A 112666-nucleotide genomic window follows, 5' to 3' on the forward strand; every position below is an offset into this window, starting at 1 on the left:
AGGGTGCATGGTAAACGGTACATACTCATGTACATACTCGCTTAATTTGCGTGAGCAGGATACAACGGGAACAAGAGGAACAGGCTTTTCCTCCCGTATTCTGCGCGCGCACGTTAATACGGGAGGAAAAGCCTGTTCCTCTTGTTCCTGTTGTATCCTGCTCACGCAAATTAAGTGAGTATGTACTGTTTACCATGCACCCTTTTTTTTTGATCTTTCGACTTAAGATCTTTGCCTTCCGATATTTTCGTTTTCGGGCGTTTCACATTCGGGCCCGTGACGGAGACTAGTGAGAAGACGATTATTTTAATATCGGATGAGTGGTTATTTCCATGCGGTTTTTCATTATTATTGTAAATATGTTATTGTAAAAACATGTTGTTCTGTGGTATAATGTCATATACGCGTAAATAATCAAGTGCTAACCCTTTACCTGTAAGTTCGGTTCAAAAAACTCGAAAAACTGTTTTTATTCCTGGAAAATATGTGAATATCGCTTTTACAATTTAATCATTGAAATTTCATAAATCAAAACCCAAATACCAATCCAGACACAACATCTTTGTTCAAATTCTTCATTTTAGCCATCACTATGAAATATTTTTGTTTATTTAAAAATTACGTTTATTACAAAATTGAAAGGGAGAAATAAATTCGATCTTCTCAATGATTATGAATAAATAAATAAATAAAATAACTAAACGTTACATTGTTTATTTTAACCTTATTTTAATAACCTTAAAAATAAAATTGTTGACTTGCACGTATTTTGATGCGCTTAAATATATATTTCTTTAAATTTATATACATATTTGTGTATGAAATTCTTGTCCATCCACTATAAATGTACTTACTGTTTATTTATACCTATTTCTCTACCAATAATTCGATAAATTGGGTAATATAGCGATTTAATTCCATTAATTTTTTTTATATTTTAAATATCGCAATTATTTTAATTTTTAATAATTTTATACGTTGGCAAGAAAAGTCGATCATACTATAATATAATAATTTGAATCTTAGCATAACGTCGGAGTATGTAAATTCTGATCCGAGTCCACAGCCCCTGATCTAAACTAAAGTTCAATTATATATTCCCCGTATGTTGGTCACCTGCCATGGCACTATGGCATTTATGAGAAATAATTAATGTAAGTTTTAAAGCAACGAAAGGGTTGAGATATCCTTATCTATCGTGATAAAACCGCAGAACGACAGTGCTCCGCATCATTCGCTGCTATTCTTTCCAATTGGTAAGTCTACCTTTATAATGCTCAGCACTTATAGTTATATTGTCTTTTTATATAATTTTCCAATTTGTTTTTCAGGAGAAATCTAAGAGAAAATCAGAAACAAGATGTTCGTAGTGAAGGCGAGGTCCGATTTTGCTGCAAAACGGGTGGAGTATTTGTATAAGGCCATGCAAAATGATAAGAAATGCGACACCGGTTTTATTGTTCGAGGCCGAAAGTATCTTAATTCGAATCCAAAATTATTTATAATCCAAATTGTTTCGTCAGTTTAAATTATCATTTTTCATAATTGCAGCTTCCCCGCGCACTTGATCGTTCTAATGGCGTGTAGCGAATTCTTTGGGACAAACGAAGGTCAAGTGGAGGACAAATTTTCTAATTTTTACGACGAAGTCATCGAAGCAATCCTGAAGTATTGTTACACTGGAGAAATAAGTTAGAGTTCATAAACATCAAAAGTAATCGATTATTTTGGTCTTCAATTGTAATAATGTGAAATATAATTTTAGGTATAGACGAAAAGCATGTCGAAAAATTAATGGACCTAGCCAACCGACTGGAAGTGAAAATTCCAAAGCAATTTAAAACAGTCGATCTCTCAAACTGTCTGGAAATTTTGAAATCAACAGGAGATTCCAAATTATTAAAACATGTAATGGATTTGACTCTGAAAAACTTCGAGACGGTGAGTGTTGATTATATATAAAAACATATTATGTCACTTAAATATTTTTCATTTCCACTTCTGTTTCAGCTGCGCAAAACTCAAGATTTTCTCAATCTGCCGGTCTCCAACGCGATCGAAATCTTGAAATCGAATGATTTGTTAGTGCATTCCGAAGAAAGCGTATTCAAAGCTGTGAAATTGTGGGTAAATCATCATGATGCGAACCGTAAAAAAGAATTGGCACCGCTGATGAGATCCGTGAGGTTATCCTTACTCTCCATGGAGGTATTTGAAATTAAATGAATGTTACAGTTTAGTGATAAAAATAATTCGAATAATGTGTTATATTTTCAGTTTCTCGTCAATGAAGTAATGACGTTCTGTAATTCGTGTGCACAGTGTATGACCACTATTAGACAAGAAATTATAAACAAGACTGATAAATCTTTCGTCCAAAGAGAGACCCCTCGTACAAAAGGAAAAAAAATGGCACTGGTTGGGGGGTTTGATTTAGATGTGAGTTTTGTATCACAGGTATAATATTTTGATTGGATTGTAAATTAATAATTTTATTGCATTACGTGTTTTCAGGTGGCAAACACCATCGATATATTTGACGGACTAAAGAACAGTTGGACTCTATCCAAAAATATTGGAATTAATAAACGTTCTTTTGCGTCTGTCCTCGTGGGACATTGGATCGTTATCATCGGCGGAGATAATTCTTCAAATAAAGCAGTGATTTCAGTAACGTTTTCTGGTGTTGCGAAGTACCTGCTTAGAGAAATCGGAATATAATTAATTTATGTGTTTTCAGGTGGAATACATTGATTTAAAAAGCGGTCAGAAACAGCCATTGAATCCGTTAAATCAAGCTCGTTCTCATTTCTCAGCAGTGAAACTTCCTCGCGATTCATCCACGGATGTCTACGCCATTGGTGGTTATGGTAGTGGCATTTTATCTTCAGTGGAAAGGTGATTAAATTGCAATCATTTCATCAGATCGATTGAAAGAGAAGTTGACGATTATTGATTTCGATTAACCAGCAGTGTGGTCTAGTGGTAAGTGCTGTATTCTATCGTGCTATCGGTTACGAGTTCGCTTCCCGCTGGAGTCTCATTGCTGGCCAGACCTTGGTTTGACGAGGTCGGTCGTTTCATATCAGAATTTGTCAATTTTTCTGATTTGAAACGATTCCTGTGAAATTGGCATTATTATCCAATTTTCTGTTGCGAAAAACCTAGAGCTAATATTATTATGTCTTAGGTTTCGCCAGATTTTCTCCATAGTTGTCTTTTTGGAAGATTATTGAGTATTGTTACATGAATAAGTTATTCATTGTTATTTATCGTACGATGTTTGTAATATCTGACCATAGATGTCAGATAATGTTCAGTTTTACATGTATTAATCAATATGTGAACCAGGAAGGCGCATTTGGGGTTTACCTGTTAAGCCTTCCTGGTATATGTTTGTATATATGTATATGTTCGGTTGTATATATGTTCGGTGATTACTGGTCACAAAATACTCGTCACGAAGTCACTAAAATCTCTATAACGGAACATCTGGCAGCCGAAAAGTCCATCATACTAACGATAACTATCATACTAATGAGAACTTGAGTGCCAAAGATTGTGTATTCGCGATTTTCATGGCAAAAATTGTCTTTGTGACCACGGCAAAGTGACGAATAGTCCAATTACCGTATGTATGTATGTCTTAGGTGGAGCAGCAACAATGGGGATTGGGAGATCATCGCTCCATTGTTGGTGGCAGTTAGTCATCAGAGTGGTTCTGTCATCGTCGATAAAATATACATAACAGGCGGGCGTACAATTGAAAATGCAAACGATGTATCCACGAATAAAGTGCAGATGTATTCAGCGGAGACCAATTCTTGGACTTACCGCGCTCAGATGATTCAGAGAAGACAAAATCATTCGGTGAACATCAATTAATTTGATTCACAACTATCGCAAATAATATACCAAAATAAAATTAACTACATTTTGATTTCACCATTTTAGAGCGTCGCATTCAAAGGGAAACTTTACGTCGCTGGTGGCATGATTTGGGAAAGTCTTGCTTTTTTAGACAGTGTGGAGCATTACGATCCGAATGCAAATGTGTGGACTGCATTCACCAAACTACCGACACCTGAACGCGGAATCAGTCTCTGCTGTTTCCAAAATAAACTGCTCAACATGGGTGAGTTTTTTTTTACAACTTAAGTCGAATTTAAATGTAGAATTAATTTATTGTTCTGATTTCCAGGTAGATTCGATGGAAAAGGTCATTTAAGTGATGTTTGGGAATACGACGAGACGAACAAATCTTGGAAAGCTTCAACAAGTCTAAGTATAGGGAGAAGATTTGCGGTTGCACATGTCATTCCATATGATTCGATTATTTGATCGACTGCAGTTTTTTTTGTAAATAAATGTAACATGAAATAATCATTAAATGTACTTTTTGTAATATTTGAATTTTTAATGTATCCCAAATGTTTGAATAAATACATAATATGCAGCATCTTCTATTTTATTTTTCCGTCAATATTTAATGTTTATTTACATAAATAAATAATATTATCTAAACGAGCTGAAAAATCAGAGACAGCGGCCAAAGTCAAAAAATATACATATGTACATATATTTTATATAAAAATGAATTCAATCCAGAAATTTTATATTTATTTTCTTATAATTTTTCTTGTTTAAATAACACGACTTTCTAAAATTAATTCGAAATTGACCATCAATATTTTTCGATAATAAATATTTTTTTTATATTTCTTTAAATGTTAGCACATAATCAAACCAGTAGTTGTCAAATATTTTGAACGGGTCTACGTGATGAGCCAGAATGTTAAATTACAGAAACCACAAATATCGGAAGGCAAAGATCGAAAATCGAAAGATCTTAAGTCGAAAGATAAAAAAAGGGTGCATGGTAAACGGTACAAACTCACGTATATACTCACTTAATTTGCGCGAGCAGGGTACAACAGGAACAAGAGGAACAGGCTTTTCCTCCCGTATTCTACGCGCACACATTAATACGGGAGGAAAAGCCTGTTCCTCTTGTTCCTGTTGTATCCTGCTCGCGTAAATTAAGTGAGTATGTACCGTTTACCATGCACCCTTGTTTTTGATCTTTCGATTTTCGATCTTTGCCTTTCGATATTTGTGTTTTCTGTAATTTAACATTCTAGCTCGTCACGGAGACCGATTTTTAACACGTTTCGCCGATTAAACTCATAATTATAACTTTTCAAATACATATTAATATCAATATAATTTCAAATACATATTAATATTCATTGTCTTAAGTCTAAATCTCCATGAATGCTTATTCTATAGACGCATGTAAATTTATTATTTCCCCAATTGGACAGCACTTCAAAACGCACCATATTAAATGGCAATAAAACCTTTTGCTTCACTTCAAAATACTGTTGAGGCGTGTCATTTATGTCATATATGAATTTTCCAAAATTAAAACCTTCATCGTTGTCATCCATGAGTCCCTATATAAACAAAGCACGTAAAAACTTTTACACGTGAAACTAATTGATATATAATATATGATCGGCGAAATTATTATACCAATATGGCAAACTCTTTCGGAGCAGCAGACAATTCTCCAGTCGGAGTAATAGTAATTGGTATATGTTCTAAAGTCACTCCGGAAACAATGATGGGTCCGTACAATTGTATTACTGCGGTACCTGTTGAACCTTCAAATGCCCAACACTCTCCAGGAAACACACTAGGCTGAAATTACTTTGAGCTTAAAATTTATCCAACAACATTCTATATACAAAAAATAATAATAAAAACCTTTAATATCAAAGATGCTCTTTGGGAAGGATTACACGCCAATTGTAGAATACTTGAAAATAGTTCACCAATGATATTATTTGCTTTTGGTACATATAATTTAGTTGACCCAATAGACAATATTTTCCCTCCTGAATTACATATACAATAATAAATCAATTAAAATTTCATAATTTACAATATGCATATACATACACATATGTACATTTACCAAGTGATTCTAATGCGTAATCACATCTGTCTATTTTATCCGAATCTAAAATGGCAACTTTGGTTGATACTGGAGCTTCTACTGCTCTCACCAATTCAATTTTGTCTGCAGATGAATATTTCTGAGAAATAAAACAAGTTTATTTGTAGTAATTATTCAATATAAAATAGACCATTATAAAACAAACCTACTGAGTGTGAGTCCAATTCGGTTTGAATATAATTCTGAATATAAACTGAATAACACACAAATATTAGAAGTAAATATAAAACAGGATTTGAAAATATGCTTTTGATGTAATATTTTCTGCTTTTTTTTATTTCATGTCTGCAACATTTGCAACATTCTTGTATTCTGAAACTCATTCAAAAGTGTTTTATTAAACTGAAATTTGTAATATAAACAAAAATTGATAAGTAAAAGTACCTTTGAGATTCTATTTGTTGAATAGTTGGAGAGCGGGGTATTACTCGTCTTCTGCTGGAACTTGTGCTTCTATTATGTGCATACATATTATAATAATGAATCAAACCATATAAATATATACATATAATCATCAGTAATAGAATGTAATGAATAATTGACCTTTCAATTGCTTCAAGTATAGATTCTGACGCACACGGTACACGTCGACTTGTTCCGAGAGTAGTTCTACTTCTATAATTGAATAAAAAGCACATTTCAGACACTTCTTATTTCAAAATCAGATAATTGTATAGAATCTTTCTTATATATTTTAATTTCATTTCTGTCTAATAACTACCTCGCAGATCCAGCCCTTCGAACTGCGGATAAACGCGGAGTTCCATAGATCCGTGGTTCTTGGGAGATTCGTGTTCTGGGACTTGAAGTACTATTATTTATGCAAATGAATAATTTAATAATGTGATATATATATGTGCTACATATGTTTGTATTATATAGTAATAAAATTTATAAAATGCTAGCCTCTGATATTCTGTACTGTTGTTGCATTGAGTTCTTTTTCTATAGTTGAACATTTTTTATTAAAAATAATGAAATAAAAGTATCGTGTGTATTTAATTTAATAGTAAATACTAACCGAGTGGATCTTCTTAAAGGGGTATTTTCAGTCATTTTAATATTTGTCTTTTTTCACACTTTTTCTGATCTGAAAAAATGAAAATCAACTGAATTTTTTTTTTCATTTGTTTATTTCTCATGTAAATATAATTTGAATATACACAATTAAATTATTTTTCCTATATGTACTTGTACTTCTCTGAAAGTATCTAAATATTATATTACAACTACATATTCTTAAATTCGTATGTATGTATTGAAATATGCTTTTTATTTATATGAAAATATCGATATGGATGTACATATTTCAAACAAAACGATATTGATATAAAAGTTTTGCATCAAAATGAAGATATATGGGTGCAAATGTAGTTCATCGAAACAAAGGAAATAATGCAATTGAACAATAAGATGTTTAAGTTGAATTAATTTACTTGAAGTCTTTCGCGACGCGCGCTCTCTCAGCTAAGTTTCGAAATTATCCCATCCAAAAATGTAACTTGCCGACCATTAACCTATCAAGTTTCATTTAGAACTGTATTAAATTACTTTGCCTAAAAATCGTTTAGTTCATTCATTCTTAGTTCTAAGTCACTTGCAGAATAATTATTAAGGAGTATCCGATAGTGAAACATGTTTTTGTGCGAAGATTTTTTTTAATTAAAAATGTCAAAAAGTTATCATATTGTTGCGTAGGGGTGGGTGGAGGATCCAAGTAAAAGGCCTCAGTCCAGAATGTCTTGATATCGCCTAAGTATCGCCTTATAAGGGATAGTTCTCTCAGGACATCTTCGACGTCTAATTTGTTTACCTATTGTTATGGTCACGTACTCGGATATGCATTCCCACGACACTCAGACCCACGGTATGGGTCACTTCTGAGAACTCCATGGGAATGCGACAGAGTACGGCTATCGCCGCATTCATTGTTTAGCCGACAGCACTTAGTTTGCCGATAATCCCCGAAACCAATTATAACGGTCGCACAGTATCAAGTATGCGCCTCGGCTTAATCCGATGGCTCTTTACTAACCTCTTATTTTAGTATACGTAACAATATTTTACCTTCACAACTTAAACGTTAAACGATTGTAATATTTCCCGTAGTATGTTTTATATTTTAGTATATATTATGTAGTTCCATATTTTATTTTATGCTTAAAAGTATTCAAAATTTTTAGAGCGAATATCGCTGTGACAAAATATTGCATCTTACGCTTTCTTACAAACGCATTTGATGTACACAACGTTTTTGTCGAAAGCTACTGCGAAAAACCGGCATTAAATTTTGAATCATATTGGTCAAAATACTTAGTTGAAGGGGAGATATGTGCAATGTGCAATGTGTGTACACGGGTGGTCAATTTACGACCAATTTAGGGAGGGAGGGGCTGCAAAATTTAAAATTGGTCGAATTTTTGGGTGTGACCAGTTTTCTCGTGATCAGTTTTAGTGTAACAGGTGATCACGTGTGACCGATCTAGAGTGACCGGTTATCCTGTGACTGGTTCACGTATGACTAGTTGTCAGTTTACCCCACACACACGATATCTACTACCGATATTTGCAATATTTTCCATATCCAATTCCCATATTGCAATCCGTGGTTGCTATTTAGGAACTGGATATTGAAAATATTTCATCATACCCCACCTATTTTTAATGTCACAAACCGCCCCTGCATATATGTAATATCTTTAATATACAGGATATATTGTGATCATTCATAGAATTTTAAGCTATTAACACACCTTTAAAACATTAAAAAAAAAGGTTTACAAGTAAATTATTCCTATATTTTTTTAATAGCTAATGATTATCTCGTAAAATAACTATTTGACTATGTGAAAATTTTTTCAAATGTGTTTTGTTTATACATATGTATATGTGGTAGAGAATCCTGACAGATGACGCTGTTCAGGACCACGGTTGGGATGTGGCGGTTGAGGTGAAGACGAAACACGTTCGTTTTCAGTCATATTGTTTATTAAGATGATACGTGGGGAGGCTTAGTGACCAACCGCGCGGAGCACAGTTCTAACTGCGACTAACCGTTACATCCCTGCCCAGTGGCGAATTAAACGTTTCGGAGGCCACAGGCGCAAAGTAATTTAGAGCCCCCCCTCCCCCCCCCCACTAATCATAAAGTGACTTTTTTTTCCAATTGTGAATTGTTGGTTTGTACATTATAAAAACACTTGTGTTATTTTGTATTTACAATTGCTTATTAAATAATCTAAATCTATTTACAAACTTATACAAACAAAAAAATATATATTATACAATTATATAAACAAACATCTATTTACAAACTTATACAAACAATCAAGAAAACATTTGAAATTGGTAATTTTCATTACATTTTAAATTGGTAGTCTGGCCACAATACTAAATCCATAGGATAAACATTGGGAGCCATTACAGTATCATTTTCACCTTTACTTTCTTCCTCATTTTCTTTTTCAGAAAACTGTTCTTCAGTCCTTTCAGGAGTAGAAAACTGTTCTTCAGACGTTGTAGGATGCTGCTCATTAATTTTACCAAAGAGATCTTCATCAGTTCTTCTACAGGGCTGCTTTTAGATCCTTTCCAATGAATGGTCTTCGTTCCTTTCAGAGAGCTGCTCATCAGTTTTTCTACAGGGCTGCTTTTCGGTCCTTTCAAGTGGCTGGTCTTCGTTCCTTTCAGGGAGCTGCTCTTCAGTTCTTTAAGAAGACTGTTCTTCAAGTTGTTCCGATATTCTGCCATTTTTAATGTAATTAGTTAGAGAATTCTTTTGTAGCAGTGAAATTTATCTAGAAAGGCCAAACAATCGACGACGGCGAGAGCAATTATCGCAAAGTTTTGTACATAAAAAAGTAGTCGTAAACTCCAATATTTTACGGCAAAATGCATAGGAATTTCCATAGGCCACAGATATGCGCCAATTTTGCTGTTTTTTGAGTCTCGAGAAATTTCAATTTGGTGGAACGAGGTAAACCCGTTTTATATATTATATAAGTTGAAAATGATTTTATTGAGAATTCATATTTGAATGGCCACCCTTAAATTTTTCAAGTTCTTCTCTAGTTCGTTCTTGAATAGAAGTTTCAATTTCTTTGCGTTTTGTTAGGTCTTGTTTACATTTCTCCATCTATATATAATAAAATCAAAAATTAAACTATTGAAATTCAATTCACAAATCAACGTCCAAAGCAAATTACTTATTTACATATTGTACGCGTTCCAAGTCCTTTTTCAACAATTCTTTTTCAAGTAAATCACCGTGCATTCTCTTTCTATGCGAATAAAAGTTTCCGGGCGATAAAAATTTCTTGGGACAATATGGACAACTTCGATATTCACCCGTATGTTGTGACATATGATCCTGCAATCAAAAATTATTTAAAGCACAAATAAAAAACCAGTATTACATACGAAAAATCCATTGAATAACATACGCGTAAAGACTTCTTCATCTTAAATCGTTTGCCACACACAATACAAACATTAGGTTTGTTGTCCGTATGTTTGATGGCAATGTGTTGCTTAACTCTAAACTTTTTAGTAGTGGTGAAATCGCATAAATCGCAACTAAAGCGTTTGCCATTATGTTGCATCATATGATATCGCATCGATGCTTTGTTCTTGCTCCTGAATAAATACAATCAGTAAAAAATGATGAAAAACCAATGAAAATATAATTTAAACACGACTCACACAAAATTGCATTGATCACACGGTACTCTGTTTTTACCACTGGGATCGTGGGTTTCCAAATGTTGCAAGTAATTGCAGCTTGTTTTGAACTTTTTACCGCATTCGGAGCATAAAAATTGTAAACCCTTTTTGTGTTCAATCGATTTGTGAACATTATATGAGGCACTATTTTTGAAGCTGAAACAATTCATTTCAATAAATGCAGTGTTAATTTTAAATATATTACATCGAAGAGATTAAACTTACGACTTATCACAAATTTCGCAATATCGAGACACCAATGGAGAGTCGCTATGCTGCTCCTTGTGCCGCTTCAAAATACCTTGGCTGCCAAAACTGAAATTCAATTAGTAAATTTATATACTTATGTACATATATTCATACACAATGTGTAATTTGTCATTCAAACGCTCCATGTTCTGGATAGTTTTGACACTCATCATAACAAATTCAAGGAAAACTTAAATTAAATTTGCAACCACATACTTATATCTTATGGTTGTGGCTATTTGCAGGTACTATATCTGCAAATTATTGGCTATTTGCAGATACTATATCTGCGACAGGCGCAAAGCCTTCTGCGCATGCGCGTGAACTTTCACTGTCAGCGTATTTACTGTTAAAATTTTGTTTTATACCTCTTAAAATTTAGTTCGAACTCGTTAAGTGACGTAGAGTAAAAAATATAATCCAAATTAGTTAATATTGTTGCGTAGGGGTGGGTGGAGGATCCAAGTAAAAGGCCTTAGTCGTTTCACAGCATTTATTGATGATTAAGGAGATACACGCACTGGCAGTGCTCAGTCCAGAATGACATGATATCGCCTACGTACCGCCTTATAAAGGGTAGATCTCACAGGACGTCTAATCTGTTTACCTATTGTATAGTCACGTATTCGGATATGTATTCCCACGGTATGAGAAGTGCAATCATTGTTTAGCTTACTTGCACTTAGCCTGTCGCTAATCCTTGAAACCACTTATACCGGTCGCATGGTATGCACTTAGTTAATCCGTTAACAGTCACATAATCCTTGAACGGTTACACAGTCTCTGGGATTCTATTCGCTTAATCCGCGGCGTACGTAACAATATTATTAATTGTTAGAAAATTATTATCATATACAACGTATAATAACTACATACAAGTACAAGTAGCGAACTAGCAAAATTATATAAATCTATTATAATAACGTGCGAAATTTATTTGCCTCATGTATAATGAACGATTTATTAAACAAGTCTAGCATACATTAAATAATGTAAGAAATTATAATCGGATTATAAGTTCACGCGCATACGCAGAAGGCTTTGCGCCTGTCGCAGATATAGTACCTGCAAATAGCCACAACCATATCTTATTGCAGATTGATATAATTGTACATGAGTTTAAAAAAATCAACTTTTTTTTAATTAAAATAAAAACACAAATAAAAATTTACCCTTTATCGCATTGATCACATTGAAATAATTTTTCTGAATGTGGAAAATGAGTTTGAATATGTTGCTTAAGTGTTCCCGGGCGTGCGACTGACATTTTACAAATGTGACACCTAAAAATGCATAGAAAATGATATAAAAAATACAAATTTGCATATACATATGTATAAGTAATATATTTTCTTACTCAAAAGCTGAAGGTTGTAAATGTCGTGCCATATGCATACTGATTGATCTCTTATTAAACAATTTAGAATCGCAACAATTAACGTAGCCCCTAGTTGTGTGCTCCAGTTTGTAATGATTAAATAGCTGTAAATCAAAAATAAAATTCGCAATATTAAAAAGCTTCACATCTATTTTAAACACACTATATTCCAATTACATCGTTCAATTCGGTGAATTGCACTTTGGATTTACAAATTTCACACCCCAAGTCGTAGAACTTGTTGATATAATTATCTAGAGTTGGTCCTTTAAGAAACAATCTTCCATTTCTTACTAATTCAGTCGGGAATTTACAATCGGGATTATTCGGATTGCTTACTAAGCCGCTTTCCTGTGTGGTAGTTGACGTAACATGTTTATCATGTCTGTAATTATCTTCACTCAAATTGGGTGAAGAATTTTTAGAGTTGCATTGATCATTATCGCTATTTGAAATAGTCGGCTTTTGCAAGTCATCGATTTCGTCTAAAGACATACATTCTTCTTTTGGAGTAATCCGATCGAATGGAATTTGACTATCAACTTCAGCATCGTTATTTTCAATGTCAATAGTTAATACTTCAACTTTTACCTCGTTGAATGGTTTTATTTCAACATCAGATGAACTATCCTAGACATATAAAAACAGTACAATGAAAGTTTAAATAAATTTAATATGTAAATGTGTAAAATAAGTATGGAGAAAACATACATCAGCAGTATTTGTATCATTTTTGTCGATATTAGAATCAGCTAATTCTTTTTGTATACTTCGAACTTTTTTATAGAAAGAATAAAAAGTCAATACAGTGTTTAAACATTCAACACAGATGACTTTATATTTGTCGTCAGATTCAACCTGTGAACATTTTTTAATAAAACATTTCATAAACTATATGACCTTTCTAAACTATTATAGTAATGTAATGCCTTGCTATTCAGAGTAGTATTTAAATCCTATAAATTCTAATTACACATGAAAAATAATATGTATATAAATCAAATTACATTTGGTATACTCATATATCTTTTTTAAAATCAGAAGTATTGTTGGAAAGAGTAATTCTGTTTATAAATGTATTTCTTCATATATGACTAACAAATGTATTCAATATTGTGAGTTTGAACTGTTGTATTTTCAATTCGAATTCTGTTACAAGTACATATTGTGTTTAATGAAATTTCATGTTTGAACTTAATACTTAAAAAAAACCATCTCTTCAATATACATTAATCAGGTAGCATAGTTTCTTAAGGACACAATTCACTAGAATGGCGAGATATTACTCAGAAAATAACCCAGAATGAAAAGAGGGTGTGGATGATCACACGGAGACGACTATGAGAAGCGTCTGTAATACGAGGCTGACAACGATGACATAGTCGGCATGGAGTCTTTTTATCACCAGATATCAGTCTACAGATTTTATCGGAAGCCTCACTCATCGTGGAGCAAACATTGACATCAAAATAATATCACATTCACAAACAGCTGACAGTTTAAAACTGACAGCTAAGAACTGAGTATTGACAACTGAGTCTGGTTTGACCATGTTCTCTACAATTAAATGTTTGCATTAAGATTATTATTTGAAACCATAATTTGTATATACATATTTACTCATACGTCGTATAAATTATGTATTTTCGGCCTATTTTTATAATACATATCTGGTTTTCTCATCAATGCTAAGCCTTTGTAGAAATATAACACAGCTTGTACTATCCCGAGTCGAAGTCGTTATTCTCATCTATTCCCCTATAAAACATCAGTTGCACGATTGCATCATCGCACTCCTTTATTTCCCTGAAATATCTTAGTTCACATAAGGACAAAGACACAATTCGACTCGCTCCAGATAAATAACCTCTAGGAACCCCCGAGAGTATGGTCTTGTAGGAATCTAGCACAACTCGTGCTATTACGAATCAAAACCAGTGATCTCAAACATTTCACACCAATCATAATCGTTCCTGTACAAACATGCATAACTCAAGGGCAACGTCCCCTTTGATCATTCCAGAAGAAAGAGTTCATCGCTTGATCGTAAAACGAACGAAACCCAACAGTGATGTCACCAGGAAACTGTAACACGTGTCCTGAAAGTCGTTTACACGTGGCACACGACTGCATTCTTAAACGAACGACGTCCTGGCGCTGACCCCATAGCTATAAAACACGCGCTCCGAAAACAGATCAACACACGTGTCCCGAAAACACGTGCCTCGAAAACAGGTCAACACACGGATAAAATACGTGTCCTGGAAACGAAGACATAGCATCTGCACACAGCACGCTTCAAGCCAGAACGTATATAAAGCGACGCACCAGCTCCAAACATCAGAGTGAACCTCTGGAGTTCAACCAGCTCACTTCTCCGAAGCTCAACCTCTTCGTACATACAATAATCATTTTAACAATTGAACAAAAATAAACGATCCTCTTACAAACACAAACGGTGTTTTCTTAGACCGGGACACGGTCAACACATCTGTACCGCGTACTTAAGTCTCATCATACATCAATCAACCTCGACCCCTAGGAACTTTTGAGAACATGATCTCACCAGCCAAGCTACGCATTGAACAAACGACCAAGATATAAACTATCACACCAGCCCCAGATGCCATTGAGTTCAGTCAGCCCACTCCTCCAAACTACCCCCTTAAGGCCTTAGCCGTATATACATATACAATAATACTTGTTTACTGAACAATAGAGAAACTTCTTTCAAGCACAGACGTGTTTCCACAAGGCTGGGACACTTATCAACACCCCTTACTCAAACCTTCATATAATCTACTCAATCAGGTTCTATGCTCCTTGTCAAATCACAACCAGCTGTACGAGCTGGCGGGAGAAAATCTAGAGACCCGGTCACGAGGTCTTTCCTCTACGTAAACAGCGGCGTATGAAGAGGGCGGGAGCTCCAGGAACTGTACAGCTACTACTGGGCTCGACCGCATGTGGTTGAAGGCTGGGGCAGGAGATGTGATCTTGCGACTGCCTCAGGTGAAGGTCCGGTAAGAAGAGAAGATCTGAACGTCTCCGAAGAAAGTCTGATTAGAAGAGAGAATTTCTATACTTGCACGCCCAGAAGCTACGTCCAGGGAGTGGGGGTAGCAGGATGCCAATCTAACCTTTAGCATTGCTGCCAACTGAAGGGACGTTGAGGAAGACGTAGTGTTACAACCTTTATATGTGGCTTCAACTCATTGGAGTCTCGCCGTGTCATGTTTCTGGGAAAGCGCTTTTTTAAGCTATTAAATGGGTCAGTACACAATCCTCAGGTTCTTAATAAATTTAAGTTTTATACACCTGGTAAGTTTAGGGACTTGAGGAATCGTGATTTGTTTTCTCCTCCTATGTCTAGCACAAATATGTTGGCAACGTTTTCAATATCTAGAGCAATATATCTGCTGAATTGGGTTTCTGGTAAAATTTACCTGTTTAATGTAAGCTGCGTTGAACTGGTTGAGGAGCAACACCCGTGGTTGATTTTATCAATTATAAATGTCAAGTACAGATGTTTTATATACATTTATTTGTGTTATGACTGTGTGACTGGCTACAGTGACGCGTTAGAGTACTCTGTTAAAAATGATCATTCTAAAATATGGTGTTTTCCTATTAGGTGTGCACACATTTAGTGGTATTACTGGAAGCTTGATAACTAGAGGTGGGAAAATTAATTTTGGAGTAGTCATAAAAGTAGCTGTGATCTACTGAACGCTATTTTTTGGCCAGTACACATATATTGGCCACTTGGGTTTTAAAGTAAAAAAAAAACACAAGATAATTTTTCGCGCTATTGATGATTCCGTTCACTTCCTATGCCAACGTATTATTTGCAGTAAATTAGCGTTTCTGTATTGTTTAAGTTCAAGTGGCTAAAAAAAATGTAACCTCTTTCTGTATATAAAAAAATTTAAATATTTATTTATTTATTATAGATACATTCATTCATTTCGTGCATTTAAATATGTATAATTAAAAGTATTGCCCCTTATTTACCAGTCTGTATAACAAATGGTTACATATTAAAATAATAAATATATTCGGATATAAATTAATTAATCAAACTATTTACAAAAGCATCAACATAATAAAAATTAAATCAATTTGAGGAGAGCATTTCTACAAAATGTTCCATGTAACAATTTTAAAATGTATTTTCACAGATAATGTTGACAGTTTGGTATTTTAATAACTGATATCTGGTGCTTTATTCAAACATCATTTTGTAAACTTACATGTTGACAAGATTCTGATCAGATATTTACAAAATGCCTTAACCTTTTGCCCTCGGCAATAAATATAGCGAACAAGCCCTGTACGCGGAACCTTTTTCGCGAATTTCGCAATCGAGTTTTCGACCTTAAATACAGATTTTAATATTTACTCAAGTAACCAGATATGTTACTTAACACATAAAGTATTATTTTAAATAATAAAATACATAATATATCTCGTAGTTTTGGCTTAATTGTCAAATAATCATTCTTCATACAATTGAGACGTATCGACGCCATTGTTCAACAAACGTGACGTCACATTAATGAGGTTTCAGTATGGTTCCACAAAAAACTAATTTTGACTGGTATATATTCATCTTAAGCGAATTGAATAGATGGTATTCAACTCTCAGTAATATATTCAACCAATTTTGAACCTTAAAACAGTTGAAATAGGCGCATATAAGGCTCAAAATCCCGTGCAAAGTTCAGAAATTCTATGGAAGACAGCCGCGCTACAGACTTGTCGCGCAAAGCTTCCATAGAAGACGGCCGCGGGCAAACGGTTAAACTGGCAATATATACTACCCATGTATATAAACATAATAAACTTTCATATAAAGATACAACAAAAATTATAACATTATCTATCATAATTCCGAATACATATTACGATGCAGTATCGGAATCTAATTTATTTGATTTGTTTTGATTCTTAATTTCTTCCGAGTGCATTCGTTTCCGATGAGTATAGTAATTTCCTGATGCAGCAAAGGTCTTTGGACAGAAAGGACACAAATATTTTCGCTCGCCGGTATGTTGCGCCATGTGAGTCTGAAATTAAATGCACCTTATAACAATATAAATCACATTCAAATACAAATACATATTTAAGGGGTTTGGTGCAAACGATCGACAAGCGCCAGACAGACAGATTAACTGGATGGCTGCTTTAAACGCAATTCTCGACTTCACGAATGATAGATTGCACATCAGATGACGAGTAACCTTTCGATGTGCACAGATGCAATTATTAAAATGGCAATCATTAAAATTGAGTTGAATCTTTCTGGCGAGTTTAATAAGGCAAAATTCGGAACTAAAGTATCAGAAGCACAGAACGTATACAGGGAAGGTATGTCGGGACTTCGGGTAGATTTTGCTTTGTGTAAGTGCGAGCAGTGCGCACGCATAAGGTACACGTGTCGTTAATCTGTGGTTCAGTCTGTCTGGCGCTTTTCGATCGTTTGCACCGCATCGATATTTAAGCATACGAAATGTAAAACGAACATTCATACAACTTTTCATCTTAAATTGCTTTCCGCAAATAACACACGAGTACGGTTTAGAATCAGAGTGCTTCACCCGCATGTGAGCTCGTAGTTCTATCTGAAGAGGAGTAGAAAATTCACACAGAGAACATTGCAAAAGATCGGCGTGCCGTTTCATATGCCTCCGTAGCAAATATTTATTTTTACACCTGCAAAATGAGATCTACACATGAATGAAAATGTCTATGTGATATCCGAACCAAATGTAGACACATTTTATTATAATTACACAACATCACATTGAGAACATCTAGCTTGATGTTTCTCGGCAGGTTCGTGCGTCAACATGTGCAATGTAAGATTGGTTTTGGACTGGCAACTTTGGCCGCATTCGGAACATAGGTATTTAACGTTTCCGTGGACAAGAGCTACGTGATTGCGCAAAGACGAGGACATAGTAAACCTAAAAGTTTATCATAAATAAAAGAATATGTTTAAATATGAGCTAAAGTATAAATAATAAAATAAATGAAAGTAGCATTACACTTTTCCACAAACTTTGCAAGTGTATGAATCTCGTTCAGATATAGGAATGTGTATTTGTTTATGATTATTCAAAGCTGCCATATTACCAAATCTGTAATTTAAAACAATTTAATGCTCAAGATGCTTGCCAAGCTCATACTTAGTTATCGATCAGGGTCGCCAGACGTCTCTATTTGAGCGGGACTGTCCCGAGTTCAACAGACAAATCACGAGTCCTGCATTGCCTCTGAAAATCCCGACTTTATATATGTATTAGCCAGCAGCATAGCTCGGTCGTTAAGCTTCTGCTTAGCGTCGAGAGGCGCCGGGTTCGATTCCCGGGCCGGGCCTCGAGTGAAAATAATTTTTTCAGAGTAAGCTTTTTGGTCAGACCTGGATTTGTGACTCCAGGTTGATCGTTTCCTATCAGAGTTTGCCAATTTTCTCTGATTTCATTGTTGAAACGGTTCCCGGAAAAAATTGGCTAAAAATCCTTCCTATACAACATGTCACCTATAATTTGTGATTGATTTATGTGCAATAAATAAGTTTGTGTACAATTTGATAGATGTTTCATTGATTTGCGAGTTTTTCAGTGTCTCGTAATCCAGTGACTTACATATATAAAAAATACTGCATTGTAATTGGCCAGAAAGGCGCATTGGGGTTTACCTGTAAGGCCTTCCTGGTATATATGTAAAAAAATAAATAAATAAGTATGTAAATATAAATTGTTTGACTTCAAAAGTAACAAATTTCAATCCATTAAAGTATTGTCTTTAAACCAAACTTGAAAATCGAATTTTCTTCAATTAAAGAATTAACAATATTATTTTCAATGTTACATTCTATACGAAGATGTCTGTTTATTAAACAAATTTTTACTGAAGCAAACGAGTAAAACAAATATGAGAAATGGACAATATTTTGTTAAAGATCATTCCGCTTGCCATAATGTGTATAAAATTGTAGCCCACATCCTTTCAATTCTACATTCCATTGTAATTTATTATTAAGTATAATAAGTGCAACCTAGAGAAAGGAGAGAAACAAATTATTGTTAGAAACCGTAGAAGATGAATAAATGCAATTGTAATGACTAGAAAATTTTTATCAAACAAAGCTGGAGAATTTATTTTGAAACAATTTAAAAGTTAGGAAAAAAACTTATAATAAAACTGTTATGATTTTATAAATTTTTTAAATGCATTTAAAACAAAATGTAATTGTATCCAATATATTTTAATAACTGTGGATTATTAAGTGACTATTTTTATATGTTCTCTTCTACATATATACATACATATCTATATACTTATTTACATACATTATAATTTAATTAAAAATATTGTTTTCTTAATTTCTTCATTAACCCTTTAAGTGCTGACCTTTTTTCTGTTGAAAGCTCGCCACGCTGAAAATTTCGCCAACATTTCCAACTAGAACTATTTAGAAACCCAATAGAAAGCAGGTATAAAAATTGGGACTAATCCAAACAAACCCTAGATAACTACCGCCGAGGATTTCGAGTTTTGTAAAGGTGTGTTTAGACTTTCTAATATATCTTGCAACAATATAAGTATATTAATGAATGTATTTTTCAAAATTAGTTCCATCTTCTTCATTGTTGTTAAAATGAAATGCTCACTATCTAAAATACTCAGCAGTTAGGGATTTCCATCGGGAAAATCTGCTATGGTTATAAATTCAGAAATTCTGATGTAAACCAGCCTTTATAAACGGTAACAAATGAATGACACGGATTACACGACCCATGTTCAATGCATTTTTTTTTCAATGCTACCTGGAAAGGCTTAACGGGTAGTATTCTTGTTTACTTTGTATAAAATAGAACGCCTTTTGGCATTTTTCAAGCCCATGGACTTGTTGGCAAAACGCCGATCGGCGTTGGTCAGCATTCAAAAGGTTATTTCTTAACTTCTCTTTTTTTTTATCGTTCGAAATAGTTAATGTCCCAATGTGTAATTTTGGAAATCTGGCAACCCTGTTATATACTACCTTTACAATACTACCTTTTATCACACTGTTGGCATTTATACGGTTTTTCTTCATCTGGCAAATGAGATTGGATATGTTTTTCCAAGATAATCGGTCGGGATACGATTTTCTTACATATAGGACACCTACGAACAACTGTAATGGTTAAAATCTCAAAGTACACATTTTCATACGTACAAATGTATAATTGTTTACTCAAAAGCGGTCGGTTGTAAATGACGGCCCATATGCATGCATATCGCTCTTCTATTGTATAGCTTAGAATTGCAGCAAATCACGTAGCCTTTGGTTTTGTGCTCCAATTCATAATGTTTAAATAACTGAAAATTTTACATGCAATTAAGTGATATGTATGTAAATATTTAAATGAAATATAATACATGTTTTCATGTTACATCATTTATTTCAGCAAATTCCACTTTTTCTTTGCAGACTTCGCATCCTAAATCGTAAAACTTATTGATAGCATTTTCCAGAGAAGGTCCCTTTAAGAAAAGTTTACCGTTTCTATATATTTCAGATGGGAAGTTGTAATCGGTATTTTTCGATTCGCTTAAATTACTATTCGACGTTCGATTCACATTCAAATATTTTTGATATCTTAGTTTTTTTTTACTTCTGATCAAATTTTGAGAATTGTAATGACCGCTATCGTGATTGGGCGAATCTAAAAAATCATCGGATGACTCGCATTCTTCCTTGGGTGTGATTGATTCAAGAGGAAACGGAGTATTTTTAGCATCCTCGTCATAGAATTCGACGGGTTCTTCTTTTATTGAAACGGAATTTGAACAACCGTCATACAGATTGCATTCTTCGATTTTGCATATTGGAAATTCGTAAGGTTGAACTACATTGTTTGACATTTTATCCTGAATAAGAAAAAAATATATAAAAAACACAATAAAGAATATATAAGTATGTATTAGTAATACCTTAATAAAATCAGGATCTTCTCCATCGTCGCTTAAAATATCATCGACATCAGTATTCGAAATCTCTTTTTGGGCCAATCGGACTTTTTTATAAAATTCATAGAAAGCCATCACAGTATCTAAACATTCCATGCAAATGACTTTAGATTTGTCATCAGAATTTATCTGTAATGTATATGCATAAATGAATTGTTAAATTTTTTACTCTTTTAATGTATGAAACATATATGAATTTTTATTAGAAAAATAATCTGAAATATATTCTAAAGTAGGAAAAAGACCCAGAAAGCGAAGAACAAATGCAAGAGCGAGCGTAGGCGACCCTCAGAAGCGTCTATGGTGGTGGAATTTTGACTCAAGCATAGCCGGCATGGAGTTACATCATCGCTGATTATGACACTTGAACCGGAAATGGAGTCACTGATGGGACCGGAAACACCGCTCATTGCGTCGAGCCTTTATACGGATTTTCACAACATTTCTCATCAACAATCAACAAGTGACAGTTCTCCATTTACATATTACGAAGTACCAACCCATGAACAGCTGTGTCAAATAATTGACATGTACTTTTGCCAACTGAGGCATATAGTTTTTCTTCTAAATGAAGTGTCAGCAGACGATATTTATTTGACGCTTTGGGGCAACCTGTCAGGACTCACTAGTCATTTTATTGTTATTATTGTGGCGGCTCGCTTATACGACATGGTCGAGTTTGGTTGCCTTCCTGCGAGTGGGGACCAACCCGGCTGGGTTCGGAGAGCCGCTACTCACTCTGTCTTCAGCTGTCATATAATAAACACGTGCATTAACATGCCAGTCGTCTCATTCGTTCTATCCTCCATACTGGTGACCCCCGACATCGAGCCACGCAGCCTCGATCAATTTCAACATGCCGCTCATCCCTGCCTCGCCGAGCCAGGCGGGGAAGCTACCCGCCGCGCCCCCATCGCCATCAACACGCGTCGCGGCCCGCGGGTGACAATAAACGAGCAGACACGGCTACCTACCTACCTACCTACCTACCGACGTCCAGCCACAACGTCGATGACAGGTGCTTACAAAAATGGGGGAGCGAATGAGACGACGATCTTGACAGCTGGATGTGGAGTCATGCGCGATCCACTACACATAGAACGGTCATCCAGCACCACAAGACATACACCACCTCAGCACCATCATCATCATCATCATCAAGGCCCCGTCCGTCCCCACGAGCGTCGTCACGCCGAGACGGGCGGTAGCGCTACAACACCTCCACGAGCCACAACGACTCACAGTCCAGCTCGGAGTATCATCAACCACATCGATGCCCCTGCCGCCCCCGCCGCCCCACCAACCGACATCAGCCTCGGAAGAGCGGCGCCGCCGCAGCATCGCATCGGCGCGACCATCGGACCACCCACCGTTCTGCTCGCGACGTCACCGCCCTCGAATCTACCGACCATTCAGAGCGGTACACCTACACAGCGGGTGACCCACGTCAACAATTTATTTCTCCCCACTCAATAATTTTTTTCTCTTTCTTTGTGTAACAATAATTTTTTTTCTATTGTAAAATTTGTTTCTTTGTAATTTTGGTATCGCTGATGGTGGGGGGGGGGGGGGAGTGATGTGGCGGCTCGCTTATACGACATGGTCGAGTTTGGTTGCCTTCCTGCGAGTGGGGACCAACCCGGCTGGGTTCGGAGAGCCGCTACTCACTCTGTCTTCAGCTGTCATATAATAAACACGTGCATTAACATGCCAGTCGTCTCATTCGTTCATCCTCCATATTATTATTATTAAATAATAAATTAAATTAATTAAACAATGAATGAATCGAAAAAAAAAATAATAACACTATTTTCACAGTAAATATGCCTTTAAAAAAGTCTCCTAATAGTTAAATAAAAGATGGAAAAATGAAAGCTTATTAATTAACGCTTCCCATACAGTAATAAAAAAATTCACACATTCCAGTACTGTACACTTAGTTTACATTAAAAATTATTACTTGGTAGGCAGGGAAGGTGTAACGTGACGTTTTCCCATCGTCCCATAGGGCAGCACTCGCCCTTTATTTCGAGTGGCCACCCAGGGAAAAGCCTTATAGGCGCGCGCGCATGTGGAGAACCGCGCACCGCTCCGGGAACTGCCATCAAACAGCTTCTCGTGCTCTGTCGGCGGACCAAAGAGTTCCGTTGCCAAAGCCTAGGGAACCCGCTTCTAAAAGAAGCCGCGGTAAACCCGCACCCGTTGTTCCTCATTTCATCCGACCTTCCCAACCCAGCTCCAAAAACTCTTGGTCAATTCCTAGCTGGTGAACCACTGGTTGCTCAACAGCGGGAGGATCTGCTCAATCAGCCCGCAGCACGGGCGCTACCGCACCAGCATCTGCAGCAGCGGGCAGAGATGGTCACTGGAGGAGTGCAGCACACTCCTTCAACAGCAACACCAGGAAGGCAGCCCAACGAGTAGCTCGACTGCCGATCGTGCGGCATGCAGAACATGGTGCTAACCATGGGGCGAGTCACGCTGGTGCTTCCTGGGCACGACGGCGTCGCAAGAATTATCACCCTGTGCACTCAGAGGGGCATCACCGACAGGGCAGCTGGCGAGACGCCCGTTGGCCGCCTGACCAGCCGACTAGGCCTGGGTGCACTCACTGTTCTCCCGCCCCCATATAATTTTGTGTTTGTGTTTTGTTCTGTGGTGATGGTAAAACTTATGACAAAAATGCCATTGCCGGTGTAGTAGTGGTTTGGTTGTGGTGCGCTAATTGACGCTTTATACTTTAATTTTGTTTTGTGTTTGTGATAGTGAATTCATACCACCCCGGCTAGTTAGCGCGGTATTAGTGATTCATTGTTTAATGAATTTTGACCTAGTTTAAAACTCAATGTTTAATATTGTATTCTTATTTTACAGCTTCATATATGTTTGAAGGCTATTTCTTTTCTATTAGCTTTATGATGGCCTGCCGTGTAAGCGGTACCCTACTTTATTTTACCACTAAAATAGACAAAAATGTTGATGTTTGTTACCACTGCTCGGAGCTCAACGTGGATGTTACCACTGCTCGGAGCTCAACATATTAGCTTTGCAAATGATTGCAAAGACCTCTTATCTGTATCATTTGAATTGTTTATGTTGATTCTTGAAATATTTGTTAATATTCCAACCCCGGGGAGTATGTCCGAGCCAAAAAACCCACATGGCCGTGTTTTGGGTTCTTACGGGCGCGCACTCATTTTACGAGGCGCGCTCATCTGTCAAACGAGACGCCCGCCATCCGCCGGCCGAGACGGTACTGGCGTGGCTGGTGGCTGGTCTACCTTGCCTGACCAGTGACCAGTGACCAGCTGCAGCCAGCCAGCCAGTACTCATCCACAGCCCCCGCCATAAAGGGGCACAGGCGAGAGGCGAGAGGCGAGAAGCGCCGAGAAACTCCCCGGCTCGCCATCTACTCCTTAATAAAAAGGATAACCTGACTTGACGCGTCTAATTTCCCACCCCGCCCTGTTCCAGCACGTGCTCCAGAGCGAGCTGAACACACACAGAGCGACGACACACACACACAGCCGCTGGTCACCCCATACATACACACACACACACACACACATACAGCTGCTGAAGCTATCGTTCACTGATGATGGAGCACCTGGTAGCGTCCAACACCGCATCTGTTCCCCCCCCCCCCGTCATTCTACCTGCCCCGGTCGCGGCGGGAAATTTCGCGAGTTGTAAATTTCGGTTTGCTGGCGACTCATCCGAATCGGTAGAAGCGTTTATTGACGCCATCGAGCTTTATAAAAACTGTTGCCACATTCCAGACGAGGACGCGCTTCGAGGTTTGCCGATGCTACTCGATAGAGACGCAGCGATTTGGTGGATTGGTATGAAACCTTCCATCCCCACCTGGTCCATGGCGATAGAGGCGCTACGAAGCAGTTACGGCGAACGTAGACCAGCTTACAGACTGTTTCTCGAAATTAGCGCTACGAGACAACAGGAAGGAGAATCGACGGACCTCTTCATTAACCAAAAACGCGCGTTGTTCGCAAAAATGCCGTACAGCATTCCAGAAGAAATGCAAATCGACATAGTGTACGGCTTATTGTCCTTTTTTTTACGCCAGAGAATATCCCGAGAGCAGGTAGACAACTTCCGAGAATTAAGTCACCGCGCACGCATCATAGAAGAAATGCAAGCCGAAGATACCCGAGCGACAATAGCCGAGCGTGGAACAATGGGACCCGACATTCCACAGTACACTACAATAGACCGACCAGCCGTTCGAGACAAGTTGGATCTTGTTCGAGAAATAAATGCCGTGCAACCTCGCGCAATAGACACCTGTTCGCACTGTCAGCGGCGCGGACACGTTTCTGAGGAATTCCGGAAAAGACAAAGAACACAGGCGAGACCACAGATCGCGTGTTACGGATGCGGAGCAGCAGGTGTGACCAAGGTGAACTGTCGCACCTGTAACCCCACGGTGACCCACCTATCGTCCGTCCTGAAGGCCACGAAGGTACCAGCTCCCACGAAGACACCGATCCTCGATTGGAGGAAGCGCCCGGACCAGAGTAGACGATACGCGGACCAAGACCGAAGGGCCCACACCAGATACCGAACCGCTGATATGGTGCTGCTGCCGCCATACGTCAACCCCGCTGAACAGGGGCGGAGCGCTACGTTCGCCCCCGTACGAGAGGGCCCCTTTTGGATCAGGGAGACCCTGAGTCCCACCAACTTCCTCATGTCAGCTGTCAATACGCTGGCCGATGAGCGGATGCCACACCTGGTTGGCGTTCCAACACCGGGCGTGCCGAGACGAAGAAGAGATAATCGGTCCAACGCGCCGATTACACAATTGTAATCGGCGATCACTATCCGAGTTCAGAGACCGGACGTTTGCCCTCTGAACTCGAGGGGGAGGATGTAACGCGACGTTTTCCCATCGTCCCATAGGGCAACACTCGCCCTTTATTTCGAGTGGCCATCCAGGGAAAAGCCTTATAGGCGCGCGCGCATGTGGAGCGCGCTCTCTTACCCGCCAACCGCCGCCGAAGAAAGATTTCTCCTGTGCACGTTTCCAGGGGGAGGCGGGGCCCAGAGATCCATCACCATCAGTGCTGAAGAACCGCTGCGAGGTCGAGTGTAGCATCACTCCCTCCCCTGAGTTCCAGCACAACTTCCCCTGCATTCCTCACGCTGTTTCCGGAGAAACCTCAGCCGTGAGACGACGAGGAAGCGGTTATCAACGAAAACGACTTGCAGTCAGGAACCTCCCCGACTATATACATATATATAACTATCCCAAGGTTAGTCCACGTTTCTACATAACCCGACCCTTGGAAGAATAACGACGTATAACGCCCTCTGCATCACGCGCGCGTAAATACGTTCGTCACAAAGGTTTATATTACAACCGTGCTTATAAAAGCTCGGTTAATTTTTTCTTTTTTTGGTTATTAAATTGAAAAATAAAGAAATAATAATTTGGCTTTCTTTGAACTTATTAAAGTCTGTTTATACCTATTCAGAACGACCCGTATCCTGCAGGTGTCCTGCAAGTGCAGATAGTATTCTTTTGTACATTATATGGACGTATTCATACGCATTTACGCATTCATGCTCGTCCATATAGAAGTACTAAATAATACTGTCCGTACTTGCAGGATTCGGGTCGTGCTGGATAGGTATGAACAGACCTTTAAGAAGATGTTTATTTATGTTCAGTATATAAATATTATTACACGTACGGCAAAGGAAGTACTGGTCTGTTACCTAAAGTTGGCGCAAACGAATGCGCTTGTGTTGTGTCGGTGAATAGGTGTATAGCATGCTGTCACACTGCATTCAATAATAAAAATACACTGTCCCTTTCGCGCGCTACTGCATGAGTACGAGAACGCGCCAACTCTCAGTAACAGACTTGTAGTTGCTCAAATTCAGAGGAGTAAGCTGGCAGAACTATACAAGTTCAATGGGGTCTGGGGCTGTTGCGTTGGTTTATATCCTAGTCAGTTGTGCAATGCGTAGCTCTATGATGAAATCATGTTCAAAGGGATTCCTACAGGTTCACGTTCGTTTATGTGGGGCGAGTTGAATTATGTCATTGCCCTTGTATAAGAGGAGATATTTCGATCAAGGATGCTCATACAGGAACACGATGGTGCAATCGCGCGAATTGTGTTTTATGGAGAAATATGTGAGATCATCGATTTCGATTCCGAATCGTCCAAGCTGTGGTATATTCCTATAAAGGTCTGTTCATACCTATCCAGCACGACCCGTATCCTGCAAGTGCGGATAGTATTCTTTGGTACATTATATGGACGTATTCATACTCCATTCGCGCATGCGCATTTATGCATTCATGCGCGTCCATATAGAATGTACTAAAGAATACTGTCCGTACTTGCTTGATTCCGGTTGTGCTGGATAGGTATGAACAGACCTTAACTTGTATTGAAAGTTTTCGAATGCAATACTTTTATCGACTTTCATACATTCCCATATGAGTGTTTCGGCTCCACCAAATTCTTTCTTCTCCTATCTAATGGTCCAAAAGGATAATTCTAACTAGATTTTAATTTATCATCGATATTTGTCGGGACAACTACTGGCAACATTAAAAAGCGTCTGAACTGTCAGTTTTGACATGTTGTTTATTATATTGTGCCATTTGATCAGCTGACTTCATTATGTTTTTGTGTCGACTATGTTTGACAAATAATATGCATTTTATAGATGCAACATCTTCAATGCTAAAAGCACGAAATTTGCGGCTTGCAATCCACCAAATGTTTTCATTTTGGGTATGTTTTACAATACATATTGATAATACTGTAGATATATTCAAATGCAAATCTACGAAATAAAATTTAAAGAAAATATAATCAGAAATATAGTCAGCTGCTAAAATTAGGAAACTGAATTTGGTTTCTAAAATATTTGTATATATATTTATATGTATGTAATTATATATAAATCAATCTTTGCTTTTAGATTATGGAAAGTGACGCTTCTACGATAGTATGCTCTAGATGTGTGAAAATCGTGGAAGAGTATTACAAGTTTTTCCTAAAAGTTCAAGAATCGCAATCCAATTTTGTGCTAAAAAATTGTGAAAACATAAAAAGTGAATATGAAACTGAGAGCGATTTACACTCAATAGGAATTCAACAAGTCCGTGTTTAATTCAAAATTTATTTTGAATTAAAATCAATATTTTTCTTTTTATTATAAGATATTGGTATTATATTTACAGATAAGTTTTAAGGTTGATGATACTTTCGATATTAAATATTCCAATCTGAAAGAAGATACAAATTGCGAAAATGAAGATTGCAACGATGAAATAAATGAAACCGATAGAGAAATTTCAAACCACGATTTAAATAATGGTGTTGCAATAAAAACTACTGAAACAACCGGCGATGATGATAATATTTTTAAATTTGTATCGAAAGCTTCATTTGTAGTAAACGATGAATTTGATCCAGGATCGAATATAATTTCAAAATTTCCCACCGATTTGATAAAAAATGGTAAATTTATCTTAAAACCACCCGAGCTTGAGAAAATTGCCAGTTCATTTTATAATTTAAGATGTGAATTGTGTGAAAACGATAAATTCAGTGAATTATGTGAGGTTAGATTGCTAAAATAAAAATGGCGACTTTGTAGATGCGGTTATTCCTTGTAACTTGATTTTTGTTTCAGATGATGAATCACTATACCGTGGAACACGCAACAACCCAAGGTTTTGTAACTTGTTGTGGCGTTCGTATATATAAAACGAAGCTTATTATTTTGCACATGGCACGCCATTTACAACCATCTGCTTTTGAGTGTGTATTTTTCTATTTTACATATGCAGTGCCGTCGCTAAGGGTAGTGTCACCTGGCAACTAAAAATATTTTTTATTAATTGTTATGAATTTCGAGAGAGAAGTGCCAAAAGAGAAGCTCAGTTCAAACGTTGTTTCTGGATTGCGTTTCCATCTGAATCAGTTAACTTTCTTACCTTTAGGTACATACACTGATTTCTCAGGAATTCGAACAAAAGTCAATTATGGCTCATATTTGATGCTATGTATATATAACTGAATCATACGGATTTCGGAAATACAGCAAGCTGTTTATTTATTTATTTTTATTTATTTTTATTTTAAAAAATCAATACCACAGAGACTTGACAGGTTGCCCCAAAGCGTCAATGTGATTTTAATACAAATAATAAAAATCATAAAAATTACAAAAAAAACATCATAAAAAAAATAATAAAAATCATAAATAAAAAAAAAACATAAGAAAATAATAAAAATCATAAATAAAAAAAAACATCATAAAAAAATAATAAAAATCAAGTAAAAAATACATATGTACACAAAATAAAAACAAAGAAATAAGATTGAAAAATTTATATCGTGCTATTTAGGATGTGTTCCACCAACTCAACATAACTGGCATCGAATAGGTCCAAGTATTGTGCCAGTAAGTTAAGGAGTCGAACAGCTCTCGAGAGGGGGGAGTTCATGAGCACGTTTGATTTAGCCCTAATTGGTAAAAATATATCATGTTTTCTTAAAACTCTACGATTTTCCGGGGCCCAGAATTTTAGTTTCTCCAGGATAGTGGGATTGTGAATCTCTCCTCTAAGTAATTTTACGAAATGTTTCCCAAGAAATAAATCTCTTCTCTTTGCCAGGGAGTTGAAACCCAAAGATCCCAAGACAAAGGCACTAGGGAACAGATATGGATAAAATCCAAATGTTTTCAGATATAAAAATCTAAGGAATTTCCTTTGGACTCGTTCCAACATTAGAGAGTAACGAAGTTGATAGGGAGACCATATAATGGAGCCAAACTCGAGCACACTGCGAACTAATGTACAATATAAGAGACGAATGGCAGTGAGCCCTAGTTCAGACGAATTACGGATTACGAATCCAAGGATTTTTGTTGCCCTATCACAGATATTCTCAATGTGAATGTTGAAACTCCAACTATTTTCGAAGACTATTCCCAGATCAGATATAAATAATTCTCTCTGAAGAAGAGAATCATGAAATTTATACGGATATTTAATAGGAGAACGAGAACGAGAGTAAGAAATGACCCGACACTTTAGGATATTGAAGGGAAGTTTATTAACATTAGCCCATTCATAAATAGAATTCAAATCCTCTTGCAAATAAAGAGCGTCAGGTAAATCAATTATTCTCTTATAGATTTTTAAGTCATCCGCATATAATAAAAATTTTGAATGGTGAATAGAAGATTGAATATCGTTGATAAATATTAGGAATAATAAAGGGCCAAGATTTGATCCTTGGGGAATCCCAGAAGTGGCAACATACTCATAAGAAAAGCAACTCCCAAACTTAACGAATTGACGTCGATCCTGTAAATAAGAAATAAAAAGACCAACAAGATTATAAGTAAATCCAATAAAACTTAATTTACTAACCAAAATTTTATGATCAACTTTATCAAACGCCTTCTCAAAATCAGTATATATTACATCCATTTGATTATTACAATCCAAAGTGCTGGTTATGTCATTAGAGAAACATAACAAGTTGGTAATAGCTGATCTGGCCGGACGAAAGCCATGCTGCTGATCAATGAGCATACTTTGAAAGTGATTAAAAATGTATCTGTGTAATATTACCTCAAACATTTTGGCTGGCGCTGACAAGATAGTTATTGGTCTGTAGTTCCTTACACAAGATTTATCGTCCTTCTTATGAATAGGAGTTACTTTAGAGCATTTCCATAAATTGGGGAATGAAGAGTTCCTTAGAATTAAATTAAAAATGAATTTTAAAGGTTCTAAGAGACTAACCTCACATCCTTTTAGGATGTAATTAGGGATGGAGTCAGGACCGGAAGAATAAATATTTTTTAACTTTAGAAAGCCATATTTCAGATCGGAAGAGTCAAGATGATTAATCGCTAAAGTGGGGAAAGTAAATTCCGAGTCATTGGTAGGTTCCATGGAATCAGTAGGATTATTGAAAACTGATTTAAAAAAGTCGGCAAATCCATTAGCAATGTTTTGATCACCCTCTAACAATCCAGAATCATTGTACATAATGGTCGACTTTACACGATTTACACGTTTAGAATTGATGAAGTTCCAGAATTTCTTAGGGTTTTTAACTATGGAACTTTCACAATCAGCTACATAAACATTATATGCATTATTAATTAATTTCTTAATTTCCGTACGTAAAATACGGAAATTATTTAAGATAAGAGGATTGCTCGATTTCTTCCAGAGTTTATGTGTTTGATATTTACTTTTTAAGAGATTAATAATTTCTTTAGTAAACCAAGGCGGATAAATCCTTTTACTTGTCACTAATCCTTTCAACCGAAAACAATCATTAAAAATAGAATATATAATGTCATAGAAATTAGAGAGGGCCAAATTAACATCTTTGCACTCATAAACTCGCTCCCATTGACAATTACAAAGAATATCATTTAAATATTTGAAATCAACATTTGTAAATAACCATCCATTTAGGACAGAGGTATTAAGACAGTTATTTATTAAACGAAGTGAGGAATAAGTTATAGTTAATTTTAAATGAATATCAAGAGCAGGATGATAGCTGTCTTCAGGAACCAAGGAATCAACTGAATTTGAAATAATAATATTCTGACAATCTAAATTTGTTAATAGAAAATCCAACATGGAATTATTAAAATAGTTTCGAATAGTATTAATTTGTTTTAAGTTGAATAAAGATATAAAAAAATTAAGGTCATCAGGAAAACAGTTAGAAGAATTCAGATTAAAATCTCCAGATATAAAAATGCGACCATTACTAAAATGTGAATAATTAGATATAATTAAATCAAAAAATCGCTTATAAATATTTGGTGGAGATCTTGGTGGAAAATAAATAGTACATATGTATATAAAAAAAGGAATGTTAACAAATCTTAGTTTTAGCCATACACATTCATGAATGTCCTCAAGATGACTAAGTCTTTCAACCGAAATAATATTTGTATTTTTAACTGCTAGAAGAACACCACCACCTCTGGCAGATCTATCATGGCGATATATATTGAAACTGCTGTCAAGTACTTCGGCATCATGTACAGATGAGTTTAGCCATGTTTCAGTAATAGCAAGGACGTCAATAGATCTAGAAGCGGCGTTGTTGTAGAATTCCTTGAGTTTTGTATTTAAACCCCGCACATTTTGATAATAAAGTTTAATGTTACGGGTCACGGGTTTGGGCAATCGGTTTCGAAGAGATTTTTTTGAGAAATAACCATTCTCTTATGCCAGTACCCATAGGCCAAAATTCAGGATTGATAATTATATTAAAAGTTTCAGTATCTACACTAATTTTAAATGACGAGCACATGTCAGTTTTAGCAACCTGAGAAACGTTGATTCTTTTATTTTTAATTTTATTTAATATGAACTGTTTCACAGTATCACAAGTGCAGTTATTTGCCAAATTAAAAACGTGTACATTCTTCAATTTCGGAATAGTGGCCACCTGTAAAGTTTTATCAGGTGCTCCAGATCCACGAGTGTATGGCAGTCTCCCGGAAGAAGTCCCAGCGACCTGACTGAACGAATTTGAAGGATCTACAGTAGAAGCAGAAGCAGGAGCACAAGAGACAGGAACATAATCAGATGTTGAAGCAGAAGCTGATGTAAGTGTAGCTGAAGATGAAGATGGCAGAGGTGAAGCAGTAGAAGATAGCGTAGGCGAGGTAACATTACGAGAACTCTCCACACTGTCAACTGAATGTAACAATACTACAGTACATAAACAAACACCTGTCAGATGCCCGTATGACGTTATAGCGGCATCCTCTACCGTTTCACCTCCGCCTTATTCAGCTTCAACTTCACTCGCGTCTGCTTTAGCTTCAGCATCTACTTCTACGCTTTATATACAGAAAGCGGTATATATACAGAAAGCTGTATATATACAGAAAGCTTATATATACAGAAAGTTGTATATATACAGAAAGCTGTATATATACAGAAATTGCAATAAGGCTTGTAGTCACTCGACGACCGTCGCAAAACGAATATGTTGACCCATACATGTATCACACCAAAAATGGTGTCACCCGGTGCAGACCACACTCCCCGCACGGACCTAGCGATGCTACTGACATACTATGTACAAATATGTAGGTGATAAATAAACAATTTTGATATTTATATTTTTTAGGTGTAAGCTTTGTCACAAGAAATTCATTCGATTAACAAGCTTGAGTACGCATCTTGAAACACATTTGCCGAGAGATGAAAGGTCGTACGAATGTGACCTATGTGAAAAGCGGTCGGTATAATCTGTTCATTTCATTTAATTCGACAGTATAATTTATAAAATCAAATTCAATTCCAGTTTTGTGAGCCGAATTACTTTGAAGCAACACAAGAAGCAACATAGCAATCCTCCTCTAGCACCTCGTAGTTGCGAAATTTGTAATAAATCGTAAGTCCACATTTGCCTCGTATGGTGTTCATGTTCTGATTCGATATTATATTCATTGAAAAAAATTGTTTCAGCTTTAAAAGTAGTGCTTCATATTACGTTCATAAATCGATCGAACATAATAGCTTACAGTTTTTGTGCTCTGAATGTGGTAAAAAATTTAAAACAAACTCTGCTTATTTGCAACATTTGGAAACTCACGATCCCAGCGGAAAGAATAGAGTGCCGTGTGATCAGTGCAATTTTGTGTGAGCCATTTTTATACTATATTTTCAGTAGTTTTTCATCATTTTCTACTGATTTTATTTGTTCAGGAGCAAGAATAAAGCGTCTATGAGATATCACATGATGCAGCATAATGGAAAACGTTACAGTTGTGATTTGTGCGATTTCTCCACTACTAAAAAGTTTCGAGTTAAACAACACATTGCAGTCAAGCACACCAACAACAAACCTAACGTTTGTATTGTGTGTGGAAAACAGTTTAAGATAAAGAAATCTTTAATCGTATGTTAATAAATGTATTTTTCATATTCATCGTTGGTTTATGTACTTTAAATATGTTTTGATTGCAGGATCATATGTCACAACATACAGGTGAATGTCGAAATTGTCCGTATTGTCCCAAAAAATTTCTATCATCTGGAAACTTTTATGCGCACAGAAAGAGAATGCATGGCGATCTACTTAAAAAAGAATTATTAAAAAAAGACTTGGAACGCTTACAAGATGTAAAAAAGCAGTTTTTTTTTTTTGTAAGTTGATCTTTCAGATTATTTTATAATTGTTGATTTGATTATAGATGGAGAAATGTAAACCAAATTTGACGAAATGCAATGAAATTGATATTTCTATGCAAGAACGAGCGAGAGAAGAAATCAAAAAATTGAAAAGCCAAAATTCTTAGTGCCAAAATTAGAGAAACTATTTTTTTATTGAAATAATTGAACGGCAGTAGTCATTAGCATTGTAATTCAGATCTATTGATCATGAATGTGATATTAAAATTAGCCTATTTGTATACATATGTATATAAAGTCCCGGTTGAAGAATGTAGTAGATTGAAGACCAAGATACAAATTGAAGAGATTTGTGAAAATTCGCCAAGGAAATTGTCAACAATTGGGGAGGCTGGACGAAGAAGATTGCATATTTACATTCACAGCTCAAGCTAGCAGCTGTACATACATAAATAGCAATACGAAAAATATTCTTCAGTATATATTATATGGCCACATTCATATATTCCGTAATTTGTATGTGATGTATCCGAAACAACGACAACTAACACAATCTATTCATATTGTTACGTACATCGCCGAGTAAGTGCAATCGGATTAGGTCGAGTAGTATCCCAGAGACTGTGTGACCGTTATAATTGGTTTCAAGGATTATCTCCAGACTAAGTGCAAGTAGGCTAAACAATGGCCACCTAATTGGCCGCTATTGGTCCCTTCTCAGAAGTAACCGATAGCGTGGGACTGAGTGTCGTGGGAATACATATCCAGGTACATGCCTAAACAATAGGGAAGTAACCGTACGTCGAAGATGCCCTGAGCGACCTATCCGTTATAAGGCGGTACTTAGGCGATATCAAGAGATTCTGGACGGAGCACTGCCAGTGCGTGTATCTCCTTAATCACCAATAAATTCTGTGAAACGACTTTGGCCTTTTACTTGGATCCTCCCCCCACCCCTACGCAACAATATTATACAGCAGTACATGTCACCGAAATGCATCAAGCAGAATCGGTTTTCTTTTTCCCCTTTGGAGATACATATTCACACATGACGTGACGTCATAACGGCGAGTGCACCCGTTCTAACAAAAGTGCTGCCATGTGCATATGAATATTTTCAAAAACGTCATATTGAGACAATATTGACTCAACGATACGACGTAAGCAATATTGCTCCGTATCGTTGCGTTTATAATGTATATATGTAAGCCGAATTTGTCTTGCAAAACAGGTATGAACGAGCCAAAAACTGACGATGCTGTATTGCATGAATAGAACTAGTCTTTTTCGTGCAGAGTTGCTGGATAATATAAAATTTAAATACAATATAACTATTGTGCTTTACAAATTGTTTACACAATTACCAAAACTGTTTGAGCACATTCAATAACAAACATTTTTCTAAAAATTGTTTTTATTTCATATAACTGATACATAATATGATATAGTTTTAGTTTTATTTTTTAAATATTACAATTTTTTCTAAAATTATCTTCTTGAAAAACAATTTCAATTTGGAATAGTTCATATTTATTATAAAATTTAATTCGAATAAGATCATTATACAAAAAATATTATATAAAACCAAACATTTCAATTTGAGTGTATGTATAACGTGTTAGTTTATATGGCTAATAGGAGATTTATATAATTTTATATTTAATAGGCAATCAGATCTTAATGTTTTGTTAGACACTTGGCTTTGGCTTCTAATTTCTTGGAGTAAGCATCTATCGCAAACGCCATCTTTTCGAGATTCAACACAGCTCGTTCGATCTCGTCAATCTTGTGGAGATGAGGCGATAACGTTTGACTGATGGCTTCCATCTTACTCGTGGTCGTCGCCACGTTTTTTGTAATTCTATGGATGTCCGAATATTTAGACAAAGTTAAACGGTTCATCTGTTCCAATGTGCGGTAAGCTTCTTGAGTCGACGTGAGCTCTCCGTACAAATAATCTTCAGTCTTCTGCATCATTGTGGTCGCCAGTTGACTCAGATTCGGATCGTGCGGATCGTGGGCTTCGAAACTCGATGTCCTCGTGGACAAATTTGGAGCCCTTTGGGGAGATTTCAAATTTTGACTGTCGGTCGACGACATTGTGTAATATTTTTTTTAATATCACTAATTGAAAGTGTGTGAACGTTAAATTCTATACGAAAATATAACTTTTTTAAATTGATAATGCACTGATGGTATAAAGCGTTTTTACATATTCCGCTGGGATGGAGTTTTAAATGGAAAATCAATGTAATCAAAAATATCTTCTTCTGATGCTACCGGCAACGGTTCTCCAGGTAAACCTATAGAAGTGAAAATACATATAAATCATGTGTTTATATTTTAAAATATTTTCATAAATAGACATAGTTTTGTCTAATGGAACAAACCACACCAGTAATGGTATCTGGTAAATTTTTCGAAAACAATTCACCAAATGCTATTCATTTTATTCAAAACGCAGTTGTTCGAAAGAGATATTTTTCGAATGACACATTATTCGAATATGGTGGCCACGGAAAGGGATTGATACACGAATTAAAATAAGGTTGTGGCTATTTACAGGTACTATATCTGCAAATTGTTGGCTATTTGCAGGTACTATATCAACGAATTATTGGCTATTTGCAGGTACTATATCTACGACAGACACAAAGCCTTCTGCGTCACTGTCACCGTGTTTACTGTTAAAATTTTGTTTTAAACCTCTTAAAAATTAGTTCGAACTCGTTAAGTGACGTAGAGTAAAAAATATAATCCAAATTAGTTAATATTATTAATTGTTAGAAAATTATTATCATATAAAACGTATAATACCTACATACAAGTACAAGCCGCGAACTAGCTAAATGATATACATCTATTATAATAACGTGCGAAAGTTATTTGCCTCCTGTATAATGAACGATTGATTAAACAAGTCTAGCATACATTCAATGTAAGAAATTATAAGTTCACGCGCATGCGCAGAAGGCTTTGCGCCTGTCGCAGATATAGTACCTGCAAATAGCCACAACCTTAAAATAAAGTTACGGATGCGGTGCATCCGCTCTAAAATCGCCAGACAAATTGAACGACAGATTAACGGACGGCTGCTTTAAATGCAATTCTCATCTTCTCGAATGATAGATTGCACATCAGATGACGGGTAACCTTTCGATGTGCACAGATGCAATTATTAAAATGGTAATTATTAAAATTGAGTTGGATCTTTCAGGCGAGTTAAGGCAAGATTCGATAAGTTCCGAATCTTGCCTTATTAAAATCGCCAGAAAGATCCAACTCAATTTTAATAATTGCATCTGTACACATCGAAAGGTTACTCGTCATCTGATGTGCAATCTATCATTCGAGAAAAAGAGAATTACGTTTAAAGCTGCCGTTCTGTTAATCTGGCGATTTTAGAGCGGATGCGCCAAACCCTAAAGTTACATGTTATATATAAATATAGTGTAAGGTAATTTATAGGTGCGCGCGCGTATTAATGCCGAAATGAGTGTGTACGCTCCAGCGCATCTGACGCTGACGCCACCCGTTCCCAGTCCCGAATTAAAAATAGTGCATGGAAAACCGAGATAGTCGTTTTCGTATATAGTAAAATACCAGCCAGTAAAAGTATGTTTTCACTGCTAGTATGAAAGCACTGTAGCACATAAATAGATAAAGTATAAATGGAAAACCGCAACGTCTCGCAATGTTTTAAATAAGCTTGAATTTATCAATACAAAAGTGCATTGCTATCCGTCAATGTAATAATTTAAATTCGAACAATTTGTCATTCAGAAATTTTGTCGTTCGAAAAGTGTGTCATTCTAATGACTTACGCTTCGATAAACTGCTATTCGAGTTAGGGCGAAATCACACAGGGAAGGACGGCACGTCGTGTGCTTGGCTCCCCGCTGTGGGGGTTCTCCTACAATTCTTTAAATATGGGGTACATCGTTATCAATCACTGTCAAGCAAGGACAAGTACAAGGATAAAGTTTTATCGAAAACACTCCAGGGCGTGATTTTGGGACGGTGTGTCATGAATATTTGCAAAGCATGCTACATTTTTTTCGAATGTTTAAAAGTATCTAAAAAAAACCATGTGCCGTGTTTCTTCCTGTGTGATTTCGCCCCTACTCGCTTCGACCAATTGATTTCGAAGAATTTACCTAGAATCATCAGTAATGATAAAAATTTATTTAATTGTTATCACATTATCTTAATTTTAAGTATACATTTTGTGGGTTGCGTCCATTTGGCATGACTATTCGATAGAAACCTGTAGATCCGATTGGTCGAAGGCAATATTCATTCAAAATAAATCCTTTCTCATTGGCATGCTTTCTCATAGTCTTGTTGAAAACATCACTTCCAGTGAAATACAATATAGCACAGTGATACTGATCATGCGGTATACATCTAATGTCTAATCTTCGAGCTTTTGAATTTTTAGTCAATTTGCAGACGCCCTATTTAAACAAATCATATAATACGATAATGAAAGGTATCAAGCAGTCAACATTTTATTTAGGATCCTTAATGCGCGAACCATAAACTTAGTATCGCCGAGTGATAATGTTTCCGTTACGATATCAGCAGCTTGTAGGACATTTACTACTTTTTTCAACAGAGTGCCTTTTTCAGATTTCGAAATCAAAGTAGTGCTCGTGTAAGACGGATGTGTAAGTAATACGTCAATATCTCCACTGCTAGTCTTTCCGCGTCTAAATAGTATTAAAACAAATGTGTAATATGAATGTAAGACGGAAAAATTCAAACGTTTGCTACTGACCGATAGCTGCCACATATCGTCAAAACATATTGAGAATCCAAAGCAGAAATTTCCTTTTTCAACTTGAGTTCGACTTGTTCAATCTCAGACCTCGGAATGGAGAGTTCAAATTCCTCAAAGTATCTGTGGAATGAATGAATACAAATAAAATAATAAACAATAATGAATTCTGTACAAAAGACATCAATGGCGCTATAGATTTAATTGGATCATTTAAGATTGGCGGTGAAAGCATTGGAATTACTTTAATCCGATCAATTGGTGGTGCGAAAGTTTAGATTTGTTGGCATTAAGGTCTGATATCGATTTGATTCCCTGGTCGACGAGTTCTTTCGCTTTCGCCGGGCCGATTCCGCTCACCCTCGTCAAGAGCGAGATGGCCGTCGATGTGTCGTCGTTGTGTATGTTGTCTAATTTCCTCAATTTGCCCGTTTGCAAATATTCGTCGATTTTTTTAGCAATTTTGTCACCGATACCTGGAAGCTTTTTGGCCTCGTCGCCAGATTCGATTCTTTTGGGTTGCGTGGCTAAAACACTCGCGGCTTTTCTATAAGCGTTGTATTTGTGAATGTTTCTGCTGACGTTTTTCTCGAAGTCGGCAAGTTCGATTAGAAAATCACAGAAATCGCTGTTGTGATTTCCGTCACTCGATGGTGCTTTTCTTTTAGACATTTTGGAGCAAAGGTCTCAAGGTAAGTATACAATATCGAAATTGTAAATTAAAAATTCAATTTGTTTTTGACGTTTTGATATGTGTGCAGGAAGCTTGTGAAAATTATTAAAATTAAAATATGGGATTCATACTTTTGATTTCGAAATTATTCGAGAACGCACACCAATAAGACAAGAACACCAACGTCAACTGACAGTAGTCGTAATTAATTATATTTTTGACCATTCACATGTAAATGTTTGGAATTTATAAATCAGGAATATTATCGTTTAAATTGGTAATTTCAATTAAAATAATAAGTTAATACATATAGACAACAAAATAATATGTTGCTTATAATAAGCAGTGAGCACGAGCACTATTAAGGAAGGTAAGGTAACCATTTTTTTCAACATGACAATCTTGGACGCCCAATTGTAAAAATTAAATTCATTTTCTCGAATGATCTTTAAAATTCCAATCAAAAAATGGCTAAAATTATACTTAGTGATTAGCGAACATTTAAAGTTTCAACATTTAGTTGCATTTTATCACTGGACCAGATATTGTTCATCAAAGAAAAATCAATCGGCAGGTGCAATTGTTCCTGGTGAACAAAAACAATATTTCACTAATTTCCAATATTTTTGTAGGAGACATTATTTTCACTGAAGGCTCTAAATATTTCAATACATCTATTAGATAAAAAAGTTCTATTACGGTAAACGGATTATTTCGCAAAAATCGTTCTCGCACAAGTCACTAAAATCTCGATCACCGAACATCTGACACTCGAGTTCTCGTTAGTACAATATTTCACGTGTATTGTAGTTTGTCACGAGTTTTTCGATGCCAGATGTTCCGTAATCGAGATTTTAGTGACTTGCGCGAGATCGCTTTTTGCGGAATAATCACCGAACCTTATATTAGATACCCCAAAAAGTAGTAAAAATGGTCACCTTTAAAAATGGTCACAAAAGCTATATTTATAAACAAATTAATTTCTATGTATTCGATAAAAACCAAAATTTTACCTTTAATGTAATGACAAACGTATATAAATAGGCAGACAAAGCTTGTAACTCATATCAAGAAACGAGCAAATGTTTTGTAATCGAGCTTTAAAATAAATTATTAAAATTACCCCTACTATTTCAATATATATTATATTTTTTGGGAAAAAACAACTAGTCTCTATGATTTTTTCTGTAATTAAAGTAGCATTCAATAACGAAGTGTTCATTTAGATGCAGATTAATTAAATTGTTAAGATCCTAAAATTTATTGATCATGGTAATATAAAATGACGCTTAGGCTCATTTTTCGCGCTATAGCTGTCAATTGTGGATGGATAAGTGTTTTGATTTCGGTTAGATTTCAATTATAATTTTTAATCTTCGATTGATATTCAATATTAAAAATTCATTCAACCGCGGTTTATTATATCTATGTATTGTATTTCACACGTTAGAGTTCAATTAACCTAGTTTCATTTTGAAAAGGTTACTTGTAATGGAGACTGAAGAAAAAGACAACATTTTAATAAAATTAAAAAATGTTTTTGGGCACGAAAAATTTCGCAACGATTTACAAGAAAAAGCCATCAGAACCATAGTTAAACGTCAGTGGAAATCATTTTTTAAAATATTCATTTAATATTTGTTTTAATTTTATTCCTAAATTTCAGGAAGTCAAGATGTATACGTGTCAATGCCGACAGGTTCGGGAAAATCGTTGTGTTTCCAACTTCCCACAATGTTGTGCGAGAATAAATTGACAATTGTATTTTCACCTCTATTAGCGTTGATAAAGGATCAACTTGATCACTTAACAAAGCTAAAAATCAAAGCCGAGTCGATCAACTCAAAAATGTCAACCAAAGATAGAGAAAACGTAATCAACGATTTAAAAAGCCTCAAACCCAATACTAAATTTCTATATGTGACGCCGGAACAAGCAGCTACAGGGACGTTTAAAAAAATCCTAGAGAACCTCGTCAAATATAAGAAGCTCGCTTACATAGTTGTAGACGAGGCCCATTGCGTCAGTCAATGGGGTCACGATTTCAGACCTGACTATCTAAAATTGGGCTCACTTCGAACTGAGCACAAATCGGTTCCTTGGATCGCACTAACGGCCACCGCCAGCAAAGACGTAGTAAATGATATCATTCACAATTTGAAACTCACCAAATCTTTGGTGCAGTTTAAAACACCTTGCTTTAGAACTAATTTATACTATGACTTAATATTTCTCAATTCAATCGACGACGAGTATGACCACTTGAAAAATCACATCTTGAAATCCTTCGGGAAAAACTATGACGAAGTTAAACCTGTAAGTATTACAATACAAATATACGCGAGCAATAAAAAACAGTCTTTGATTTATTCATTTTTATTAGAAAAATCGGAATTGTGCCATTATATACTGTCGAACTAGAGACTGCACTGAAACCATTGCAAATATATTGACTAAAAAAGGACTTCATACAATCGCCTACCATGCAGGTTGAATTTTTTCCTTTTATATTGAAATAATTTTTCTGATGTATTGGATGTACTTTCGAACATTCAATTCTTTCAGGTCTGAAGACATCGGAGAGAATCTCCGTGCAGAATAAATGGATGCAAGGTGAATGCCCATGCATAAGTGCAACTGTAAGTTTCGGCATGGGTGTGGACAAGGCAACCGTTAGGACTGTAGTGCATTGGGGAGTGCCACAAAATGTTGCTGCATATTATCAAGTGTGTGGATTATTTATGTATTTACTGTTGTATTATATTATATGTCTAGATATCTATCTGGTTTATAAGAGTAGAATAAGAGGCTATGGCTTAAATGATTCAATCTTGAACTAATGGACTTGACTTATGTTACCTACTGACATGCCATGCTACCCTTTAAAACAGTGATGGCGAACCTATGACCTGTGGGTCACACGCATACACACACAACCAAACACACAGTATGTCTTAATGTTAGCGTGTATGTTTAGCACCAAGTGATCAGTGTGTTCGATCTGCCATACTGCTGGTTAGATTTGGGGGTATTTGTGACAAATCTTCTGTATTTATTGTGTGTATAATTTGTAAAAATTATGTACAAAACTCAAAATCCATCGATGTCTCAATGGATTAATTCTGTAATTAATTAATTGTTATTTCGTGTTCTTTAGCTTCTGGAAATACAGTTAATTATGTAATAATAAAATGCTGCATTGTTTGTTATTAATTGTCCGGAAGGCACATTGGGATCTTCCTGTCAAGCCTTCTATGTAAAAATAAAACATAATTAAATTAAATAAGCCTTTCTATCAATGATGATCATGACCTAAAGCAGATTGTGGTTAGGTAATCTGTGTTTATACCTGAAGGGTATAGACACATTTTGTTGTAATCACCGAGACTCTTCACAAGTATGTTAGTATGGTTATTAGTGATTCTGTCGTAGAATCTACTGGTTAGTTTGTTCCTGTCAAGCCTTCCTGGTATATATATCTATGTAAAATAAAATAAATTACCTTTATATATACATATAATGTATATATATACGTCTAATGTTGTCACACGAGAGGGAATTCAAAGTATGACTATTTATATACATTTTTGACGTTGACCTTCATTTTTTGCTTGTAAAAGTATAGTAAAATAAAAAGAAAAAGTCAACTTTTTTGGAGGATCAACTGTTATACTTTTTTGTTAACAAATCTATGGAGTTCCAAATTCATTATTATTCTTTTTAACCCCCCTTCAAATGAATTCACTGACTTAGTGACCCATATAATTAAAGAAATTTGACACACTTCTCAAAAAGGTTCGCCATCACTGCTTTAAATTGTTGCTATGTGGCAAATTCGCAGTCGTGTGACATTTTTACGTACAGATGTACTAAATTTTTATATGATTAGATAAGAAAATGTTTGGAAAAGAAAGAAAACTTCATTTTACATGAAAAGTATGAAAACATATTTCACAATTAATTATTTATGTACTTCATCAATAATAAACTTAAGTTTCGAAAATTTTATTGTTATTAAATGAAAATTTGGTATTATTGTGTTTGTATATATAGGATTTATTATTTCTAATAATGTTAAATAAAAAAATTGGGCATAAATATATATATGAAGGACATATTAGCGTATCATAAAAAATAAAGTTTGTCAATTCATTTGTTTCAAGTGAATTTATTTATTTCAAATTTTATTAAATAGTAATATTTAATATATGTATATGAAATATTCTGATGCAATTTTTTTGTTATAGGAATCAGGTAGAGCTGGCAGAGACGGTGCTCAATCTTATTGTAGAATTTATTATAGCATTTCTGAAAGAAATGCTGTCGATTTTATTTTAAAATCTGAAATCAGCAAGTCTAAAAATGAATCTCAGGAGAAACGAGCAAAAACCGCTTTTAAAAGTTTTGTTAAAATGGTTAATTATTGTGAAACAGTTAAGTAAGGATTTTGATATGTGTTTTAAAACAGTAAATTTCATTTATTACCTTTGAGTATGATTAAAATAATAACAATCATAGGTGTCGGCATCGTACGTTCTCCGAATACTTCGGCGACGATCCGCCTCCGTGCACGAAGAATTGTGACGCATGTAAGAGTCCTAAAGCCGCCGAAGCAGCGCTGGACACGTATTTCAAACATTCAATGAATGTACAAATGAAAAGGGGATTTATTTCCACTGGAGTCGGCGATGAAGATTTATATGGTGGTGGACGAAATGGAATCGCAAAGTTTAAACAATTGAGATGAATTGAAATAAATAAAATAATTGTTGCAATACTCATTGATGAATTTGTTTCAGGGAAAGTTACAACGATAGTGAAGAAGGCGACGATACCGAAAGAAGCAGCAGGGTTAAAAGTGAAACGACATCTTTAATAATGAAAGAACTCGCTGCGAGACGAGGATCCGTATCAAAACAGATCAAATCGGAAAGCGTTCCTTCGAAGTACTCAAAAGTCAAAGCCGCTAGCAGCACCGAGACCAAAGTCAACGGCCTCACCGTGACTATTCGCGAAAACTATTTGTCCCTCTTGACTGAAATATTAGTGAAGAGTGTCGTCGATTGTAAGGATGTTGATAAGCCGATGCATGAATTGAAAAAACCTGATTATGAAGATTGCGCCGTTGAGATGGAATACGAAATATTCACATTAAATAAAGTCGTTAGTTTATATAGGCGAGGTATTGCAAAATTGGTACGTATATTCACTTCTTGTGTATTAAGTTTTTGATAATGAATCAACTGACGATTGGTTTTTTAAGATGTCATCTATAAAAGCAAATAAAGAAAGTCTTCATTCAACGCTTAAAAATTTTAAGCCGATAAAGAAAAACTCACTGAATGAATTAATAGCCGAATCTAAATCGGAATTAGCTGAAAAGTCATCGTTCAACTCTTTTGTCTCTGCGAGTGAGTTAATCTTATCTATACGATTATAAGTAATTTGTTTATGTATACTATATTTTGTTTTATTCAAAAGGCAGTCTATCAAAAAGCGATAAACAACATCAAAGGAAGGCATTTTCTTTTAAAAATGAAACATTATTACAATCGTCGTTAGATGCGTTCTGTGTTAAAAAAGATAAAACGCCCAAACAAAACAACACTCAAGAAGATAGCGACTCAAACGGAGGTAATCTTGTCATAGATGAGAATGATTTGAATGGCGAAATATCGAACAATTCAAAGATAAGACCTAATTTAATTAACTTTCAAGAAATATTAAATCTGATCGAAGAAAACAGAGATGCTAATGAAATTGCCGAAGCCAAGAACGCAGACATTAGTGTGCCGAACGATAATAAATTGGATTCTAAAAAGCGTAAAAAGGTTCAAGATTTATTCGGCGAAACTTCCGACGAAGAAGTAAAATCTAAAAAGACAAAATTAACACCAGAATCAAATTCCAAATGCGATAGAAAAAAACCGATAGAAAAAATTTCCAAATCTGTCGAAAAGGTAAAGGAAGATATTGCCGGATTAGTAGTAAAACAAATGACGCCATATTACAAAGACGGCAAAATATCATCAAAAGAACTGTTTAAGATGACCGCGAGGAAGATCGTCCATTTTCTTCTGGAGCTCAAAGTTACAGGTAATGCTTCTAATATGAGATCACCGACGCGTAGACTTTTTAAACCCATGTGCTTTTACAAGGCTCTTTTATATCTCATTGCAGATGAAGCAGCTATTGGTGCCTTTTTAAAAACTGCATTCATCGATGTGAAATTAAAAGCTGTTTCTGATTTAGACGCTTTCGTAAATAAAATCCAAAAAATCAGATGAACCATTCAAATCAATACAGAATTCAGAACATTCTGTATTACAAAAAATGCTCACAAAACATACTGACCTAATGGTATAAATTAGGTCTGTATTACTATTAAACTAGGCCTTTTTAAAAGCAATACTTATTTATTAACTTGCTAGTATGATAATGAAATTTTTTGGCAACTTGTTGTTTATATTTGCATGAAAAATCTATTTAATATTTAATTATTTAAAAGTGTCTATCCTAAATCCAAGTTTTTCAACGGGATTGGAATTGTTTTTAATTATGCCATCCCATGTAATGTATTCAAATACGTTTTACAAAAACTTGCCGCAGCGTGTTAGTGATTTTGATAATCTCTTAGAATAAAAAATACCAGTGTTTTACAATGCGATTGTGCTTCCCCGAACATTGTTTTTGTTTTTCTTATACTATGAATAAAGTATCATGTTAATCAAGGTGTCATTTTATTCATCACTTTTATAACAAAACACTCAGTAAAACAACACTATATGGTGTCAGTCTTTAATATAAATTTCTTAAAATAAAATAATTTAACTGCAGACGTTATTTATTTGTCACTGCCGATCCTTGTAAAGTGAGATTGTTGTCTTCGTACGTTTCCAAAACATCTGCGAGATGCTCGTTGTCTCTTGGTTTTTTGTACTGTCTCTTTTTCTGACCTCCCTTCTTTCTTTTCGGAGCCAGAGGCTTCTTGGGTCCGTGGTCTTGCATCGATTTGATACCTTGCTTCTCAAGGTATTCCTCGATTTTCGCATCATCCATTGCGTCAACGGCGGTGGCCCTCCATAACTTTTGAAATTCTTCATCGACCTGTAACGCAAATACAAAAACTCTACACTCAACGCTGATTACATTATACAGGCAAAGATCGTTCATACTTACAATTAAATTTGCAGTTTGGTCGTTATAGAAAAGTATTTTCTTTTTATCTGTGGGACGAATGATGTACAAAACTTCGTTCGCTAAATGTTTCAATGCCTTGTCGGAGTGCGGTAATGATTCTTGCACGTCTTCTAATAAAACTCCGCCCAAGCCTTTTAAATCGTGTTGTTTTAATAACCTGAAAATACCGAAAATATTTATACACCGCCAAAAACAAACTAAAAGAAATCCTATGTGCATCAAATCAAACCTTAAAAGAGCTTTTTTATCCTTAATTTTATATACTGCCTTAAATGAGAACTTTCCATCGTGTGTGACTTCGATTTTTGGATTGCTTTGAAGGGCCTCAGTTTGCAGCCACTGTAATCAAATTAAAATAACTAAGAACCAGCAGAATCTATTCTTAATAGGTCTTAAATAGAATATTTCCCAATAGGCAGTATATGCTAACCACTAGCCTACTAGTGGTTAGCTGTTAGCATATACTGCTTTGAACAGAGTGGTCATGGGTTCAAATTCTACTGGTTTCTACTGGCCAGACCTTGGATTTGTGACTCCAGGTCGATTGTTTCCTATCAGAGTTTGCCGATTTATCTGATTTTCATTGAAACGGTTCCAACAAATTGGCAACCTTACCCATTTTCTCGCAAAATCTCGAGTTTTCAGCAAGCTCGAACTTCGCTGAATTGTATTAAATGCTGAAAATGTACATATTCGACCATAAATCTCGCTGTGGATGTTAATTGATATGTATTTACTGAATTGTTTAAAATTCTGCAAATGTACAAATTTGACTATAGATGTCTCTGTGAATATTAATTGATATGTACTTATGTACTTTGTATAATACTAATAATATTTGTATCAAATGTACAATGAAGGCGCATTGGGGTTACCTGTTAGGCTTACCTGGTATAAATTAAAGATTAAAATAAAATAAAATTCATATTTCACACATTCTTTAGTATAAGTATATGAATAGTAATGGTATTTAAATACACATTACCTGTTTAACTTTACTTCCCACGTCCAATTGATTTGTTTCATCTAACATTTCGTCCAAATTAAGCGGATGATCGTCGCCTTGTTGGTGTCTCTGTTTCATGTGTCTGACGATTCTGGCGAGTACTCCGAATCGGTATGATGAACTTCCGGCCATCGTTTTATAGCTGAAATAAAACCATATAGATGCATAACATGTCGTTTTTATCGTAAGTTGGATCAATGATGGTTATGCACTCACTTGGAAGCGTCCAACTTCGGAGCCGAGCTCGGTGGTGCCGTTTTTGGTTTCTTTTTCGGCTCATCTTTAAAAGCTGCCGCAGATTCATCTAGTTTCTTCTTTTCAACTCTGAAGAAAAAATAAAATGTTTATGTTTTGGTTTCAAGAATTGTGTGGAAGTCGTGTATTATAGTTTTAAGATATTACAGGAAAAGATAGTAATGAAGAAACTGTACGATTAATTTAATGATGAATGCAGTTAAGACTACAGTTCAGTCTGTTAATCGGAAAATAAAACTCCTATTAGTAAGAGCCGAACCAGAACGGGTGACTTGCGAGCAACTTGATTGGTGACTTTGTTGCGCGACGAGATCAAATGTATGCAGTTGTATGGAGCATGCCACACTGAGTAGCTTACTGGTTGGCCAAGAAAAAAAATCACCCGACTAGTGAGATCGATTGCTGCTGCTCGGTCTGGTTACAGTGATTTTATTGCTCGAGTGACCAGCACGATCCCTCAAAATCTTTAGCGTTGTATTGAGGGGTGCCATACTCGGTGATTAGTCGCCGGCGATTACATAGTGAGAAAATGTGTATTCATAGTTTTTTGGTTGCTTTTGGTTGCCTAAGTTGAAAGACCAAGAGTAACCACGCTTGGTTGACTAAGTTACTGACCAAGTTGCTCGCAAGTCCCTTTTACTTTTATATCTCACTAGTGGTTTTAACTAGCTTTGCTCGGTATTTGTAATATAAACCGCTTAAACATTGCTAAAATAAACATCTTATTTAAATTTATTTGAATATTTATGTATTAAATTTAACGTCACAGATTTTACCACCCAAACCTCACATGCTTGCATACATACATACAAAGTCTCATTCGAAATTATATATTAGATTTGCTCTGTTATATCTCAGCTTTGAGGCAAATTGAGTTTGTACGATTCATGAAGTTTTTTTTAAAGAAAATGAATGATCAGATCATAATACAAACCATGAAAATCAGAACTAAAATTGAAATAGTCTTTGTATGTCATTGATACTAGGACTGTCAAATCGTTAGAAAAAATAATGACTCCGATTCTAACATTATCTTACAATCCAACTAGGACTCTGATTATAAATGTGTAAATCTTTTCTCTCATTAGGTTAATTTTCGAATATATCTGGAGTACTACTACGTAGTGAGCTAATAAAACATTTTTTCATTCAATATTTTTTATTTATTAATACACTAGTGCAGTGGTTCTTAACCTGGGTTCGGTGATTCAATCTCAGGGGTTCGGCGGAAATTCAGCAGAGCCAGGTTCAACAGCAACTCTTCAGAACAACAACGCTCTCAACGTTTTGGTGTCAACAAATGGTAACGTACCCTGTTATTGCTAAGAAAGCTCTGGAGATTTTCATACCGTTTGTTACAACATATCTTTACGAGCAATCCTTTTCGAGGATGCTGGACATAAAAACGAAGAAAAGGAACAGACTTTGTTGCGAAAATAACATGAGAGTGGCACTTGCCAAGGTAAAGCCTCGCATTTCTGAACTGATCTCTGAAAGGCAACAGCAGAAGTCACACTGATTTGCAGTAAATATTCATTATTATGTTTTCGATTTTGTGTGAAAATCATGTTTTAATGTTTTTGTTCTTTGAACACAGTGATGTTGATGCACAGTTCATTTTGTGCACCAGTAAAATATACACCTATGTTTTGAATTTGAAAAAAATCATATTTTATTTTTCCAATTAAGAAGAGTTCGGTGAATGCGCATATGAAACTGATGGGGTTCAGTACCTCCAACAAGGTTAAGAACCACTGCACTAGTAGTATTACCCGGCTTCGCTCGGTATTTGTAATATAAACCGCTTAAACATGGCTAGTCTAATAGTAAACATTTGATTAAATTTATTTGAATATTCATTTGTTTTTTTTTTATTAAATTTAACGCCACGGATTCTACGAACCAAAACTTACATACATACAACTAAGTCTCTTTCGAAATTACATGAAACTGATAAAATGTACGCATTTGGCTGAGCAGATTTCAGACATACCAGGACTATCCTCAATTCGACCTAAACATGATAAAAATGTAATTTAAGTAAGAAATCGGAGCCAGTCGCTTAAATATTCGACGACTTTGAGTCTACATCTCTGATTGATATACATTTAGTATAGGAAAAGTGAAAGTAAGGTGAGGCGAGGTGGAGGGAGAGGGAGGGGTAATGGCGTGTAGGTTAGGATAGTGTGGTGTGTGACGTCACATCTCACATCTCGAGTGCGAGTGCGAGCGAGAGGGCCGTCGCGTGGATGTGTGGGTGCGAGTGAGAGCGAGAGAGAGAGAGAGAGTGGTGTTGTGGTGTTGTGGTGTTGGTGTTGGTGTCAGCTCACGTCGGAGTTGAGAGGGCCTTCCTCTTGAAGGCCTCGCGCTGCCGCACCAGAGCTTCGTCCATCGCGATCAATCTGTCAATCGGTATCTGTCAACCGCTCACTCGACCGATGAAAGTTCACTTTCGATTCTGACAGATCGACGCAACGACCCGACACGGTTTTGACAGTTGCCTCCCCCCTCCTTCACCCCGCCGCTTTTCTCTCATACGACTAGTGGCGCCAAACAAACCGATTGCGAACGGCCACTTCAGGTAACACTATTTGTATACACTTTTGAATAAGTTTCAACTGTTTCTGTGCAAGATGCATAATGCTCGGTAATTGGACTATTGTATGTTGTATATTGTAGTGGATGCATAATGCTGTTGTAACAACATAGTAAAACTGCATATACGAGCGGCAAACCGAGGAAGGAAAATATATCAAAATAATTGTTACGTAAACTAGTGTTGTGCCCGTTGATTTCAACGGGTGGTTTTGGAAATTTTATATCTATATTGGGTAAAAGTGAGAACGCTCGACAGGAAAAGCGGGGCTAGATGTTGGTTGCCATTATGCCGGCGCCAGACATGTGTTCAAAGATGTGATCAAATAAGTGTTCACATGTGTCATCATGGGCATTTGATACTATTGTCACGGGCATATCACGGGCACATCACGGGCATTTGATACTATTGTCACATATTTGATCACTTAAGTGCGCTTTGCCGTTCCGTGTCGGTTTTTTAGCGCACATCAAAGGGATAAACGTCTTGCGCAAACAGTTGCGCGAGCCTAGTTGATAAAATTTTTGAACATATATCTGGCAGATACAACAATATGTGACCAAATGTGTGAGCAAAGTCTTCAAAGAAGTGATCACTAGAGCCCGGAATCTGAAGGGGCTGTTTATTGTTCAAAGATTGTAAATGCATTGTTACAGGTTTGCCGAACCTTTTTTACAAAGGATTTACAACAATCGAACAATAGGCGGCACGTTTCCAGCCCCTTCAGATTCCGACCTCTAGTGATCACTTCTTTGAACTCATGTCTGGCACCGGCATAATGGCAACCAACATCTAGTCCCGCTTTTCCTGTCGAGCGTTCTCACTTTTACCGAAATGTTATATTAATAGAAGTGGCTTTAGGCGTCATATTGTTGTCAAGTGACGATTGTCCACAGACAATCCTAAATAATTTTAGCATCAGTCGTATTTGATGGTTGGTGCTCGACGTATGTCCGATAAAAACTTCTCTGTTTGTTTATATTACTCGCAAGATGGGCAAGCACCAGTAAAAATTGCATAATGCATTCAAAACACACAATAAACAACATGGGATACATTTTTATAAGTAAATTGATTTGATTGTATTCCGACAACAATTATTTATTCGTAAGGGCCCTTCTATTATTATTACATTTCTCTGCATTCAAACGATTACGATGGAACTTTCAGGATTTGTTGTATGCATGTCCGGGAAGCTTACTGTGAAAAAAAAAGCGGGAAAAAACCTCTTAATAATAATATTCGTAATTACGATTTTACTCACGCGAAAGTTTGAAGCGCCATCGTGTAGTCAAGGAAATATGTTCCTTGGTAACCACGTTACCAGTTGGTTTATGACGACACGGCGTTGAAGAGACGTTAGTTGAGTTCCAACCATCATTTGAAACGGTAACATGAGCGGGAATTGCATGCCTTATTCTGGCATTGTAACGCATGCCGGGTTCAGCTAGTCATATATAAAATATCGCTATTCTGTGTGTCTGTGTATCCGAGATAACGCTCGCCGTGCTATAATTAATAGTCGTTTCGATTCGACATACATACATATGAACTTTTTAAAATATTGAGTATAGGTTGGTTATCGAAAGAAAAATGTCCTAGATGTGGGATTGGGGGGGGGGGGGGGGGTAGAGGGGGGTAAAAAACTATATTTTCATGAATGAACTTGAAAATGTTTAGTCTCTCTTGTCGTCTGATCCTATTCAGAATTAAACGTTACCCCGAATTGATGTATACAAATGCTGATAAAATTTAAGAGCGGCCGAACTCCTGGGCACGGCCCTGTATTAACCCATCTATCTCCCTTGTGGCCTTCCTTCTGCCCTTTTTCCACAACTTCCCTTGTCATACTTATCATCATTAGTGGATTTATGTTCGTTTAAGGGCCCCCGATTGAGCAGGCGGCCTAAAATTTTTTTGATGAATTATTCTTTCGCAAATTTGATTTATTAGCATCTCGAATTTGCTGAATCTTACAAAACGCCACCCACATAATGTATTTCTCGCAAAATAAGCTGTGTATCAAAAAAAATGCTCGTTGTACATAGATGTCTTCATTGTATTATATTTCTTGTTATGTTAAAAAAAAAAATAGTATTGTATACAAAAATAATCTAACCACATGTGTCACCTTGGGATAATTCCTGTCATAGCACATATGATTTATCTATGAGCCGTTATAATTGAAAGTTGTAAACGCAAAACTTTAAATATAATGTTTTGCGTTTAACAATATTTAAAAATACCGGTGGCCTCAAATAAGTTTATTCTGCTTTTCCGAGACTCTGGACATATCGAATCAAAAGAAGTGACAAAAATTTATGAATTAAATCAAATCGGAATAGTGTTTTTGGAACTGACGATTGGACTACCGCCACTTTCAAATATAATGGCTCATATGTATGTATGTATGTAATAAAAAATAGTTTTTCTATACCAATCTAATACGACATCACGAAATATGAATCATTTTCTGAAGACAAAAACAGCGTTCGCTATTTTACCTAATGCATCACATTTCCGAAAAACTCCATGTTTGTATTTATTAGTCAGAATTTTTTTATATCAATACCTTTTTAATATTTTAAGAGCAATATTCATAGCCGATATTTTAGGACCATCGTCTTGAACTGTGCTAATAACGCTATACTTTCATCGGTTTCTCAAAATATCGCAGACGATAATAAAAGTCACACACGCAAGCAAGAAGCGCGCACGTACGCATTTCCGAAAATGCATTTAGCACGGCTGTCGTCTTATTTTGCTTAAACCCGGCCACGCAACTGGTTTAGCGAAGATGATCCTTACTACCCTAGCGAAGCTGGTAGTAAGGATCATCAACCTTACTGATTCTCACTCACGTCTCCATTTGACTTTATGTAGCATTCCGGCATTCCATTCATACGCCATCACTGGCACAACTCCCGTATGTCAACAAAAAGTGTTCCGAATAATAGGAATTGAGTTGTCATGACGCATGTTGATTGAGATGAGGCATATTCTTTGTCATGGCTTATCTTATATTATATGTACATATACCTATATACATACATATGTGTGTATAATAAAATACGGTACAAGACAATGAGAAAATACTTAAATATATGCAACTGGTTGCTATGTCTCACATTTTTCTGAGACATGCATTGTATTTATGTGATATTTTGGAATTCAATGCCAAGTTTTGCACCCATACCTCATTATTAAAAAACACGTTATTCGGAAACTTTTTTCAAATGGATTCCATCATAATTTCCTCTTCTTTATTACGAGTATATTTATTGTTGCTGAGTAAGATTGAATGATCATAAAATGTATTTCTACATTTTATTTATATTACCGAGAAAATAAATCGGGTTCTTGCAAACGAGCATACCTCAATTATTTTTAATTTCTAAATATTTTCATGGTTTAGGTATATTCTGAGATTTATCGCTAAAATCTTGCCATTTGCCAAATGCATAATTGCCGAGTCCTACTACAATGCGTTATCACAAAAATGGACTTAAAGATTTTTATTCATTCTTAGCACGTAACATTCCATTTGCTACAAAGAAATGACCCCACCTTGGACTCGTTTTCGTTGATTTGGAATGAAAAACATAGATTGTTTTTCTCGGTAAAACGTAATGCTAGTATGTATTTCAAAATTCACATGATTTTCATCTCAGGTATGTACATTTTTAAGAAGTTTAAAGAAATTTCGTTTGCAGAAATTCAGTCTTCTGAATAATGGGTTTTCTTTTGGCTTTTATTAATCTTGTAAAAAGATTAAAAACATTTGACACGTAATTTACACACTTATATAATTGGCCAAGCCCCTTAAAGTCACCAAATTTATTAATTTGACTGATTAGAAATAATAAAACAAAAGAATTTTAATGCAAACATTTATTTAATCAAGATTTATATCTGTATTCATATGTATCTTATGATTGTGACATGACATAAGATGACATGATTGAAAATGCGTTTCGTATGATATTCTTTATTTCTTTATCTATGAACGGATTTAGAGACTTTACCGGATCTTAAATTAAAATCTAATAACATATAATCAATCACATTGGCTTTGCATGTCAATCCCAATATCTTGACCATATAATAACTAATGGCGATTTTATCTTTTTTTTTATGAGCGTGTACATATGTAGATTATAAATTTACGAATTAATCCCTAAAGAAGCATTCAAGTATATATTATTTAATCCACGTCTTTAGGGTATACACATATACATTGCGCATGTTGTATTTTATTATCAAAAGTATTATAGCAGATATTATATTTTTCCTATATTGATTTAATATTATTATGTAATTTACATGTTTATCGCGTTGATCAGATTATGATGTACATACTTACGTTAAAATGAGATATAATCTTGATTGCAAACTAAAATGTGTTCATTGTGCATCATTTTATAAGATGAACCTGCGTATTTTATAGATATCTTTTATTGTTTTTTTTTTTTTTTTAATTAATTTTTATATACAAAGGAAATTAATTAAGACGGTCAATCATCGATCATTGAATCTATGTATGAAATTATATGAACATACATACAATTGTAATACAAGAGCAATAATGTATCAACCATTTGAGCAGGGTCAGCTCAAAGGTGCAGCAGACTAGGCACGCGCCTAGGGCGCCAGAGACAATGGGCGCTGCGAATCGCCCCCATTTTTTTTAAATTTTTTTGATTATTAAATTTAAAGAAAATTGTTTTTCTTTGAACTTATAACATATTCTATACTAGCTGTATTAGCCGGCTTCGCTCGGTATTTGTAATATAATCGGGTTAAACATGACCAATCTAATAGTAAACATTTTATTCAATTTATTTGAATACTCATATGTTTTTTTATAAAATTGACTGTCACGAACAAACAAACATATATAGTAAGTCTCTTATAAAAAATTATATGTTCCGGGAACTTCGAATCCTACGAATCGGAAAAAAGCGAATTATTTATTCGATGGCGTTATAACAATATACTGTCGACTATTAATTAAATTGACGAAAAATACATACATACGAACAAACTTGAGTGTTTTATATGTTAGGTACAGCTGAAACATATGTATGTACATATATATAAATATACATATATCCGGTCTCCGTGACGAGCCAGAATGTTAAATTACAGAAAACGCAAATATCGGAAGGCAAAGATCGAAAATCGAAAGATCTTAAGTGGAAAGATAAAAAAAAGGGTGCATGGTAAACGGTACATACTCACTTAATTTGCGCGAGCAGGATACAACAGGAACAAGAGGAACAGGCTTTTCCTCCCGTATTAATATGCGCGCGCAGAATACGGGAGGAAAAGCCTGTTCCTCTTGTTCCTGTTGTACCCTGCTCGTGCAAATTAAGTGAGAATGTACCGTTTACCATGCACCCTTTTTTTTTGATCTTTCGACTTGAGATCTTTCGATTTTCGATCTTTGCCTTCCGATATTTGTGTTTTCTGTAATTTAACATTCTGGCTCGTCACGTAGACCCACATATATCAGGGATGGATTTGCTTCACGAAATTAGATATCTTAACCAATCATATTCGAAAGAAGAAATGTCCCTCTATAAAATTCTTCAATTCATTGTTGAATATAAATTAATGTCTTCATTACCGAATTTATTCATCTGTAATTTATTCTATTCATTTTTATACACAAAAGCGCCTATTTTAAATTTAAATTTAGTTTTTGTTTTAATATATATTCTTCAATATAAAATTTCAAAAACTTTCATGAAATTTATTGTTTAAAAATTTAAGAGGGGTGGGGGGGGGGGGGGGGGCTAAAATTAATATACCCTCGGGCCGGGTCTGCATGCGGGATAAAATATGGAACGTGAAAATAAATCGAAAATAGCTTCTGTAACAAGTGATAGGGCGAAAACATATAGCGATGAACGGCACACCGCGTGCATGGCTCCTCGCCGTAGGTGGTCTCCTACATTTCTTCAAACATGGGATACACCGTTATCGATCACTGTCAAGCAAGGATAAATACAAGCATACAATTTGACCGAAAAAGGCCCAAAGGACGCCCGGGCGTCCTATGAATGGCCGGCACGGCACTGAATGGCACGCATAATTTTTTTCGCATGTTTTTAAGTATCCAAAAAAAACCACGTGCCACATTTCGTCCATAAGAATTTTTTTTGCGGCGACTAGCGGTAGCGGGCAAAATCACAAGGCTGTGCAAATAAATACAATAGATTATAATAAAAATCGCTCAACATTCAAACTCATGTAAAAAAATCTCCATATACTATTAGAATAAACGTAGTACTACGTATCCCGCATTTCTCGTCAAGCTCATATGAAACGTAGTACTACGTGACCCGCTCAAGGTGTCGATGATTATTTGAATGCTTGTTCGCTATGCAAATCTACAGTTTTCTTAGTAGTTCTAAATTGCACGCCTATAACACCATCATTCATAGTACTTTAGCCTAGACAGTAGAGGGATTTTGGAAGGGATCGGAAAAAACTGCCATACAATTTTTTTTCCATACAAAAATCCCATACAAGATTTTTAAAAATTTTGAATTTCGCTCACAGTTTTAATTCTTTACTAAAAATGTAATTTGTTTTATAGATTAAAGGTAACGACATATTAATATCGTGTTTGTTCTCCGAAACACCCACTGAACATTATCGAATTCGTATGAAACGATTTGCATGACTTGTTTTGAAGCTTGAATGATTTTTCAATTGTTTCCCCACATTCTCTTACATATGTGGGTGTGTCTTGGGCAATCTACATATTGCGCAATTATTTTCAGCCGACCTAATAAACATTCTAGTCTCTCGTCTTTTGTCGTCTCGACTATTCACAAGGCGACACGTCGTTTTTGTCAACTTTTTTTCTCCTTTTCGAACGAGTTTCGCGACCGAACCTTACGGCCAGTGATTTATCAAAAATGCATAGTCTTATCGAGAACCGGTCCGCCAAATTCAAATCACAAGCCCCAGAGATAAGAAAGGCAAGGGCCGCAGCCCGAGTGTCACAAACACGTTTTATACCTAGGACCATATGACCATATTTCCCAGGACTCAAAACGGAAGGCTGCGCAAAAAATCGTCCTCTCTTTAAAAAAAAAATGTGTTACACGCCCAAAAATTTTATAATTTCCCCCTCAAATAACCATTAATATTGTCAAGGAATTATGATTTTGTTTTCAGAATGTGCAATTCTTGTGTACAATGAAAATAGGAACAAGATAAATGTATATAATTTATACCCGAAATGAATCGCCGCAGATTACAAATTTTCCAAAAATTATGTGCAACTGAAAATTTTTATTTCTTTAATTTTCATTTTTTCTTTTGTTATAATTTTAACCAGAACGTACATTTTTTTAGAAGAAAAAAATGAAGCAAGATAAAAAAAATATATATAATATACCTAATGTTGTTATCTAATCTATAATTTGGAAAGAGACTTTGTATGTATGTAAATATCCTTGGTCGTCGTCGTCGTTTTCGTCGTCGTCGTCTTCGTCCGTAGATCGGTGACGTCATCGAACACGTGATTCGATTTTTTTTTTTTCGATCCATGGGCGCCGATTTGTTTTTTTCGTTTCAATGGATTCACCCCCGCGGGGGCGCAAAGCGAGTAGTTTCATGGGGCCCCGCCAGGGGCGCCACAAGGGGCGTAGCCCCGTGGGGCTCAAAAGGGGGCGCCACAAGGGGCGCAGCCCCGTGAAGCCCCGAAGGGGGCGCGGGGGGCCCAGCCTCATGGGGCGCAGCCCCATGGGGCTCAAAAGGGGGCGCCACAAGGGGCGCAGCCCCGTGGGGCCCCGAAGGGGGCCCGGGGGGCCCAGCCTCATGGGGCGCAGCCCCATGAGGCTCAAAAGGGGGCGCCACAAGGGGCGCAGCCCCGTGGGGCCCCGAAGGGGGCCCGGGGGGCCCAGCCTCATGGGGCGCAGCCCCATGGGGCTCAAAAGGGGGCGCCACAAGGGGCGCAGCCCCGTGGGGCCCCGAAGGGGGCCCGGGGGGCCCAGCCTCATGGGGCGCAGCCCCATGGGGCTCAAAAGGGGGCGCCACAAGGGGCGCAGCCCCGTGAAGCCCCGAAGGGGGCCCGGGGGGCCCAGCCTCATGGGGCGCAGCCCCATGGGGCTCAAAAGGGGGCGCCACAAGGGGCGCAGCCCCGTGGGGCCCCGAAGGGGGCCCGGGGGGCCCAGCCTCATGGGGCGCAGCCCCATGGGGCTCAAAAGGGGGCGCCACAAGGGGCGCAGCCCCGTGGGGCCCCGAAGGGGGCCCGGGGGGCCCAGCCTCATGGGGCGCAGCCCCATGGGGCTCAAAAGGGGGCGCCACAAGGGGCGCAGCCCCGTGGGGCCCCGAAGGGGGCCCGGGGGGCCCAGCCTCATGGGGCGCAGCCCCATGGGGCTCAAAAGGGGGCGCCACAAGGGGCGCAGCCCCGTGGGGCCCCGAAGGGGGCCCGGGGGGCCCAGCCTCATGGGGCGCAAGCCCTAATAGGCATTAACTAAGGGGGGCGAAGCCCTAGACGGCAATTAATCATGGGGGCGCGGAGGGGCGAAGCCCTAAAAGGCAACTGATCATGGGGGCGAAGCCTTAGACGGCATTTAATCATGGGGGCGCGGAGGGGCGAAGCCCTAAAAGGCATTAACTAAGGGGGGCGAAGCCCTAAACGGCAATTAATCTTGGGGACGCGGGGGGCGAAGCCCTAAAAGGCAACTGATCATGGGGGCGAAGCCTTAGACGGCATTTAATCATGGGGGCGCGGAGGGGCGAAGCCCTAAAAGGCATTAACTAAGGGGGGCGAAGCCCTAAACGGCAATTAATCTTGGGGGCGCGGGGGGCGAAGCCCTAAAAGGCATTAACTAGGGGGGGCGAAGCCCTAGACGGCATTTAATCATGGGGGTGCGGAGGGGCGAAGCCCTAAAAGGCATTAACTAAGGGGGGCGAAGCCCGAAACGGCAATTAATCTTGGGGGCGCGGGGGGCGAAGCCCTAAAAGGCATTAACTAAGGGGGGCGAAGCCCTAGACGGCTTTGAATCATGGGGGCGCGGAGGGGCGAAGCCCTAAAAGGCAACTGATCATGGGGGCGAAGCCCTAAACAGCAATTGCTCATGGGGCGTGGAGGGGCGAAGCCCTAGAAGGCAAAGGGGGTGCCGAGGGCGAAGCCCTAGAAGGCAAAAAAAAAAAATTGATTTTTTTTTTGATCTTTTAAAATTTTTTTTTTGATTTTTTTTTTGATTTTTTTTTTATTTTTTTTTTATTTTTTTTTAAATTTTTTTTTAAAATTTTTTTTTAAAATTTTAAAATTTTTTTTTTTTTTTAATTTAAATTAGCTTAGTCATGTTTAAGCGGTTTATATTATAAACACTGAGCGAAGCCGGGTAATACAGCTAGTAGCATAATATATTTCAGTTATTTTTTTTTTATTTTTTTTTATTTTACATATATACCAGGAAGGCCTTACAGGTAAATCCCAATGCGCCTTCCTGGCCAATTACAAATACAAATGCAGCATTTTTATTATAAGTCGTTGAATTGCGAGACACTGAAAAAACTTGCAAATTAACGAGACATCTATGAATTGTACATAAATTTTTATTGTACATCAATCAAATTTCAAATAGTGGTGACATAGTAGGTAGGAAGGATTTTTAGCCAATTTTTTTTTCCGGGAACCGTTTCAACAATGAAATCAGAGAAAATTGGCAAACTCTGATAGGAAACGATCAACCTGGAGTCACAAATCCAGGTCTGACCAACAGCATACTCTGAAAAATTCATTTTCATTCAGGGATAGAACCCGGCACCTTCTTGACGGTAAGCAGAAGCTTAACGTCCGAGCTATGCTGCTGGCTAATATGTAATTTCGAAAGAGACTTTGTATATATGTATGTATGTATGTAAGTATTTTTGGTTGGGAACTTCGAAAACAAAATAAAGTTTACATGACGACGATTCTATTTTTTTTCCGATTCAAATAAATTAAATAAACAAACAAATGAATATTTACTTTACTTGAATATTTATTTATTTATTTGGATTCGCCATGTTTAAGCTGTTTATATTACAAATACTGAGCGAAGCCGCGTAAAACAACTAGTATATTATATACATATATAATATCACTATTCTGTGTGTCTGTCTGTGTATCTGAGATAACGCTCTTCGTACTATAATAGCCGTTTCGATTCGATATACATATGTGCGTCTCAGCTAAACCACTGCCAACAAAACGTATACGAATATAATAACCGACACATTTCTTTTAATTTTTTTTTATTCAATAACTTAATATGCCAACACCCCCATGCGATGGTATTTCATCGGTTAGAACACTAGTTTAAAAATAGTTCTGATGAAAAACTGGTTTGGTGATTATTGCTCACTAAAATGTCGATCACAGAACATCTGGCACCCGAAAATTCCATCCATCAAGATTTACCCTCGTGAAAAATATCATACTACCGAGAACTCGAGTGCCAGATAATCCGTATTCGCGATTTTCGTGGCAAAGATTGTCGTGTGCGATCGCAATGTGCGTAATAATCCATTTACAAAAAAATTTTCACAATGTTTTTTTTTTAATTTATTCTTCTGTGCTAATGATTCGGGCGAAACTCCTACATTATTTCGATCGTTTTTGAAACTTTGCCATTTTGCGCGGTTTGGTCACCGATAGAAATTTAAATCGATTCCGCCAGTACGATGGTGAAAAATAATCGTAATAGACACGTTTAAAAATGCAAAATTTTTGAAGACGTTGACGTTTGATGGTTAATAGCCTAGTCTTGTCAGATTTTAATTGTTTAAACGCCTATAACATAATATTTTTCACACTATATTTTATAAAATTTGCTCTCATATATATATTTTACTTCACTGATAGGTTAATAAATAATAAAATGTGTTGACTTTATGTAGGCTTATGATGTATGAGTCATTTAGAGTTTTCGTGTTGTAATAATGTATGTTGGTGCTAATCGTATTTTAATGGAAAACAGATAACGATTATTTCCAATTCACGCTTGACAACGTCTGTTCGATAATCTATTAAAGATAAAATAAAACACACTAAAAGTTAATTTTAAGAAACCATCCTCGTTTACAGCCTCAGTTGAGTGTTTGTGGTTGCTGTAAACAGACGGTTCCACATCATTACCGGTATAATACTATATTATTTATTTGTGTAATGGTACATTGAGGTTAAACTCGTACCCCAAACTACATATAAATATTTTCCTTTTATTAATGTATCCAATTTTATGTATGTATATCAAGGTTCATTATTAAAAAAGTTTTCTAGTGAACCAGTTTTTTTTTGATAAATTTTTGCAATCTCTAAGTCATTGACTCTAAAACCAGAATTCGAATAAGTCAAAAGGATACAGTTTTTTGTTTTTATGCAAATTATTTTGTGGTCATTGACATATTCATACTAAAATTTGCATGGTGGTTTATAAATGAACTTTTTATGTGTATTTTTACAGATATGGGGTGGAGAGGATTCACGTTTTTGTTTCTCTTCCTCAGCATAGCTGTTACGAATATAAAGTAAGTTTTTTTTGTATTTAATTTATATTTATTATGTGTAATTTATACTCATATTCTATGAAAACATTTCCGAACATTTTGCATAGTACATTTTATATACTCATTCATGTGTATCAATCCATTTTACGTCTCATATTTATATGTATTTTTAATGTATTTTATAATTACCTTTCTTGACGGTTTTTCCTAATGTGATTTGTTGTATGTATATCTAAATGTATGGTTCGGTGATTATTCCGCACAAAGAGATCTCGCAAACGCCACTAAAATCTCGATCGCGGAACATCTGGCACCCGAAAATTCCATTCATCGAGCGTTACCCACACGAACTATCATACTAAAGAGAACTCGAATTCCATATATTCGATATTTGCGATTTTCATAACAACGATTGTCGTGCGCGCGATCGCAATGTGCCAAATAATTCGTTTACCCTAAATGTATATAATATACATTTGTACATACATATATCATAATTGTTTGCGATTTTTATCCCATTCTTAGTTATAATTTTATAATGTATTATTCGGTTCGGTGATTATTGGTCACAAAGCGCTCGCCCAAAAGTCACTAAAATCTCTATAACGGAACATCTGGCAGCCGAAAAGCCCATCATACTAACGATAACTATCGTACTAATGAGAACTCGAGTGCCAAATATTCCGTATTTGTGATTTTCATGGCAAAAATTGTATTTTGGGCAATTGCAATGTGACTAATAGTACAATTACCCTATTATTCTCCTCTTATTTATTACATTGCTTTGACAAACGTAGAAACAGTCGTACCAATCCCAACTAAAGCGTTTTGACAGATGCAAGCGTTTTCTTTTCGATCTTAATCAATTATTATGATTAATCGACATGTTTTTTGTTTTAATTAAACTTACACAAAACGATGAATATAGAATAGATAATCTATGGATAGATAAGCTTTATGTATGTTTGTAGATGGAATGATAAATATAGATATTATCGATATAGATATTTGAGTTCATTTCACGTCGCTATCTTATATTGATTTATTTACATATATACATATGTATGCATGTACATATATACCAGGAAGGCCTGGTATATAAAAATTGAAAAACGCTAATTCGACATATTCGTTGTATGACGGTACTCGAGCGGCTACAAGCCTCATTGCAATTTCTGTAAATATACAGCTTTCTGTATTTATACAGCTACCGCGAAATCCGTCTGGTGCAGCTACATATATGTAGCATCAAATATGAGCCATTGGCTTTTGTTCGAATTCCTGAGAAATCAGTGTACATATGTGCCTAAAGGTACATATTTTAATCATATATACTGAAAATTTCTAATACAGTGGAATCCCGTTGTATCATTATCCTCGATCTATCGACTGAACATCACCCTTCACACATTTCACCCCGATTGATTGGTTTTGTCAGTAAAACTGTCAGTAGAGATGTTAAATAAAATAGAGGCGAATGGGAAATAATAGAAAATAGGGATTAAACTTATAAAATCATCCAGTAAAACGTTTTTCCGGAAGTAAATTGGGAATTTTCCCATCCTTGCAGAAAATGAATGTCTGATGACTAAACACGTTTTAAACATATAAAACACGAGTTTATCGTTTTTTTTTTTTAATTGGTCGTTTGTTTAGAGCAGTACTTCCCAATTAATTCCCGGCCCCTAAAATTATAAAAAACATATTTATAATACACATATTTGAAAACCTACGGCCCCCAATTTGCGAAACACTGATTTAGAGCTCCTAAAAACGATGACTGTAATTTACTAAAAAAAATATAAAAAACCTGCATGGTCAAAAACGAAAGGACTCAAGCCTCTGATACACATATAATCATACGTACATATATATAAAATATTAAAAACGTTGATAACAGTCTTCACATGCTACCCAAAATATTTAAAGAAAAACAAATAAAGAAGAAAATAAAAAAAAAACAGTAAAAAATATTTAGGTTGGTGCTCACTTTTGTCCGAATTTATCCCAATTTGTTGTTAAACAAAAGGATTTCTATATGTATTTAAATTACATATTTGCATCGTCATAATCATCAAAAATTCAATAGTATCACTCTTTTATGATCTACAGCTAGATTTATTCAATTTTCTAGAATTCATGCCTATCGATTCTATTTAATTTCATCTCTTCAATAATTCGTCAGATTTATTTATTTATCATCTTGTTCTTTTCTTAACTTACTAGTTTACTACATATTGACATTATTTTAATAAAATACATAGATTTTAATATTCGATATAACAAAAGCACAAATTGTATTTCAGTCAATACAGCGTTAAGTTATGTATTTGTGCTTTTCTTTCGTTTTATTGATATTTACATATTATATTATACTTAAGCTATTTTTATTGTTTTAAACGTATAGCTTCCATCTAAGTCTATTGTTTTTTTTCTTTTCTTTTCATCAATTGTATTACTTATTGTGGTTGAAATATTTACAATTACTGATAATCTTTTTATTATATGCAAAGGTAAAACTTTCGGCTTATATAGCTTATTTAATATAAAATTTCAAAAGACACTTTGTATGTAAGGTTTGGGTGGTAGAATCCGTGACGTTATCGAAAAATTCTAATTTTCTATTACGACGAAATCGATATCGATTTCGATTCAGTTTTCGATTCCGATTCCTTTTTCAGCTCCTGTTCCGGATTATTTTTTCAGTTCCGATTCCCTTATAAAAAAAAAAATCATTGTGTGTGTTGTGTAATTGCTGATTGGCTGTCGTTAATTTTTTGTTTCGATTCATATAAATTTAATAAAAAAAAAAGATTTACTATATATGTTAATAGTTAAGTTAATAGTTAAGTCAATTTAATTAAAAAAACTGAATATTCAAATAAAATAAAACTATTAAAATAAATTTAATAAAATGTTTACTATTAGATAAGCCATGTTTAAGCGGTTTATATAACAAATACCGAGCGAAGCCGGGTAAAACCACTACTTAATTATATTTTAATGCTATAATATTTTTACTGTGTTAACACTTATTATAATCTCTAAATCTTCTAATGATTTGGGGATATATTATATGTACATTCATTTATAATCATCTGTGTCTTAGAAAAGCTGTTTGAACTATAGACATATGATGATAATACTCATCTTTTCAATGATTAAGTGCATACAGCATGTAATTATACAATTTTTATCAGACAATTAAAAGCTTTAAACATTACATATATGTTTTAAAATTGCCGTTGTAAAAAAAACAAATGTATGGCTGCAATAAAAATTCATCGTATAACTAATATCCATTAATCTAACCTTATTATTGACATTCGATTGTATTGATAACGATAACAATGCTAACCTCATAAAACTTAAATTTATACGGATATTTGTTTGAATTTGAATAGATGTGATCAGTGCCAGCTGAATTTCAACTGTGTGTGGTATAATGGCAGAAGAAACATCTACCTTTTTGGGTGTTAAAGTTAAAACACTTGCAACGATCGGTACAGTCGTGCTGTTTGCTGCAGCATCAGCCGCAATAATAATAACAGTCTCTGTCAAGTATGTGTGCAACATTTTTGCAGTATTTGACGAATTTTTATCGTAATGCCAGAAAACAAACGGTTATATCCGTCGTCTATGTGAATTTAAATACAAATTGTTTCCATTGGATAATCGACCGTATGTGCAATTATACTAACGAATATTTTCCTGTTTCTTGTAGTAATTTCTGCGGTTACTTTTGAATGTGCAATGTTGAATTTTGACTTGTTGCTGCGATGCTGTGGGACGATGTATTGGTTAAGATTTTGTATTGTTTTACCTACTTTTACAGGTCTGATGATGTCGTAGTCGAAGTTCCCAAGAATCCTGGCGATGCAGTGTGGAGATGGGAATGCATCAAGGGACAGTGCGAGAAGTTGCCCATCACGGATGGTGATCGAGACACCGCTTTGAGTCTCGGCGCTTGTAAAATGTTCTGCAATGAATTCGGTCAGTGCTAGTTTTAGTTGATACTTTTGATGTTACACAGTTGATTCGTTCGATGTTGATTTATTCGATGTTTTACAGGTAACATGTGGCCACGTCCAAGTAGGATTGAACTCGGGAATAATTTGGTGCACATGAACAGAAATAGTTTTGATATCTTACTGCAGAATACTGACGGGCCTGCGGCTGATTTGATGAGATCTGCTATTCGTGTAATTGAACATTTCGCTTGTTTGTAACTCTGACTTGCAATTGCGATTGATTTAAATGAACGATTTTATTTTTTTAGAGGTTCCGTACTCAATTGCAAAGCGTGATACCCCCTGGTGCTACAGTTACAGAAGGTGGCAGGACCGTATCTATCAACGTTAATATTAGAGATAACAGCTATATTGGTATTTTATTATTACTTGTTTTTGATTTATGTATTATGTTATAAAATTTGGAATGGGTTTTGATTATTCATTTAAATATTAAAGCTTTACAATTGGATACTGATGAAAGCTATACCGTGGAGTTGAGAACGTCGTCTGATGGTCGACTGACTGGAGATATTCGAGCTGAGAACTTCTTTGGTGCCAGGAATGCATTGGAAACTTTGATTCAATTTGCTATTTTCGATGATATTCGATCTGAAATACAGGTAATTAAATGAAATGTTTATTACACTTAAAATTGCTATCTTGATAATCTTATATAATAATATTATAATATAGATTGATAATCTTATATAATAATATTATAATATAGATTGATTATCTTATATAATAATATTATAATATAGATTGATAATCTTATATTATATAATCTATCTTGATATATAAAAATCAATGTTTGTCTATCTGTCTGTCACGTATGTGTTCCCGGGTGACCGTGAAAAAGTCGAAAATGTTCGTTTACCATGCATACATATGAAAAACGGTTAGTATATATGCATATCAGTGGCGTTCGCTAAAAGTCTCTCTCCCCCCGTCATACATCCTCACTTAATTTGCGCGAGCAGGATACAACAGGAACAAAAGGAACAGGCTTTTCCTCCCGTATCCTGCGCGCGCACATTTAACAAGGCTGTATGACAAAAAGAGGGATAATTTCACCGCATGCCACTGATATATATATATATATATATATATATATATATATATATATATATATATATATATATATTTATATATATATATATATATTTATATATATATATATATATATATATATATATATATATATATATATATATATATATATATATATATATATATATATATATATATATATATATATTATATATACATAGTACTGTTTACGATGCACCCTTTTTTTTTGATCTTTCGACTTACGATCTTTCGATTTTCGATCTTTGCCTTCCGATATTTGCTTTTTCGACCTTTTCACTTTCGGTCCCGTGAGGTAGATCCATGTGTTCCCATACCATTCAACCGATTGCGATGAAACTTACATGAGTTATTGTATGCATGTCTGTGATGGTTTCTGTAAAAAAAATCGCACAAAAACGGGAACCGACACTGAAAAACTCGAAATTAACGAGACACCACTATTTGAGTACATAAATCATACTCAAATAGTGGTGACATAGTAGGTAGGATGGTTTTTAGTCAATTTTTTAATGGAGGAACCGTTTCAACAATGAAATGAGAAAAATTGGCAAACTCTGATAGGAAACGATCGACTTGGAGTCACAAATATCCAAGTCTGACCAGTAGCATTCCAGATAATACACTCAGAATGAATTCTTTTCAATCGAGGACAACTCACGGGATCGAACCCGACGCCTCTCGGTGCTAGGCAAAAGCCCAAGTATGTATTTATAATTTACGATTTTTATACATTTTCAGATGGTTGGTAGTCTTTTAGTCGAAGACAAACCGTATTATCCATACAGAGGTATTCTTTTGGACACCTCGAGAAATTTCTTCTCCGTTGATTCCATCAAACGAACTTTGGGTATTTATTTACTTGATTAATATGGAATATTCCAACATATGGTACATTGTTAATGATTTGATAATTTTTAGATGCGATGGCTATTTCCAAGTTGAACACTTTCCATTGGCATATCACAGACTCGCACAGCTTCTCATTTGTGTCGAAGTCCAACCCAAATCTTAGCAAGCTCGGAGCCATCACACCATACAAGGTAAAAATACTTAAAAATATTTCAAATAGCTCTCGAAGATGGGCATTTTTACATTTTGTTGAAATTTTTTTCAGGTTTATTCTGCTGCCCAAATCATCGATATCGTAAGGTACGGATTGGAAAGAGGTATTAGAGTTATGCCTGAATTTGATGCACCAGCTCATGTAGGTGAAGGTTGGCAAGGAACCAATTTGACCGTGTGCTTTAGGGTGAATTTTCTAATAATTTTATGTAGTGGAATTTTATTTGAGTTTTTTTTCAATGATTTATAAACTGTTTTAGAAAGAGCCATGGCAAGAATTTTGCGTTGAACCTCCATGCGGACAATTTGATGTCACTAAAGACGCTCTGTATGATGTTCTTCAGGGAATCTACAATGACATGTTTGGTAGGCTTTTTATGTGTAAAATAAATATCAATAAAACACTGAACACGTTTGCAATGTGTAAAATTTTTGTTTAGAATTGTTCAAGCCTGATATTTTCCACATGGGAGGAGATGAAGTGCACAACGAATGCTGGAATTCATCTGCTGAAATTCAAAACTGGATGAAAGACAAAGGGTGGGGTCTAGAAAAGCAAGATTTCTTCAAATTGTGGGAATATTTCCAACAGAAAGCTCAAGCTAACGTATTTAAGGTATAGACAATTGATTTTATTTAAGGTATAGACATTTGTTTTCCAATAAAATCACCAATACTTACTTGAGATCCTGACAATTTTTCTACAGTCAAATAATGGAAAGAAATTGCCGTTGATTTTATGGACCAGCACTCTCACAGAGTTCGAACACATCGACGAGTATTTGTCTAATGAAGATTACATCATTCAGGTAATTCATTAATTCAACTACAATAGATTATATATAAAAACGAATGCGATGTATGTATGTTTGTGGGTATGTGGTGGACGCGTCGACCAGTATGGAGATTTCAAAAAAACAAATTTTAGAACGCCAGTAGTATATGTTGTGCCTAGAGATATTTAACACATTCAGCCCGGCGCATGATTTCATACATTTGCCCATGTGACGGCACTGTCACGCGTATCGACACCCAATTACGCGTGACGGCATTAAATCACTTTATATAATGAGTTGTCCCTAAATCTTTAGAATTTTATAGGAATTTTAGTGTTGGGATGCTCAATGAAGTGGAACCGTAAAATTATAGTCTGCTATAGCACTATCCGCGTGGTCACCGGTGGTACACGCCGGGTTGAACGTGTTAATAAAATAAATACACGCGAACGAGGCGCACAACCAATCAGCGTGAAGTGGTCCACGTGGACTAAAACGTTTGACCAATTAGAGCAACGACGATACATTCTGACCAATGGGTGCATTTTAAGCATCCGCTATATGGATGTGGCGTGATGATTGATCGTGTTGAGGAGACGCGGGGGAGTGTGGAGCGTCTGACATGTGCTCTTGATATTGAGCACCTGACTTGGACTGGGTGACGTGAGTATCAGATGTGCTGCGCGGGAGCACACACACATCCACGAAGATATACACACACATATTCATAATTTCGAACCGGTGAACGTGTTGGATCGGCGAGCGTGTAATGCGCGCACTCAACATTTCACTATTAATACGTGCGCGTGTCTATATATAACCTTACAATATGTTTGTATATAACATACATATAACTTTATTTCAATTCCATTCTGAAACCACCCGTTCAAATCAACGGGCACAACACTAGTCCTCTAATAGTAACCAAATTTCTATAATGAATCTTTAATTTCAAGATATGGACCACTGGAACGGATCCAGAAATAGCCGGACTTTTAAACAAAGGCTACAGATTGATTATATCAAACTATGACGCTCTATACTTCGATTGTGGTTTCGGTGCATGGGTCGGAGAAGGTATGTAATCGGCAATAATTTAATCGATGAGAAATGTGCAATAAAAATCGCAAATCATTCATGACGGTACTATTTCAGGAAACAATTGGTGTTCTCCATACATCGGTTGGCAAAAAGTATACGACAACAGTCCAAAACAAATGGCCGGAGCTCATGGAAATTTGATCCTCGGTGAGAAAACTTTACAAATGTCATACTAAATTAACATGTGTTGATGTGTTTATTTATTTGTGAATTTATTGCTGTTTAGGTGGAGAAGCGGCTCTTTGGGCAGAACAAGCCGATACGTCCAATTTGGATAATAGACTGTGGCCTCGAGCGGGTGCTATGGCAGAAAGATTGTGGGCTGAACCCAACACCACTTGGAGAAGCGCAGAAAGAAGAATGTTGCATTATAGGTAGTTTTTTCTATATATGGATTTTAATTTATGTAAAATGGTATTACTTTTAATTACACTTGATTATTTTTTCAATAGGGAACGACTGGTCAATATGGGAGTATTGGCTGATTCTCTACAGCCTGAATGGTGCTACCAAAATGAAGGATATTGTTACGCTTGATTTGTGCAATTAACTCTATTATATAACAGCTGCTTTAATTACTGCACTCCTAATCTATATGACTTAAATAGAAAGCTGTACATTTTTTACATGTTATGTGATACTTATTTTTAAAATTATGCAATATTATACGAACAAGTTAAAATAAACGAAATATTTCTATTTTTAATCGAGTATTTTTTTTATATTGTACTGTACCTAGACTTACTTGGTCTGAATGCTAACCCTTTGAATGCTGACCAACGCCGATCGGCGTTTTGCCAACAAGTCTATGGGCCTGAAAAACGCCGATAGGCGTTGTATTTTGAGCATGTACAAAGTAAACAAGAATACTACCCGCTAAGCCTCTCCTGGCAGCATTGAACATGGGTCGTGTAATCCGTGTCAACGTTTATAAAGACTGGTTTACACCTGAATTTATAACCATAGCAGAATTTCCAGATGGAAATCCCTAACTGCTGAGTATTTTAGATTGTGGCTTGGCATTTAGATTGTGAGCATTTCATTTTAACAACAATGAAGAAGATGGAACTAGTTTTGGAAAAATACATTATTTAATAGACTTCTATTGTTGCAAGTTATATTAGAGAGTCTAAACACACCTTTATAAAACTTGAAATCCTCGGCGGTACTTATCTAGGGTTTTTTTGGATTAGCTACAATTTTTATACTTGCTTTCTATTGGATTTCTAAATAATTCTAGTTGGATATGTTGGCGAAATTTTCAACAGTAAAGACTTCAGTACTCAAAGGGTTAAAATTTGTGTTAAATAAATGCAGATCTACTGCTGAATATTGGCATTTGAAACTTCCTTCTAAATGTTAATAAAATGCAAGGTTTAATATGATTAACTTTGTTTCTGAGAAACTAAATCAATAATAATTGCCCAATGATCAAACATTTTTAGTTTAGTTGAATTTAAATAACTTCATTGCAATAAGTGGATATTTCGCCGTTTTATTATGTTTAAAAATATAAATAAAACGTCATTTTTTTTACATATGTATTGTATAATATAAGCATTATAAAGGTTATGTATTTATGTTTATTAAAATATTAATCTACACATTTGTTGACTTAAAATAATGACAAAATACTTATTTCATTGATCAAAGTTTTTATGACGATGATGAAGCTCTTAAAAATGAATGGTTATAAAGATTTTCAAATGAACAGATCTATAGCTTGTTTTATTCAAGTATGTAAATTTATATAATGAGATGAAATCTAATAAATTATCTAGTTAAAATAAAAAAAAATCGCTAGCATGATTAAATATAGAAAGGAATCTTTGGAAGAAAATGTTTACGACCATGCATCTTCAGCACGACCGAATTTGAAAACTAGCGAGCCTGCAAAAATGAAGGCGTTTTGTAAGAAGATTGCAACTCCAGGCCAATCGTGTTTGCCCTCTGAAAGGTAAAATTAATGTACAACAATGAAATCAAATTGCAAAAAATTATAAAAAAAGGCCAAAACATTGATTAAATATCACTCACCAACGTTGACATAGTTTGCAAATAGTATCCAGCACGCTGCGATCAGAGATGCAAAGCCCATCACGAAACCAAGGAAGAGCCACAATCGAGCTCCTCTAGGTCCGATACATCCACCGGAGTAGGCATCTCCCCTCACCTGTATACAAATTGAGCACAGTTAAAAACTGAATATAAATCATATACTATAGTAGAATTTAAAAATCGTTTTATTTTACCTGTGCATTCGATACCGTATTCACCATCAAAAGCGACAGAGTGGCGAACACGCCACAGACGTGTGACGCATTTGGAAGGTCACCGGGGTACACTGATGCTGCGTCTATGATAGTCCACCAGCCCACGGAGAACTAAAGGTGTTTCATTTTTGGTATTTAGAATGTTAATATAGACGGGGACATTGGTACGATATACTTACGAGCAATCCAGCTACCAAGGAGGCAATGGCGTTACGTTTGTCGTCTGCAGCAAACCAGACACAGTTGGGTGCTACACCACTACATGCTTCCATGCAATTCATCTTGACAAGGAGAATAATATGATAGATGGAATGAAATCACAAAGCAACAGCGATCTAATAGTTGACGCTTTAAATGACAGCTGGTGTGTCACTGTGTAGCCGTAACATCAATATTCACGGCCATTATAAATACTTGTCTAAAGCTTAAAAAATGGTAATTGGATTAATAGTCACATTGCGATCGCCCAAATGACAATTTTTGCCACTCCAATACGGAATATTTGGCACTCGAGTTCTCGTTAGTATGATAGTTATCGTTAGTATGATGCACTTTTCGGCTGCCAGATTTTCCGTTGTAGAGATTTTAGTGACTTTTGGGTGAGCGCTTTGTGACCGAGCCTAAAAAATTAGTAAACGCGTTTATAAAGTTCAATATATTATGGGGGATGAACGAATGAGACGACTGGCATGTTAATGCACGTGTTTATTATATGACAGCTGAAGGCAGAGTGAGTAGCGGCTCTCCGAACCCAAACGAGTTGATCTCCACTCGCAGGAAGGCAACCAAACTCGACCATGTCGTATAAGCGAGCCGCCACAATATGAAATATTTTACATCATAATTTACTTCAAATGGAAATTTCAAATTCATCTAGTAAAGAGGAAAGCAATAATTGATGGTAGAAGAGTTTCGGTAATTCGAATTCCCAACATGTATTAGAGCAGGGGCTCCCAGCCTTTTTGTTCCCTAGAGCGCCTTATAAAATATCGGTAGGGCGGCGGGCACCACCTAGTTTTTCTAAGGATATTTATAATTGGACAAGGGTAATAAATATTAAACAAAAATAATTTCAAAATAATAAAATTATTGTTCAAATTACATACACACAAAGAAACGTACATACAAAATGTAAGACTAATGTAAATGTAAACAAAAAATACACATACAAAGAAAACATTTTATAGAAAAATATAATATCAATCTGTCAATGTGATCTTTGGAATTGCATTTCTTTGGCCAGTGCCTCATAATTAGGAGAGTATGACGATAATCCTGTTAGCAAACAATCATAAAGATGCTAATCGGTGAGTCGAGATCTATATCTTGATTTTATTAAATTCATGTTTGAAACAATGCTTCGCTTAGATATGTCGAACCGAAAAATGATTTAATTTTATATGCCGGTTTTTTTTTCAAAAATGGGAACTTTTCTCTGTCCATTGTATTCCAGAAGTCCTCTGATAATAAGTATTTTAGTAAAATATCATTCTTAAGGTCCAAAATTTCTAACTCTAGTTCTTCTGCCTTCCCTTGAACAAAATCTGCAATACATGCGGCTATTTCCATTACATTTATTTGGCAAGTAAACGGATTGATACAGAAGGAGACAATTGGCTCGATATTTGTAAACTGCAGAAATCTCTCTTCAAACTGTTTTTGAAGCACTTGAAGGTGCTTAATAAATAATGACACGTTTAATTCATTGTCCTAGCATTTTCTCTATATGTGGGAAATGCACGAGAGACTTGATCTGCAGATGTGATATCAACAAAACCAATTTTGCTTTAAATGAGTTTACAGAGCTTATCATTTCGGCTATATTTTTGTCTTTTCCCTGCAACTCCAAATTTAAAGAATAAAATTTTTCCATTGTGTCTGTGAGAAAAACCAAATCCACCAACAAGCAAGAGTCAGTTCATCAAAATTTTTACTTTTATCGTTTATAAATGTTTTTATTTCTTCAATTAAGCTCACAAATCTTGCAAGAACTTTACCTTTACTGAGCCAACGTACTTCAGTATGCAGGATGAGATCATGTTCTTTATCTTCAGTATCTTCTAACAGGGCCTTGAAAAGTCAATGTTGCAATGGAGCTACTCGAATAGAGTTGACTATTTTTGTAACTATTTTCATAACGTGTTCAAAGGGCAGTATTTTATTTACAAAACAGAGCTTCCTGATTGCCGTTAGCCTCTAGACAAGGCGCGACAAGTACAAGGACGAAAGCTAAGAAACCACTCAAACATACGATATCGCAAACATACGTACGAATATAATAAACCTAGGCACTCAACAATGTTAAAACTCTAACAAATAAATAAAAATAATTTATATTTTTAATTAGTGTTGCTGAAAAAAATTCTGTCACGGTCAAATAGTGGCGGGCGCATACAAATCGGTCCGCGGGCGCCATGGCGCCCACGTGCACCATGCAACATTATTTCGCAAAAAGCTACTTCGGGCAAGGTAATTGGACTATTCGTCACATTGCGGTGGTCACAAAGACAATTTTTGCCATGAAAATCGCGAATACACAATATTTGGCACACAAATTCTCGTTAGTATGATAGTTATCGTTAGTATGATGGACTTTTCGGCTGCCAGATGTTCCGTTATAGAGATTTTAGCGACTTTGTGACCAGTAATCACCGAACCATTTGTGGCAGCGGGTGGGATGATTTTTGCCAATTTGATGGAGTAACCGTTTCAACAATGAAATCAGATAAATTGGCAAACTCTAATAGGAAACGATCGACTTCACAAATATCCAACTCTGACCAGCAGCATTAAAGATTAGCATGAGATCGAAGCCAGTAACCTCTTAGTGCTAAACATAAAATCAACCATCGAGCCATACTGGTGGCTATTATGTTTAATTATGAAAATTTTGGCCAGTCGCAGAAATCTTGGAATTTCTAAGAATCTTTAAACATTAATTTTTCGTGCTCCTGTCCATTACTAATGGATAACAAAATATTATTTTGCCCTTTATTGGCTTTGGTGTATTGTATGAAGTCAATGTACTAATAAGAAATTTCTTATATTGTTTTAATCTTTTGTATTTTAATATTATTTCAAAAATACAATACATATTTACATCACTAAATGTTCACATTATTACTATTACTTTAAAATAATGTCATAGTAAAAAAATAATAGTTTAAAAAAACTTTGTATTATTAACTTAAATTAAAGTAATAGATATATTGATGGTTTTTAATAACTTATTATGCAAGTAGTATCACTAATAATTATGTTAAGCTACTAATAAATGCACTAATTTTAAGCTTCTATGAACAAGTTGTGGCATCGTCATCATCATCATATATGCATTAAATCATATTTCTCTAGCACTCAACATTCAAATACATTTTTACATTAATATTATAACGTATTTTAATTAATGCTTTATATTGATTTGTTATTATTAGGTGCATAGTTGTTGTCCAACGGCTGGAATTCCACATACACATGATCGTCCTCCTTTACCATTCAAAAGACATAAATGAGTCTTTGGACATTGCCCATTATCATATTGACATAAATTAGACAAAGAACGGCATTCGTTCAATACTGCAGCCATTCCATATAACTTATTTCCACTTCCACCTAATGGAACATCTATTGATGCTTGTTTTTGATTTGTAGATTTTTCCACACTCTCTACTTTTTGGCTGAAACAAAATAGGTATATTATATTTTCACAATAATCATATATGTATGTAGGGGTAGAATTGAAAGAAAGGCTGATGTATGGGCTATGGCTGAGAAAGGGTATGTTACGACTGATTGTGAGAAGGGGATTGAAAGGGGCAGGGATGTAACGGTCAGTAGCAGTTGGACCTGTGCTCCGCGCGGTTGGTCGCTAAACATGCCTGGAAACGCACGTGTTTGATCTTCACCTAAACCGCCACATCCCAACCGTAGTCCTGAACAGCGTCAACTGTCAGGAATCTCTACCACATATATGTGCCTTATTATTGATTAAATTGAATATGATAAAAAACAAGCTTACGTTGACCAATCAGTCCAATACAAATGTGTTGGAGTTATTGCTAATCCGAATGGATATGTACAATCTGGAGCAACTGTCCGCCTTGACATGGTGTCAATTTGTATGCATTCAATCGACTTGGTTCCAGCATCTGCATAGCACAGCTCATCAGAGTCCCAATCGATTGCTAGTGAATTAGGCAAAGTGACGAATTCACCACTGAGGAAAATTTCTCTACCGGTGCCGTCCATATTAGCCCATTCAATTTTTGGACTCTTTCTATTCCAATCTGACCAGAAGATTTTTCTAAAAATCGGTACATTTTATTTATGCACATCAAGTTTAAAATTACATGTACAAAACAATTCAGATAGTTTTTTTACCCTTTATATGGATGAACGGCGATTCCTCTTGGATCGACTAAATCAGTATCGATTAAAGTTTTTCGCACCTTAGTTTCTAAGTTAGCAACTTCAACAGTATCTTTGCGAGAATCTGTCCAAAATATGTTCCTAGAAACCCAATCTATACTTATACCTTCCGGAGATATAATGTCTGAAATATGTAAATTTATATACATACACTTTTAAATATAAATAATTATGATATTTTCAATACTTGTAATTAATATTTTATTATTAACATATAAGTACGGCTTTTTTTAGCTGTTTCTTATACTTTTATGACTTCCGGTATGTTTAGGGTGACCACATTTCCCAGGACTCCCTGTTCCAAAAAATTGTCCCCGCTATAGAAAAAAGTGTCCAAAAATTTTATAATTTTTCCCTCGATTAACTATTTTAATATTGTCAAGGAATAATAATTTTTTTTCAGAATGTACAATTCTTGTGAACAAGTTTAAAATAAAAATAATAGAATAATCGAAGTTCATGCGCCGCAGGCAGATTTTTTTTGAAACGTAAAATAAGCAAATAAAATAACTACAAATTTTCAAAAGTAGAATTGTTATCTTTAAAAGGACTGTACGTTCTGTTAAAATTACAATATCTACATAACAAAAGAAGAAATCAAAATTTACAGTTGTACATAATTTTTGCAACTAAAAGAATATCTTTTTGGAAAATTTGTAGATATTTTACACTTATTTCAAAATAATTATGATAAAAATGATAGCACATAGCGATTATTATGTTATAAAGAAATTTATATGTTACTTTAAAACGAATATATTGTATGCAAATGTATATTTATATAATAATATTTGTTTTTGGGGAAACAAATAGATTTGGAAATTCAAGAAAAAATATGGAAATATATGTATATATAATAAAACTCATATGTGGGACAAAACGGGACAAATCAAAAAATTATACGAAAACGACGAAACGAACGCAAAGAACGTAAGAAACAGGACCGTCCCGGTCAAAATCCACGGGACGTATGGTCACCCTAGGTATAATATAAATTTCAAATATAAATTTTCAGAATTAAAATTTGCGTTCTCCCTCACGGGCCCGAAAGTGAAACGCCCGAAAACGCAAATATCGGAAGGCAAAAATCGAAAGATCTTAAGTCGAAAGATAAAAAAAAAAGGGTGCATGGTAAACAGTACTATGTATATATAATATATATGAGTGGCATGCGGTGAAATTATCTATCTTTTTGTCATACAGCCTTGTTTAATACGGGAGGAAAAGCCTGTTCCTCTTGTTCCTGTTGTATACTGCTCGCGCAAATTAAGTGAGTATGTACGACGAGGGGAGAGACCCTTTTTTTATCTTTCGATTTTCGATCTTTGCCTTCCGATATTTGCGTTTTCGGGCGATTCACTTCCGGGCCCGTGAGGTAGACCCTAAAATTTGTTATATCATACTTGATTGTTTGATAAGCTTACCTTGTGTTAAAAAGTTTTCCAAAACAGTACCATCATAATTAGAGCTTTTTATCACACGACCAGTTATATCACTCCAATATACTCGACCAGCTATACAATCAACATCAAGTCCAATAGCCATTTGATAGTAAGATATTTGTATGGGTCTTCCAGGATTCTGGGCAGACGGTTGGAACGGAACCCTCAGCGTAGCCATACCCTGGTTGAGCAGCAAGAAGTTACTGTCTCGTTTAGGAATCAATTTGCAATGCGTTCCATTTCCAATGAAGCCAGGATTACATTCGCAAGCAAACCCAGACAAGTGATTGATACAAGTGGCTTGTGGGGAGCACAAATACGGATCGTGCTCGCATGTGATCTCTGCAGAGCATGTGTGTCCGTCACCGTAGAAATTGGGATTGCACGTGCATTTGTATCTGTTTTCATTGGTATCAAGATTACAATTGGCGTTCTGATCACAATCCTGTAAGGTATCGCATCCTTTCTTTAATAATATGCACTGTTCGAGTCCGTCTCCTTGATAACCAGCATCACATTGGCAGTAGTAGATTCCATATGCCGCATCCCAGTGACAAGTTGCATGTTCTGTGCACATGACTCCGTTGCAGCTATCATTGTCAGAGATGCAAGCATCGTTGCTGTCTTTAGTGTAGCCTTCTTTGCATAGGCAGACACGTCTTGAGAGATGGTATTCAGGAGAGTATTTACACTCTGCGTTTTCTTCGCAATCGTCTGATGTCCTGCAACCGATGGAGCTGCAGACGTGGCCGTCGCCTTGGTATCCGGAGCTACACACGCAGATTGACTTTCCAAGAGCTGGATCGAAAGTGCAACTGGCATGGACGTCGCATATGTCAGCGTTTTCACATGATTGTTCTACTTCTGTGCATTCAATACCATCGCCTTCAAAGCCTCCGGTGCACCTACATTGATATTTTCCAGTTGTTGAAACGTAAACACACTGTGCATACGGATGACATTTGTTTATAACATTGCAAGACACTAGAACAATGTTGTAATAAAGCATTATATATAATAAATACATATTTAATCAGAATAATAATTCAATGAATATAAATCGATGCGGTGTAAACGATCGACAAGCGCCAGACAGACTGAACCGCAGATTAACGACAGGTGTACCTTATGCGTGCGCACTGCTCGCACTTACACTAAGCGAAATCTACCCGAAGTCCCGACATACCTATGTACCTGTATACGTTCTGTGCTTCTGATACTTTAGTTCCGAATTTTGCCTTATTAAACTCGCCAGAAAGATCCAACTCAATTTGAATAATTACCATTTTAATAGTTGCATCTGTGCACATCGAAAGGTTACTCGTCATCTGATGTGCAATCTATCATTCGTGAAGTCGAGAATTGCGTTTAAAGCAGCCATCCAGTTAATCTGTCTGTCTGGCGCTTGTCGATCGTTTGCACCAAACCCAATATAAATATGTCGTAAAATTACATAATATGTATGTATAATAGAGTGGTGCTCACATAATTAAACTTATTTTTATTGTTATTTCTTAATTTATAATAAATACAAGAGTCATGGTAAAGTTTTTGCAGTCTATTTTTTGATAAAAAATAAAATAAAGTCACAACTAAAATTGATTTGGGAAGACTATGAAAATAAATTGTATCTGAGTAACTATGCTGAGAGTAACTTTTATAATAGAAAACAAATTTTTATTTATGCTTGTGGCTATTTGCAGGTACTATATCTGCGAATTATTGGCTATTTGCAGGTACTATATCTGCGACAGGCGCAAAGCTTTCTGCGCATGCGCGTGAACTTATAATCCGACTATAATTTCTTTCGAAACCAAATTTTTCGAGGTTTAAAACCAAATTTTAAGAGGTTTAAAACAAAATTTTATCAGTAAGCACGCTGACAGTGACAGTTCACGCGCATGCGCAGAAGTATTTGCGCCTGTCGCAGATATAGTACCTGCAAATAGCCATTAATTCGCAGATATAGTACCTGCAAATAGCCAATAATTTGCAGATATAGTACCTGCAAATAGCCACAACCTTTATTTATTTTAACTAATTCCGATGAAATCAACATACATACGGTCAAAGCCTGAGTGTCCTTTTGTATCATGGGGATAATTGCTATCAGGAGTGCAAATATTAAATTCTGAATTGTACTTATATGTCCAAGGACACATACATAACGTCTTATTAAAGCATTGTGGAAGTGGACGAGAAATTACTGTGAAATATATTGAAAAAAAAAAGCACTCAGATGAAGTAAACAACTAAAAAACACATACATGTCTTACTATGCCCTACTAATTAAATGTTTTTTTTTGAAACTAAATATTTGGGTTGTTTTTAATGAATGGCAATATGAGAATTTGAATTGACTTTAAAAACTTACCATCTTCTTCGTAATCTTCAGTAGACGGCGGCATAGTAGTTTCAATCATTCTGTAGCACAAGTTACCATCTCTTTGATAATTGGATGGACACACGCACCTTTCGAATACACAATCAGCATTGATCACATCACCATCGTGAGGATATGGAGTATATTCAGGTTCAGGTTCGGGTTCAGGTTGAGGTTCAGGTTCACGTTCTGGTTCACGTTCAGGTTCTCGTTCTGGTTGACGTTCTGGTTCACGTTCAGGTTGACGTTCTCGTTCAAGTTGTCGTTCACGTTCTTGTTCACGTTCTCGTTCAAGTTCTCGTTCACGTTCTCGTTCACGTTCTCGTTCACGTTCAGGTTCACGCTCGGGATATCTATAAGCAGTGCATGTGTAACCGTCTCCGACGTACCCAGGAATACATTGGCAAACGTTGGGTCCGTACTGATCGGAGCCAGAACAAGTTGCATACGGTGAGCAATTATGCAACACATCACATCCAGTTTCAGTTGGTGTTGTGTTTTCACTGTCGTCAATACATTGATATCCGTCTCCACTAAAGCCTTCGTTACATTCGCAGTACGGTTGACCACGTGATTCATAGCAACGAGCGTTGGAATCGCACTGATTCCTTGCACATGATGATGTTTGTTTACAGTCGATACCATTTCCTTCAAAGCCGGCATTGCAGTGGCAGCTGAAAGTGCCTTCTTGATTAACACACATTGCATTTACATCACAATTGTGAGTTCCAGTAGAGCATTCGTTCGTGTCGACGCATATTTGCTCATCAGACACATAAATTTCTTGATATCCCGGCTCGCAAATACATCTGAACGAATCTCTTTCTACTACACATGAACTTTTAGCTTTACATGTTTCTCTGCCTCTAACGCAAGGATCTTCATGACCCAGTGGGTATATCTTATTGCTCATTCCATACCTGATGATACGCTCCTTACTTTCATAGCCTAAGAAGTTCTTGGCAACTTTAAGATTCATAGGTTCTAAATGTGCATCTTCGGGAGTAATGAAGGGACAAGGTTGATAAGTTATAGACTGTTCTACAGTAAATGGATATTCTACTAATAAGCCTTTGTTTTTATATGAACGGGATGATTGCGATAATACGAGTCCTGGACGAGAGAGTGAAAATTGTTCTATGTAATCATTCATTTCAAGTTTAGTACCATGGGGTATTTTGGGTATTGAACCTTTGATTTCAGCTTTCATTTTGAGTTGATCGAATACATCCAAACCTTCGAATTGTTGACGAATTGTCACCTTTTCTCGGGTATCGGGGAATATAATATCAGCAGTATGGTTGAAAACACCACCGGTGATTTGATATCCATTTTTGGCACGTTCGCTAGGTTTTGCAAACAGCCAACCGATGACTCCGCCCAAGATACTCAACACTTGCATGCTGTATCCATGACGGTCTGGAGCATTGGACAATGCAGTATAAGATCGTCCATCAGAAACTACGATGTAAGCTTGCAAGTTGATCGGTTCAAGGAGTTCTCCGTTCAATTCGCCGGTGATTTCGCCATTGACTCTCAACGGAGCATCATTTTTAATGCAAGTTTTACCATTTCCGTAATATCCGTTCAAACATACACAACAAAATCCATTCTCACTGTCGACACACTGAGCCCTCAAGTGACATTGTTGTGATCCACCTTGTGAACAAGTTTTGGGCATTTCATCTGCTCTATTAAACGAAGCTGATACATTTGGCTCTTCGATATTATCACGAATGTTACCAACGCGATAAATGAACTTTCCTGCGTCGCCACAATTAGATAAACTAAAATCAAACATTCAAAAATTAAATTGATTGATAAAAATGAAATTAAAATAGAATATAGTGCTAACAACTTATCTGTATAAAAATAGGTTGTGGCTATTTGCAGGTACTATATCTGCGAATTATTGGCTATTTGCAGGTACTAAATCTGTGAATTATTGGCTATTTGCAGGTACTATATCTGCGACAGGCGCAAAGCCTTCTGCGCATGTGCGTGAACTGTCACTGTCAGCGTGTTTACTGCTAAAATTTTGTTTTAAACCTTTTAAAATTTAGTTCGAACTCGTAAAGTGACGTAGATTAAAAAATATAATCCAAATTAGTTAATATTATTAATTTTTAGAAAATTATTATCATATTGCACAACGTATAATACCTACATAGAAGTACAAGCCGTGAACTAGCTAAATGATATAAATTTATCATAACGTGCGAAATTTATTTGCATCATGTATAATGAACGATTGATTAAACAAGTCTAGCATACATTAAATGTAAGAAATTATAATCGGATTATAAGTTCACGCGCATGCGCAGAAGGCTTTGCGCCTGTCGTAGATATAGTATCTGCAAATAGCCAATAATTCGCAGATATAGTACCTGTAAATAGCCACAACCATAAAAATATGTACTATCAGGTGAAGAGGAACAAATTAGATGATTGGCATCTCGAAAAAGAACATTTTAATATTGAAAAGAAAATATATGAATAAAACTTAGCATACGAACTTGATTAAATACAAATAATTTACATATATATGTAGATTTAATGTATTCACCAAATTTCATTCAAAGTGTTCATTTTCAAGATCCAAAATCTTAGATACCAATCGTTTAGTTGTTTCCGCCCCACCATATATGAACTATAAGGAATATGTGTGAAACTTACGATACAAGGTTTCTAATATTGTCTTTGCCAGAGTCTTTCATTATAAAATATCTTCCATCTTCACCGACAAAGCCTGCTTGAGCTCTGGCATCTGAAATGCCGGCAATTTTGGTTGTAGCTTGTATCCACTGGATACCATCATCAGGATAGAGAAGTTGAACGAAGCTCTCATTGCCGTCGCTTATTATTACAACTTGGAATGTGTTTGTTTTGTCAGTGCCCTTTTTGTGATAGCCGACATTGGACCAAGTAACTATAAAAACACTCGTTGGTTGAAATCTTTGAATATTTCCAAAACTATTTTGTATATCTTCAGTGGCTTTCAGTATGCTGTATGCATCTTGTGTCTCTCTGAAATACACTGTTCCTGTGTTGGTTGTGTCTACGTTTGAATACAACGGAGCGATCACTGGATAATCCAAAGGAAATTCCATATTTATAAAAGCAGGAATGTCTGTTCTAAGCGACAGCATGCCATTTGTATTTACCTGAACAAATAATGGTACATATATATTATTTGTTTGTTTTATAATAATAATAATGATAATAATAGAGTCGATTTTTATTTAAATAATATTATATTTAAACTATGTATAAATAATTAATTTAAGCCTATTGTATAAATTTCAACATACACACAAATTGCTTGTGATAATTTTACTTCCATATAATTTATAAACTAAGTTTATGAACTTTGTTCGTTTTACTTTTGATAGCCTTTTATTATCAATATATTATTGGATGTTGTTGTTTCAGACGCGGGCTAACATATTAGTATGTATTGCTTTATTTTGAAGTAAAAAAAACTCAGAACAAAGATATGTATGACAATCATTGACCCATATACAATAACTCTGACGATCGTTTATAAAATTTATACATTACAAATGAAATATTACATAATAATATGTAATGTCCATTTTGAATTGTGATAATGATTTTTCTTAGTTTCATTTTAGAATATATGTATATGTATGTATGAAGAAACTATTGAACATACTAAAAACTAGCAGTTTTGCAGTGTGCTCTGAAAAGACAAACAAGGAAAAAGAAGCAGAATTAAGACGAGAGATATACTATCAAACCCAAAATTAAGCTATTTTAGTTATAGAACATTTATAGAAGTAACAAAGTGTTTGAATAATAGATAAAATAAAGTTCAAGAATATTCATCTTACAGATAAGTTATAACTGTAGGGCATTGTTCAAGTAGTTTATCACTATTTCAGTTTTAAGGATCATTAAAAGTTGATTGAACATTAACCATTTTTAGCTTAACTCTTAAAATCCTAGCCAATAATTTATATAACACACATAATCAACATTTTAGTTTGGCAAGCATTTTTATCAATCATTTTGTAATATATATATGTATTTATCGTCATCATTAATTAAATGAATAGGCTTTATGCTTTGTGTGTTATGCTTCTTATAGGCATTGTATATATAATATATAACGGAGAATGTTTTCCAAAAGGAGGGTTTTTCTTATATTAAGTAGTTTTTGGATGAGGGAGTTTATGTATACGTACGAATATGGTGTCATATCGTGTTCCATAGAATGTAATAGGGACTTTGAGGAATATCTCCTCGGAAGAGGTGTCATCCCCTGGTGCTAACTGATTGTCAAGGCCACGTCCGTTGGAGTAGAGGTCATCTCTGGTGATGGCTGTGGCTGAGACCACCAGTGAAGATACCAGCGCGATCACCAAACCCGCCCGCATCGTGCAGCAGCTCGCACAACACTGGACCATCTACCACTTCTTCAGCAGACTATACACGCGACGTGTGTGATTCTTCTTTTTTCTTCCTCATCTTCTGCCTCCAAAAAATCTGATACTACTTGATCGTGATCACTTTGTACTCGAGTTGAGATATATAATGCATCGGTATTTTCTTCTTTCTACATATATGTACCACTTTGGTTCGTTGAAAATTTTTAGTTTTGTTTTGTAGTTCGAGCAATTTAAGTGACTCAGGTTCAACGAAAGAAATTCTTCTAGTCTTATACTAGATTTTATAAACAACCAGTCTCCCTCACGGGACCGAAAGTGAAACGCCCGAAAACGCAAATATCGGAGGGCAAAGATCGAAAATCGAAAGATCTTAAGTCGAAAGATCAAAAAAAAAAAAAATGGGTGCATGGTAAACGGTACTATGTATATGTAATATATATGAGTGGCATGCGGTGAAATTATCTCTCTTTTTTTTGTCATACAGCCTTGTTTAATGTGCGCGCGCAGAATACGGGAGGAAAAGCCTGTTCCTCTTGTTCCTGTTGTATCCTGCTCGCGCAAATTAAGTGAGTATTATTAGTTTACCATGCACACTTTTTTATCTTTCGACTTAAGATCTTTCGATTTTCGATGTTTGCCTTCTGATATTTGCGTTTTCGGGCCCGCGAGGGAGACCGGTTGAAATCATATGAAATGGTCTCAATAACAATATAATGAGACACGAAATTGGCAAATTCTGGCAGGAAGTAGTTGATCTGTACCACAATCAATTCTTCCCGGCAACTAGAACAAAATTCAAAAACATTGTCGTCAGAATCAGATTATAATCAGAAACTCGATTATGGAATTCATATTCGATTTAATTTTGTAAGACATATTATATTATATTATATTATAATTTTGGATATGACAAAACTGATTTCAAGAAAAATACACAGAAATTATGTATTAAGATGTTTGCGTTAGGCTAGAGGTCCATAGAAGTGTGCTTCCTACCAAGCTAACTGGAATGAGATATGTCCGGAAATGGTTACTACATACATACTATAAGGATTACAATGAAATCAATGTATTGACATAATCTATGTATCATCATCATCATCATTTACAGCCATTCGCCATTAACTGTTGGATGAAAGCCTCTCCAACACGCTTCCATTCGTCTTTATTTTCTCATCACCACACATTCTTCTAATTTCCTCCAACCATCTTCCTTGCGGCCTTCCTTCAAACTTTTAAATTAGCACTTTCTTTGTCCACCTTTCATCTAATCTTCTAGCTACGTACCACTTAAATCTCTTCACTCTCTCCGCTATATACCCTTATCATTAGAGGTAGGACCAGAAGCGTGCTTTTTCCAGGAAACAGGGCGTTTAGGGTTTGTTTTCTAGGAAAAAGAGCAAACTACAAAGCTAGAGTGCAAAAAAAAGGTTCATAATAAAAATTAACAATGCACGGCAAACAATAAACAAAGAACGGCACGCTTCCGGTCCTACCTCTACTTATAATACTTCTCACACACGTATTCATCGTCATGCTGAGCATACAGTGTTCCATACTATTTTGAGTGAATGTATGTATGTATAGTATTTGGTTATTTGGATTTTAAAGCACTAAAGTTTTTACTGCTATTGTTCAGTATTATTTGTATCTTTCCTATATAACATATGTATGTATCTATGTGGAGCAGGGCCGCGCCTAAGAGTTCGGCCGGCTGTGTGCAAACTTAAATCGGCCGCTATTTAATTTTATCAGCATTTGTATAAATCATATCAATAAAAAAAAAGTGCATTGGAGTCAGTGCAAAAATATTACCTTGTGATAAATATCGTGTGAGAAAATGTTAATCACTATAAAAATTAACAAGAAAAACAGACAGAAAACCAAAACGTTTAGTTCTGACCAGGAGCAGACGACAAGAGAGACTGAACGTTTTCATTAAAATTCATGAAAACATAGTGTTTTTACCCCCAATCTCACATCTAGGGCATTGCTCTTTCGACGATCAACCAATACTCAACATCCTTGAAGAAATACATCTGGCAGTCGCAAAAATAATAGAACATAAAAGACTTAAGCGGATCGAAGCTATACCTGCTATCCTCTTATTTTCCCAAATTATAGTTCGGGTGTATTACAAGTTGTAACTTGTATCAGCAATCCACAAGTATACAACAAGACAACCTAAATGCATTTTAAAAAGTACGATGTCTTGTCTCGTATTTTTTAAAGAATATAATTTTTTCGACTCTCATTTCTTTCGGCCGCCTTTATATTTCGGCCGCCTGAGTGCGTTGCACATATTTGTATGTACATATGGTAGGCGCGGCCTTGGGTAGATGAAATAAGAATAATGTGTAGGGTGAGATGGATAACAGTTGCTCAAAACACAAACAAATGGAGAGGTCTTCGTCCAGAAGTAAATGGTGAATGGCTGTATGTAGATGATAATGTTGAATGAAAGTAATTAGGATGCACGCCAATTGACCATCTTCAATGACATAAAACAAGACAACCTAAATGAATTGTAAAAAGTACGATGTCTTGTTTAGTATTTTTTAAAGAATATAATATACTCTTATTTCTTTCGTCCGCCTTTATATTTCGGTCGCCTGAGTGCGTTGCACACATGTGTACACATAGTAGGCGCGGCCCATCTGTGGGTAGTTTTATGGATCCAGATTCTAGAGCCATAAAACAATCCACAGATGGGTTACCGGTAATAATGAATATGAATTACATATTTTACTATGTACATAGTATGAAAAGACAGTCTGATCAAACCATATAAGAACATTAGAATATTTTACTGTACTTTCAACTGATTTTTTCTTAGTTTGAAATTATATTTGATTCGATATTAGCTTTTTACCTGATTTTACTACATCCTAATATCGCTGAAGATTACAATTACACTTGTATAATACAACTACACTTGTATAATACAACTACACTTGTATTTACATATAATATGTAGTAGCCTGGGTTACACGAGATATGGTCTCGATTTTGTAAGCATAACGACCCGGCATTTCGGACGATGACGCTGTTTACATTGGGAAAAATAAGATAATACTCAAAATAGGAAAAAGCAAAGGCGTATTAATAATACATATATATGTGAATAGATACATGTATTATATTACATATATGTACATATATACATATATACGAGTACGTCTTATCTGCATCGCGTTATGTTGGAACAGTGTACATTCATACATATGTGTACAAAGCATTGTTTATTTTAACATGCAGTGTCATTAGCCATCGACAGCTTTCGTCGTCTCAATTGACAGATGTACTGTATCTCAATTAAAACAGTTAACAGCCAGAGCGATAAAGATGACAGTGGTGCTTTAATGTGCTTTGTATTGATGCTGCGCGTACTCTTTGTAATATTATGAAACTGCAGACTGTCACAGGACTTTTTTTTTATAGGAGAAAATTTCTCAAAACAATGTGATACAAAAACATGCCAATATATAAAAAAGTGGCAATTGTCAAAACAGGGTAGTTTTATAACGATACCAGATACCAGAAAAGCAATGCGGTGCAAACGATCGACAAGTGCCAGAGAGACTGAACCACAGATTAACGACACGTGTACCTTATGCGTGCGCACTGCTCGCACTTACACTAAGCGAAATCTACCCGAAGTCCCGACATACCTACCCTGTATACGTTCTGTGCTTCTGATACTTTAGTTCTGAATTTTGCCTTATTAAACTCGCCAGAAAGATCCAACTCAATTTTAATAATTGCATCTGTGCACATCGAAAGGTTACTCGTCATCTGATGTGCGATCTATCATTCGTGAAGTCGAGAATTGCGTTTGCAGTAAATCTGTGGTTCAGCTTATCGATCGTTTGCACCAAACCCCAGAAAAGATGTGTTGCATGGTACGTAGCCTACCAGTTGATTGATTCAATCGGTTAATTGACATCATAAACATATACGTATAGTTAGAAAACCTTTCCTGAGTGCGTTGGTGCTTAAAATTCTTTATGAATCTCTAGTACGTAGCATTCTAGAATTTTCTTCCATTATATGGAGTCGTACCCATATATCTTATTCATTGAAGATTGAGAGAATCCAAAAACGGTTTCTCAGATATCTTTATATGACACGGTATGGTTATTATCCTTGGCTATATCCAAGTGCATTCCTATTAGGGGCGTTGGGTTTCAACTCATTGGAGTCTTGTCGGGATTTGTTACTGGGAAGGCACTTTTTTAAGCTGTTGAATGGGATAATACACGATCCTCAGGTTCTTAATGAATCAAGGTTTTATGCACCTAGTAAATTCAGGGGCCTGAGGAATCGTGATTTGTTTGTTCCTCCTGTGGCTCGCACAAATATTTTGGCAACGGCTCCTACATATGTATGTATATCTAGGGCGATATATCTGCTCAACCAGATTGCTGGTGAAATTGACCTCTTCAATATAAACTATGCTAATCTGGTTGAGTGGTTGTTGAGGAATGCCAGTGGTTGATTTTGCGAATTATAAATGTGAATGATATATAAATGTTATTTTTATGATTTTATGATTATAATGATGTTGTGTTATTATTGTTATTATTTTTGAATGATTATGTTATTATTATTGAATGAATGGCCACAGTGACGCGTTGGAGCTCTCTGTAATGTCACTGTGGCTGGAAGAAATGTGGAATACAATCGGAGATACCCTTATCCACCAATATTGCACATATCACTGCTCTATGTACAATGTCTATTGACAGTAATCATTGTTTATAATGTGTCTATTGACAGTAATCAATATGAATTTCTTTCACGGATCCCAAAAAGTGAGATACATATCAACAAACCAGCAAAATAGACTAGTGGTTAGCATATAATGCTTTGCCAATGGTTTCTGCTGTCCAGACCTTGGATTTGTGACTCCAGGTCGATCGTTTCCTACCAGAGTTTGCTAATTTACCTGATTTTCACTGAAACGGTTCCAACAAACTGGCAACCTTCCTCATTTTTTTGCAAAATCTCGAGTTTTCAGCAATCTCGAATTTCGCTAAATTGTATAAAATGCTGCAAATTTACAAATTTGACCATAAATGTCTCCGTGGATTGATGTGTATTTATGTAGTTTGTTACTAACTAATAATATTTGTATCAAATGTACAATGTTTCTGGCCAGAAAGGCGCATTGGGCTTACCTGTTAGGCCTTCCATTACAGATAAAAATAAAATAAAATATAAAATATCTACATATGGTGTCACGACAAATAACTCACGGAATATTCACTCAATATAAAGCATTGTCAAAAATTTTCAATATAAAGCATTGTCAAAAAAACGAATATGGGTAATACAATATGTTGTCGTCACTAGGGATTACAATACCGAAAGTACCGATACCGGTGCTATCGGTATTTGACCGAAAACAAGTTTTTGGTGCTACCGGTACTATAAACTAAATAAAAGCTTTTGAAAATCTGCAGATTTATCAAAATACTTGATCTGCCTTTTACAAACGATTGCAGTGATCATAATTTACACGTTATGAACTCTTTGTATATGATTTGATACATGTGTCATTGCATCGATCAAAAACTATAAACCGTTGAGTGTAAAGTCCGTGAGTGATTTGTCGTGGAACCCTACATATGTATGTACATATATACAATACAGTTTAAAAGTCAAATCAATTAAAACCATACATTAAATCAAAACCAATCAAGCGGGAGCGGACGTTTAATCGTATTGTACACGTATTATATTGAAACACGACCCATTTTCCAAATGTTTGAATATATATTGTTATACGCAGGTATATTAGGGTTTGAAACGTCGATTTCGGTCAGTTTGCGGGAAGGCGATGGTATTTTAGTGATCCGTATAATCTGTCACGTACGAAATTAGTGCCGGAAATGGGTCATTCGAAATTTACGATTTGGCGTTTCGTCCGTTTCGGTAACCTCAATAGGTACAATTACTACATTTTCACACAAAGAACAAACAGTTGTAGCATTTTCCACTCTGCAGCTTCATTTTTGTGTTTCCACGTCGACCGGAAGGTAACACGGTTTGTGCATTTGCGTCTTTTCCGACGTGCATCCGGCACGTTACCGGAAGATGATTTAGTTGAACGTGCTTCCTAAACCCACCCACCTGCGATAAAAACCCTCGCATTTAAGCCCCGATGTTGGCAGAGTAAAAAAAAATAATCGAATCAGTTTCTCGTAGCGAATAATTGGAATTGTTTTCATCGTCGGATTGAGCAACCGCTGCACAACCCGGTAACTGGTTGATCGACGTCTTGCACCGAGTGATGTGGGTTCGTTGACATCTGCTCCGGACCCATTTCTGGTAAAGTGGTATTTGATGTAATTATAAGATGGGCAATGATCCCCTCTCCCTGTTTCGAAATGCACACGATCAAAATGTGGCGTATTTTCGACGAAAATTGAGCAAGTAGGGAGACCAAGTTTCGTTGATTACAATTGAAAAATTACACGTTTTGATACAGTCGACATGCTGTGTGTGATGCAAAGTAATAAATTGCTATGTAAGTTCCTTTCAATTGACAAATTTGTCCGCTTGTTTTTATACCGATATTATTTTTGGCTGAAATGTCTTTCCTATCTTGGAAAAAAAATGGTGATACGGTCAGATTAAGTAGTGTCGACTCAATACTATTATAAATACTACGATTCAAATACGTATATGTTATATAAATAAGGCGGCAATTAAAATGGTCAGTTTTTTTCAATAAATTTTGTGATAATAGTGAACTATAAATATACATGAACGGTCAGTAAATAGATTATTGTTTTGAGTACTTTTGGGAAACAGACAATAGTCAAGCAGTCAGTGATCGACAATATAACATACAAGTCATCTATTTATTGACCAAAGTCAAAAGAAACTACTGACTAAATAAACATAGGTATATAAGTAATTTAATTGGGAAATTAAAGTGTAGGTGTGTGGATTTGTTGATTTAGTAATTTCATATTGAAAATGCTATATGAATAGGTAGATATGCAAAAGCAAATATTTTGAAGTATTGTAGTATTAACTATGTAATGCATAGAGTATATTAAATAATACAATTCTAAAATAATCTAATTTGGATGTGTATATCATAAAAAATAGCATAATAAGATTCTGTGTGTGTTTAAAATGATAATCTATTATAGTCAAGAATTTCGTAATACAATATATACTTATTTATAATTTTATCATTACATTACAGAAAGGCTAAACAACAAATAAAAAGATACAATATGTAAAATGCAAAATAAAACACGATAAAATTCAAAATAAATATAAAATATGACAAAAAAAAAAAATATATATATATAGATATATATGTATTTGCTAGTTTCTTTACTTATAAAATATATAATTGAGTCCATCGACTCAATTATATATTTTCCCATTATACGATTTAGAATTACTCTGAGCGACACATATAGTATTGAACATGTACATACATACATATATACATTTATGATTTATAAATTTGAAGGCATATTCAAACAGTGGTGATGGGTGGTGATGGGAGTGGGTAAAATGGTTTTACTTATTTGTTGAGGAACCGTTTCAACAATGAAATCAGATAAATTGGAAAACTCTGATAGGAAACGATCGATTTGCAGTCGAAAATATCCAAGTTTGACCAGCAGTACTACAGAAATACTCGGAATAAATTATTTTCAATTGAGGTAAACCTAGGGATCGAGCCCGGGAACCTCTTGGTTAGCATTAATGCAACGACCGAGATATGTTTCTGGTTTTATTCATTTAAAAAAATATATTTTAAGCATTACTGATATGCAGGCATATGAATATCTATGCAGTATATGTGTGGAACTTTCTGTTGAAGAAGCTACGGAACAAAATCTTATAAATAAAACTAAAACGGCGTCTGTTATTTGTTTCTGATTGACCGGATTCTGGTATACATATACTTTCGAAAGAGACAGTATATATGTTTGTTTGTTCGTGACAGTCAATTTAATAAAAACGAGTTCGAAATTTCGCATTATCACAAAACTTCATCTATTGTTACTACGTACATAGATAAAGTAAAAACAAATGAGTATTCAAATAAATTTATATAAAATAATACTATTCAAATAAATTTAATAAAATGTTTACTATTAGATTAGTCATGTTTAAGCCGTTTATATTACAAATACCGAGCGAAGCCGGGTAAAACCACTAATAATATATAACTTTATTGTAGTTTGTGAATCAATTCCTTTTCGAAGTCACCTCTTGAAATCACTAGGGATCCCAATCGAATATTCGAATATTCGAGTATTCGAATTATTCGTCTGATTTTTCAGCCATTCGTTATTCGAATATTTCATCAACTATTCGAATATTCTTCGTGTATATATTTTTTTATAAACTAAATACACAAAATCAACAAGAAAAGAGTGATGACGAAAAAGACGACGATTATGAAGAAAATGAAATATATAATGGGGATAATTGTGATAAAAATGAAGAAGATGAAATGTCTACATGTGAAGAAACGGATTTTTATTCATTAAATACGGAAATGTTTGAAGAAAATCACTTTTCGATCGATAATAATCACTACGAAATTTTAGAAAACATTAGAAAAATAATACGAATATTTAAGAAGTCACCGGCGAAATATAAATTTTTACATGAAATCACAATAAAAAAAGAAAATAAAATTTGAAATTATTATTGGCTGTAAAATCGAGATGGAATTCAATGGCAACCATGATAAGATGATTCATTCAAATTAATGCTTGGTATGTAATTACCTTTTTTTTTTTTTTTAATTTTCGAATATATTAGAATATTCGAATAGCTCTTGATTTACTATACGATATTCGAATATTTGAAGTCTACGAATATTTGGGATCCCTATACAGCACTAGTCTATATATGTATATAAAAATGAATGTCTGTGTGTGTCTCGAATAGGTTCCTAAACCACTGAACCGATTACGATGGAACTTTCGGGATTTGTTGTATGCATGTCCGGGAAGATTACTGTGAAAAAAAACGGGATAAAACCACTTAATAATAATATTCCTAATTATGATTTTATCGACGCGAAAGTATGAAGATGTTTTTTTTCTATTGATTATGATATTTTATTGCTTTAAAGTACTTATTCACATAAGTTCAACAATCAAAAATGTGCATATTTTTTACACATTTTTGCTCGAGCATTTCAACGTATCCATTGGGTCAGTTTTATATTTAATTACGTTTCTAAGGCTTTGTTATCAATCTAAATATTTTAATATATATATTTTTATCTAAACATTGTCATATTAAAAATTTAAAATCATTATCATATTCGAATTCAATGGTTCAACGGAAAAAAAAACGGGAATCAGTGTCATTGCAACGCAAAAATTTCAAATGTGTTCACTACCTGCGTTTTGCCGACAAATGGGAACGGGAACGAGAATGGGGACGAGAACGGGAACGGGAACGGGAACGGGAAATGCATGCGTTATTATGGCATTGCAACTCATGTAGGGTTCAGCTAGTATTATATATTAGGAAAACTATTATATATTATAAGTAGGTCCTTCTCCACAAAAACGGTTAAGAGCTCTTCATATACTGATTTTTTTGACTCGGTGCGGACGAACAAAAGCCTCTCAAATCCGAAATCAATCACAGGCGATGTATGAAATTTTCATCCAGTTCGTTAAAAGGGGATCGTATGCATAATTTACGGGATTTTAAAGATATTTTCCCGCGGCCACAGAGGGAATACGTAATGCTGAAGCCTAGCTGCGGGGACACGGTGATTAGGTTTTGTATCAATAATGAATAATGAATTTGGCTGTGGGTAATGGAGAGCGGTGAAAGGGAATTCGGAACGGGGCCGAAGCAGAATAATAATATAGGGCCCGTGACCCGCCGATTTCCGATAATTCCCCTACAAAGTCCCCCACCACCACCCCCCCCCCCCAATTTTGGAGCTCCCCTCTCATTATAATATTCTTTGAGATCGGGAATAATACCGCCAGATTAAAGGAGCCGCTACGTTCGCCCTTTTATTTTCGACAAAAAGATTGCATACATGTATACAAAGGTATATAAAATAATTCGATGCGGTATTCATATTTCTTTTATGTTAAAATTGGCGGCTTTCCCCCCGCCCCCCCGCCCTCCCACGCGCCTATACATTTCCCTCGCTTTTCCGGCGAGATGAAAAATGGATGCGCGCAAAAAATAAAACGTAATGCTGAAACAAAATATGACCCTTTTCATGAAAAAGTGGATCGCGAAGCTACAATTGAAACCTGTTGTTTATTTTCAGGATGGGTATTTTTGAATGGTCAATTTATATTTTTTTTCAGGTTGAGATTTGATCATAATTAACCTGAATTTTTCCGGCTCTTCTCGGGAAATTACATTTTATTTTATGATGCTTAGAGTATTCAGAAAGATTTAATTGTATCTAATAACACTAAGCAACAAAAATCAACATTTTTTACTTACCGGAGCGGAGAATAATCAATCTAAACTAAATTTGAACCATTGAATTCGAATATGATAATGATTTTAAATTTTTAATATGACAATGTTTAGATAAAAATATATATATTAAAATATTTAGATTAATAACAAAGCCTTGGAAACGTAATTAAATATAAAACTGACCCAATGGATACGTTGAAATGCTCGAGCAAAAATGTGTAAAAAATATACACATTTTTGATTGTTGAACTTATGTGAATAAGTAAGTACTTTAAAGCAATAAAATATCATAATCAATAGAAAAAAAACATCTTCATACTTTCGCGTCGATAAAATCATAATTAGGAATATTATTATTAAGTGGTTTTATCCCGTTTTTTTTCACAGTAATCTTCCCGGACATGCATACAACAAATCCTGAAAGTTCCATCGTGTCATTAGTTCAGTGGCTTAGGAGCCTATTTGAGACAGACAGACAGACATTGATTTTTATATATATATATATATATATATATATATATATATATATATATATATATATATATATATAGAAGTAACAGAAATTCGTCCAACATTTAATCTATGTAAAATATAATTTCGAAAGAAACTTTGTATGTATGTTTGTTTGTTTGGGTCGTAGAATTCGTGACGTTCAATTTAATAAAAAACAAATGAATATTCAAATAAAATAAAACAATTCAAATAAATTTAATAGAATGTTTACTATTAGATTGGCCATGTTTAAGCGGTTTATATTACAAATACCGAGCGAAGCCGGTTAAAAACACTAGTATGTATTATATATAGATAAATTCAAAGAAGTATCTTAGATATTTTGGTGTCCTTGTATCGTGTCAAAGTTCACGGTTTTTCTGATGTATCATATCTCATTCAAGCGGAATATGTGTACGCTTGCTTGTACCAAATAATATAATCGCAGAATAAATGTATTGACTAAATTTAGTTCATGCTTGTGTATTCTCGGCGATAGTGCGATGAGACGGCTATTAATTTTCACAAACTGCATTTAAATTCAATTATCGCGTCGCCATTTTGGTGTTATTTTTTTTCTATCTTCGACCGAATGAAATATTATCTTCGAAAAATTCGACGTGACTTCGTAAATTGAGGAGGGAAGAGTTAATTCAATAAGCTTCCGATGCCGTGCTACCTTTATTTTTATCGAGTTAGCAAGTTCTGTTGGTATAGTGGTTGTCAACTACTCTTCAAATACATACATACATATATTGTTTTAAGAAACTGCCATAGAATGTAAACAAAAAAATAAATAAAAAAGTTTTCGGGTTAAATTATCTCAAATGTATAGTTTTTGTGCTATTTGGAACGGGTCAGTCAGTTTGTAGGTCAAAATAGATATTTAAAAAAGACAGATAAATTCGTAGATAAATAATGAAAAATTTCACGGCCATGAAACCATTGCGATAAATAATTATATTTTAATAATAAACTAAATTCAACTATTTTTCTGGGACAAGTTCGAGAGATACCGTGTTTATTTCTCACAACTGAATGATTTCGTATAAAATTATTTTATTTTATTACAACTCGTTTTCAAAAAAATTAATTTAATTTATATCGTTGTTATTTTATTTTTATTTGTAAAAATATTGACTGTCTGTAATTTGAAGACTGTAATTATAAGAATATCGAAAATATGTATGTAACAATAAATAAATAAAGAAATACACTTAGGGCAAAAACACACCGAATAGTACGGAACGTCACGTCCTTGGCTCCACGCCGGAACAGTGGGTGTTCCCCAAACCGAATTCGGGTGTAGTTGCACGTGCAGAGTGCATATGTTTCTCCTACAATTCTTCAAACATGGGTTTCACCGCAATCCATCACTGTCAAGTAAGGATTAATACGAGGATAAAATATCACAGAAAGCACTCCAGGGGGTGATTTTTGGGACTGTGTACCATGTATACGTACTAGGGGTACTGCGTTCATTCGCATGTTTAAAAGCATCTAAAAAAACTTTGTCATTAATATAATAATCCCGAAAAAACTATGGTAGTAAGGTTTTTACCGATATTGACTTTCTACTGGTATTCGCTACGGGTAATACCGGTTTCTACCGGTATTGACTTATTTACAACAACAGAATAGACTAGATGTTAGCATATAATGCTTTCGAACACAGTGGTCACGGGTTTGAGTCCCACTGGTTGCTGCTGGCCAGACCTTGGTTTGTGACTGCAGGTCGATCTTTTCCTATCAGAGTTTGCCAATTTGTCTGATTTTCATTGAAATGTTTCAAACAAATTAGCAACCTTTACAAATTTCTCTCAATTTTCGAGTTTTTAGCATCTCAAATTTAGCTAATTCGTATACTGCTGCGAATTTTTTCATAAATGTCTCGCGAATTTTGAGCTTTTCAGCTATAACAAAATAAATGCTGCAAAAATGGAAATTTATCAAATTTATCAAAATTTATCCATATTAAAATATCCATATGTTAAAATTATTCTTAAATTGTATATCGATGTTTGTAATGAGCCAGGAAGGCGCATTGGGGTTTACCTGTTGGGATCTTTCTGGTATAGTGTACATATGTGTGTAAAATAAAAATAAATACAGTTCAAGCAATTATTCCAAGAAATTATTTTAGGTTAATAATTAATATCATAAATTCCTTTATTAATATTTAATCTATTATTACCACGCACATTATTATCACAAAAAAAAACCAAATGGTTTTTTGCAGGCTCCTTGCTTTGACGAATTTGGGTGTAAAAGGCATGGTCTTAGTTTTTAAATATTAAAATGTATTTATATGATTATCAAGTGAAAAAAATAGGTCTCCGAATAAACCGGACGTCGGCGAGCCTTGTCAAATTAAATTATTAATAAATTAATAAATGATTAGGTTTATGTATGAATTCGGAAATAGTCTCGGGAATAAGTTCAATATTTTTACTTTATTTTTGGTTTTAAATTGATTAAAAAATGATACAATAGCAGATCCTTTGAATAGCAGGTCAAAATGCATGTTGAGTGTTTGCTTCTGAATTCAAAACGATTCAAAATCTAAATTAATATGTTTTGGTACTACCGTTGATCTACCAATGGTCAGAATTGTTAGTACCAATGGTCAGAATTTGACAGAAAAAAACGGTAGTAATAGTTTTGGTAGTACCGGTATTGGAATTCCTACTCTAGTTCAATTCAGAATTGATGCAGATTAGGTTTGGTTTTTATCAATCAATTCCAAAATGATTGTAATAGTGAATTAATATTAATATACTCTCTGAAGTGAATTAATATTTTTTATACATATTTTAAACGTAGAAATTAATATGGTGTGAACAAACACTAAATAGTTTCAAATTCTGTTTGGACAGTGTGAACTTTAGTTTATGTTTATGCATATATGTACGTAGGTACATATGGATGTATGTAAGTTTGAAATGTATAAAACAAGATTGGCTATAATTGTGATTGGTTTTATATATGCCAATTTTTGTTAAATGGAACCACATGGTTAATTATTATAATAGTTTAATTCATATTTTGATACATATGGCGAATGACGCATGTGTCACATTTGCATTTTTTGTATTATTTATATTTATGTATATTTTTAAATTTTAAATAAAATGTTTTTGCATTACATTGTTGTATAGAATTTTAAATATTAAAATTGTAAATAAAATAAATAATAAAAGGTAAAACTGGCAACAATGGCCGTGCAAGCTTCGTCAGATTATTAGGCCGCACCTAATTTATACAGTAGACTCATTTCGATCAACTTGGCGACCCCTGGCTAGGGATCTCGTGTGGTTTCTTGCGAGTCTGGTCTCGCAAGTGCGGACGTGTGATAAATGCAACGATGGCCAACCCCCTCAACCCTACACCCGCCAACACACCCCCAGGTCTCTTGCAACGTCTTGCAACCCCTGCGGCGTCCAATTAGCGAACGTCTGACCGCCTGCAACCCGTCAATGAACACTCCTCCGAATCATCCGAGAGATGATTCGAATCGCAAAACTTTCGTGCGGAATTTTCGGAAAATGGGTTTTCTTTTCGCGAGAGTTTTCCGAGCGTGTGCACGCGGGGAAGGGGACGTGGCAGCTCGCGCCCGCTAATGCGGTAATATTGACTCCAGCAGCCGGCTCATGAATATATTCAAACGTTCTTTTGCCGACAGCCAATTTTTATCTTCAACGACCATTTTTCACTTTCAGTAGTTAAACGAGGCGAAAACTATTTTTCATCGGCCTCCCTTTCTCCTCATCGCGTCGTCAAGCGACTGTTCGACGTGGCTTATTCGAGAGTCAGCCCCCAATACGAATCAATATTGCGCCCCGACGTTTGAAGGCTCTATTTTCAGACACGTAAGAGTCATTGAAATTTTAAATATAGGCACTGAAATAAATCAACAGTATGAAAACTAATGAAAAATACTCAAATAACACATTTTTTATATTTAAATCTACATATCTGTATATAAATATGTAGATTTAAATATAAATGTCTTCTCGCTTGCTTTTCTTTGTCTTCTCGCTTGCTTTTCAATTCGCTTGTGAGAAGTAAGCTAGAGTATAATGCGATTGTGTGGAATCCGCATGAAGCAAATTACTCTCTGATGATTGAGAAAGTGCAAAAAGCATTTCTTCGTTTCCTATATAGGAAAGAATATGGGTATTACCCATATCTCTACCCCACTCCTTTCCTTTTGGGCATGCTTGGGTATAATTCCCTTGAACTTCGGAGAAACTTCTCATTAATTCGTTTCGTTCTCCTGCTCTTACGTGGTAATACGTCATGCCCGTTGTTGCTGGAGCAGTTGGGGCTTTATGTCCCTAATCACTATGTGCGTGGTAGACATCATCATTTGGTGGCTGTACCTCCTGCCCGCACAGTCCTTTTTCGAATGGCTCCTATTCCAAGAGCTATCCGACTTCTTAATGAAATCGTTGCTGCCGAGACTGAATGTGATATTTTCCACCTTAGTGAGCGTAAATTGTCGGAAATTACTCTAACCCATTTATCTGTTAGTCTGCGCTCATCATTGTTTTCATGATTGATTGTGATTTATGAGTGAAATTTTGATTAACTCTCTTCCATTTGGGCCTTACAGGGATGTTTTGTATTTGTAGTTGTTTCTTACATATTTATTGAAACTGGCTGTAGGTGCAAGGCATTCCTTATGCTATATTTTATTTGATATTTTTACTTTATCTGTTATTATTAAATGCTATTTTTTATGTATGTATGGATGTATTATGTTTATGTTTAATTGTTATTTTGTTTTTTTTCTTTTTTGTGTTATATTTTTTGACCATTGTGGCGCTTTAGGAATTCCTGTTATGCCACAATGGTCTGTTTAAAAAATAAATAAATAAATAAAATTGAATGTCTGTGTGTGTGTCTCGAATAGGCTCCAAAACCACTGAACCAATTACGATGGAACTTTCAGGATTTGTTGTATGCATGTCCGGGAAGATTACTGTGGTAAAAAAACTGGAAAAAATCTCTTAATAATAATATTCGTAATTACGATTTTACTGACGCGAAAGTAAAGCTATCAACGCATCACAATAATACTCATCAAATCAAATCAAATGCTCATCTGAAATAACAATTTTTATATATAAACTAGCTGAACCAGGCATGCGTTGCAATGCCACAATAACGCGTGAAATTCCCGTTCCCGTTCCACAGACATTCAATTTTATATATATGTATGTAGATATATTTTTGGACATGGGCCATCCGCTGCGTGTTTGTGGTAAAGCCTTGAATGGTCAGTACATTCGAGTGCGAGGTAGGCGTGGCGCGATTTCCCGTTTATCTTTCACAGTAATCTTCCCGGACATGCATACAATAAATCTTGAAAGTTCCATCGTAATCGGTTCAGTGGTTTAGGAGCCTATTTGAGACACACAGACTGACATTCAATTTTATATATATACATATATAATAGATATATTTAAAAGCTCCAATTGTTTAATTTTTTCATACAATGGAATTTATTTTGTTTTTTGTTCATATTTTATTTTATTATTGCACTAGCTATACCCGGAATGCGTTGTAATGCCAGAATAAGGCAAACAATTCCCGTTCCTGTTTCAAGTGATGGTTGGAGCTCAGCTCGTGTCTCTTCAAAGCCGTGTCGTCATAAACCAACTGGTAACATGGTTACCCACGAATATATTTCCTTGACTACACAATGGCGCTTCAAACTTTCACGTCGATAAAATCGTAATTACAAACATTATTATTAGGAGGTTTTTTCCGGTTTTTTTTTCACAGTAAGCTTCTCGGACATGTATACAACAAATCCTGAAAGTTCCATTGTAATCGGTTGAGTGGTTTAGGAGCCTATACGAGATATATAGACAGACAGACAAACAGACAAACAGTCAATCAATTTTATACACATACATATATGTATATACATATATTGAATAGATATTTACCAGGAAGGCCTAACAGGTAAGCCTCAATGCGCCCTTCAAGACAGTTAATTACAAACATTTCAGCATTTTTTATTACATAAATCGCTGTATTTGGAGAGGCTAAAGAATACGAAATTACCAATTAAATTATTAATAAATTAATCCATAGAGACATTTATGGATTGAGACTTGTACATACATTTTTACATATTGTACATACATATGTACATTAAATTCAGATATTTGCCAATTTGTTTTTGCCAATTTGATTAAATAACCGTTTCAACAATGAAATCACATAAATTGCCAAATTCTGATAGGAAACGATCAAGTTGGAGTCACAAATATCTAAGTCTGACTAGCAGCATTAAATATTAGCACGGCATCGAACCCGCTAACCTCTCGGTGAAACATAAACGCAACCACCAAGCCATTTTTCTGGCTATATATCTACATTATATATATATGTATGTCAATACTCATAAAATCCCACTGATTATTTTCAAATTTTGATTTGAAGGTTGGTTCGTAGGTTCTGCTTTTAATTATGTTTGCGTTGATTCAATGAAAGGTTATTGAACGCTATTATAATACAAGTTGTACACAATTTGTGAAGAATAGTGGGTAAAATAAATAAGGACATCTATACGTGAAGTTCGTGGGCTCATATTGATTGAGACAAATTTATCAGCAAAGTCGCTAGATTACTGTTTCTTATTATTAAATAAAATAAATAAATAAATAATTTAAATACACGAACATATGTGAATACGTGTACATAGTTAAAAATGCTTGAAATTTAATTTTCAAATTTATAATTTTATTTGTATGTTAAAAATTTTAATGGATTATAAATAAATACATTCAATCTTTCACTAGTGACATTTTGTGTTTAAAATGATATAAGGCACATATTTCTCAATAAATATTCGATTTTAAAACATTCAAATGTACATACATATGTACGTCAGGAGTTTTTTGATGTCATGTTTTACGTTAAAATACGTCATTTTGACCTCCTGACATTTCATAAAATTTGTAAGTATTTCGGGTATTTTTGTATTCAGATTAAAGGTATATATACTCAAGAAAGTTGTCAATCAATTTTATTTTCAAAATAATTAAAGGGACATGAAAAAAATAACGAATTTCTCAAAAAAAGGACCCATTGCGACCAAAACGGCGACTTGGAATTCTCATTTATCAGTCAAAACTTATCATAATCGACACAAATTAACTTCAATAGGTGAATATTAAGCGTTTATTTTGTTTTTAAATAGTTAAAAAGTCGAAACTATCCTTGAAAAAGAGATTTATAAAAAAAACTACTTTTTTGAAATTTTTGTTGTCATAAATCGATTGGTTGGAGGCACAAGACATTGTTTAAAATCAATGAATTTTTTTACTGAACATTTCATTGATACAAAGAAAGTTTTCCACTTGGCCCATCAATAAAAATTGAAAATGTGCGTTTTTCGTTCGGGTTCACTTTATACATAAACATTAAAATCTTAATACATATGTATTTAAAAATGAATGTCTGTTTGTCTGTCTCTCTCGTAAAGGCTCCTAAACCACTAAACCGATTACGATGAAACTTTCAGTATTTGATATATATATGTACATGTCCGGAAAGCTCACTGTGAAAAAAAATTGCCCAAAAACGGGGAAAAAAACGGGACAAATGGGAATGAGTGGCATTGCAACGCAATAATTTCAAATGTTTTCACGTCGCGACCGGTTTTGTTAGGGTAAAATAAACAAACAATTGAATAATTTCAAATGTGTTCGCTTCCTGCATTTTTCCGACAAATGGGAACAGGAACGGGAACGGGAACAAGAACGGGAACGGTAATTGCATGCGTTATTGTGGCATTGCAACGCAAGCCGGTTTCAGCTAGTAAGATAATATAATACTATAAATACTAAACAAGGGAAATAATAAGCGTATTAGTAGCTGTTAGAATAAACTTAAAATGTATCGTTAACGTAATACTATATATGAAGAAATTTTTACATATATATACCAGGAAGGCCTCTCCTGGCCAATTCCAAATTACAATTACAATGCAGTAACAATATTACAAGTCGTTGAATTACGAAGCACTGAAAAACTCGCAAATTAACGAGACATCTACGAATCGTACATTAATTTTATTGTACATTAATCATATTCAAATAGTGGTGACATAGTAGGTAGGGAGGATTTTTAGCCAATTTTTAAATCGGAACCATTTCAACAATGAAATCAGACCTGCAGTCACAAACATCCAAGTCTGCCCAGCAGCACTACAGATGTACTCAGAAAAATAATTTTCAATCGAGGTCAGCTCATGGGATCGAATCCGGTGCCTCTCGACACTAAGCAGAAGCTTAACGACCGAGCTATGCTGCTGGCTAAATTATATTACACCAATATATTCACAGATTTGCATTTATCAAAATGTTATTGATGTGGATTTCTGAAATAAACTACTGCATACATCTTTATATATACATATGTATATGATTCGAAATGTTTGAAAGATTTATTGAATAAAATTAAAATTTGTGTAGGGCACTTCGTGATGCTGCATCGCGCTCACCACTTTGCCGTTTCAACGTTCACGAGAGCAAAACCGAAATGCAAATACGGCGCGAAGATGAATTATTCGCGAGTGCGAAAAATGGAATCATATATCAAACGAGAGGTAATTAAAATTCCCTTTTAAATACGGCACCCGGCCCCACCGCCCACCCTCTCGTTTTATTTACACGCATTTGAGGAAGGGGAGGGTGTACCGGCAATATGGACAGTATGCCAGTGGGTCCCGGGGGTGTCATCAGTAATTTTGATGACAAGTGGATACCTACATAACTGGCAAAAACAAAATGTTCTGCGAATCCTTCCCAGTTCAATTCTGCGCAGTTGGTCGCGGTCATCGCAAATCCCTAACGGATCATTTAACCCTTTTCTTCTTCGCGATGCTGGCCGGCTTTACACCCTATTATTAAAGCAATTTAACACGATCGGAAGCGTCCTCGCAACTCGCCTTATAAATATTTGTTTTTATGCGATTATTTATTTCGGGAATTGGCGTGTCGGCGAAACAACGAGGCAGTGAATTTTCGACACTCATCCTTAACGCTTTTAATATTCACGGCAGGTAAAAACAGAACATGTTTTTGTGATAAAGCGATTGTACTTCAGAGACACTCGCACAAAGTTAAAACAGGGTTATAAAGTTTTATTTCCTTTGCCGTTTATATTTGAATTCAACGAAACGAAGGAAGGGAAAACTCGCTCCTCTCCCCCCCATCACGTGTGAGGATAACGCGCGAAAATGTAGGCGAAATAAAAAAAGGCTATATTACATTATGATGAAAAGCGTGGATCAAAATATTTTAACATTATTTTTCAACAAGGTTTCCTTTTATGTTTTATGGAATGGAAGTGAAACAATTACGAAGGAAACAAATTAGATTATCATTGAAAAAATAGCCGAAGCCATTAAGATTTACAAAAAAAAATTGGCCCTTCCAAATTAAACCTTTTTACAAGGCTCTTCTAAGGTTTGCTTCGCAAACGATTCAGTAACTTTTCCTGTAGCCTTCCGATCGTTTTGAAACTTTGCCATTTTGCACGCTTTGGTCAACGATTGAAATTTAAATCGATTCTAATAGTTCGATGGTGAAAAACAATCATAATAAACTATTCTAAATTTGAAATATTGGTGACGTTTAATAGATAGTAACCTTATATAAATATTACCCCTATTTATTTCCCACTGCCTTTTTACAAGGTATGCTTTGACTCACTATCTTCGAGAAGAATTATTGCCATTTCCAAATATTTATTTGGAGTATTAAAGAGAAGAATTGACAACCCTTCGATTTTATTGGAACTTAAATTTTGGGCGCCTGAATGCGGTAGAGCTTTGCGTCATCGTATACTTTTCCAGCCTATTTCAACCCAACCTAATAAACACTTCTAAATTCTCGTAATTTTCGAAGACGGTGACGTTTAATAGATTATATGTTTGAATTTATAACCTTATATGTTTGAATTTCCGCTACCCAATCGTCTTGTCAGATTTGAATTGTTTAAATGTCTATAACTTTATCGTTTTCACACTATATATTATAAAATTTGCATTATAGGCTCTCATATATGTATATTTTTACTTCACTCATAGGCTTATATATTGAATGTTAAATTGTTTTTATTATTTACAAGCTTTTTACATACCTCCTTTACGTTTCACATGGCTTTCGTGTCAGTGGTAATTTTTATCTCTTATCCGATCGTTTTCATACTTTGCCATATTGCTCATTTTGGTCATCAATACACGTTAATGTATCGTCTGCCATTACGTTGGAGATAAAATATCGTATACAACGCGTTTTAAACACGCGGAAAGTAAATCCCCCTGACGTTTAATAAGCGTTCGTCCCGTATCTTCCAACCTGTTCGCCTTGATATGGCGATATAAGATTTTTATTAACTTCACTCTGTAAGTTCAGTGACACTACTTCCTGTCAAAAAATTGTGGTTTGATTTTGAACCACTTCCACTCCTCAAGTCACTTTTATATCTTATAGATATGCGGGAGTGAGTTAATATTGAAGTAAGTCAATGAATTTGTTAACGAATTTTTATTGTTAACGAACTCATTAAAAATTACATCACAATCTTGTTTCAGATCGAGGCGATGACAGCTAGCTATCCAAACGTGGCTTTCTACCGCCCCATTTACAACTCACAGACGAAGCAGTTAAACAGTTATTTGTTTATTTAATATAAAATTGCTAATTAAAACATACAACCAATAATAAAATAACAAATTAAAATTAATAACTATAATACATCGTACATATGCATTTTAAGTATTATAATTAGATCTTTCACGGAGTTATCCACTAACGCCCTTCAAGAAGGCATTAATGTTATTAGCACCTCTAATGTTTACAGGAAGGGGATTATAGATTTGAACATCCCTGTGGAAAAAACCTGCAGTTCTTGCTCTCTTAACTCTACCCATAATTAATTTATTCTTATTTCTAGTCTAATTGTGATTAGGCATATCTCTATCCGATTATGCATATTTCTAACTATGTAATTATTAAAATATCTAGGTAATAGATTATTAGTACTTAAGCTTATATATGTACTTAAGTGCTTAATTTAAGACAATTTTTAATATACAACCATTCCAATCATCTAACATACTCTTAACATTCTTACGTTTCCTCACATTTAAAATTGCGTGCATTGCCCTATTTTGCACTTTTTGTAGTCTATCAATGCTCAATTCACTAAATAGATTGAGCCTTGTTGCGCAATACACAGTATGAGGCTGTACAATACAATTATTATATTTTAATATTTTACTCTCTATACTTATTAAATTTCTTAATCTACAAAGTACACCAACTTTTATCGCCATTTTTTCACTATATCTATGTATAATCTGCGTACACTTTAAAATTTAACAATCTAATATATAATTTTGAAAGAGACTTTGTATGTATGTAACTATGTAATGTTTGAGTGGTAGAATCCATTACGTTTAATTTAATAAAAAAACAATTGAATATTGAAATAAATTTATATAAAATAAAACTATTCAAATTTATTAAAATTTTCACTATTAGATTAGCCATGTTTAAGCGGTTTATATTATAAATAACGAGCAGAGCCGGGTAAATCTATAACAGTAAATATTTTCACCCTCGATTATTCTTAGTTAATCTGCTAAGTATGTCATCATCATCATCATCTTCAGCCGTTCACCATCCACTGATGGATGAAGGCTTCTCCAACACGCTTCCACTCATCTCTGTTTTGCGTAACTCTCATCCACCTCATCTAATTTCATCTACCCATCTTCTCTGTGGTCTTCCATTTACCCTTTTGCATTCTCTCGGGTATCAATCTAGCACTTCTTTTGTCCACCTTTCGTCCATTCTTCTAGCCACGTGGCCCACCCATTGCCATTTCAATCTCTTTACTCTATCTACTATGTCCACTACCCTTGTCCTACTTCTCACCTACTTGTTTCGCTTCCTGTATTTCCTCGTTATGCCGAACATATAGCGTTTCATACTTCTTTGAGTGAATTGGACTTTGTGTAGCATCTTGGCATTCAATGTATAAGTTTCACATCCATATATCATCACTGGTAAAACGAATTGATCGAAGATCTTTTTCTTCAGGCAGAGTGGCATTTTTGATTTAAAAACAACATACATTCGTTCAAATGCACTCCATCCTAATTTCATACGTCTCTTTATTTCTTCTTCTTTATTACCAGAAATGTCTATTATTTGACCCAAATAAAAATAATTATTTACGTCTACTAATGTATCATTTAATAAAATGATATTAGCCATGCAATAACTATTGAAAATTAGGTTAAGCATGTATTCGGAATAGAATAATCTACTATTTGAGCACTTTTTCTTACAGATATTTTCGATTTGTTTTAATAATGAATACTTTGAAATCAATACTTTGATACAGTCGGAAAGTCTATCAATGTTTGATTCTCGTATAAAAAATAAACAATCGGAAGAAAACTAACCGTTAGTTTATTTGTCTAGCATCGAATCCACATCGGACGAAAATCGAATAAAAATCAAATCAATTTCTGTTTCATTTATGCTTTGGCCTCTTTCTTCCAATTTCCCGGCGCTTTGCTTTGTGGTTTGTTGTTGGATTATTTATATACCGTTGAGCAGCAAAGCGTATCCACAGAAGGAAACTAATTACACAAAAGTGTGTGTGAAAGGAGGAAAAATAAGACGCAACCGAGGAAAACACGCACACAAATTTGTTTCCATTATATGTACATATGTTACATACATACATACATACATACGTATTATAAACACTTTGATAGAGTTTGTTCATATCCCATTATAATCCAAGCATAACAATGATTTAACCTAATAATATAAATGATACAATATGTATAACAAATTTAGACCATCTATGTATGATTATACACAATCTAATCCGGAAAAGCTTGTTTATCGACGATCATTTTTTCCCGAGGGCTCGCAGTAGCACACTGCATCATGAAAAGGACGTATCTCAAAATAAATGTTTTGTCACAATGTAGACCAATCATCCGTCACAAAGCCGGGACAGAATTGCGAACCTTTATTTGGTCGCAAAACAAATAAAACAATACAATCCACGGGTGTATCGAGGATTCTCTGTGGGATTTCCTAGAGCGTTGAAGCCGCCCCTTTGTCGGTGCCTTGGCAACCCCTCGTGGGTCAACGTGAAGAGTTCACCGGGTCATCCGAGGGTCCTGAGAGCGCACAACGGGTCCGACAAAATAATAAACCGAAATCTATTTACAGAGGACGAGGATGATGTTAATATAATCCACTCTTGTGTACATTGGCCCAGGAGGTGGAGGATAGTAATTTTCTTAAGGTTTCACAGTACAACTTAAAGCGGCGCACGTTGTTCAAATGTATGCCATTATTTAGATTGAATCTTCTAGTTTCTGTGGTGCTATTTTCGAATTAATAAATTAAATGCTTCCATGATAAATTCGGGTTTGTTGCAGTCGGTCGCGCGAAGTAGTCATCATGCGTGGCGTGCATGTTAGGGCAATAACACTTCAGCGGCCGGTTACGACCCCCAAATGAAAACCCTCGTGTCCTACTGCACTTAGCACTGCTCTCGTTTAACCCCTCAGCATATCTTATTTGCATTACATTGTGCCAGAATTTGCCCCCGTTGCGACGAAATTACACGACAGAGTTGCACTTCTGCGAAGTTGCATGCGCGAGATTGTCTCTGATGATAATTAAAAATTTGACGTTGACATTTTACACGGCATTTTGTAATACAATTATATAACTCGGATTATTTTCTAACTGGGTACCTCTCAGTTTCTAGCAATGTAAAAATCTAGTGATAGTATAAGGATTATTAAATAGATAGAGTATTTTTTATTAGTATTTCACAACTGTTATTCGCATCAATATTTTTGCGACAAGGACTACGGAGTGCGATATTTGAAGTCATCGATGGAATATTTGTAAGGCTGGGAGATGATGACGACGATGTAATGTCAGAACAAGTAGAAAAACTTTTCATCCAAACCCAATAAAACGTATGTGCAGCAGAATAGACTAGTGATTAGCATTATGTTTACTTGATGAGTGCGTGCATTCGCACGGCACATTTCAGGTATTATTTCCTATCGCATGCGCGCTTTATGTGTTCATGCGTTGTTGTTTATTTTGTACTTGGTTATGTACAGTGTGGTTTTTTTTTTATTAGAACAGTGATATGCGGTTGTTCTTGTGCGATATTCATAAACAACCGTCTCCTTCTCCGACGAAAGGGTCTCTTAGACTGTATTCATTGGAGGGGTGGTGGCCTCATGTTGAGGGCTTTAAGGGTCAAATTCCTTGACCTTTAAAGTGGGCTTAGTGGTTAGCATATAATGCTTTGAACAAATTGGTCACGGGTTCATATCCCACTGGTTTCTGTTGGTCAGACCTTGGATTTGTGACTCCAGGTTAATCGTTTCCTATCAGAGTTTGCCAATTAATCTGGTTTTCATTGAAACGGTTCCAACAAATCGACAATATTATCCATTTTCTTGCAAATCTTGAGTTTTTAGCAATCTCCGATTTCGTTGAATTGTATAAAATGCTGCAAATTTACACATTTGACCATAAATGTAATTTACTTTATATAATAATACTTTTATCAAATGTAAAATATTTCTGGCTAGAGAGGCGCATTGGGGTTACCCGTTGTTAGGCCTTCCTGGTATAAATAAAAAAATAAAGAAATAAAATATTTAAACTGACATATGTATACTGCTGGTTATAGTAGTTACGAGTGATGAGTGTTGAAGAGAGTGGGTCACGCAATTAGAAGAAAGAACAATAGATGTATGAAAGAAGTGCTCAAATGGTACCCGAGATAATGTAAAAGGGTGCCAGAAAGGCTATGGAAGAAATTAGTAGATGCAATTAGAAGAATTTGTGGGATGAGAGTTGCCCAAAATGAGAGGTGTTTGAGAGGTTTTCGTCCAGTATTAGGTGGCAAATGGCTATAAACGACAATAACTACAAATAGAGTGAATGAGTGACTGAATTAAAAAAAAATAACATTGGCAGTTAGAATTTTGTTGAAAATAGCACGAATTTCGAATACAAAACATTTGTGGAGGCGAATCGAGGGGAATGTTTGCCATTTTTTTTTAGATACAACGGTGGATCTATAATATAAATACATACATACATATATATTTATGTATGTAATTGTATACGATAAGCCTATCTCGATCACACACAAAAGCATACCCGTGAATAAATACCGTTTGTAATCTGCGACACTGCTCATTCGTAATATCAAAGCGGTACGTAAACGTAATAAATGCTGGCCGCTCGTTTTTTACACCCTCGTGAATAAAGTTACACGAAATTATGCCCGGTGATAAGTTAGGTAAAAAAAGTCTTGTCACAAAAATGTTTGCCCCTTTATTTTTCGGTGCACCGTGTTGTTCGTTTCAGTAAATAGCTGAAAAGCTCATTTCATATCCCATTAGTTCCCGTTGGCGCTCCCTCACCGGTTTTTTTAAATAATGCCTTAGTTTCAGGCGAAATTTTCATTCCCTTGCACAGATGTATGCTCACAATAAAGCTAAATGTAAATTTAGAAGCGGAAAAACACTCACGGAATCAATTGCTACAGCCTTTTTACAATATATACATACATAGGTATATGTAATTGTGTACGTATGTGCATACAATTTTTTTACATATACATATACCAGGCGTCTTCCTAGCCAATTACAAACAATGCAGCATTTTTATTACACAAGTCAATGAATTACGAGACACTGAAAACTCTTAATTAAGGAGACATCTATGAATTTTACATAAATTTTATTGTACATTAATCATACTCAAATAGTGGTGGCATAGTAGGTAGGAAGGTTTTTAGCCAATTTAATCGGGAACCGTTTCAACAATGAAATCACAGAAAATTGGCAAACTCTGATAGGAAACGATCAACCAGGAGTCACAAATATCCAGGTCTGACCAGCAGCACTACAATTCTTTTCAATTGAGGTCAGCTCATGGGATCAAACCCGGCGCCTCTCGGTGTTAGGCAAAAGAAGAAAAAAACGACTGAGCCATGCTGCTGGCTATATGTTTCTTGATCTGTA

At 35.4% G+C, this 112666-nt stretch overlaps 13 protein-coding genes across 26 annotated transcripts; 4 read left to right on the forward strand and 9 right to left on the reverse strand.

The window, feature by feature from the left end:
• Positions 1-1245: 1245 nt before the first annotated feature.
• On the forward strand, positions 1246-4465 carry LOC143918069 (kelch-like protein 7). The gene is made up of 11 exons (XM_077439740.1): positions 1246-1256; positions 1332-1473; positions 1552-1691; positions 1766-1941; positions 2011-2208; positions 2278-2439; positions 2515-2670; positions 2741-2898; positions 3651-3870; positions 3955-4135; positions 4202-4465. Exons 2-11 carry the CDS (start codon positions 1361-1363, stop codon positions 4339-4341), a joined length of 1644 nt encoding a protein of 547 aa, XP_077295866.1. The 5' UTR covers positions 1246-1256; positions 1332-1360; the 3' UTR covers positions 4342-4465.
• Positions 4466-5194: 729 nt separating this feature from the next.
• spag4 (sperm-associated antigen 4) lies at positions 5195-6492 on the reverse strand. Its single transcript, XM_077439322.1, has 6 exons — positions 6407-6492; positions 6172-6334; positions 5981-6101; positions 5770-5900; positions 5536-5703; positions 5195-5456 (listed from the first exon to the last, which is right to left on the reverse strand). Exons 1-6 carry the CDS (start codon positions 6490-6492, stop codon positions 5247-5249), a joined length of 879 nt encoding a protein of 292 aa, XP_077295448.1. The 3' UTR covers positions 5195-5246.
• Positions 6493-7097: 605 nt separating this feature from the next.
• LOC143917800 (uncharacterized) lies at positions 7098-13932 on the reverse strand. 2 transcript variants are annotated; one of them, XR_013261087.1, is made up of 11 exons: positions 13670-13932; positions 13083-13229; positions 12549-13001; positions 12351-12475; positions 12166-12276; positions 10970-11059; positions 10724-10900; positions 10465-10657; positions 10236-10391; positions 9461-10157; positions 7098-7112 (listed from the first exon to the last, which is right to left on the reverse strand). XR_013261087.1 is itself a non-coding variant. In XM_077439390.1 (10 exons), the coding sequence occupies exons 1-10, from the start codon at positions 13814-13816 to the stop codon at positions 10038-10040; spliced, it is 1719 nt and encodes a 572-aa protein (XP_077295516.1). In that variant the 5' UTR covers positions 13817-13932; the 3' UTR covers positions 8997-10037. The 2 variants fall into 2 exon arrangements, 1 of the variants encoding a protein (XP_077295516.1); XM_077439390.1 differs by lacking the exon at positions 7098-7112 and having other exon boundaries at positions 8997-10157.
• Positions 13933-16285: 2353 nt separating this feature from the next.
• LOC143917936 (uncharacterized) lies at positions 16286-21889 on the reverse strand. 2 transcript variants are annotated; one of them, XM_077439571.1, is made up of 9 exons: positions 21638-21889; positions 21357-21521; positions 20817-21293; positions 20617-20741; positions 20436-20546; positions 18422-18514; positions 18167-18340; positions 17897-18086; positions 16286-17440 (listed from the first exon to the last, which is right to left on the reverse strand). In XM_077439571.1, the coding sequence occupies exons 1-9, from the start codon at positions 21800-21802 to the stop codon at positions 17276-17278; spliced, it is 1665 nt and encodes a 554-aa protein (XP_077295697.1). In that variant the 5' UTR covers positions 21803-21889; the 3' UTR covers positions 16286-17275. The 2 variants fall into 2 exon arrangements, 1 of the variants encoding a protein (XP_077295697.1); XR_013261091.1 differs by having other exon boundaries at positions 16321-17440; positions 17897-18100; positions 21638-21886.
• Positions 21890-23477: 1588 nt separating this feature from the next.
• Positions 23478-35502, forward strand: LOC143918475 (transcription factor grauzone-like). Of its 6 annotated transcripts, none has more exons than XM_077440443.1 (10): positions 23478-23994; positions 28356-28535; positions 28618-29001; positions 29073-29200; positions 33572-33682; positions 33749-33838; positions 33913-34086; positions 34153-34345; positions 34414-34569; positions 34641-35502. In XM_077440443.1, the coding sequence occupies exons 2-10, from the start codon at positions 28359-28361 to the stop codon at positions 34743-34745; spliced, it is 1518 nt and encodes a 505-aa protein (XP_077296569.1). In that variant the 5' UTR covers positions 23478-23994; positions 28356-28358; the 3' UTR covers positions 34746-35502. The 6 variants fall into 6 exon arrangements, with proteins under 6 accessions (XP_077296569.1, XP_077296567.1, XP_077296568.1 ...); XM_077440441.1 differs by lacking the exon at positions 23478-23994 and adding an exon at positions 24532-25002; XM_077440442.1 differs by lacking the exon at positions 23478-23994 and adding an exon at positions 24589-26665.
• Positions 35503-35979: 477 nt separating this feature from the next.
• On the reverse strand, positions 35980-40232 carry LOC143918476 (DNA polymerase beta-like). Its single transcript, XM_077440446.1, has 5 exons — positions 39603-40232; positions 39359-39481; positions 39116-39290; positions 38846-39035; positions 35980-36881 (listed from the first exon to the last, which is right to left on the reverse strand). Exons 1-5 carry the CDS (start codon positions 40028-40030, stop codon positions 36787-36789), a joined length of 1011 nt encoding a protein of 336 aa, XP_077296572.1. The 5' UTR covers positions 40031-40232; the 3' UTR covers positions 35980-36786.
• On the reverse strand, positions 36256-36678 carry LOC143918477 (biogenesis of lysosome-related organelles complex 1 subunit 2-like). The gene has a single exon (XM_077440447.1). It carries the CDS (start codon positions 36676-36678, stop codon positions 36256-36258), a length of 423 nt encoding a protein of 140 aa, XP_077296573.1.
• Positions 40233-41293: 1061 nt separating the features above from the next.
• On the forward strand, positions 41294-46760 carry RecQ5 (RecQ5 helicase). 5 transcript variants are annotated; one of them, XM_077439970.1, is made up of 12 exons: positions 41322-41379; positions 41513-41631; positions 41698-42347; positions 42415-42520; positions 42597-42757; positions 44279-44469; positions 44550-44759; positions 44831-45227; positions 45295-45442; positions 45513-45665; positions 45750-46127; positions 46212-46760. In XM_077439970.1, exons 2-12 carry the CDS (start codon positions 41523-41525, stop codon positions 46316-46318), a joined length of 2610 nt encoding a protein of 869 aa, XP_077296096.1. In that variant the 5' UTR covers positions 41322-41379; positions 41513-41522; the 3' UTR covers positions 46319-46760. The 5 variants fall into 5 exon arrangements, with proteins under 5 accessions (XP_077296093.1, XP_077296096.1, XP_077296097.1 ...); XM_077439971.1 differs by having other exon boundaries at positions 41323-41379; positions 41482-41631; XM_077439967.1 differs by having other exon boundaries at positions 41294-41379; positions 45513-46127.
• Positions 46442-51037, reverse strand: TfIIEbeta (transcription factor IIEbeta). The gene is made up of 6 exons (XM_077439975.1): positions 50823-51037; positions 48454-48561; positions 48217-48379; positions 47461-47570; positions 47211-47388; positions 46442-47138 (listed from the first exon to the last, which is right to left on the reverse strand). Exons 1-6 carry the CDS (start codon positions 50882-50884, stop codon positions 46872-46874), a joined length of 888 nt encoding a protein of 295 aa, XP_077296101.1. The 5' UTR covers positions 50885-51037; the 3' UTR covers positions 46442-46871.
• Hexo1 (beta-hexosaminidase 1) lies at positions 50666-71360 on the forward strand. 3 transcript variants are annotated; one of them, XM_077439974.1, is made up of 16 exons: positions 50666-51073; positions 62566-62629; positions 66444-66601; positions 66680-66810; positions 66888-66993; positions 67078-67241; positions 68452-68560; positions 68632-68753; positions 68828-68962; positions 69036-69141; positions 69216-69391; positions 69483-69584; positions 70508-70628; positions 70707-70799; positions 70879-71026; positions 71105-71357. In XM_077439974.1, exons 2-16 carry the CDS (start codon positions 62568-62570, stop codon positions 71187-71189), a joined length of 1818 nt encoding a protein of 605 aa, XP_077296100.1. In that variant the 5' UTR covers positions 50666-51073; positions 62566-62567; the 3' UTR covers positions 71190-71357. The 3 variants fall into 3 exon arrangements, with proteins under 3 accessions (XP_077296100.1, XP_077296099.1, XP_077296098.1); XM_077439973.1 differs by lacking the exon at positions 50666-51073 and adding an exon at positions 62068-62239 and having other exon boundaries at positions 71105-71360; XM_077439972.1 differs by lacking the exons at positions 50666-51073; positions 62566-62629 and adding an exon at positions 65985-66169.
• LOC143918207 (transmembrane protein 50A) lies at positions 71182-73657 on the reverse strand. The gene is made up of 4 exons (XM_077439977.1): positions 73105-73657; positions 72905-73036; positions 72690-72825; positions 71182-72602 (listed from the first exon to the last, which is right to left on the reverse strand). Exons 1-4 carry the CDS (start codon positions 73204-73206, stop codon positions 72496-72498), a joined length of 477 nt encoding a protein of 158 aa, XP_077296103.1. The 5' UTR covers positions 73207-73657; the 3' UTR covers positions 71182-72495.
• Positions 73658-74627: 970 nt separating this feature from the next.
• On the reverse strand, positions 74628-75341 carry LOC143917742 (general transcription factor II-I repeat domain-containing protein 2B-like). Its single transcript, XM_077439323.1, has 3 exons — positions 75321-75341; positions 74860-74995; positions 74628-74803 (listed from the first exon to the last, which is right to left on the reverse strand). Exons 1-3 carry the CDS (start codon positions 75339-75341, stop codon positions 74628-74630), a joined length of 333 nt encoding a protein of 110 aa, XP_077295449.1.
• A 637-nt stretch (positions 75342-75978) lies between these two features.
• On the reverse strand, positions 75979-85646 carry Ndg (Nidogen). Its single transcript, XM_077439209.1, has 7 exons — positions 85387-85646; positions 83855-84342; positions 81170-82965; positions 78778-79779; positions 77306-77477; positions 76944-77228; positions 75979-76602 (listed from the first exon to the last, which is right to left on the reverse strand). The coding sequence occupies exons 1-7, from the start codon at positions 85606-85608 to the stop codon at positions 76356-76358; spliced, it is 4212 nt and encodes a 1403-aa protein (XP_077295335.1). The 5' UTR covers positions 85609-85646; the 3' UTR covers positions 75979-76355.
• Between the last annotated feature and the right edge of the window lie 27020 nt (positions 85647-112666).

This window comes from Arctopsyche grandis, chromosome 10 (genome assembly GCF_051622035.1).
Source record: "Arctopsyche grandis isolate Sample6627 chromosome 10, ASM5162203v2, whole genome shotgun sequence".
Classification (NCBI taxonomy): Eukaryota; Metazoa; Arthropoda; class Insecta; order Trichoptera; family Hydropsychidae; genus Arctopsyche; species Arctopsyche grandis.

Bases quoted from the DNA above. Each gene is read 5' to 3' on its own strand.
- LOC143918069 (XM_077439740.1), top strand. From the start codon at position 1,361: ATGTTCGTAGTGAAGGCGAGGTCCGATTTTGCTGCAAAACGGGTGGAG. The intron at 1,474-1,551 runs GTATCTTAATTC...TCATAATTGCAG, and splicing joins TTTATTGTTCGAGGCCGAAA to CTTCCCCGCGCACTTGATCG. The intron at 1,692-1,765 runs GTTAGAGTTCAT...ATATAATTTTAG, and splicing joins TTGTTACACTGGAGAAATAA to GTATAGACGAAAAGCATGTC.
- spag4 (XM_077439322.1), bottom strand. From the start codon at position 6,492: ATGTATGCACATAATAGAAGCACAAGTTCCAGCAGAAGACGAGTAATA. The intron at 6,335-6,406 runs GTACTTTTACTT...AATGAGTTTCAG, and splicing joins CAACAAATAGAATCTCAAAG to AATACAAGAATGTTGCAAAT. The intron at 5,457-5,535 runs GTATAATAATTT...TTGTTTATATAG, and splicing joins CGAAAGAGTTTGCCATATTG to GGACTCATGGATGACAACGA.
- LOC143917800 (XM_077439390.1), bottom strand. From the start codon at position 13,816: ATGAGTGAGGCTTCCGATAAAATCTGTAGACTGATATCTGGTGATAAA. The intron at 12,476-12,548 runs GTAATTGGAATA...TTTGATTTACAG, and splicing joins AATTCACCGAATTGAACGAT to CTATTTAATCATTACAAACT. The intron at 10,158-10,235 runs GTAAATAAGTAA...TATTATATATAG, and splicing joins ACTTGGAACGCGTACAATAT to ATGGAGAAATGTAAACAAGA.
- LOC143917936 (XM_077439571.1), bottom strand. From the start codon at position 21,802: ATGAGCGGTGTTTCCGGTCCCATCAGTGACTCCATTTCCGGTTCAAGT. The intron at 18,515-20,435 runs GTAGTATTGTAA...TTTAAATTACAG, and splicing joins TGCCAACAGTGTGATAAAAG to ATTTGGTAATATGGCAGCTT. The intron at 18,087-18,166 runs GTAATTATAATA...CTCATTTTGCAG, and splicing joins TGTTCTCAATGTGATGTTGT to GTGTAAAAATAAATATTTGC.
- LOC143918475 (XM_077440440.1), top strand. From the start codon at position 28,052: ATGTTTTTGTGTCGACTATGTTTGACAAATAATATGCATTTTATAGAT. The intron at 33,683-33,748 runs GTCGGTATAATC...ATTCAATTCCAG, and splicing joins TGTGACCTATGTGAAAAGCG to TTTTGTGAGCCGAATTACTT. The intron at 34,346-34,413 runs GTATGTTAATAA...TTTTGATTGCAG, and splicing joins AGATAAAGAAATCTTTAATC to GATCATATGTCACAACATAC.
- LOC143918477 (XM_077440447.1), bottom strand. From the start codon at position 36,678: ATGTCGTCGACCGACAGTCAAAATTTGAAATCTCCCCAAAGGGCTCCA.
- LOC143918476 (XM_077440446.1), bottom strand. From the start codon at position 40,030: ATGTCTAAAAGAAAAGCACCATCGAGTGACGGAAATCACAACAGCGAT. The intron at 39,036-39,115 runs GTTCGCGCATTA...TTGTTTAAATAG, and splicing joins TCGGCGATACTAAGTTTATG to GGCGTCTGCAAATTGACTAA. The intron at 36,882-38,845 runs GTTTCTATCGAA...TCACTTCTATAG, and splicing joins TCGACCAATCGGATCTACAG to GTTTACCTGGAGAACCGTTG.
- RecQ5 (XM_077439967.1), top strand. From the start codon at position 41,523: ATGGAGACTGAAGAAAAAGACAACATTTTAATAAAATTAAAAAATGTT. The intron at 41,632-41,697 runs GTCAGTGGAAAT...CCTAAATTTCAG, and splicing joins CATCAGAACCATAGTTAAAC to GAAGTCAAGATGTATACGTG. The intron at 42,348-42,414 runs GTAAGTATTACA...CATTTTTATTAG, and splicing joins ACTATGACGAAGTTAAACCT to AAAAATCGGAATTGTGCCAT.
- TfIIEbeta (XM_077439975.1), bottom strand. From the start codon at position 50,884: ATGGACGAAGCTCTGGTGCGGCAGCGCGAGGCCTTCAAGAGGAAGGCC. The intron at 48,380-48,453 runs GTGAGTGCATAA...GTTTTATTTCAG, and splicing joins CCGAAGTTGGACGCTTCCAA to CTATAAAACGATGGCCGGAA. The intron at 47,139-47,210 runs GTAAGTATGAAC...TTTGCGTTACAG, and splicing joins ACCAAACTGCAAATTTAATT to GTCGATGAAGAATTTCAAAA.
- Hexo1 (XM_077439972.1), top strand. From the start codon at position 66,054: ATGGCAGAAGAAACATCTACCTTTTTGGGTGTTAAAGTTAAAACACTT. The intron at 66,994-67,077 runs GTATTTTATTAT...TAAATATTAAAG, and splicing joins TAGAGATAACAGCTATATTG to CTTTACAATTGGATACTGAT. The intron at 69,142-69,215 runs GTAGGCTTTTTA...ATTTTTGTTTAG, and splicing joins AATCTACAATGACATGTTTG to AATTGTTCAAGCCTGATATT.
- LOC143918207 (XM_077439977.1), bottom strand. From the start codon at position 73,206: ATGAATTGCATGGAAGCATGTAGTGGTGTAGCACCCAACTGTGTCTGG. The intron at 72,826-72,904 runs GTAAAATAAAAC...ATTTGTATACAG, and splicing joins ATACGGTATCGAATGCACAG to GTGAGGGGAGATGCCTACTC. The intron at 72,603-72,689 runs GTGAGTGATATT...TTTACCTTTCAG, and splicing joins TGCAAACTATGTCAACGTTG to AGGGCAAACACGATTGGCCT.
- LOC143917742 (XM_077439323.1), bottom strand. From the start codon at position 75,341: ATGGCGCCCGCGGACCGATTT. The intron at 74,996-75,320 runs GTATGCGCCCGC...TGACTTTTCAAG, and splicing joins TGGCGCCCGCGGACCGATTT to GCCCTGTTAGAAGATACTGA. The intron at 74,804-74,859 runs GTAAAAATTTTG...TTTTTCTCACAG, and splicing joins AACATTTATAAACGATAAAA to ACACAATGGAAAAATTTTAT.
- Ndg (XM_077439209.1), bottom strand. From the start codon at position 85,608: ATGGTCCAGTGTTGTGCGAGCTGCTGCACGATGCGGGCGGGTTTGGTG. The intron at 82,966-83,854 runs GTAAGTTTCACA...GTTTGATTTTAG, and splicing joins AATATTAGAAACCTTGTATC to TTTATCTAATTGTGGCGACG. The intron at 77,229-77,305 runs GTAAAAAAACTA...ACCGATTTTTAG, and splicing joins GCCGTTCATCCATATAAAGG to AAAAATCTTCTGGTCAGATT.